This window comes from Watersipora subatra, chromosome 4, assembly GCF_963576615.1.
Source record: "Watersipora subatra chromosome 4, tzWatSuba1.1, whole genome shotgun sequence".
In the NCBI taxonomy this organism is placed as follows: Eukaryota; Metazoa; Bryozoa; class Gymnolaemata; order Cheilostomatida; family Watersiporidae; genus Watersipora; species Watersipora subatra.
The window spans coordinates 58,853,734-58,997,912 of record NC_088711.1 but is presented as its reverse complement, the minus strand read 5'-3'; the positions used below and the strand labels follow the sequence as shown (position 1 = coordinate 58,997,912).

General features: G+C 36.2%; 10 protein-coding genes and 1 long non-coding RNA gene across 12 annotated transcripts in view; 4 read left to right on the top strand and 7 right to left on the bottom strand.

The window, feature by feature from the left end:
• The window catches only part of LOC137392834 (nose resistant to fluoxetine protein 6-like), a 20,396-nt gene extending 3,741 nt beyond the window's left edge, over positions 1–16,655 (bottom strand). Inside the window, 14 exon segments of the mRNA XM_068079168.1 lie at positions 206–348; position 647; positions 1,472–1,660; positions 3,017–3,149; positions 4,555–4,680; positions 5,182–5,261; positions 6,883–7,051; positions 8,311–8,434; positions 8,437–8,511; positions 9,761–9,928; positions 11,404–11,597; positions 15,612–15,765; positions 16,258–16,434; positions 16,541–16,655. Coding sequence (XP_067935269.1) covers positions 206–348; position 647; positions 1,472–1,660; positions 3,017–3,149; positions 4,555–4,680; positions 5,182–5,261; positions 6,883–7,051; positions 8,311–8,434; positions 8,437–8,511; positions 9,761–9,928; positions 11,404–11,597; positions 15,612–15,765; positions 16,258–16,434; position 16,541 — 1,734 coding nt within the window. The 5' untranslated portion in view covers positions 16,542–16,655.
• Positions 16,656–24,300: 7,645 nt separating this feature from the next.
• LOC137393142 (cleavage and polyadenylation specificity factor subunit 6-like) lies at positions 24,301–37,720 on the top strand. Of its 2 annotated transcripts, none has more exons than XM_068079567.1 (13): positions 24,301–24,436; positions 26,788–26,916; positions 27,698–27,829; positions 28,116–28,219; positions 28,947–29,101; positions 30,260–30,483; positions 30,583–30,763; positions 31,917–32,107; positions 32,193–32,248; positions 32,872–33,029; positions 33,166–33,325; positions 35,354–35,580; positions 37,512–37,720. In XM_068079567.1, the coding sequence occupies exons 1-12, from the start codon at positions 24,380–24,382 to the stop codon at positions 35,535–35,537; spliced, it is 1,731 nt and encodes a 576-aa protein (XP_067935668.1). In that variant the 5' UTR covers positions 24,301–24,379; the 3' UTR covers positions 35,538–35,580; positions 37,512–37,720. The 2 variants fall into 2 exon arrangements, with proteins under 2 accessions (XP_067935668.1, XP_067935669.1); XM_068079568.1 differs by having other exon boundaries at positions 36,268–37,720.
• Positions 37,721–37,844: 124 nt separating this feature from the next.
• LOC137393143 (uncharacterized) lies at positions 37,845–45,206 on the bottom strand. The gene is made up of 9 exons (XM_068079569.1): positions 44,896–45,206; positions 44,170–44,193; positions 43,520–43,546; positions 43,299–43,437; positions 40,587–40,753; positions 39,316–39,434; positions 38,812–38,996; positions 38,347–38,423; positions 37,845–38,089 (listed from the first exon to the last, which is right to left on the bottom strand). The coding sequence occupies exons 1-9, from the start codon at positions 45,061–45,063 to the stop codon at positions 37,847–37,849; spliced, it is 1,149 nt and encodes a 382-aa protein (XP_067935670.1). The 5' UTR covers positions 45,064–45,206; the 3' UTR covers positions 37,845–37,846.
• Positions 45,207–51,355: 6,149 nt separating this feature from the next.
• LOC137393308 (hydroxymethylglutaryl-CoA lyase, mitochondrial-like) lies at positions 51,356–62,571 on the bottom strand. The gene is made up of 4 exons (XM_068079798.1): positions 62,405–62,571; positions 54,262–54,849; positions 53,260–53,483; positions 51,356–51,861 (listed from the first exon to the last, which is right to left on the bottom strand). Exons 2-4 carry the CDS (start codon positions 54,834–54,836, stop codon positions 51,674–51,676), a joined length of 987 nt encoding a protein of 328 aa, XP_067935899.1. The 5' UTR covers positions 54,837–54,849; positions 62,405–62,571; the 3' UTR covers positions 51,356–51,673.
• Positions 62,572–64,895: 2,324 nt separating this feature from the next.
• On the bottom strand, positions 64,896–101,630 carry LOC137393532 (nucleolar protein 9-like). Its single transcript, XM_068080118.1, has 13 exons — positions 101,544–101,630; positions 100,897–100,993; positions 96,576–96,730; positions 82,297–82,407; positions 80,491–80,629; positions 76,969–77,079; positions 75,967–76,099; positions 75,612–75,807; positions 73,221–73,349; positions 73,032–73,118; positions 67,128–67,355; positions 66,508–66,637; positions 64,896–66,055 (listed from the first exon to the last, which is right to left on the bottom strand). Exons 1-13 carry the CDS (start codon positions 101,571–101,573, stop codon positions 65,412–65,414), a joined length of 2,190 nt encoding a protein of 729 aa, XP_067936219.1. The 5' UTR covers positions 101,574–101,630; the 3' UTR covers positions 64,896–65,411.
• On the bottom strand, positions 67,714–73,001 carry LOC137393043 (protein PF3D7_1417600-like). Its single transcript, XM_068079431.1, has 2 exons — positions 72,981–73,001; positions 67,714–69,753 (listed from the first exon to the last, which is right to left on the bottom strand). Exons 1-2 carry the CDS (start codon positions 72,999–73,001, stop codon positions 67,714–67,716), a joined length of 2,061 nt encoding a protein of 686 aa, XP_067935532.1.
• Positions 83,070–84,647, top strand: LOC137394682 (uncharacterized). Its single transcript, XR_010978348.1, has 4 exons — positions 83,070–83,283; positions 83,542–83,758; positions 83,877–84,025; positions 84,530–84,647. It is a non-coding gene; the product is annotated as an uncharacterized lncRNA (long non-coding RNA).
• A 1,745-nt stretch (positions 101,631–103,375) lies between the features above and the next one.
• Positions 103,376–104,714, top strand: LOC137395132 (uncharacterized). Its single transcript, XM_068081939.1, has 3 exons — positions 103,376–103,484; positions 103,722–103,862; positions 104,178–104,714. Exons 1-3 carry the CDS (start codon positions 103,428–103,430, stop codon positions 104,625–104,627), a joined length of 648 nt encoding a protein of 215 aa, XP_067938040.1. The 5' UTR covers positions 103,376–103,427; the 3' UTR covers positions 104,628–104,714.
• A 287-nt stretch (positions 104,715–105,001) lies between these two features.
• Positions 105,002–106,579, bottom strand: LOC137393578 (U3 small nucleolar ribonucleoprotein protein IMP3-like). Its single transcript, XM_068080201.1, has one exon. It carries the CDS (start codon positions 106,521–106,523, stop codon positions 105,978–105,980), a length of 546 nt encoding a protein of 181 aa, XP_067936302.1. The 5' UTR covers positions 106,524–106,579; the 3' UTR covers positions 105,002–105,977.
• Positions 106,580–119,061: 12,482 nt separating this feature from the next.
• Positions 119,062–121,595, bottom strand: LOC137394926 (uncharacterized). The gene is made up of 4 exons (XM_068081704.1): positions 121,254–121,595; positions 120,361–120,527; positions 119,598–119,717; positions 119,062–119,453 (listed from the first exon to the last, which is right to left on the bottom strand). Exons 1-4 carry the CDS (start codon positions 121,292–121,294, stop codon positions 119,311–119,313), a joined length of 471 nt encoding a protein of 156 aa, XP_067937805.1. The 5' UTR covers positions 121,295–121,595; the 3' UTR covers positions 119,062–119,310.
• Positions 121,596–130,666: 9,071 nt separating this feature from the next.
• LOC137393736 (kelch domain-containing protein 10-like) overlaps positions 130,667–144,179 on the top strand; it is a 21,340-nt gene continuing 7,827 nt past the window's right edge. Inside the window, exons 1-7 of the mRNA XM_068080417.1 lie at positions 130,667–130,752; positions 131,707–131,891; positions 134,580–134,819; positions 137,479–137,636; positions 138,245–138,393; positions 141,095–141,179; positions 141,977–142,067. Coding sequence (XP_067936518.1) covers positions 131,840–131,891; positions 134,580–134,819; positions 137,479–137,636; positions 138,245–138,393; positions 141,095–141,179; positions 141,977–142,067 — 775 coding nt within the window. The 5' untranslated portion in view covers positions 130,667–130,752; positions 131,707–131,839. The remainder of the gene's footprint in view (positions 130,753–131,706; positions 131,892–134,579; positions 134,820–137,478; positions 137,637–138,244; positions 138,394–141,094; positions 141,180–141,976; positions 142,068–144,179) is intronic.

Sequence of the window (144,179 nt, the reverse complement as noted above, 5' to 3'; positions counted from 1 at the left end):
CTGGCAAAGTGATACAACTAGCAATGTTATACTCACAACTGGCAAAGTAATACAACTCGCAATGTGATACTCACAACTGGCAAAGTAATACAACTAGCAATGTGATACTCACAACTGGCAAAGTAATACAACTAGCAATGTGATACTCACAACTGGCAAAGTAATACAACTAGCAATTCAATATCAACAAGTTGGTAATACTTACGAGGGTAACCTGAGTCCACTTGACTTTACTGAGACTAGCCATATTCATGACAGTCATGATAACGGGATGAACAAGATATGCACAGTATGTCATGCGGGCAAGGGGCACAAAGGCAGGCCAAGATAGAAACTCATTAACCCATCCTACAAAAAATGTTCCAGGTTCTAAGGCTATTCAAGGGTGATAACAAGTGTCTACTTTATATACAGTTATATCAGCGCACTACACACAATCATAAGATAGCAGATGATGCTAGTCTCACTAACTGCCAGCATTGGAAAATGTGTAGATATCAATTTGGTGATGTGAGCGCCTGCTGTTATTTTCCATAAAAATACCGAGTCTTTTAAGTAAGCCTTTTATTATTGGTTTCAACAAACGAGAGTCGTGTCACCTTTTTTTAGTTTACTCAGATACAATACAAAAGATTTCATCTCGGACCCTCCGGTTCACCAGTCCAACACTTTACCAATTCAGCCACGCAAGCTTGATGAGTTCATTAGGCGATATATGTTGCTATACAGGTGCAAATACGCTACCGCTTTCGGTCACGATGCAAGGTGATGGCGAAACAACATGAGACGCGGTAGCTCTTATTAGTAAGCTCACTGAAATTATCCATTGGCTATGTGTCAGGCTAATAGCAAGTGGCAGGTAGCTCTCATTACTTCTCATTGTTTATAAGCTGATTTTCAATGCCTGGGCGACACCGGGTAGCACAGCTATATTATATTTATTATATTATATAGCACATTATATATTATATATATATTATATTTGTTATATTATATAGCACAGTTATATTATATTTCCTGCCATTATTCACAACTTACTGTTAAAGATTATCTTGCACAGATTTTAAGTAAATTTTTATCAGAAAGTATTGGTATTTTTCTATCATTTGCAATTGCTTTTGATGTTTGAGGTCATCTGAGGAGATCAAATTGAGCATTTCAACTGTGTTCAAGTTTTGGCAATGTTAATCTTAAAACATTTTGGCAGTCAGATAATTTTGAACACAGAAAGAAATTGTAAACGATAAAAAGATACCAGAGTTTTTGGATAAAATTTACTAGAAATTTACTAGTACTGGTACTAGTATTTACTAATACTACTAAGAATGAAATAATTTGAAATAGCTGAAAAGCGTAATGTCTCAGAGTATCAAGAGTCAAATCCAGCCTTGAAGCCCTACCAGATCAAGAGCCCCTGATAAGGCAAGGTACACAGTTTGACAGTAGTTAACAACGAAAAAACAACTCTTACCTCCTGTCCAGTGCAGCAGGCAAGAATGATGTAACCGAGCGCTACTGACCATGCAGTCCTTGACCAGCCGTTAAAGATGGCTGCTTCAGCAGGAGTTGCGATTCGCTCGTTAGACACAACAGGGTAGTCAGCATAGAGAACGAGAAGCATAATACATCCACTGGCTGCCCACAAGGCCAAGTTCACAATCTACAACAGGCAGTATCATAACTCAGTAGTCATACAAATTATCCTATAAGATAAAGTAACCAGTCGTAGAGTCCTCTGTCTGGTTCGTCAACTAGGAGGTGGACTACTTGTCCTAAAATCTTAGCTACATTGTGTTGTGGTCTTTTTCCAATTAACTTGGTTATTAGCAAAATGGGAATGACTTTTGCAGCTAAATTTAATTGCCTGAATGTTGTGAATAAATTTAATCGTGTGAATGTCTGACCCCAAAAAAAGATTCCTTATACATAGGCTCTTAAACCTTGCGAGTCGAAAGCAACCTTAGACACAATAAGCTACCTGGTAAAAGGACATTGTGGCCCGGTAAGAGGCATGGCAAAATATTTATTACAAATCCTCTACTTCAACAACTTGCAGCCACTTTCTGCCAGCTGTTACACAAACAAGTTTGACAGATTTCGCTAGTGTCGTGTTTATTGCGAGGGAGTGGATCTCCATGAATATTTAGCCATACCGGTCAGTCAAGAAGTGTCATCAGATAATCGCTACTTCATTGTGATTGGTTAATTCTTTTGCTACGTGGCGCCACTTCAGTGGCTTCCTGGATCATTTATTCCATACGGAACGCCACTTTAGAAGCCACTCAATGCATCATTAAAAACAAGTGGTATTACTTCACTTGTGCTAGCAGACCTATACTTTTTTTACCAAATGTGAACAAAACAGCATTTTATTTGACCAATTATTACACTTGTATCAAAACTACAAATATGAACAATAAAATGGTTTAATACAGTGTTTTGTCAATCAGATGGATGCCAATCGCGAAAAAAGAACGTCTCGACTTTGTGCATAAAATGCTGCAACTATTTGATCTCAGTAGGACTTCGAGACCTCATTTAGTAGTAAAAGTAGCGGTGAATCTGATGATTCAGATGGTGACTGTGATTTAGTTGTACGTAATGTTTCTAGGGAGAGTAGAGTGGAGAGAGATATTATCACCACTATCTACTGTCAAAACTAGTCCTTGTAGAGAAGAAAATACTGATAACTCTCATGTTTATTTCGTGACAATTGAAATAATACTTTTTGAAATTATGGTAAAAAATTTCAGCCCATGTACACAATAGCAGTTTCTGGAAATTAATTACGTCCCAGCTAAGAAAAATTACACAAGGAAAGTGTTGCGAGAATGACCAACAGTTTCATTGGAGGTTAACATGACTGCCACTAATTTAGAGAAAACATCCCCAACTACTGAAATGGTCTAAAAAGCTCAGGACCTTTAAAAATAAAATCATACAAATTTTGTAACTGGCGGAATCTCAATATCTAACGATGAATGTAAAGTCAAACAGAATATTGAGATTAACCTACAGTTGGAATTTTTAGTTTTCCGTGCAATCGCCATAGAAGGAATCCAAAGACCACACCGACCCCAAATGACTGGTATCGGACCCACGGAACAACGTAAAAGTCTTTCTTGTAGTCTGCCTGTGCAGTGGCAGCCCTGTAACAGTATGTATAAACATTATTAACAATCTGGAGGTAGCAGGATAAGGAGGTAGAGCGGGTACTCTGTCAGATGGCACTCACACAACAAATGTAACATAATGACATAATGCGGCAGGAGCTCTACAGCTATACATGTTAAACGGTATTGCTGAGCCGTATTCAGGTAAAACAAACTGTTAACACTGTGTTGTTAAACAGAGTCCTTCATGTAGAATAACGATGATTCAGGTCATTTAGAGCATCAGTTTTCTTAAACTGGCTAAAATAGAAATGCTCAAAACAACTAAGGCATCTACCAGTCATTACATGATGTATACGCCTGTTAAAAAACTGATACTTGAAACGACCTGAATCTTGTTGATTTTACTACAAAAGATATTGTGTAAACAGATAGTTTCATCTGAGCATCACCCAAATAGGACCTTCGAGTAAGTCGTTAATCATTAAAGGTTGACTTGCAACAAAATTTACATTACAGTTATTTGGTAGCAAAAGGTTCATCATATCTTACTCTGCTGTGTTGTAGGTAGAAAATATGTGGAAATGCAATTACAAGCTCTTAAAAGCTCAAAAACAAACAGTTAACCGCAGCCATTACGAAAACGCCGTAGTTTGGAATCCCTTTATTTCGTCGACGTACTCAACTCGACGTGGTTATTGTTTTGACACATGATGTTATCATGCGAATTGAAAGGCCAATAAAAGGCTCAATATAAAACATCTCGAAGCACTAGTTTAGTTCTCGTAGCACTTCGGGTTTCATCAAAAAGCCCTTATCAAATATAGATGCTCGCTACTTTACAGTTTCGTTTCAGCTCGGTCTATTCATCTAGTCGTAATCTGATCATGTGACCCATACTTCCTGCCAAATAGCGCGAACCACTTATGCAGCATTTTTTGACTATTACAGATGACCAACAGGCTCTTCATATTTATCAGAGGATGATATGTACTCCTACGAGCTACATGTAAGATAGTTAAAATAGTAAATTAATTTTTAGTCTAGGTTTTGAGATATCAGTGCTCAAAGTGACAACATGACAATGATGATGAAATAGACCCGCAAGGAGAATAGATATGGTTTTATTGAATATTTGTGAAAATATTTTGACGAATGAGGTTACATGAAAGTGTAAACAGAAGCACTTTGTGTTCAACTACGTCCCATTTGGGCCGTTTTGGAGAGGGATTCCAACCTATGGCATTTTTGTGATGGCTGGAATTAACTATTCATTTTTGAGCTTTAAGAGCTTGGAATCACATCTCCACATATCTTGTACCTACAACACAGCAGAGTAAGACATGCTGAATCTTTTGATATCAAATACCTGTAATGTGAATTTTGGTGCAAGTCATTCTGTAAGCAAACAAAAATATTTGACACTCTATGTTAGGCTTACCCATCATTTGGCACTCTAGCTCCGCCCACACCCATACCAAAGTCATGCATAGCAGAGACAGCGGTTGCAGTGATGGCACTTATGATGACCAGTACTATGCTGACAATAAAACCAGCTACTGGCACCCTGCAGCAGACATGGCAGATAGTTTAACAACGGTATACATACTCAACTCAGCATACTGAAATACACACGTAAATCCTTCTTCAACATACAGAAACCATAATAACTACCAACAAAAAAGAAATAACGAAATATCAAATAGGTGAACAAGCGATGTAACCAAATGTGTGGCCATGAGAGGAGTATAAGGTGCATCATTAACAGATGTTTAATATTTTAAACACAATGTCTTTTCTTTATAAAAAAAAGATGAAAAAGATCTCAAACGGCTTTCATTCTGCCTACTGCAGTGAGTCTGTATCAATTTATTAGTAGATAGCAACCAAGTGAAATCTACAATATTCCTCTAAAAGCATCTGACATGACATTATTGAGCAAAGATACACGAATACCAGTTGATATCTGTAAATTGTTTAACCAATAAAGCGTTTACTTAAATGACACAACGAAGCAAATTGATTAATCACATGTGAGCCTGTAAAGGGGTGAGAAGCCTTAACTTACAAGTGCATAAGGTAGACGATAAATGGAGTGACGAGGAAGAACTGGAAGTCATTCGAAAGGTACCACCCCCATCCAGCACACTGTAAATCCAATAATATTTGTCAAGGATACTTCTTGATCCGAATTGCATCTGATCCTCAAGAGAAGGCTGGATTCTAAAACAGCTCACAAGACGCAAGGGTGACAATTCGTCTACTACACTTTATGCTAAAGTCATTCAAATGGTTGATGATGTGATTTCTATGAGGAAAAGGTAGCTTTGTCAGAATAGGTAAATGTAATTGTCATCCAAAAAATGTGAACACCGTCGATTGCTCCAAAACAAATTCATCGAAAATGGGGCCATTATTTTGAGTTCAATTGAACATTTAATGTTTCGTATCATTAGAAAAACTTAAGACGTCGTCGACATATATTCCAGTAGCAATTTACAAAATGAATCACAGACATATTAACTCTTTCATTACTGCGATAAAATCTGACCAAATTAATTCAACCAGATTTTCGAAAAATCGATATGCTGTTAGTATTTATGCAATATCTCAAAAACCAAATCAGCTATTGTTTTACTGTAAAGTGCATCTTATTCAGAACAGAATTATCTACAAGAAAAGTACAAAAGTGTTTAGTGAATATCACTCTCGCAAAATTTCTGACGCTCCCTTTGCACCGGAAGAACGCGGGAATATTCTTACTACCATAACGATTGAGATCTGGTTTTCCCGCTTTGAAAAAATAATTAGAAATGAAATTGCTCAGCAACATTGGTTGCACATGATTAGCAACAAGGTTGTTTTGTTGGAGACAAAATTTGATTGGTCTAGCTAATGTATACCCTTCGCAATGAAAAGAAAAGTGAAACCCTATTGATAAGCCGCTACATCGGCTTACAGTCTGTACTTGTATTACCACGAAAGCCGATACATCGGCTTACAGTAGCGAAAGAGGAATGATTATATGTACATGGTGAACGAAAATATTTAAGAAATAACAAATTGTTTTCTCTTGTATCCTGACCAACATTAGAAAAATAGCATACAACTCATTTCATCATGAAATCATATTGTTTAGCTACACGGCCATTTAAATTACGTGAAGACTTTAGTAAACCAACATGCAATGATCAGATTGTAAATGAAAACAAAGGAAATGGAAGCCAAGAATAATCTCTGAGTTTTTCTATGATAACTCATCCAGTTGACATAGTGTCAATGCAAACATGGGATCACAGTTTTAGACATACAATCAGAGTAGAAAATTTGAGTGATGCGATGCGAAGAAATAAAAACATCACTATGACAACAGTTATAGTTTGGTTTCAAGTAAATTCAATATTAATAAATCCCTCTGCGCGTGCGTTAGTCTGCGCAACGCTATGAGTTTCGACATTTTATTTATAATTTCGTCTTATCTTCACACGCATGCGCTTCGTGTCTTCTACCAGGTTGCCAAAAATATTCGGTTTCAATATTTTGTCTGGTTGTTGAGAACCGGCCTCTTAAGCACTCAACTACTATCTGATTAAAAATGAAATAAATTTCAGGCAACACCAGGCTTACTGGTAGTACTATCTAAAAGTGACTCACACAGCTTGCAGACGGCACATGGAACAATGTTATCACGCATCACACTCTTTAATCTACTTCATAGATCGTTCTTTTAGTACTCAGATTCACATATAAGTAGTCAGGAGATGCTCACCGCTTTATCAGACTCTATAACATTGTTGACATAGAAGATGGCACCCCACCAGTTGGTCACGCAGTACTTATCTGTAGCATCAGTGTGGGGTGGCTTGAGCGGCCCATTGAACATGTAGAGCCCGAGGCACGTGTACAGTAGAATCATAAATCCATAAGCTGGTGTCAACCTGGGGTAGAAAATACGCTGGATAATCTCATCATGGATTATTCCCAGGTTTCAATACATGACTTCATTTACAACGTAATTAATGATGGTAAGCGATACTTCCTTTAACTTCCACTGCTACTTACACTTTAACTTACACTTCTACTTACACTTCAACCTACACTTCTACTTACACTTCTACTTACACTTTAACTTGCACTTCTACTTACACTTTAACTTACCCTTTAACTTACACTTTAACTTACCCTTTAACTTACACTTTAACTTACACTTCTACTTACACTTTAACTTACACTTTAACTTACACTTCTACTTACAGTTTAATTTACACTTCTACTTACACTGTAACTTACACTTCTACTTACACTTTAACTTACACTTTAACTTACACTTCTATTTACACGTTAACTTACACTTCTACTTACACTTTAACTTACACTTTAACTTACACTTCTACTTACACTTTAACTTACACTTCTACTTACACTTGTACTTACACTTTAACTTACACTTCTACTTACACTACTACTTACACTTCTACTGATGCCAAGAGTAAGGAACGCAGCATATCAGAAATGTCCTAAAGGTGGTAAAATAGCTATCTGAAAGTACTGGAACATTTTTATTGCTAAAATGCTGGAAATGCTAAAATCTCTAATCGACAATCTCTGCAACGGTAAGTTTATAAAATATATGTGACACTTCTTTGTAAATCACTTATTTTCCCTCATACCATGAAATCAAGAAATTAATTCAAAAGTTTTTTAAACAATCTCTTTTTAGAAAAATAGATTGTTGTGAAAGGAATCATCGAAACAATGAGCTTATCGTCTCTGATAACTTCCACAAGTGTGAATATTGTGTGTGTTGAAATAAGTAAAAACTTGCTTAATAAGTAAAAAATAGTTCTAAAACTCTGGAAGACTTGCCACCGAATATAAACCACAGACCATATCATTATGATAGACTCCGTACAAAGTTGAGAATATTATAGAACAAGATGACAGAAATATGTCGATGCTGATGTCTATGGAGATCTATGAAGATGTCTTGCATCTACTGACACAATGTAATGAGGTTGATAGAGATAATACCTGTTTACTAATGATTTAATTAGATTGGTTTCCCTATGAAAATATGCTAGCAAATGTTGACAATGCATATGTCAAAATAGACTAGTTACCTGTATGAATATAGCATGAAGTAATATCCATAGAAAGATCTACAATAGATCTGTGCGTAAAAGACAAATACACGAACCTGAGGTATCTGTGCAGGTACATGACAGGAACAGATATGAGGAACTTGAGTGTTCCTGGCTTCTTACGTTCGAGATCCTTGAGAAAGAGGTAAGTGGTAAGTACAGCGCTCAGTACAAAAAACTGTCAACGGAGACAGTTGCGTTGAGGATGACCATAAATGGCCAGTCTTTGAACCAGCCGAAGACAGCCAAAATATTACCTACAAATATGTTATAAAGAAATCGTCAACATTGGGTACGACTACGGCTGTTTACATCACTATGGCAACCATAAACAAACAGAACATCGATAACGGGAGTGATTTCAGACAACTCACAAGTTCTAAAAACCTCTTGCTGTTTGACAATAACGAAATAACTGGAACATGCTGTGCATCACCATGTATGGCTGCCTCCTCGTAAAGCAGACAAAAGGCTTATCGCATCTTCAAAACTATAATTACATTAGATTTAACATAAAAGAGAGGGCAGTATGAAGGGGAAGACGACTCATTATCAATTTGTAGAGTAGTCGAGACTTACTCCACAATTACAGTAGTAAGATTAAAGAAAGTTAAAAAAATGTTACCATAATGACCCAGGTATAATATTCCCTCAGTTATAAATAAAAAAAACTGATCTGTTTTGAAATACCCAAGTATAACATTCTCCTAAGTTTTCAGATTTTCTGTTAAAAATGGTTTTAAAAGTTTTTTAAGAAAGCAATTTTATTTCTGACAAAAGTATTATATTTTTTCATTTCGTATTACTATTTTAATGCAAATATTTGTGCTTGGAACACATGTGGAAGCCACACACGTTGATGAAAGTGCCTCCTCCCCTCTATGAAAAGAATTCAAAATGGCTACACATAAGAGCTCATACTCTTACAAAAAATACAAGATACAAAAAATTTGTTTGTATGCTGATGTTGACTGATTTAGCAGCAGAGATTTTTGATCAAAAGACAGTGAAGAAGAATTTGAAAAACCGGAAGACGCTGTGAGTCAAAGAGAAAGCGACAGTCTGACCGCAACGAGTAGTGGGAACCAAGTCGCTAACGATGCAAAATAATATTTTTAATGTTTTTATTTCAATTTCTGTGGTAATTATAAACATTGTATGTCACTTGTTTTTTAATATATGTTTGTAACATTTAATACACTATTATTAATAATGTATAAATTTGTAGCTTTATTTTGTATTATACTTATTGATAAATTACCACAAACATACCACTAGAAGTTATTACAAAAGTTTATTTTTCTTCACTCGAAAGTTGTTTCTGCAAACTGGGATTTCTCATATATTCCAGTATAATGCTCTCCAACTTTTCATATTAAAATCTGAGACAAAAAGGGAGCATTATACTTGGGCTATTACGGTAGTTCAGCTACTAACGCTGACCCCTCAGTAACACTACCAAGATCAGCACATCAGCAGCAGTATGGTGCAAACATGTAAACATACTTATAGATGAGGTGGAAAAGGCTATAGTGTGGCCAAGCACTACCCATGTCATGCTGATAAACCTGATGCCATTGATGGAAGAGAGAGCGCCAGCCCCCTGGGCAGTACTCAGGAGTTTGTAGCCGTTAGTGTAGAGAGAGAAGCACATGAGAAACTCTCCAAAAGGTCCTGCAACAGTCAAAGTAATTAGTGAACTTCTAATAAAGATACGGATATGCTATACAGTATCACTATGAGAAAAACCCGTAGTTTTTGTCATAGTATTTGGAGAGATATGTTATCTATGGGCGGTCAGTAATCTGAGACAAGGGTGTTGAATAGGCTCTACCAGCCATCAAACCAACTATCAGCTTGTTTGATCTTCATGGCTGCTGCATGTGAGCACCTGCAAGCTGCAGTGAGCAACTGAGGAAAGTGCATGTAAAATAAGAAGTTGTGTGCTCCTGGTGGTGTAGAAGCTCACAATACAACCCTACGGTACCTAAGCATTTAATGATAACAAAAAAACACAGTGCAAACCATATGTCTAGTTTCCATAAAGGAATCATAACAAATTTCGCCTCATAGTTAAACATTTAAACTTTATCTAAAATTACTCATACTCAGCACATGTATGATGGGTCTGATACAATAAATGCTCAAAATGCTGGTGTTTTGTTATAAAAGGTTTAATAAAGTACAATGTATAAAACAATGTTATTTGTGTTATACTATATTATTTATTACAATATTATTCAATTAAGTCAAAATAAAATAAAACTAAACAAGTGATAATTATGCCTCATTGGAATCACACATTAATTGGTTTCGACCATGAAATCTTTTACATTTCACAGTTACTGTTACTCAAATAGTACAGGTTGTTTATAGGGAGTTGTCTATCCAAAGGAAGAAATCAGCTCAGCTTACAATCAATAGATGCATCACATATGATTTACCACCCGCTGTCAGTCAAATGTAGTACTAAACAATACAGGATAACCGACAAGCTTAAACAAATTACATATTTTACATGAATAAGCACATTACTAATATACAAAAACTAATGGGGTAACCACGGAAAGTCTGTTTTTAGCTGCAGCATTAGAATGATACCTCTATTGTAAATGACTATTTTATGAACATTAGCAACAAGATGATATGTTTTTGTTTATTCAATTACCTGGACTCAAATGTAAACAATATAATCAGAAACTTCATTTAGCTAAGCATATACTTCTTCATTGTGTAAAAGGCTAGCCTTAGGGCCAATGTGCACATTTCTCATTTTCATGAAACATTCTCTATGCGTATTGCTAAATTTGGTATGCTTACCTGTCAAGGTGAATTTATTTCATGGCCCCTTAGCTGAACAAATCAAGACAATTGTGATGTATTAATTAATATTTTTAATTAATACATCAATTATTAATTAATGTAATTTTTCATTTTAGAAAGCCTGGGATCGCTGCATGCTGATATTCAAATTTGCTCTCTCAGTCGGTTATTTAAAATTAAAAAAATTACCTTAATGGATTATTATAACTTACAGGTGGCAGAATGATAAACAAACTACTCCGCTGAACCAACTTTTTGGAAACATGACCTGCAAATAACCTTAGAAACAATTATAAAAATTATAATTTTACGAATGTGTCACTAACCATGTTTTCTCTCAGCGGTCTTTTCGGTAGAACGAACAAGTACTACCGTGTCATCACTCTGGGCAACCCCATCAACCACATGCTTCTCCTCTGGAACATTCGCCTCAGGCTCTTCCGGCGGTGTAGTGATTATGAACATGAAGTCATAGAAGGTTCCGGCAATACAAATACTTCCCATGATGCTGTAGAGAACTCTGCAAAAAGCGATGAAAAGATCGTTGCATGTAAGTGACCACATCAGATTTGACCTTGAACTGAGGGAATCAACATAGAAGAAATATAATTCTTCAGGCCGCAGTCTATGCTGAAGTTTCAATGGCGTCGTATTTTTATGTCTGACTGACTGAGTTTTGCAAGTGCCTCTTGTCTGGTTCCGTGTGGTGTCCCATCCGGTCACACCAATATCCATGCTGTATGTTTCAATGGCCTCAAATCTTATCAGGTGGTTTAAGAAATTATTCGTGACACATCATAGGACAAAAAAAGACTTGTATACATGTATTCAACATGGAAGAGATAGCATAGGTGGTGGTTGAATGGACATTGACCTCTCGGCTCACATGACATTACATCAGCTCGTAAAGATAAGCTAGTTGACAGAGATTTTGACCTCTGTTAGTAAAGATGATGAAAGTGAAACTGTATTTTTCTGTTAATTTTGTTGCCGAGTATTATTGATGTAGATATGAAGCCAGCCACAAGATTAGCTTAGTGGTGAAACATGCGTTTAAAGATGTGGTTGCGTCAAAAAAGTCGATCAATTGATATTAAGACCAATAAAAAACTAAAACATCAGCTACAATTTGATGTCATTTTTGTCTTTGTAAACTAGCTCTGTCTAGAGATATAAGCGTTCGAATGAGATTATTTTTGAAACACTCAAATTCAAGCGGGTGGTTTATTTGTGACGTGTATAGTGAGTGATACATGCGAAAAGAGTCTACAAGCGATAAATATAAAATTTCTTCTTTAGCCAATTATTAGCGTGAAATTTTTATATAGGTCATAATAAATGTTATCGCTCGTAAAACGTGTTGTCTGTGATCTTGAAGTTAGGGATTTTACTCAATTACTAGTTTGCGCATAGTATCGACATCAATATTTACTAAATTTATTGACATCGTTAATGCACTTAATTAATGCATTTACACGTTTTATTGACCAACAGCAGGATTGTAACAATGCTTCCAGTTCCAGTGAAGGTGACTCAGAGTTCTCTGAGCGTCAGGTGATTAAAGATTGGGGTAGACAGCTTATGGTTAGAGCTGACAGGCGTCAACGGCGTTATGCTGCAGATGAAGATAGGAGAATAGAGGTATATTTATCTTAAACTTTGAGTCGCCTATATATATATATACAGTGAAACATGGATAACTCGCCCTTGGATATAGCGAACACATGGTTAACTCGACTTGATTTGCTTGGTCCGTTCCCACGCAATGATAAATGGCTCTATATAACTCGAACTCAACACTGTTAATTCGAACTGTTTTTTGCCCAACGGCTACCGAAACGGTTGCTATCGCTTTAGAAAATCACTTTATTTCACGCCATAGAGGTAAACATCAACTTTTCGTAATTCATAAGCGTCGTTACTACTTCCATCGGCAAAATATTTTTGTCAACGACTGTTCTAAAGATTTGGTGAAATTTGATTTAAACTGCTATACGATGAATAGCACGGGTTAGCCAGGTCACGGGCGCAAGGATTTTCGCCACGCACGTACAAAACAAAAACAGCATGTTGTTTTTGTTTTGCATTTGCGTGGCGAAAATCCTTGAGTGTGTGACCCGGCTAGCCCGTGATGAATAGTTTTCCGACGTGGATTCCGTGTTGAATCAACGTCGGAATGTTGAATGTTTAAAACGTCTTAAAAATTGTTGTAATTAAACGTATACGTTGTCTTAGCTAAAAAAAACTATTCATCGTTTGACCTAAACACAGAATACGTGTGTACATTCAATAAGTATCCATTCAAAAAACGTTAGTGATATACAATGTACCGTAAAACCTCGTAAAACTTTTAATTGAACTGCCTCGGAGTGTTGCTCTTAACGAATGCCAGGTAAAGTAAGTTAATCTTTGCATAAACTTCAAGAAAAATCGGCAAAATTGATCGTGGGTAAAACGCTCAAAAGAAAAAGATGTCTTTTCTTTTGAGCATTTCAGCAACGATCAAGTTTTGCCAATGTCAATCTAAAAAACGTCCTGGCAATAACATCACCTCAAACAACAAACCAATCTCAAGTGATAGAAAAATCTCTATACTTTTCGATAAAAACGTTTTAAACTTTACATTAGAAGCATTTAATTTGAAACAAGCCATTTGTGCTTTTGATTTATATTGTAGTTTGTATATGTTCATGTATCTACTAATAAATAAGTAAATACATGGACTTGTGACAGTGCTCTGATAACTTGAACACTCTGATAATTCGAACACTTTTGCTCGGTCCCTTGAAGTTTGAGTTATCCGAGTTTCACTGTATATATATATATATATACAAATCTTATGTACAAACTTCACCAAATCTTATGTATATATATATATATATATATATATATATATATATATATACAGTCAAACATGGATAACTCGCCCACGAATAGCTCGAACACATGGTTAACTCAAACGGTTTCTTTGGTCCGTTCCCACGTAATGATAAATTGCTATAGATAACTCAAACTCAACACTGTTAACTCGAACTGTTTTTTGCCCAACGGCTACCGAAACGGTTGTTATCGCTTTAAAAAATCACTTTATTCCAAGCCATAGAGGTAAACCTCAACTTTTCGTAATTCATAAGCGTCGTTATTACCACCATCGGCAAAATATTTTTGTCAACGACTTTTCTAAAGGTTTGGTGAAATTTGATTTACATGTATACCAAACATCCGCTTAGCGATCGCCCTTCGGAAGCAAGGTAAAGTGAGGTAATCTTTGCATAAACTTCAAGAAAAATCGCCAAAATTGATCGTGGGTAAAACGCTCAAAAGAAAAAGATGTCTTTTCTTTTGAGCATTTCAACAACGATCAAGTTTTGCCAATGTCAATCTAAAAAACGTCCTGGCAATAACATCACCTCAAACAACAAACCAATCTCAAGCGATAGAAAAATCTCTATACTTTTTGATAAAAACGTTTTAAACTTTACATTAGAAGCATTTAATTTGAAACAAACCATTTGTGCTTTTGATTTATATTATAGTTTGTATATGTACATGTATCTACTAATAAATAAGTAAATACATGGACTTGTGACAGTGCTCTGATAACTTGAACGCTCTGATAATTCGAACACCTTCGCTCGGTCCGTGAAGTTCGAGTATCCATGTTTGACTATATATATATATATATATATATATATATATATATAAGGTGCCAGCACATTGACTTTCATAAAGTCTGTGAGGCAACCTAGTTGTTTCATGGCAGAAAGTCAACTCTCATTGGTAATGGGATTTGTGTCCCTTGCCTAAGCTCTGAGCTGCACTGATGAGGCTTCATTAGCCGAAACAATACTGTCTGTAGCATGAGTATATATATATATATATATATATATATATAATGTTTATTAAAAGCTACAGGTTAAAGTAATTACTACTAGTACTTTCATGCAATCGCGGTGCAATCTTTAGGTAGAATAACTAAAGGTTATAATGTACAAGCTATAAAATTATTTTATAAAGCTGAGGGCTTAATACTATTGTCTTGTATTAAGCCCTTGTTGTATTGATATAATTATCAGACATATCATATATATACTGTTGTGTTTACATTATGATTATATTTCCCTATTTGAGACTATAATGTAACTTCCTATGAACACATGCGTGATACGGATGCACAGTGAGTTGTTGCTACAAAATAAATGATGTCGATTGTTAACTTGAGGGCTTCTTAATTAATCCATAGCATCTAGCAATATAATGGCTTAGATTGATGAACAAGTGTTAAATATACTAAAGGTAATAATTTTAGTACCTTTAACATGAACCTTTAACCATGAATACATTTACTAATTAATAAAACCATCATTTCATAACTGTTTCATCGTCTCACTTAGCTATAATATTTGCTAAGCCTCTTCTCAATAGCAGTTTGTTAGTAAGAACAGAAAGGGCCCTCAGCAGGAATTAAACCAACAGTCTAGTCTTATGAAGTGCAGTAAGATTATATCACAGATGAAAATATTGTACAACTTACATAGTTACTATAGCTCCTGTTGAGTAAGGTAGATCATTCACCTGGCAGTCTACACTGAGGCCGGCAGTGGTGTTACCTGGTAGTGCGGCTAGCATCTCATGTATGTCTTTTTCCGAACAGCCAGAAGGAAAACATCCACCAATATGAATTGATGCTAGCAAACAGAGTAGAAAAAATATTTCCAGCTATTTATCAATGAATGATATTAATAGAATTTTGGCTGTTAGTTTCACCCTCTGTCAACCATTGTCAGGTCTAATGGGAAACATTGTAATACATGTACCACTGTAGCCATATACCATGGTTTCTGTAAAGTAAAAGAGTTTATACCCTTTATCTTTTACATTATTGTACATACATCCAGCTTGGGCTCTTTAAAGGCCTGATTTGAAAAGACAATTTTCAAGCGTATAAGAATAATGATTTATTATTATAAGTCAAAATTTAAACATTGGTAACAGATTTGAGATGCTTACACTAGTGGCTACCTTGGACCACGTTGTTACAAAGTACATATATAGATATCCTCGCTCCTTTAAAAATAAAACAGTTGCAGCTAAAGGATAAAAAGAGTGGTTAGAAAACATGTCATAAAGAATAAAAGCAGATATTACAGGAATATTAAACAAGTATTGGATGTACTTACATGGAATTTTAGCCAGTATGGTATTGCTTGGAGGAGCGCCAATCGAGCAATATTGTCCAGTGAAATGAGAATAATCGTCTCCTCCTGAATCAATAGCCACACACTCGGCATAGTCTCCTAACCAAACTATGTTCAACTGTGTTATACCTGCTTCTGCCTTGCCCCACGAGTCCAGCACTGTAAAATAGAGTTTGCTTGTAAATTTTCCAAAAATATTATATTTTGGCAAAATTTTATGGTGTAAAAGGTTGCAAAAGACGGTGATGTAATAAGCACGGCTTACTTTGTATGCCCCATGAACCATTAAATCCGAGGTCTGTGAAAGAATTCAACAGATGCAACGTCTGATTGGCACAGGTTTCAGATATGTTATATTTGAAATAAGTCCAACTACTTAAAACGGCTTCTGGATCAGCAATTGATCGAATAATCATCTCATCTTTCATCGAAAATTGGGCCTCTGAGTCCAAAATGATTTTTAATGTAACAAAGTGTCAAATTGTAAATTTTAATTTCACGTCAGACTCTGGCGTCCCAGCTGAGTACAACCTTTATAATACCAATCTGGAAGTTGTGGATAGCTTTAAATATTTGGGCGTGATTATTACAAATACATTGAGCTGGGACCACCATATAACATCGATTTGTACCAAAGCATTACAAACCTTGGGAATGATAAAACGGGTTCTTTTTAATGCTCCTAATAAAGTAAAGAAAATCGCATATTTGACTTTATGTAGACCCGCCTTGGAGTACGCTTGTGAGGTCTGGGACCCTTTTTTAGTCAAACACATATCTCAAATTGAATTTATACAAAGAAGAGCCGTGAGATTTATATGTAATTTGAAAGGAGTTGCTAGCGTAACGGAAGCTCGAGAGAATATCCAGTTGGAAGTTTTAGAGATCAGAAGAAAACGAGCAAGACTCAACCTTTTAATAAACATTTTATCTAATAGCACACACTCAGCGCTAATTGAAAGTTTTAATTTTTTAATGTCCCAACCACACCAGTATGACACCAGATCATCTCGGTCTAACGCTCCAAAGGCAATCGCCTGCAACACAAACACATATTTTAACAGCTTCATTCCACGAACTTCTCGGGATATTAGATTGGGAGATCATTAGAACAGGAAAGTTTTATTAATTGATGTTTTAAATTCACTTGTTCAAATAGATAAATTTTTATTCTTATACAATCTATGCAAACGGTCTCCACTTCCTCCTTTTGAGGTCTCGAGACTCTTTTTAATCAGAATCAGAATCTTCTTTAAATGATCTTGTGAGTGATGGTAGATTGGCCTCAACTTCACGCAGTTGGGAAAACACTTCATGTGGCTGAACATAGTGTGTCCGAAATTGAGCACTTACTGCTACTGGCAATAAAAGAGTGACTATAGAGATTAGGCTTAATCTGTTAATCATTCTGGCATCTACAGATAGACTTTGCAGCGGAAAACCTACAACAAAGAGAGCGTTTATTAAATATTGAGGCAGATTGCAATATAGTCTCGTAACTAGCACTGTACTTTGAACATGGAACGCTTATAACTCCAAATATAATTATTCAGTTTTTAAGTAAATTAGATATTAACTTCTTCAGTGTTCAGACGATGTTAAAATGGATTACAGATTCTTGAACGATAACTACCTACCGTACACTGATCCCTATTGCAGGCTTAGTAGAATGAACGACGAGCAGTGAAAAAATTATTAAACTTTAATCGATGATTGGTGCCGTTTTATAACTGTATCCTTTTTTATTACAGCTCAATTGATTTAATCATTCAACTTGAAAACGGGCATTATAAAACCTTAAGTTGGGTGGAACCACAATCACCGTTTAGCTCCCACTCTTTGCAGAAATTATTTTTTTCATAGAGGAAAAACCAAACTTCTAATAAGCTAATCCTTAACGTATGTATTGTGAAAAGACAACTCCCTTTCCCGTTTAAGTATGATTCAACATTACCGGTATTATATGTATTGACTCGGAACAGTTTTGGGTGACAAAAGAGAATAGTGAAACGAATAAGAATAGCTCCTGTAAAGGAAACAACTTGTTGTAAGCCTGAAAGCTTTAAAAACTTTTGGATGACCAAAAAGCTTTTTCTGAAGATACACAAAAAGACAGATTATTTGGCAAGTACAGAGCTTACCCCTTTAGTCCTAACTTACACAAGGACTACATAAAAGCTAGTTATAAAGTTTCATCCCTTGTCAAAAAAGCCAAAGCTGATTATTGTAATAAAATAATCAAAGTTATTGACCCGAAAAAGATTTGGCATTTAATAAATAATGCTTTTGAACCAAACCAAAGTAAAGTTTAACAAATTACTAAGCTTTTAGAGTCTAACTCCAAAAAATTAACTGTTGACAAATAAATAGCTACAGAGTTTAACACCTTTTTTACAGAAATAGGATTCAGGCTGCGCAAGCTTTTTCTAATACAAATATAAAACATTAAACTTCAGGAATAAATACATTCCCAGATTTTAATTTTGTAGAAGTTGATGAGTGTACTGTTCAGAGAGTTATTGCAAATTTAAATGAATACAAAGCAGACGGCATAGATAGAATTCCTGCAAAATTAGTAAAAGCAAGTTCACTTGAGCTATCCGGACCTTTGACCTACATATTCAAAATGAGCATAAAGCAATGTGTTTTCCCACAAAAAATGAAATGTGTTAAAGTTTTACCCATATTTAAAAACAAAGGTAATAAGCTGGTATCTAACAACTATAGATTTAGTAGTTGCACTACCTGGTGCTGCCAGAGTAATAAACAAGTCTTTGGACAGAAAGTTTATTTGTATTTATCATATAACAATATTTGCCATTGCTAGCTGAATGCCCGCGTAGCGCAGGTATGAAATATCTGCCTATAAACAATGAGGGGTAATGTAGTCGCCTGACACTTGCTATTAGCCTGGCACATTGCCAATGCATTATTTGAGTAAGCTTACTTATAGCAGCTAACTACTTGCTTTAAACATTGAGCACCATAAAATTAAGCTACCCTCCATGACGCTGCGCCATCACGTTTGGTCGTAACGGAGAGCGGTAGCGTATTAGCTCTCATATAGCGACATATATCGCCTAATCAATTCATCAAGCTCATCTGGCTGAATTGGTAAGGCAATGGATTGTCAGAGATCAAATACACCATGCTACAGATTTTCTATGCCAAGATTTCAAAAGCTATAGTTGTACAAACACCGACACCAACTTTGAGAAATATATAGATTTCTATTTTGCTATTTTTTCAAACATTTTTAAGCAATCTATTAACCATCAAATCCATAACTACCCTATCAAAGAAAACATTATTGCAAAATCTCAATTTGGATTTCAGAAAGAGAAAGGAACTCGTGAAGCATTGATAGAATTTACAAACAATACACATGCAGCTTTAAACAATAGTCTAACTGTTTTAGGTATATTCATTGATTTCTCAAAGGCTATTGATACAATAGAGCAATCTATTTTGATAAACAAGCTTAAGCAAATAAAAAATTTTCATTCGAGTTTAGAATTAATTCAAGATTATCTATCAAATCATCTTCCAAGTGTTACAATAACTCAGATAATATCTCAACCTTTAGTAATTAAATGTGGAGTACCCCCAAGGATCCATCCTTGGACCAAAACTATCTTTCTTATATATAAATGATCTTGTAAAGAGTACTGATAAATTTAAAGCTGTTTTGTATGCTGCTGATATTAACTTATTTTATACCGCTAAAACTTGAATAAAGATAAAGATGTAATAAACAAAAAATTAGACTTGATACAAGATTGGTGTGATTAAAACAAACTAACATTGAATGTTGACGAGACTAATTCCATAGCTATTCAAAATCCACAAAATAAATTTCGTTTAACAAAAAACATTTCCATGAATGGACAAAATATACAAATGACGGATAGCATAAATTTTTAGGTGTTCTAATATTTTAATAGCTATAGCTGGACAAACTGAACTACACACAGATACACACCCGGACTTTGAGGTTTATATCTATAGATTATATAAAGTGTTAAAAATCTTATCTTGATTGTGACTGGTTGATGATTCAGTATATGTTGACTTCTATAAATCTGTCTGACTCTTGCAATGCTGGTGATATCTATTATACATATACATGTATACCTGTTTGAAGTTGTCACTCTGTAAAGTTGTTTGTTTTTTAGAAGAATATTTATTGGTAATTGCTGTAGTATTTTATTCTTTTATATGTAGTAGTGATTGTTACTAATAATCTTGATTCAAGTGGATTTCTGTGATATTTTCCATTCATAAGTTTTTTAAAGTAATGGTCAGACAACTCCTATGCTTATTAATGTCCCAGATATTTATGTCAGCTGCAATGGTTGGATAATCACCCTGCTTGATATTTTTATGCAGACGTCCAAAAGATCCATGCTTGTTGATAATGTATTGCAGTGTTTGCTACTGTGTTTTGCAGTTGTCTGTTTTTATAAAGTTTGATATTTTTCTCAGCCTGTCAGTCACCAATCATTCAAACTCGAGCAATTTGTTTCCTAAGTTCTAATAAGCTTTTTTATTGAATAAGTGTAAGTGTTCTTCATTGCTCAGATTCAGTCCTAAGTTGTATACAAAATGGTGCTGCTTGTCTTTGATTTGCATCACTTTCATCCCTGGCTCTAGGTCTATTTGCTACTTTATGCTCCATCAATGTTCCAGGCAAAGAAATAAGAAATTTAGGTCAATTTGTTTTATAATATATATAGATATAAAAAAATTGTTTCCTCACCCCGAATACCCCGTATGGGTGGTAAATTCTGCTCTAACCCGGGTCTCCTACCAGAGACCTGGGAGTTTGAGCACTCGCCTCAAGATCTTAGCTGTTCCCAATAGCGCACTTTTCTGCAACTCACCTGAGTTGATTGTTGTTGGTATTTGGGCAAGCCACATTTTATGCGCCGGTGTTATTGCGCCCAGTGCCCCAATGACTACTGGGATTACAGTTGTTCTTACATTTCAGCATTTTTCAATTTCTTCTCCAAGAGGGAGATATTTCTTTACCTTTTCTTTTTCTTTGCTGGCTATATTGTAGTCATTGGGTACTGCTATATCTATTATAGTAGCCCTCTTGTTCTCCTTGTCTACCACCAATATATCTGGTTGGTTTGCTAGGACATGCTTGTCAGTTTGGATGTAAAAGTCCCAGAGGATCTTAGCGCGGTCATTTTCATTAACCTTACCAGGAGCTTCCCACCAGTGTTGTGGTTTATTAAGGATCACATAGACTTCTATACACAATACCTGCGACATGATTATGCCACTCAGTGTATGCGTTCCCTGCTAGCTGCCTGCATCCACTGATGATGTGTTGGATGGTCTCAGGTGCATCTTTGCACAGTCTGCATCTAGGATCGTCTCTAGTGTGATAGATTTTCGTTTGGAGTTGCCTTGTTGGCAGCACTTGCTCCTGGGCTGCCATGATTAGCGACTCTGTATTGGCCGTTAGGTTTCCTTTGTTCAGCCACATGTATGTCTGGTGAAGATCACCAACCTTAGATATTTGTCGGTGGTAAGCACCATGAAGAGGTTTCGTGTGCCAGTCAATTTCCTCATCATCGGGGTGTAGGTCCGTTGTAAGAGCAGCCGATTGAAATTCAGCTAGCAACTTAATATATATATATATTAAGTTGCTATATATAATATATATATATATATATATATATATACGGTATATATAGGAAGGGAGGAAGGAGGAAGAGCAAAGCATCAAAGCCTATGCAGCCTCCATGGCCACTTCAGATCAGTTGCTAGCTGAATTTCAATCGGCTGCTCTTACAATGGACGTTCGCCCTGATGACGAGGAACTTGACTGGCACACGAAACCTCTTCATGGTGCTTACCACCGACAAATATCTAAGGTTGGCGATCTTCACCAGACATATATGTGGCTGAACAAAGGAAACCTAACGGCCAATACAGAGTCGCTAATCATGGCAGCCCAGGAGCAAGTGCTCCCAACAAGGCAACTCCAAACAAAAATCTATCACACAAGAGACGATCCTAGAGGCAGGCTGTGCAAAGATGCACCTGAGACCATCCAACACATCATCAGTGGATGCAAGCAGCTAGCAGGAAATGCATACACTGAGTGGCATAATCATGTCGCAGGTGTTGTGTATAGAAGTCTATGTGATGAGTGTGGCCTTAATAAACCACAACACTGGTGGGAAGCTCCTGGTAAGGTCAATGAAAATGATCGCGCTAAGATCCTTTGGGACTTCTACATCCGGACTGACAAGCATGTCCTAGCAAACCAACCAGATATAGTGGTGGTGGACAAGGAGAACAAGAGAGCTACTATAATAGATATCGCAGTACCCAATGACTACAATATAGCCAGCAAAGAAAAAGAAAAGGTAGAGAAATATCTCCTTCTTGGAGAAGAAATTGAAAAATGCTGGAATGTAAGAACAACTGTAATCCCAGTAGTCATTGGGGCACTGGGGGCAATAACACCGGCGCATAAATTGTGGCTTGCCCAAATACCAACAGCAATCAACTCAGGTGAGTTGTAGAAAAGTGCGCTATTGGGAACAGCTAAGATCTTGAGGCGAGCGCTCAAGCTCCCAGGTCTCTGGTAGGAGACCCGAGTTAGAGCAGAAACTACCACCCATACGGGTTAACCGGGGTGAAGAAACAATTTTTTTTTATATATATATACACTATATATATATATATATGTATATATATATGTATATATATATATATATGTAGTATAGCATAGATACATACCGTAAGATCTTGAGGAGAATGCTTATTCACCGGGTCTCCATTAGGAGACCTGGACTGGAGTAGGCATTTCCACCCTAATTGTTTTGACAGGGGATGAAATAGTTTATATATATTTATGCTTTTATTAAAATCTTTCTAATTTCAAATAATTTCCAACAAACTTTAAAAAATGAGTTGAATAGATTTGAGGCAATTGAAGTGGATCTAGGTTTGCTTTTTAACTAGCAGTTATTTATGCCCAAAGAGATTTTAACTTTAAATTAGCGTATTACTCCATATTCGAAGACACCATTTTTTAAAATTCTGATAGTAGAAATATCTAGGTGCATAGAATTGTTCTCCTGGTCCATTATAAAAAAGTGCTGCAAACCCAGCTCTGATAGTTGCTTGCTGGTGCAATGTCGAAGATAGTCAACTAGCTCTAGAATCAGGATAAATAAAAATATAAAACCTTTACTTTTGTATTGCGTAGAGCGTACCAAAATGAATCTTCACAACAGCACACAACAGCTTCCAACAGTGGGTAGGAAATTAAAAAGAAAAATATATGACAGCATTGGTTACTGGCCAAGGATGTGAAAGTAGCATATGTTTTCTAAATAGAGAGCATAATCCTAGCCCAAATAAGATCCAGTCTGTATTGTAATAAGCGTAGATGTTTTTTGCAATATACACAAAATAAACATTCACACAGATTGAGTGAAATTCATAACTCATTAAACACATAATAAAATGCATAATTCATTCTAACAAGCTTGTATCATCCGTAATAGTTTATAAAAAAGGTTTTATTTTAATATGATAATTAATTTTTATATGATTAAAATAATGCAGGGTAACATTTGCTATCTATCAATCATATTGCAGAAGTTCATGTTTATGCTCAAAACAAAATTTCAAGCTTAAAAACGGTTTGTGAAGTTTGGGCAAGCATATAATAACATTTTGTTACAATGCACCATTTTATTTGCAATCAAATACTTCAAGATCATGTTGCCTATTGAGATAAAACTTGATGTCTCAGCTATTGCAATTTTTAACTCCAAATATTGTTATACTCTAAATGTTAGGCTGTTAATGTTAAATGTTAGGCTCGAGATGCATGTACATAGTTGATGTCCCAGTGCAGTGATGTCAGTAGGTCTGGAGGCACCGTGGCATATTTGGAGTAGTCCACCCTGGCATGTTCGTCCCCTGATAAAGGTCAACTAGACACTGAAACGCTATCGAGTCGACGCCAGACCGCTCTTCCAGTATTGTAATGCACCAAGTAGTTCGACGGCGCCATTTTAAAATTTGCACTGCTTTGTAGCTTTCAATTATTTCGCAGCTAGTACTGCGTATGATGGCAGAAGCAGATATTGATCTCTACGATGCGATTGAAGAAGACTTTACCCAAGTAAGTTATTAATACAATACTTCGTTCATTTGTATTTCATTTACAAACTAATTTTACATGTAAGCATGATGAATAAACGTATCGATGCCGTTTAAGCTCATGAGCGATAATGCAGAAGCTTTACTATCATCTCTATGTATGGTTAATTTTTCATACTATGTAGTTTTAGGTTCAATCAACGCTATTCTTAGTATCAAGAGCGTCTAAAATGTTTTAGTTCGAACAAGCTTTATCGTTGCAATCTGAAAATTGATGGAGATGCTAATACATTAAGACTAGAATTAGCCACGACTTCAATACAGTATTCTTTCTCATTACCATCATCAAATGTGCTTCATGTGCAACTTTTACGTTTAGGATAGGTTGCCAATAGTTACAGAAGGGTATGTGAGGTCATTTTTCAAACATACGAACAGAGTGGAAATTTTTTGTATGCGAAAATTTCTCTACATTTGGATCGATTGTTTTCATCATGTGAGCGTTTTTCTAGCAGGGACGCAAAATCGCCTTTAGTCAAAATTTCGTGATTCTATAGTGCTCAGCTTAGTTATATATACAGTGCTATAGATTTAGCAAAATCTAAATCATCGTACATTCATTAAATCCTTGTTTAGGTAATGTTGATGTTTGATAAACTCAACAGAAAAGCATAATTGCATCGAAAACTTATAAAAAAAATGTTTGCCACGTCATACATGAAAAATATACAGTAGCTGTTGTAAGGTGAACAAATTTAACAGATATGATTCAAATTGAATCAAACTTAAAGTTTAGCAATCATGGTTGTAGTGAAATAACAAACAAAGCGTGCGAATGACTGTCACTATGAGGCCGTTGTGAAAGCTTTTGATGTAGAAATCAGGGAGTTTTTAAAGAGCGTTGTTGCTTACTAGGTTAAAATTTGTTATAAAGGAAAATGACCAGTCCTGGATAGAGGAAAAACAAATACTCTCTATCCTCACATGTCCAATTTTAACAACAAGTTACAGTATTTGTTTGCCGAGTTGGATAAAACTACTATCCCTAGATATGTGTGTGATTGAGTCGTTCAAAGCTTTTGCAGTTAATTGCTTTCTTGGATGGATATTTAGCTGAATAGCCTGTTATTGTATATTTCCCAAGTCTTTACTAGTGTCATGTACTTAACGCTTGTTATGTGCAATACTTAATTTTATAAACTGTTATATTATTTTTCTATATACATAAATCTCAATGTTTGTTTGTCTGTCTGGCATTTGTGTATCCAGTTATCGCGAATAAAATCTAAGAATTGAAAATCTGCCACACTGGATATAATCTCAGTCTTCCAGGTTTGATTTCCTCCTCCAGGTCTGCAAACAAGCGTGCTAAACCAATAGGCCAAGTGACTACATTGCTATACATTGGAATAATTGTAGGCATACTCATTACACCGTTTACAATACGCATGCTTAAAGCACTTGGGAAAATACTATTGGTTATTACTAGCAAGCTTGAAAAGCCTCATTGCATCAGAGATTATGTGTGAGAGATCATTAGGCGTAACGATTATTAACGAAGGTAACAACTCTTATTCTAGTAAAGATTTAGACTAGTGTAAGTTACTCAAATTCAATGGGTAATTATTATATTATTGTTGAGCATATATCTAGTATTCATATAAATATGCAATTATGGTAATTTTTAATCAACTGCGTTATATTTCCTATAAATTTTAACACAATTGTCTAATAACCATATAAAAATCACAACGTCACGTCATACATAATTTCTTGGTCACATGCACGCACCTTCAATAATGTACACATGTTATTCTTTCTATAGGCCCTTTACTTATTTCATAAAATGGATTGCTGACACCTTGCCCATTTCACATATTAAAGTTGATTTGGTGGTTCTAGGCATGTCGGAAAGTGGACGTGTGGAAAATAGGTCCACAAAAACCAGTCTTTTTGTAATGTCATGTTGTACATCCTCTAAATGGGCCTTCACAACCTCACAAACTGGTCAGCATACATGTATATATTTATTATATACGTAATACGATCTATATTCTATGGATTGCAGTGTTGAAAAACTCAATGTCATTATGTTTGCCAAACTCAAGTACGCTGCCCCCACACAGTTTGATTCAACTACTTGTAGTCTATATACCTCCACACAGCTTGGTTTAACTTCTTGTTGTAGGCTATATACCCCCACACAGCTTGGTTTAACTACTTGTAGGCTATATACCCCCACACAGCTTGGTTTAACTACTTGTAGGCTATATACCCCCACACAGCTTGGTTTAACTACTTGTAGGCTATATACCCCCACACAGCTTGGTTTAACTACTTGCTGTAGACTTTATACTTATTTAATATATGTAGGAACATGAGGATGAGTTATTGAATGGTACGACAACATCCACATCAACTGCAAATCCAACAGCACAAGATGACCCAGCTGATCTTTATAATGATGTGTTAGCTTCAACAGTCAAAAAGGAGATAAAGGAGGTGATCAATCATTTCTTATTGTACTATGCTGGGAGAGCAGACTATCCCTTACTTGATTAATTAGTTTTCACCTCAACTTTCCCAAGTTGTGTAATATAGAATCAGGGACCTATCATAGTGTGTTTGTATTCTCTGTGCAATCCTATCACTAAACTTGTTGTATCCATTATGCGAGTTACCGAATATTATTATTGGAAATGTTGTTAGAAAGACGAGCGAAGTTGATATTAGGGAGGAAGTTTGACTACAAAAACGATGCGAAAAGCCTGTTCAGAATGAAAATCCACTAGCTTTTCAGTTATGAATTAGACTTATATATTTGGTGTATGGCTTTCGCCTTTGATAGGAAGAAAGATGTTCACATTTCGCCCTTGATTGAGTTGATCACCATTTGACTGGCCATTGAATTATGCTTTTTAGTTGAAGCATATTTCTTATATAAAACATGGGTCACCCCAAAGTCGCAGGTTTTTTTGTGATGTAAGAGGGTTGTTTGAAAAATAAATTGTAGTTTATTTAACAGTTTGGAATATCATAGATCGTCATTTTGACATGATTAGTAAAGAATTACCTAAGCCTAAAGCCAGTCAATCCTAGATGCATCTGCAAATATTATGTTATAATTAAAACTGCTTGGTTTCTGCAACATTCCCTAAAAATAGGCCATTATTGGAATTTCAACACGTTTCTCGAAGCTTGTTGAAGTGTCATTTTTGTTTCTACATTCATGTTTTTATACATGCAGCTTCTATAAAGCTAGCAATGTGTTTGTATTCCATAGGAAGTGAATGGAAGTGGTGATCTTGCAGAGGAGACAACTCCAACTTCAACTAGCACTATTACTGGTAGTGGCGATGGTGCAGCGCCGAAGTATGCCAGGAGGTGGCAAGTGTACATATCAAATCTTACTTGGGTATGTTAGCCTTGCTGTCGGAAGAGTCCGGCTTATTTAGGCGTTTTCATCGTTTTACAATAGATTATATACTGATTACACACACCTAACCGCTCCGTTCCATCGTTGATGTTTGTGTCACTCATTAGTGGAAATTATTTTGTTAAAATATTACTCTTCTAGAGTTGAGGTACTCTTTTCAATTTTGTTGTACTAACAATGCTTAAACAAGTCTTGCGGAGTGCAAGTTGTCAAGATGCATGTTAAGTATCAGAAGGTTACCGGCATGCTGACTCTATCTTTACAGTGGACGAATGACATAGACGTGACACAGGCATGCAATGCTGTCGGAGTTACAGACATAGTTGACATAAAGTTTTACGAGAACAGAGCGAATGGTCAATCACGGGGGTAAGTTGTCTGCGAGTAGTGATATTGCGTGTTCATATTAAAGTGGTAGGTAATACCGGTGGTGAAGGTAGACGGAGATGTAGTTGTGAATTGTTGCATCACATTAGTACGACATGTTTTTATTTATTCTAGTCAGTTGAGGAGTTGGTCTTTAAGGAGTTTTTGGTAAAGTGACAGGCCTTGGTTTAAGGTGTGTTTGCACGTCTCCACCCCATTTGAGCGGGTTTTAACTGCGTAGCGGTGCGTGTTCTGCGAAACTATAAGTCCGTTTCTTTATTCATTGGGAACGTTTGAATGAGAAGTTCGGTGTGTCATCGGTGTTTATACACATCGAATGCTGTGTGCAAAGCCAAAGCTATAAAGTTATTATTTCCGTACATGAAATAAAATTGGTCAAGTTTGCAAAAGTATCGGTATTAGCATCTGCATTTTGCTTTGGCTTTTTCAAATAACAAACTTCATCGAATTGTTATGAACTTGAGTTGGTATTTTTCTGTAAGGACTTATATTCTTTCAGAAGTAAATAAATGAAAGGGACCTACACAAATGCTCCGCTTTGTAAAAGTTGGCCCTCACCTTCTGAGACCATAGTCTGATCATAGATGTGCTGTGTTAACTTTTCCATTTGTAGGGCAGTAAATGTCTTGCATGAGGTGTTTGTATCAGTTACCATTGTATGTTTTGTTCAGTGACGTTATGCGATTATTAAACATTGCTCTGTTTGCAGTTTTGCAACTGTCGCTGTTAAGACTCCCGAGTCGATGAATCTGCTTATGGAGAAGATAAAGACTGTACAAATTCACTCACAGACCCTCAATGTCCACTACTGCAACAGACAGAACCTGCTTATGCTGGACGCTGCCAGCGGAGGCAATAGAGCAGGTCTGTATTCACTTTTTGCTATTTGTTACTGTTTGTAGTCTGATATGACAACTACCTTGTCAGTGTTTGTAGTCAGTGTTTGTAGTCAGTGTTTGTAGTCAGTGATATAAGAACTGCCTTGTCACTGTTTGTAGTCACTGTTTGTAGTCGGTGATATGACAACTGCCTTGCCAGTGTTTGTAGTCAGTGTTTGTAGTCAGTGTTTGTAGTCAGTGTTTGTAGTCAGTGTTTGTAGTCAGTGTTTGTAGTCAGTGTTTGTAGTCAGTGTTTGTAGTCAGTGTTTGTAGTCAGTGTTTGTAGTCAGGGATATGACAACTGCCTTGTCAGTGTTTGTAGTCAGTGTTTGTAGTCAGTGTTTGTAGTCAGTGTTTGTAGTCAGTGTTTGTAGTCAGTGTTTGTAGTCAGCGTTTGTAGTCAGTGATATGACAACTGCCTTTCAATATAACGACATTTGCTGTGCATTTGTTTCATTCTTCTCTGCCTTTGATCATGTGTTCAAGATGTGAAGGTAGGGTGGCGTAACATTAGTAATTGGCTAATCCACTAAGTGTTTGTGTTTTCGCTGCGTTCTGTCATCTTTCCGATATTGAACCATACCCACCAAATGTTTCCTCCATCAGCTGTCTGGCCTTCTGCTTAAATAAACTCGAAGCGTAATTGCGCAGATTCTCGGCATCTCTCTAAAATATTCTTTACAGATCGCTCTCTCTTCTCTCTTTTTTGTCTCTCTCTCGATTACCATGTCTTGTGAGGACATAGGTGGTCATGATCCTCCCCAACTTCTTATAATCATAAATTTTCTTGGTAGGTTTCAACAGTGGTTTGACATTGCATTCTTTTGAATGTTTTTATTGAGACATCTTCTCTAGCTAGAAGGCCATTGGCTCACAGAGGACCTCCTCCGCCCTCAGGTTTTGTCTTTAGTCCTGCAGGCTTGCTAACCACCCTCCTTATCCTTACTGGAGTGCTGATGTGGGAGCCGGTTTAGTCTGCAGCAGTTGTGGTTAGATGCCCTTCCCAACACAACCCATGGTTCTTATGTGACTCAAACCACGGACCTATTGATCATAAACCAGCACCTCAATAACTGAATCACAGCTACTCCGTTAGCCCTATGAAGATAGTTTCTCATAATCTCTGATCCTTTGTCTCTTGTAGAGTATGAGCAGGAGCGGGAGAGGCAGCAATATCAGCAGCAAAATGGCCAGACTACTGTACGATTCCCGCCACGTGCACCTAGACCTCCATTTCAGTCAGGGCCGCCTACTGGCCCTAGACCTGGGCCCATGATGGTCGGGCCGAGGGGCCCCGCTATGATGCCGAACAGGGCGCCTATGCCTGGTCCGCCTCAGCAAGGGATCCCTGGATCCCGGCCTCCATTTGTATGTAGCGAGTCTTTTTATAATTATAATTGTATCGTAATTATAATAATTGTATTTTTGTATCACTCATCCACACAACTTATATGATTATACTTTCAGAATACACCAGGAGGTATTCGTCCTGCAATGGGTCCAGGTATGGTTGGTCCAGGAATGATGGGGATGCCACCTCGAGGCCCCCCGACACAACCCAATCAGATGGGTGGGCCTCCCCAGGGCATGCCAGGCATGATTGGTCCTGGCGGAATGCAGCAAATGCCACAAGCTGGTATGGCTCCAGGTATGATCAGACCTCAACTTTGCTATACCACTTTAACGTTGTATGCCGAAAAATCTATTATTTATAAATTTTTCGACATACAACTTTAAAGTTGTGCTAAAGTTTTTTTGTCATACCTAGTAATTTTCAAAATACATCATCTCAACTAAAATAATGCCTTATTGCTGTTTATGATACTATCAAAAATAGACTTTAGGTTTAGTCAAACTCGGATAACTCAAACTTCAAGGGACCGAACGAAAGTGTTCGAGTTATCAGAGCGTTCAAGTTATCAGAGCACTGTCACAAGTTCATGTATTTATTAGTAAATACATGTACATATACAAACTATATATAAATCTAAAGCATAGATTGCTTGTTGCAAGTTAAAGGGCCTCTCATTTAAAGTTTAAAATTTTTTTATCAAAAAGTATAGATATTTTTCAATCCTTTGAAATTTGTTGTTTCAGGTGATGTGACTGCCAGGACGTTCTCAGGTTAAAATTGGCGAAACTTGATTGCCGTTAAAATGCTCAAAAAAGACATCTTTTGAGCACTTTATCCAAGATCGATTTTGCCAATTTTACTTCAAGTTTATCCAAAGGTTACCTCGCTTTTCCTTGTTTTCAAAAGGCATCGTAAATCGAATATTTGGTAAAATTAGATTTTATGCAAACCTTTAGAAAAGTCGTTAATGAAAATATTTTGCCGATGGTGGTAATAATGACGCCTAATAACTACTAACAGTTGATGTTTATCTTTATGGCTTGGACTAAAGTGATATTCTAAAGTGATAATAACTGTCTCCGTAGCCGTTGGGCAAAAAACTGTTCGACTTAATGATGTTGAGGCCAAGTTATCTAAAGCAATTTATCATTGCAAAGGGAACGAACCAGACAAATCCGTTCGAGTTAACCATGTGTTCGAGCTATCCGAGGGCGAGTTATCCGAGTTTTACTGTACTTGCCTTGAACAATAATTGCTTTTAAAAATTGTTACATTTGTCTGCTGCATTCTTATTGCTGATCGTTCCAACTTTGGGATTTTTATAAAATGGCTCGACATATTTATGTTGTGAATGTTTAGTAGATTACTGAAGCTTACGATTACTACTCTGTCTATCAGACGTGTCTGTTGATGAAACTCTAATCTTCTAAAACACGTTTCACTGCAGGTTTTATGCCTCAGCAGCAACCCCCACAGCAGAACCCTTTTCAAAACCCAGGTATGCCTGGACAAGCACCGGGAAGTATTCCACCCGCGGTCATCCCTCAACAGCAGCCAGTACCCTCACAGACAAGCATGTCTTCCCAACCTGCTGCTCATGTCAACCCCGCTTTCTTCCCCGGTGGCCAGCCTCCGCAGGTAAGCTTTCACCTAGCCACTTCTCTCAACGCACTAATTGGTGTTTCTGACTAGTTTCCTTCAACCAACTGTCTATCTTTTGCAGGGCTCAACAAATGGGGGATCCATGATGGTGGATCAGTTCGGACGTCCAGTGGACGGGTGAGTTTATTTTCTAGTGGTCTCTGGCTAGTTAGAATATATAAGTTTATTGAGCAATCAACACAAGAGTTTGATGAGGGAACAATCGGAAGAACTAGTGTAGTCTAATGAAAAAGCATCTTGGGAGAATGCTCAGAATTATAAAATGGCTTGTTGACCAATCGCAGTTCGACCCTAAGATTTGAAAGAGAAGTGTCCAGACTAAACTGCTTCCATCCAACAATTAAAATGAATGACAGACTTTTCAATAGGTAGAAAAGAAGAGATTTGGATCAAATGTGTGGAAGTTCCTTATGCACTAGTTATTAATTCACATTTATCTGGTTGCGCCAAGTCAATGAGACAAGCGTGAAAAGGTTTACTGTTGCCAGGCGATCAGATGTGAAAGTCTGCAGCATATATTTTCAAACGTAGATTGTCTGATGTACTGGTCAATAGCCGAGTGTTTCGATGTCAATGTTAGCTTGGAACAGCTGACAACATTTGCTGCCCCTATGAGCAAATTTTTGCTATTTTGCTTTTCCTCAGTCGTTTGTGGTTTGGTTGCAGAAGAGTGTTTATTGTGGTTCTATTTATCGGTAGACTCATCTTAAATGTGAGAGCCAATGCATTTTCATTTGTAGGCAGATTATGTCACAATCAGGTGGAATGACCTCTTCCAGCATGCCCGTTGACAGTGTTGGCTCCTCTCTGTCTGATGAGGAGTTTCAGGAGATTCTTACGAGGAACAAGTCGGTCTCAAGCAGCGCCATTTCACGGGCTGTTCAAGATGCTAGTCAAGGTTAGTTCTGTTGACTCACATTAATTTTAATCTTCTCCAGAAAATAGGTGTTACAGTTCTTGTTCACAGTATGCCTTCCCAGTTCAACTCGTACATTGTGTTTAGTGATAATTGACATCTTATTGCCCTTCCTCAGGGGACTTTGCCAGCGCTATCGAGACGTTGGTCACAGCAATATCACTAATCAAGCAGTCCAAGATTGCCCACGATGACAGATGTAAGATTCTAATAGCCTCTCTGCAGGACACCAAGGCTGGTATTGAGGACAAGTCATACGGCGGTTCATCTGGGTCAAGGTATATATTCTAAATGCTTGATAGTGTGCTAGCAGTTTTCGTCTCTGTTAGTCTGCGCATTAGAGGCTAGCAGAAGCTAATCTCTAATATGCACCTGGAGTTGCGCGTAAGCTGCTAGCTAAGCAGCTGGAATCTGTAAGTTGGAATCTTTCGGTTGTCAGGTTCCACCACTCATGTATATTTTTGTACAATAAAGAGTTGCTATTCAGGTTACAGCAGACCTACTGGTCTACTATTTAAGACCTACCATCCACCAACTAATGTCTAAGACCAACCCTCTAAGTCCAACCCTCCAAGTCCAACCCTCTAAGTCCAACCCTCCAAGTCCAACCCTCCAAGTCCAACCCTCTAAGTCCTACCCTCTAAGTCCAACCCTCTAAGACCAACCCTTTAAGTCCTACCCTCGAAGTCCTACACTCTAAGTCCTACCCTCTAAGACCTACCCTCTAAGACTTACCCTCTAAGACCTACACTCGAAGACCTACCCTCTAAGTCGTACCCTTCAAGTCCTACACTCTAAGTCCTACCCTCTAAGTCCTACATTCTAAGACCTACCCTCTAAGTCCTACCTTCTAAGACCTACCCTCTAAGTCCTACCCTCTAAGTCCTACCCTCTAAGACCTACCCTCTAAGTCCTACTGTCACACTTGTATGATCAAGCGAGGTATGAACAATCATGTCCGTCTCCAGCTGATTAATGAGCAAAAAACTAAACCGTGATCTCAAATTTCTTTTTTCGGTTTGTTTTCACAATGATTCTCAATTCATTCATAGCCAAAGGTTATTATTTGTGTAACAAAATAATCTATTATTTATTTAGAGGTACTTCATGTTGGTTATTATTATCGCCATCTCTTACATCTACCCACTGGTGAGTCTGTCAGTCAGCGAGCTTCTAGTTTCATTTTACCCACTGGTGAGTCTGCCAGTCAGTGAGCTCGTAGTTTCATTCTACCCACTGGTGAGTTTGCCAGTCAGCGAGTTCCTAGTTTCATTCTACACACTGGTGAGTCTGCCAGTCAGCGAGCTCCTAGTTTCATTTTACCCACTGGTGAGTCTGTCAGTCAGCCTGTTCCTAGTTTCATTCTACCCACTGGTGAGTCTGCCAGTCAGCTAGCTCCTAATTTCATTCTACCCACTGGTGAGTCTGTCAGTCAGCGTGTTCCTAGTTTCATTCTACCCACTGGTGAGTCTGTCAGTCAGCCTGTTCCTAGTTTCATTCTACCCACTGGCGAGTCTGCCAGTCAGTGAGCTCGTAGTTTCATTCTACCCACTGGTGAGTTTGCCAGTCAGCGAGTTCCTAGTTTCATTCTACACACTGGTGAGTCTGCCAGTCAGCGAGCTCGTAGTTTCATTCTACCCACTGGTGAGTCTGCCAGTCAGTGAGCTCGTAGTTTCATTCTACCCACTGATGAGTTTGCCAGTCAGTGAGTTCCTAGTTTCATTCCTAAGGAATAATAAACAGTTCACAAGTCACAACTACTCATTTGCAGTCTACTTATGTTGCCATTCACCTATCTATGAGCGAACGGCCATTCCTGTAGACATTGTTGCGATAGAAAACAATGAAAACTCAATTTTCAACTGTTGAGCCCCTTATTAGTGGGAATTATACCGCAATGAAACAAGTGAAATTTGACTAACTTTTCTATTTTAACAGATACTGTCGAGAGAGAAGATCTCATTCAGGGGACAGGTAGTGGTTCCGTTTCCTGTTTTGTCACTCACATCATTCTCATTAGCTTATGCCTTTCTTCGCTCGAATCAACCAAATCTTCAGGCTTCATATATACGTGTGTATAGGACTGGTGTATGCAAGAAGGCACTTCATGTATACGTGTGTATAGGGCTGGTGTATGCAAGAAGGCACTTCATGTATACGTGTGTATAGGGCTGGTGTATGCAAGAAGGCACTTCATGTATACGTGTGTATAGGGCTGGTGTATGCAAAAAGGAAGTCACAATCAGGTCAAAAGTTTGATGATATTTTGCTACACTTTCACGTTTTTCCATTTGTTGTGTGTGCAGGGACCGACGGAGGTCTAGATCAAGGGATAGAGATCGGGACAGACGACGAGAGAGGTCAAGAAGTCGTGAGAGAGATAGGCGGGACTATAGGGAGAGAAGTCGTGAGAGGGATCGAGGCGAAAGGAGTGGAGAGAGGGAACGAGGCGGCTACTATCCTGACAGAGCGAGGGAGAGATATTACTGAACGTCAGTTTTGCCTAACACGACAAGACCGTTTGCGTTTAGAGGTTAGGAGATGCCTTTTCCTTAGCGTATATGAAGAGATCTGATAGCCAGCATAGGGTTGTGTTAGGCTTAGATGAAAAAAATATTTTGGACACATTGCTCAATTTAACTAATAGCCCACAAAGATGGCATGAGTTAATCCGTTATTGATAGTCTCAAGGCAATGAATGTTAACCATGGCTGTCTGTATTTCATGCGTATCAACCAGGTCTGCCTGTTTGTCGTGTTTATTTCAGTTTGACAAATATGTAGGAGTCATGAATTTAATCTTAGAAACAGATTATGTAATAGCTTATGGAGAAATAACTGAGAAATGACTTGTTAGTCCAAAGAGAAACTGTTTTCTTTTTCGAGAAAACTGGCCATTTTTCATGTCATGGTTTGAGGTCATGTGAATCAGATGTCATTCCTTATTTGTTAGCAGCTGTTGTTCCTTAATTTCTATAATTTACCTTTAGAGGGGCTCGTATTCTAACATGTAAATATTACGTAAACACGATATAACTCATAGAAAACATTTGTAAATTGACTGGGTGATACGATGCCCGACCGTATAGATGTGAGTGTATTCTAGATGAGGTTTGGTATTGACTTATCTTTGGAGTCATCTATCCTTACGAATACATCATAATTGCTCTTGAACAGTGTCAGTAAACGCACCTAAAGCAGCTACTGTTTGCTTTTTCTAGTGAACAGTGAATTGGCCCCGGCGGGGCGTCAGCATTGCCTCTCACCTACACAACCTCTATACGGATTCCTTGCGCTTCTTCCTTTTACAATTTGACTACAATCTTTTCTTTTTAATATTTGGACAGATTTTTTTTATAAAATTTTTGCTGTTTTGCACTATATTTAGTCGGTATATATACTACCGTAGCTTATTTCTTCCATCCAATGATATGCTGTGGTGCTATTATCATGCAATCAATTTCCTGATCTTTTCGACTCGTTTGCTCAGTGTAAATAATGCGCAAATCTTTTTCTCTGTAGTTGATGGCTTAAAACATTTGCATTTATCTTCCCTTGATGAAATAATGTTATCATATCTTTGTTATTGTTGTACTATTGGGTGTATCTATGACTATCTACTAGTCTTCCGAGATTCTGAGTGAAACCTGCGCGTAGTTTACCAAAGCTGAAGTTTTGTCAGTTGTTTTCTTAATCAATACCTTTCAAAAATTTTCAGCTTTGTGTGAAATTCTCGTAGGTTTTTAGCTGTACACTCAGGTTATGTTGTGTCACTAAAATTTGAGGAAATGTTCTATACAGTATTCACATCTTGGCAACACTCTTGCACTAACCAGCAATCCACTTTGTAGCAGTTTAATGCTGTATATTTGTGTGATTTGCTTGGGTTTCTCATATATCAAGAAGGCATTCTTCCTATCTTACTTGATTTCAAGCACTTTTTTGTTAAAGGTATTTTTATTAACACATTTTTTGTTAAACGATCGTGTGCAATGCTGCCAGCTTGTTTTTTCATTTGAGTTACAAATTTAATTGTAATTGATGTTATTGAAGCCTGTTATATTGTATGGTTGTCATTACAGTGTTTCCATGCTATAAATTCTTTTAATGTAACCGTGTTATTAGCTATTATCTAATGGTGCTTCATTTTCACCAGCATTTTTATTTCAGTATTTCATATTTTGGGTGCCTGCAAATATTTCATTTTTGGGTGCTTGCATAACTAGCATTTTGTAACCTCATGTCCAGTGATTTAAAGGCATTCACTAATTTTGCCAATGTTAGCCATGTCAATACTATTTTGGTGTCTGACAACTATATATTCAGTTTTATTTTACTTTAAACAAAGTAATAAATATATTAGTACATATTACTATTGCATGTGACCACCTGTTGTCTTAAAGCATCATATAAATTGAATTCCTCTCTCCTGTTTTATGCTAATAGAATGCTTTATATATTTCAGGTAGATGAGAAGAGGCATCATATTAGATTTCTCCTTTTGGTTTTCTATGCCTGTCCCGGTATGTATCTCTTTGTACAAACACTTGCATACATACTTTTAATTATACGAAGGATTGATGAGGCTGTAAAAATATTATGTATTGCGTTCACTTGTACTGTATACATTGATAAGTATTGTTATAACAAAAATAAATAATATTGTACATAGTCCTGCAAAATCTCTTTATCTTCATATCTGCAAACAGTTACAACTATAACAGACAGACTATAACTTAGAAAATTTGAATGTGAACAAAACGGACGGATTTGTAAAGAATGTATTACATGAGATCATGATTAAATTGATGGTACGAGATCATATCCAAGAAGGCGGTCTGCTATGACATCACAAAGTGAGAGCAGTTGAAATGGTGCGTGTTTGACAATTTCAGCGCTGTGAGGGATAGAGTCCGTAATCCAGAACTCTTCAAAACGCACTTGATGTTGAGATTCATGAGTGAACTTGGACCATGAGTTGTTAGGAAAGACTGCGTGTGTTACAAAACAGCTTATCTGTTTGGCACCTTTAGATAAACACGCCTGCAACCAGAGATGATGAACTAAACTTGCTAATAGCCAATTTATCAAATTCCAGCTAGTGATTCAAATCCATTGCAAAATGTAGTCTCTTAGCACATCAAATTTGATGTCATTCAAACTGAGGTCAATTCGTTACATGTTCTGGTATGCATACCCTTGCAAATCTCGTGGATTGATACAAAATCTACTCCAGCAGAATATAAATTGTAAAAAGTGTGACACGTTATAAAAACTCGCTATTTGTTCCGAGCACTTACTTTGGCACATTCTATCAAAGTTCCTCCTGTTTGCACTAAGTCATCGACTATTATGATATCCTGTCCACTGGGGTCACCTATTAACAAATGTGGATGGATTGATAATTTGCAAAATTCAGATGACTATATACATGTACATTGCCAAAAGCGTGACTGGGATCAAAACCTTGAATCAATTCGGGATAGAGACGTGCATGAAAACACTTGTACTGGAATATAAATCACAACTGTTACAGTACTGTAATAGTATTTTTCAAATAAGGAAAGTGAAACCTAAGCCACCATGTTTGACAATCGTAGTGCCAGGAGTAATAGCACTATAAGGAATGCACATTAATAACTTGGTTGAACGAATTCATGCCTGCTGTATTTCAGGTACTATCGCACAATAATTTCAGTTAGGCTTGTACAATGACTCCTAATAGAATAAACTGTACACTAGCGGGTAAACAATTTTAGGCTCACCATCTTTCACCACTACATTCCGTTGATCCCCATTCCTCACTTTGGCACAGATTATGGTTTTGTAATCAGAGAACATATCACCAAACCTCTTCATTGCCCCGTCATCTGGGAATGCTATGCTAATATTGCTTTTATGAGGCAGCATCTTGAGTTTGCGCAGCAGCAGAGGAATAGCCGTCTCGAGACTGACAAATATGTTGCACAGTTGTTGTGGTAAATGTGTTGGACAACATTTGTATTCATGTTATAAATGCATATTGGTTTATTGCGCTGCTACATCTTATGTAATTGAAAATCTTTCCTCATGGTAAATCCAAATTGAGAGAAATTTCCGTACGTAGGTATGAGATGCCATATTTAGCATGCTAAGTGTGCGCTGCTGTACGTGGCCATCTGTTTCCTAAGAGCAGATGTTTCAAACATTTTAAAAATTTCTTCCTGCTTATCAACCAAAAGTAAAACGTGTTGTTCAAGTATTTTACATCAAAATAGAGCCTGTCATACCGTGGAATAACTGTGTCGGAGAAATAGAACCTCTCCTGCAGCGCGTGGATGTCGAAGAGCATTATCTGTGTTGGGCCCCTCGCAGTTAGTGGAATGTTGGAGAGAAGAGTGGCTAAGGTCTGTAATATCAGCTAACATTGCAGCAATGTGTATAAGGTCATGCAACCACAAGCGGCAAAACCCTAGCCATATGCAATTGGGGAGTGCACAACCAACCGCTACAAGTTTTCATGCCTTGGCAGAATTTCTCTATTTTATATATAGACAAGCCTATTCATGCAAAGTGTGAGTGTCCATCCAGGCAAATTTTCAAATTCAGCAGTACATACAGACCCTCTTGTTCTAACTAACATTACCACAGACATAAATCCAGACATCAGCCATCTGGAGTGTCCACTCTAAAATCTCTCTACACTTAGCTTGTCAGGTGCCAACCCAGCTAGTTGGTCCAGTCAGTAAGCATATACAGTGCATATTCTGCCCACATCCTCTCACCGCCTCAAAACCATCTCTTAACATTTTTCAGGAAGCATCCATATTCCATTCCTCTGATCAACTTCACAATACAAATTAGCTAGCTTGTCAGAGGAGCATAAAACTACAAAGGTCACCCATGCAGTCGAGTTGTGGCTTGATGAGTACGTGTTATCACAAAAACACTGTTTGCGAACACCAAACTCAAGCAGTAAACAAGCTGATAGTCACTTTGCGAGGAAGAAATGCCAAGGCTCAATCAATGTTTGGCATAGCATCCTTAGTGAATTTGAAAGTGATGAGGTGTTAAAAAATCACGCTTCTGCTTGAAGGATTGCACAGCTACCTGTGGATTTACAAGTATTCATAATTTGTTTCGATATAGTTAGTTTGTCAGTCTTTTACCATACATGCATACAGTCAATCATTGACTTGATCATCTCTACATGCAAATTCTTTGAACAAAACGCCAAACTTGAAAAATTATTTGCTGCGACAACAAATGGTAATTTTTAGCATATGAAACCTGAAATTTCTTGAAACATTACAGTTTTACTATCAAGTGTCAAAATAGAAAATAAATTTAAAACATGCATGAATTAAATGAATTTAAACTAGACTTTGTTTAAGTTATAGTAGGTTAGTATTATTATTCTGTCAACTATTCTTATTCTGTATACCTTATCACTTTCTACCATAGAACCTACTCATTGTTTAGCCCACACCTATCGTCTCTTGTTTCTTTGGAGGCATATGGGCTTGTAGGTAGAACAATATTTAAAAGTTGTTCTGCCAACCTTTGCCGTAGCAATCTGTCCTTCTCTGTCCACCCGCTCCATGGTGCCAGTCGGGAAGAAAGGGAGTATAAATATGACAGAGCGGGCAAGGTATCTAGGAATGGCATATATAACAGACAGCTGCTCAAATATGGCATCTGGTGAGTGGAAACTCCCGATGAATATTACTACAAAATAATAACTCGGTATAACTAGTACAATAATTAAAACATTTGAATTACACAAAGTTGCAGTTTGCTGATTTGCAGTTTGCTGAGTAAATGAGTTGCAGTTTGCTGAGTGAATGAGTTGCAGTTTGCTGAGTAAATGAGTTGCAGTTTGCTAGGTGAATGAGTTGCAGTTTGCTGAGTGAATAAGTTGCAGTTTGCCGAGTTGAATGAATGAGTTGTAGTTTCCTGAGTGAATGAGTTATACTTTTCTGAGATCATACCCATTAACTACTGGCAATTTCAGTTTCTACCATTTGGACTAAACTTCATGACACGACTCAGCTCTATTAACTGACTTAAAGCACATAAATTACATAATTTTTTTATTGTATATTTCAATACATCAGAGTCTTGGCTTTCAAATGAGCTATTGTTTGCCATGGTGAGACAGACATTGGTTGGTGTTTATAGGATTTCCCCAGAGCTCTACTGCGAAAAAATTTACTGGCAGTCTCGAAAATTGTGACATCACAGTTCTCATATTAGTGTCGTGTGCTCTTGCCGCTTATTTATCAACTACGAAAGTGACGATAATGACGATAGTGGCAGGACAACTCCAAAGAACGAATGAAGATGACAAAGGAATCAGTGTCATTAGTTCCCCACGTACATATTATTTCTATGATACGTACCTCAGACTCCAAGAACCATACTATATTTTCCCGATGTTATTATGCACTAGCTCTTTATTTTTAATGCGATGTTAAGGGTGACGACTGAGACTAATTAATTTCAAGCATTGCGTGATCTCGCGAAAGTACGATGGACATTTATTCCAAGGGCCACGCAACCGCAGGTCATAATTTAATCGATGTGATTTCATTACCTTTATCAACGATAGTACATTTATTGAAGCATAATTAATTAACCCAGAACATGTGTTTGTATTGGTCGGGCGTTAGCACGATTGCGGGCATTGTTGATTATCTAGAATCTTAGTTTATTATTAGCGCTCTCCGGGTTTAACAGCACCGATTGTCAGCGAAAAACGCCGCCTCAATGGCAGCGAAAGGGATTGACGACCTAAGGCTAAATGAGAATTATGACGTCACATTTTGAGTACCTGAACCAAATGTTTTTTGCAGGACGTACTTTTGACACCCCATTTTCATAGTTCTATTATTCTTTGTGTATTGAATATAGGCTCATTCGAAAGCCAAGACTCTGATGTATTGAAATATATAATAAAAAAATTATGTAATTTATGTGCTTTAACCAGCTATCCTTGAAGGGAAATACGACTTCTAAAGGGCGACTCTGAGTAACTCAATTTTTTTGAACTACGTACTGTATGTGATTGCGCATATGAAGCCTCCTTTCAGCAATGTGGTCAGCATACAAAAATTATAGACAAAGAAATGGTAGAAAATCAGATATTTTAAGGTAATAAAATATCTGTAACATAATTTTCTTGTAATCACTTATGTTGGAATCATTTTTTTTTTTTTTAATGGCTGAACAAACTCTTATCAAGAATTTAACAGATCAAATGCTACAACAAATGCAAAAACACGAAAGGTGAACAAGAAATCTGAGGTGAGCAGATCTGACTGGTTGAAACAAATTACACAGAAATTTTATTTTTTACATACTATCACAAGCGACAAAATAATCTGATAGAGCCTTTATACAGATCAACTTCAATCCTTGATATATTTTTAAGCAACATAATTATTGCAATGAAATGTTCATCTGTGAAGCTTATAGGTATTAGCCATACTTGCTTTGATCAATTTACGTTTACTACACATATTTGTAAAAGTTGCCTTCTCCTAGCTACAGGAGTAGATAAATCTCAAGTAGAAAACAGTGCGTAATAATTAAAAAACCAAGAGCTTTGAATCCTAGTCTTGTATATTTGGTGGGTTCCCTGATTAACCTGTATTAATAACATTTCATTGACAATTAAAGCACTCCGAACAGCACAATTCCTAATGAACTGGGCATAATTTTGAAACTCGTAGAATACAATCTAAAGCTAGAAGTCAAATTATACAGTACATATTCTTCATTTATGTACTTGGTTTGCAGAAGCAACAGCAATAGGCTCTGATCTAATGTGAATGTTGAAACTGGAAGCACCTATATGAATCACTATCTCAGTTTATTCCAAGCTTTCATTTTAACAAGATATTATTAGAAACTAACCTCCTGTCAGCAGATGTTTTTCATTTCTAGGCCTGTTTGGATTACCCGCAGTATTCCAGTATTATCTCACAAAGTACAAACTAGTAGTTCAATCTACTTGAAATTTTGGAATTATACTAAGAAAGTATCAAGCACAAAATGACTAAAATTTCCTAATTCTACCTAAATCAGAAGTAGGTGAAAACAAATTGAAATAACACGGCCAAGTTTTCTCAGATGAAGAATCAGATGAGAAAACAACTCCCCGATTCATCTCATGCCCAAGTTTTGAAGTGCTAAATTTTTCACTGCATAGCATACAAATCTATAGGTAGGTTTTCACCAGAACACCTGCACTAAGGGTCATGTCACTCACCATCTCTACCTGCCAGATTCTTAACATTGTCAATGAAGAGTTTAGGGAAGCCATCTGCAAAGTGCTCCCATTTGATATCATCCTTAAACAGAACCTTGCGAGGGGCTGATGCATATCGGCTCGCAGACAAACTAGTGGACTGGAAAACATAAAAAGCAATGTGAATATTTGTAGCATTAATCACCTACCACATGAAAGCTTGATGAAAATATCTCACTCACCAATTCTGCAAGGCCCAGTTGTTCATTCTAAAATAAAAAATGATTTGGTTCAACATTGGCTGCACTCATACTGTACTAATTCATTTCAATTACTGATTGTAATTTGGTTGATACATTTATTAACCAGATGACAATGAATAATTGAAATCAATTAGTAGCCAGTACTATACGAATGGCCATTGACCTATACTAAGTCAATGGCAATTCATATAATGCTATTACTCCTAACGCTACGATTGTCAAACATGGTGGCTTTCGTTTCATTTAGCTTACATGAAAAATACTATTACAGTACAGTTGTGATTTATATTCCAGTACAAGTGTTTGTATGGGTTACATTGTATTGCTAAGAGAGCCACAATGGAAACTATCGTACAAGTTTTCATTAAGAAGTTGGCAAATACAAGAAGTGTACAGAGTTAAACAAATCCTTTTTACACTATTAAATAACACTTGTTAGATTTGCAAAAGCAGACATGAGGTTACAATAGAAAATTGACTACTACCATGTTATGCAGGTGCTCAAAGCATTGAGCCTTTCAAGCTGTTAAACTGAAAGTACTTAGGAAAAGCAGTGAAAGCATATGAAGTGCATGAAAACAGAAGAGAAAGTTATAAAAAGTTGGTTGACTCACAATGATATTTCCTACCTTAAAATCTTCACAAGTGAAACTCTACAATATTTACAAGTGTAGTATTCAAAAAGTGCATGTAAGCTGAGGTGAAAAAAATGAGAATCATTGCAATGCTAAAGAACATACGTTGACATACAGCACTCTAAAGGACATACATTGACATACAGCACTCTAAAGGACATACATTGACATACAACGCTCTAAAAGCTCCTCCCAGTCATCTTTATGTTATTTATAAATTTGCCTATTGTTATAATCATTATTCGTCTAGTTATATATTTGTCTATTCCTCTAAAAGATTTTAAAATACTGTTTATCAAAAAAATCCTTTGTGACACGAACATTTGGGAAGGTATCTCAATTCTTGTGTATCAAGATATCTACAGATATAAGAATGTTTAGACACTTTTAAATTAATTAATTATAATGAGAATCATTTCAAAACAAGCACTATAATGCTAGAAACATGAATATTAAAAGACTGGCCTTGGAACGCCTTACACAAACTATGATGCACTTCCTGGGAACAATGTAGTGCATAGTAGCGAGATTATTAGAATTTGCAAACTATTTAAGTTAATATGTACGTAAATAAAAACAGATCCAGTTTACTACAAAGAATTTCCACTTAATTTGCAACCACATCAAACAATTTGTTTACATCATAAAGACTGTTTAATCCACAAAGTTGCGCATCTAAAGGTATTCTATTGTGTGGGCAGAAAGTCACATCCAACTCACAGTTTTTGGAGTGAGCAATGCCGCGCCCTGATCAGACCTTGAGCACAAATCACCCAGGCTTGCTGGGTCAGTGCAAACCTTAACAATAGAGCTGGCAAGGTTATGCATAGAAGGATGGGCATACATGAGTACCGTTGTACGAGAGACGGGCAGCGTTATACTAGCCATTTCTTTCGCCCAAATGCTATGATTCTGAAAATAGTTGTAGTTCAATATTGATCATGAAACAGAAATATTAATCACAAAAAGTGTATAAGATGATGTTAAAAACCACCCTTTAGAAAATAAGTATTGATAACATTTCTCATCTATATACAGTGACCAAGCTCCCCACTGCAGTATTATTGCGTTTGGCTAAAGGTCGAATTGAAGAGTTGCCGTTTTGTTCGTAGTTTATTGCGTTGACTTGCGCCCAGAATGATCACCGATGCCAAGGTCAAAAACTACGTAACATAACATAAGCAAGGAAAGACAACACTTAGAGTATGGTCAGCCCAGTTCCACTACATCTCCCCTTCTGGGATTTGAAACAAGCAACAAATGCAACTTAAAGTGTGTACGGCAAAAGATAGGATATACAACGAAAATGATTATCAGTACAAAAAGTACATCATAGGATATATATGTCATGATTATTCGAGGGATGTTTGGTAGTTTTTTACAAGATATTGCGGTGGCTTGCAATCACGTCGCAGTCTACTGTTAATGTTCGGAGACTGAATGTCTTGCCCCTTTTCCGGTATATCCACTGGTCTACACTGTAGCTTAGCTGGGGTGATCATCTGAGTATCTGAGGGGGCTGTCATTGGAACGAGGGCTGATCTGTTTCGGCGTACTGTGTTTTCTGCTTCATTGGCTATAGTGTAGGAATGAGGAGCTACTTGTTGTAAGACTACTCCTGTGGCTTTCTGATCCCGGATGTATACCTGTTGACCTGGTTTCATCTCTGGAAGGTCTCTAGCACGATGAAGTTTATTGTAATACTCCGCTGCATACTTTCGTCTGTCCTTCTCCCGGCTGCAAATCTCTTGTTGATTGGCAAGAGCAGGCATAAGGTGATCCGGAAGGACCGGTATATGCATTTTGAGGCGTCGGCTCATCAGAAGCTGTGAGGGAGAGGATCCATTCTCCAGAGGGTTTGATCGATAATTCAGCAGAACTGTGGAGAGGTTCCCTGTCTTAACCATTAGGCGTTTCATGGTGCCAACTGCGCGTTCAGCCTCTCCGTTAGTTCGTGGATAGCGGGGTGATGAGGCAATGAGTGTAAAATTGTTGTCTCTTGCATATCGCTCAAAACCTTGTGACGCAAACTGAGGACCATTGTCTGATACTATATAGTCTGGGAACCCATGTGTTGCAAAGACTTTATCTAGGATGGCTACTGTGTTAGCAGAAGTCTGGTTCTTCGTGGTTTCATGAACCTCAATCCAACGACTATAGTAGACTACAATCAGAAGGTAGACCTTCCCGTCTAATTCAAACAGATCCATCCCGAGTCTCTATGGGCGATCAGGGAAGGAATTGGGTACCAGTGTCTCTCTTGGAGTAGGAAGAACTTGTTGGCAGATGTTGCATTGACGAACTACCGCTTCTATGTCGCCACTCATACCTGGCCACCATATATCTCTCCTTGCTCTCGCTTTACATTTTGCTATGCCCTGATGGCCCTCGTGTACGAGATTGAGCAGCTCCAGCTGAAGACCGCCAGGTACCACAAGTCTCCTATCATAGAGCAACACTTCCTTATCTACAGTCAGGTGGCCTTGATGATCAAAATAGGTGTAAGTGATGGATGTTCACTTTTGTAGGCTGACCAGCCACGTTGACAGAATTCTATTACCTTCCGCAGGATTGGGTCATCATTTTGAGCATCCCGTATGCGATTCACAGATGAGTGCTTTGGTATGAACACCTTATTGAAGTATTCCACTTCATCAATGAACTGCACCTCGCTAACAGTAGTCGGCGCTCCATTGGTCCTTGAAAGATAGTCTGCTACATGGCGTTACGACCTGGGAGAATACTTCATCAGATGAAGACGAAATCGAAGGACACGGGCCGGCATATCCGCAAGATTCCTCGAATTGAGCAGCGTGACTAGGGGCTTGTGGTCTACCTCTACAGTGAACATTAGCCTGTGTAAGTACTGGTTAAATCGTTCACAGCTTCACGCTACTGCCAGGGCCTCTTTCTCGATGACTGCATATCTTCCTTCAACCTCCGTTAAGGATCTTGAAGCAAAGCTGACTGGTCGTCGTGTACCATCAGATTGAATCTGAAACAAGGCCGCTCCTACTCCGCTATTACACGCATCTGTGGCAAGTACTGTCTCGAGTTTTGGGTCATACAGAGCAAGAACTTTGTCAGAAGCCAGTATTCCTTTCAGTCTTGCGAATGCGTCCTGCTGATCCGTGCCCCAGACCCACTCTCGGTTTTCTCGGAGTAACTGACGAATCGGTGCCGTGAGCTCCGCTAGATTATGGATGAACTTCATTAGCTGATTCAACATACCGTTTAGGCGTCTGATGTCTGATTGGTTCTGAGGTTCAGGAAATTTTAAAATGGCCTTGGTCTTCTCTGTGTCAGGGTGTATACCCTCCCCATCTATGATATGTCCAAGAAATTTGACCATGTCTGCCTGAATAGACACTTTTTTCTATTGAGAGTCATGCCTGAGTGAGCGACACGATTAAGAACCTTCCTGAAATGGTCGTCGTGGATTTCCCTAGTAGCGGCATGGATCAGAATATCATCCATGTGAATTATTACCCCCTCGATATCACTTAGTAGTTCATTCATATATCGCTGAAAAACCTCTGGTGCGGCTGAAATTACAAATGGCAGTCTGTTGAATGCATATCTACTAAACGGTGTAAGGAAAGTGATCAGCAATCGAGAATGTTTTGTTAGGTTGATTTGATGATACCCAGAATTGGCATCCAGACGAGAAAAAACCTTACTCTGTCCAAGTTTGGCCAGGCTGTCCTCGACACAAGCAGTTGGATAAATCTCTCGCCTAACTGATTGATTTAGGTGGGACAGATCCACACATATGCGCACGGATCCATCTGGTTTTGGTACCGGCACCATTCCATTACACCATTCTGTGGCTTCCTTTACTGGGGATATAACACCCATTTTTACCATCTCCTGGAGTTTATCTTTAACCTTAGGTAACAGAAGCTGTGGTACAGAGCAGGCGGTGTATATACACATAGGTCGGGTATCTTCTTTGAGAATTATTTCGTAAGAGCAGTCCTTGACAAAACCCAGTCCAATGAAGACTGTAGGGTATTGCTGATATATTGTCTCTATGTCTGTCTCAACCTGGTACACATTGCATGTTAGCAGCCCAAGGTTTTTGCAGGCCTCCCTACTCAGTAGGTTGGTGTTCTGGCTAGCTATCACATATATAGTCTCATTGGTAGATTTTCTGCCATATCTGAGGCACGCTGTAAAAGTTCCTAAGCAACTAATGCTGTGATTTCCCGGACTACGAAAACGAGACCAGGCTTGGTCTAGATTGACCCTCTGAACCATGGGTTCTGTAATTTTCATAACTGAAGCATCTGCGCCAGAATCAAGCTTGAATTTCACTGGTGTCTTATCAACTTCTATAGTAGCTGACCATCCTGGATGGTTGTGGACACTATCGATCTTGAGGTCATCGCAAAACAGAGTTTCTTCTGCGGGGCCATCAGACTCTGTTTCAGCCAAGTTGACTCGCTTGGAATAGATCGCTGATCAGCAAGCCTTTCCCCAGTGGCCAACTTTGTTGCACTCCTTGCACCTATCTGACCAAGCTGGGCATTGAGACCTTGGATGTGTTATTCCTCTACAGTAGCCACATATGCCTGACTTGCTAACACTTGGTTTACTTACATGGGCTGGTTTTTGTCGTCATGATGACCGGGATACAGCTTCGACTGGCTTAGTTGGCAAGTCAGAGGTGAGTGCTTGTGAGCTGATATATTTCATCGCCCTGGCAGCCAGTTCTTGTGATCTGCAGATTTTTACGGCCTCTTCCAGTGTAAGATTATTCTCGAAGGCTATCAGCTTTTTCCTAGTACAGTCTTTGCGGATGCCTGGAACAATCCTGTCGCGAATGAGGTCTAATTCTACATAACCAAATTGGCACTTCTGAGCCTTTTGACGCAACTCAAGATAAAATGCCTCAAATGACTGTCCTTCAGTCTGTGACGTAGAGTTGAATAAATACCGATCATGGATGACATTACGTTCTCCGACACAGTATACGTGTAAGATTTCAAGAATATCGTCCACTTTACACGAATCTTCCTCATACTGTGGGCTTGTTTCAATGATTTTAACCGCTTCAACGCCTATGCAATGTTTTAGCATAGCCACTTGGTATTCATATGGCCATTTGTTTAGCTCGGTTAGTATATAAAACGTTTTCCAGCTTGACACAAATGACCTGTAACTTTTCTCCTTGTCTTGCAGTAAGTCAATTGCAGCAGGCTGTTGTATGACAGGTTGATATACTGTTGACATGTTGCAGGTCGACTCAAAGCTCACAAAAACAGTTTGGTCAGTTGCTATATCTTCAGCACTTGAGTTAAATAATTGGCTCTCTGGTTCAACAGAAATCACTGGACATGGGAATCACCAAACCAACTCGCTGCCACCATGTAGTACTATTGCGTTTGGCTAAAGGTAGAATTGAAGAGTTGCCGTTTTGTTCGTAGTTTATTGCGTTAACTTGTGCCCAGAATGATCACCGATGTTAAAGTAAAAAACTACGTAACATAAGATAAGCAAGGAAAGACAACACTTAGAGTATAGCCAGCCCAGTTCCACTACACCCACAATACCTAAACAACTAACAAAATCCAGCCCAACTTTTAAAACTGATTTCTGAAATGAGAAAACACACGTTGAATTTGCAAACCTGCCTAAAAAAATAAATAACTGAAGGGATTGAAAGAGAAAAAGTAGTGAACAATGACTACTACCTCATCCAATCCCTACACACATATGTGCACACATATGGTAAACTTTAATGCCAGAACTTTTTTTCGGCTGCACTAAATAGAGTAATCATGTCAGCTACAAATACTTTTATGCTTACAAGCCTACATTGTTTAAAAAGTCTAATGGTGCCCATGCAATTCGTGCAATCCATATAACTAATGCTAATAACAAATTTCCAAACAGTTTTACAGAAGAACTATTGGTCATTTCAATACTTGCACTTTTATATTTCATGTTTCATACCCTAGTGCTTATTGTGTTAAGTATATTTTTCATCCATTAAACATAGGCCTATCGAGTTGCTTAATTGGGTAGTGTCTGTGCAATGTCCAAATGACTTGTGAAGCACTATGTATTCACATATCTTAAACTCATGAAAATAGAATCCGAAATTGGAATATCTTCTAACGTAACATGTCGGCAAGCAAGTCTGGTCAACAATGCTCGCACAACTCGATATACGAATCTTATGGAGTGAGCATTATTTATAAAATTTTATCGATCCCTCGTATATCTCTCGAATCTATAATGAAACTTTAATTAATGTACAGTATTGATTTGACCATACCTATTTTGAGGAAAACCTTAATAACAAAATATGAACGTATGAGTAATATTCGTATTATGCACACTCTCGCAAACTTTTACTTTTATTGATGCATCAGTTATCACGTTTTGTGATCGCTGCTTATCAAATCCGATGTGTGCTAAACATTAAAAACTATGTCCCATGTTGATGGCAAACAAACAGCTATACATATTCAATTACACTGAATTTGCAAAACGACAGGTTCCTTTTTTAATAAGTTGCAAACAAATGTGCACTGAACCAATGAACTACACGAATTTCAAAAAGCTATGTTTGCAGATTCATTTTGGAGAATAGCCAAGAAACAATAGCTTTGTATGTAGTGCGTATATCACTGTACACCACTTAAAGGCTTCAGGAATTAGTCCACAATACCGAGTCCCACAACTCGCTTTGCTTGGGTGCGGTGGCCGTAGAGTTGTCCGTTTACAATTAACAAACAACTCCAAGTCATCGCCAACTAGCTTCTTGGAATATCTGACATTTTTACCGAGTGAATGGTTGATATTTATTGGAGCTTTTATTGCAAAAGAGCAATAACTATTCTAAAATAAGTCCCATGTTTTTAATTTGCTCTAAATATTGGGCCTCACTGGCTGCTTCATAAACCCTGATTCAAGCATGTAATTACAAGAAAGGATGCTTAGGATGTTAGCAGAAAGGATTTTAGCAGGTCTCCCCTCAGCTCAACTTCAAGCAGTCGTCTGCCATGAGTTTGTCTCCATCTGTCTCCATCTTAAATTCTTCTGAGCCTCTTAGCCATCTTAAATTCCTCTTCATAGCCGAGTCTAAGCCTTTCTTGATTTAGTTTACCATCGTATAGTTGAGAGTATAACAATTTATACAAAATAAATTTCATATTCTTCATTTCTCTTATATTTTATTACCTAGTATGGTAACAACGACATCAGATAAAAATCTGTATTAGGTCGGTCTAATAAATTAACAAAACTCATAAAATCCATAAAAAATATACATCAGAGATTCAGTCTACACAACTTCACAATACAAATACGAGTGCTGACATATGGTGTACACTGTGGTGTAGTCAATGTAAAAGATTGCGTAATGAAGTAATTCTTTATTAACCAGCAATTGAAGGTATGAACTTGCCATAGGCAACAGACAACTTGCACAGAAGTCAAATGCTAAAAGAGATTTAAAATAGCTAACTTATTACCTATGTCCCTGAATTTATAACGAGCTACTCAGAGCCTGTGAGACTTTGGATCCTGAAGGCCTACCCAAATGCTTACAGATGTATTTTCCAACACTTGTTAGCTGCTGCAAGTCGACCCCACATTTGATACCAAGGCCATTGAGCATGTATACTACATCCTCAGTAGCTACGTTGCCACTCGCACCGGCAGCGTAAGGACAACCTGAAAAAGAAAGATCAGCCAAAAACTAATGTTGATTTATAAACACAAATACGATTGAATTGTGAAAGGAGAAAATCCAGCAAAATGGAATTTTTAGTTTGGTCGCATACCTCTTAAAAGTCACAACTTTTAAATGCGACTGCCAAGTTAACCATTCGAGACTCCAAACTTTACTTCAGAACAGCGAATAAACTACTAAAACAGACTACTTTTATCCGCTGGGCAAACCACATTATATATAAACTAATTCATAACCAATTAAACCATATAAAAAGATGTACATCTATTTTATGTCAGTCCATTTGTATGAGTAGCTAGCAAGGTTCACATTTGACAAGTCACTAAATGCCATGCTTTGTTTTTGCTCTTCCCAAAGTATAACATGAGTCAACAGCGTAGAGCTTGAATTGCTAACAGAACTAATAACAAGATGCCATAGAAACAGCGTGACAAGTACACACCCAACAGAGCTGAGAGTTTCAGCCAGCATAGTCAGAGTCCCATGAGTGATAGCAACTTGCTAAGTCTGACATGGCAGCCTATCTTAAGTTCCAAAGCTCAAAATACTGATAACCTACTCGCATATCAGATGAGCCAGAGAGAACGATGGGAGTGACCTTCAGTGAGACTTAATAAATGTGATGGCCTAGACCAGGGGTTTCCAACCAGAAAGGAATTCCCCGTAGGGTGAATTTTAAATATACAAGGAGAGAAGAGAGAGGTGTCTGATTTGATAAATTTTTAATTTATGTCCTGCAGTGCCGTGTGAGTTTGGGTTTCGTTACTTTCATCATTTAACATTTCGGTTTTATCTATAACACTAGTTGATAATAATGAGCTACTAGTCAGAACTCAGATATATGTGAACACATCCATCCAGATTTCGATTGGATAGTAAGTTAGCCTAGTCATAAACGAATTCACCGCCACGCCGAAGGTCATGTATTGTTGTGTGTTGTATGTATGGTGTATAACAATTTAAATTTTGTTATTATATGTTTAAATATGTAAAATAAAATGAGATTATAATTTGTATCGGTTGTTTTTAGTCATTTGAGTTAAAAGTGTGGAGGGAATCTTAGTTATGAAAAAGCATAAAGGGGGAACTGAATGAAAAAGGTTGGAACCCCTGGCCAAGATATAAAATTTCTAAAATTTTAATTTGCTGTTGAAACTTCCGTTCATCAGAAAGGTTTCCAAAGAATACCTAATTATCTTATCAAACAATAGTTTACCTTTACTTGAATGTGCAAAAATTATATCCATAAGGATTTATTTGACAGAACACATCTTGAAACAAGGAAAGTTAGAATAACGGAGTTATCATTCCATGAGACAAGAGTCCTACCTTGAATTATATATAATTTACAACGTTCCATGCAAATAACTGAAACGTACCTCCTAACCCAGCCACGCTGGCATCTACAATGCTCACACCCATCTGTAAAGCAGCATATATATTAGCGAGAGCTTGCCCATATGTATCATGGCAATGTATAGCTAATTTTTCCACGGGCACATGCTTCGCCACTTCAGCTATAACTCGCTGTATTTCTGAAGGCGTTCCAACACCTATTGTGTCACCTAAGGAGATCTCACAGCATCCCATCTCATACAAAGACCTACAAAAGAAAATCATCATGATGTTCAACTCAAACCATAAGCGCCCAAACCAAATAATAAAACACGTAATAGTATAATTGGTCAATGAGTTACAACAACAACGTTAAATATTAAATAAACTTAATGAACACAAAGGAAGATAACAAGATAGGCTAGGAGCACTTTCGTATAGCAGATATCTTAGAGCGCAGCGAGTTATGTGAATCTTTTGTGGCACGAATTGCTTTCAAAGAATAAAAATTCAAGCGAGTCTCTCGCAAAGACGAAGAGCTAACAGTACCACAATTGTTGGTCACAGTGCGGCTCGGCTGTGTTTCTATTGCAATGAAGTAGCGCTGTGGCTTATATTATTTCTTATAGCGACAAGAAACTCAGTCTTTAAATTTTGGGTATCAATTAAAAATATAGTGCAGGTGTTAATAAAACGAGGAAAGGCGCAAACAAATATTTTTCTCCGATGTGGTGATTTTTTGTGGTAATATTTGGGCATTGGCATTGAACAACTCAGCTGGTTGTCAAGGCTATGAGCAGTGATGCATGCCAAGCTGGTAATTCCCATAACATTTCATAAAGCAATGATAAATATGAGATAAAAAATTGAACCACTAGCGAACTAAGAACTTAAGCTAAAAAGAATCCTCTTATTTGCATTGCACGGAAAACTCATTAAAAAGTTAGAACAGATTTGAAGAGCAGAAGATGAGAGTTGGCAGTAACATACTAAACTTTATAATAGCAGCGCACTGTGTTATATAGATCAATGTTGCCGATGCCTACCTTGCAACCTGTGCCACCTTAGCTGACGAGACTTTTCCCTCATAGGGACAGGCTATCATACATGACACATAGCCTCTCACTGGTACATTGTCTTCCTTCGCTGCTCGGCAAACCGGCTCAAATCTCTCTAGACTCTCTTTAATACTACAGTTAATATTTTTCTTGGTGAAGGATTCGCTAGCGGCAGCGAATATGGCTACCTGATTAACTTTGGCTTTCTGAGCTGACTTGTAGCCTTGAATGTTTGGAGTTAATGCGCTATAGTTAATGCCCGGCTTACGTTGAATCCTGTCACAGACCTCGGAACTGTCGCTCAGCTGTGGAATCCATTTTGGAGAGACAAAGCTTGTAACTTCAATATCCTTAATGCCACTGTTTGAAAGAAGGTTTACCATTTCTATTTTAACATCGGTGGCTACATGTACTTTTTCATTCTGAAGGCCATCGCGCGGACCAACTTCGACAATCCTCACTGACTTGGGTAGCGAATGGGTGACCTGGTTGAGCACAGGCACGGTGCAGTACCTTTGCGATAGGTATCGCATCATTACTCTTTTGCCTGCAGATGACCACATGCTAAAGCAATCCCTGTAACCATTAGAAAAGATAAATGGCAATGCAATGTCAACATTTAATTTTTCTAAAATTTTATAATTGCAGGTAACTTGAATGTAAGAAAAGACAACATTTTGCACAAGTGTCAAGGGAGAAATTTCATGTTTTTCAAAACAAATCTATTAGCAGTAATAATATTTAAATAATAATATGAAATTTATTGTTTTTGTGTGTTTCCTTAGAGTGTAATAATATTATGGTTCTGTGGTTCGATGTGTAATGGTTAGCCTCTGGACCTTGAGTTTTATTTCTCTCAAGACAAATTTTGACCGCAGACAAAGTGGAACTTCTGCCCCACAAAAATCAGACTGCCGCTATGAAGCGAAATTGAAACAACTCAATTAATAGATAGGCACTAATATAGTTCTCCTTGAAATTGTTTTGACAGGTAACACGCTATTGCAATAATGAGCCCAAGTATCAATGTTCACAAGTAGTATTGAGATTGCGAGGCCTACAATAGTTACTGCCTGTAGGCAAATATCCTATAACTAACAATAATACACCAGTGATTTGTTTTAAGTATCTGTAAACTCTATTTCTTTCAGAAGATCAAAAATAATAGTAATTCATTCAATATTCATTAGCCAGAGCAAAAATAACTTGTATAATTAGCTCTATTAGTTATGGCCTTTTTAGGTTCAATAATTATGTATGTCTGCGATGCGTGTAGTGATGAGGCGTGTGATGACGGCTCCTTCTGCTGGCAGGGGGCTGAACGAATTCTATTTTTTCAGGGCTTTGTAGTTTTCTGGCTTACCGCCTCTTTGGGTAAATTGTATCTGCTGTATGTTTCCTCCTCAATGGGTTGATCCTCTGCAGGCTGTCCGCTGCAGGCTCCTATAGCTTATATTAGCCTCTCTATGCGCCCTCTTTTGCTGCTTGGCTCACTGCCAGCTTCTAGCTGCTTTCTTGGCTCGCTACCAGTTGCGATCTGGCTCGCTGCCAGATCCTCTCTCTTTATCTGGCTCGCTGCCAGTTTCTGTCTCTGGCTCGCTGCCAGCTTCTCCTTATATACTTATTCTCGGATTAGTGTCAAATGTCACTGGATCCTTACAACATTTTCGTAATGTTTATTTCTAGTGTCTTCGATGTCAGCCAGCATTCCTTTCTGACATTTGATATCTGACGCCTTGACAGTTGACATTTTATGGGGTTCCATGACGATGCGATACGCCAGTGAATTAAACTAAGTCAATAATTTGTACAAGATTGGCCATAACTTGAAAACCGACAATAGCTGATTTATAAAAATTGGATTTTGCTATAATACTCATCCTGAGACAGTTCTAATTATTTATCTTCCATAAAGCAAAAGATATATTCATATTTCATGCTATTCTATATCCATTACATCAATTCTGTTTTTCAAAACCTCTAAAAATTCATGCATAGTTATATTATGATTTTACAAAATCATACTATCTATAATAATATATCTATATAATAAATGATGTTATAAGCTATACCTACAAAAGTGTTGTAAATATTCGGTTCGTTTATGACTGGTCGACAGTTCGATGTATGTATGTCCTTGCTTGTGCTTGTCCCTCTGCAAAGTTGTTTGCTCTGTAGAATAACCTTTGGTACTTCTTGTGATGTATTGCTCTCCTTCATATGTAGTGGTGACATCATATATGGTCATACATACACCAAGCTTGTTAATGTCTCTCTTCATCAGCCGTAATGATTAGACGGCTACTATGCTTGATACATGGGAGCAGAGGGGTAATACATCATTTATTACACTGTTTGTATCAGCGGGGAGAGGTTGCGGTTTCTCATAGTTTTTTCAAGTTTCCTATGCTGGTGTTACCTGTCAAACAATTTACTTATAAATTGTTTTACTTATAAATTGTTTTGACAAGTAACGCGCTGTTGTAGCAAGGCTTCCAACACAGATGCAGCCCTATCTCCGCAGTCTGACACGCTGACCTGTCAGAGCTTCCAATGCTGATGCATTCCTAACTGGGCAGTTTATCACGCTCTGGTTTTAGCGTAACAATCTCCGCGAATTCAATCCTAGCGTGATTGCTGCTTTCTGCGTCTTTCAAAATTTCAAACTTTCCAACCCTGACACAAGAAAAAATACTTGATATTTTGATACTAAAGCATGGGTGAGCCAGAAGAATCTTAATTACACAATATGACACAGAGGTTCTTTTACTACTTTTTTCATTGCAAATCCACAATAATAACATTTAAATTCAAACATCAGCTATAATACAAGAGATATAGCGCTCAAATACAACATCTATTCTTGGGGAGACTACATAAATGACAGTATATATATATATATATATATATATATATATAGTATATAATTAACAGTATGTAATTAACAGTATATATATATATATATTGTAATGGACTGAACAAAATAGTTATACTTAGTTGTGTTACCAATATTGGAGTTGTGTGTTTTTGTTTTTAGTTTTTAACTTGACCGGAAGTGATGTGGTGACTTGGCTTTGGTTCACGGACGTTATTCTAGCACGTGCTGACATTAGTGTTTCGACTGTAATTAGTTTACCAATTAAATAAACATCTTGAAGTCAATCAACTACAGACTTTATTATGGCGTCGTAGGCAGGATCTAATGTCAATGACATTAGATTGTATAATATACTATTGGACAATCCTGTAGTTAATTTGGTTCCTATCGCTACTATTGAAAGCTGCCGGTGCACAGTGATCGATTGAAGTGTTGAGATTTGCATTCAAACAATCTCCAGACAAATTACTTCCAGACTACAAGATGCCAGGTGGACTTGAAATACCGAAGGGACTAGATTTTTCAAATACACAAAAGGCCTGGCCTGAGTACAAGCGCAGGTTCTTACGATATCGTAGTGCTTCAGGTTTATCAGAAAAGCCTGCACAGCAACAAGTTGACATGCTAATATATTGTATGGGTGAGGAGGCTGAGTCTATCATTCCACACCTACAAGTTCGACCTCCACAGGAAGCAGATGAAGACAACAATATACCTGCGGAGGATGCCGATGAAACCCTATTTGATCGAACTGTGGAAGCTTTTGATACATATTTCAATCCTAGAGATAATCATCTGCATTATGCAGTGCTTTTTGGCTCTCGTATGCAAGCTCCAGAGGAGTCAAATGATCAGTTTATTCGTAGCCTGCATGAAATGGCAGCAAAATGCACTGGCTGGGACCAAAATCACAGAGATGATATGATACGGACTCGCATTTTAGCAGGCATGAGAGACAAAGACCTGAGTCGTGAATTGCAACTGAATGCAAATATCACACTCCAACAGATACAGCAGCAACTAAGAACAAAGGAGATAATATTAGCCAATCAGAAAGCGGAGCAGGACGACCACATGGTGATGGCAGTACGCAGCACTAGGCCAAAGACATCACCACCAGCTAAGTATCAGCATCAATCAAAATCAGTAGAAACTAGGACAAGTGGTCGAAAGTCTGGTCAAATGATTGATAGTTGTCGATATTGTGGGAGCAGTCATGTGCGTGGTCGTTGCCCTGCCTATGGTAAGCGTTGCAAAAACTGCCGCAGGATGGGTCATTTTGAAAGAGTATGTGAATCAGGTCATGCTAAATCGGATAGAGGCTATAACCAGTGTAGCATTTCTCTTGAACATGACCAGGCCTCTAATTCTGGAGATGATGATTATTTCCATGTTCAGGCAGTCAGCAACACCACTTGTCTAAATGATAGGTATGTCATTCCAATTACTATACAAGGTAAAACTATTAATGCAAGAATAGATACAGCTGCAGCTGTTAGTACTATGTCTAAGCCTACTTTCCTTAGCATTGGATGTACTCGTGTGACTCGTACTAAGGCTAAACTGACAGGGTATGGTGGGAGCCATATATCTGTCATAGGAAGGGTAAAGCTACCCGTGGTAGATCCAAGTGGGAAAGAAAGCGTGGTAAAATTTTATGTAACAGATGATGATAATGAAACTCTGATTGGGGCCCCTGCAATTGATGAGTTACAATTGATCAGAGTAAAAGGCAGCAAAGTAAATCAGGTTACATCAAATAGTCTTGAGATGCCAGCAGAGCTGTCGCAACTTATAGCTGAGTATGATATAGTTTTTTCAGGACTTGGTAGGTTTGGAAAGCCAGTAGAGTTAGAGCTCAAATCTACTGCTGAGCCAAAAACTGTACCATCCAGGTTAGTACCGCATAAATTGAGGAAACCCCTGAAGCGGGAGCTGGATAAGTTGGTTAAGCTTGGTGTGATAGTAAGAGACACAAACCCCTCACAGTGGATGTCTCCTCTAGTAATAGTTAACAAACCCAACGGTGATGTCCGCTTGTGCCTGGACCCCCACAATTTGAACCAAAATCTTATTCGTGCTCAGTGTGCAATACCTACCACTACTGAGATATTTTCCAAAGTGTCTGGCTCTAAGTATTTCACCACCCTCGATGCAAATCAATCTTTCCACCAAATTCCCTTGACAGAGACGTCAAGCATGCTTACTAGCTTCCTCACACCGTATGGTAAGTTTCGTTATAAACGATTACCAATGGGCATATGTAATGCCCCTGAGATTTTTCATCAGAGGATGGCTGATGCAGTTGAAGATCTTCAAGGTGTTGAGGTGTACATTGATGATGTTTTAATTCATGCTGCCACTCGTGAAGAACATGATATTCGTCTTAGGAAAGTGTTGGATCGTTTCAAACAGGTTGGTCTTACTCTAAATCCAGCCAAAGTGGTGTTTGCGAAACAATCAGTTGGTTACCTAGGACATGAGCTTTCGGGTAAAGGCATTGCCCCGTGCCACTCAAAAGTAGAAGCCATACAGCATATGGTTCAACCTCAGGACAAGAAGGCAGTTCAGCGGTTCCTGGGATTTGTGACATATCTAGCTAAATTTATTCCCAACCTCGCCGACCACACACTACCTCTGCGAGAAGTAATGAAGAAAAATGTTCAATTCTATTGGGGACCTGCTCAATCTGAGGCTTTTGAAACCATTCGTAACCTGATAGTAGAAGCCCCAACTCTTAAGCTATATGATCCTGAAAAACCTGTCTATCTTTCAGCGGACAGCTCTAAGAGTAGTCTCGGAGCTGTCATTCTTCAAGACGGCCGCCCTATAGAATTCGCAGCCAAAGCGCTGACAGATTGTCAGAGCCGCTATAGTCAAATAGAGAAGGAGTTGTTAGCATCTCTCTTTGCTTGCAAGCGCTTCAAATATTATTGTCTTGGGCAAAAAACTATTGAGGTGGAGACAGACCATCTTCCACTTCTAGGCTTGATGAACAAACCGATTAATGAACTGTCTCCTCGACTTGCAGCTATGAGACTTGAGTTGCTGCCGTATCCAATTGCACTCAAATACTGTCCAGGTTCAGAGATGGTGTTAGCAGATACCCTCTCACGATCCTGTCCAGCAAAAATGAGCCAAGAGGATGACCTGGGGTCAGATCCTCTGTTGTCAGTTTGTTCAGTAGTCATCCGTAGCGCTGATGTCATGACCAAATATCAGAAAGCTACATTAGCTGATGAAGAGCTTCAGGTAGTCATGAGATATATTCAGGAGGGATGGCCTAGTCATAAGAAATCATGTGCATCGAGAGCTCTCCGATATTTCAATTTACGACATAGCCTAAGTATTGTGAATGATGTAGTATTTTATGGTAGACGACTAGTTGTACCAGTGTCCTTACAAAGTGAAGTTGTTGATACATTACATTGTGCCCACCAAGGGGTGACTAAGACTCTCCAACGTGCCTCAAATTCAGTTTTTTGGCCTGGCCTTCGTCATCGGCTGGAAGAGAAATGTCGTTCTTGTGAACCATGCATGTCTGTTGAGAGAAATGAAAGAAAGGAACCATTGATTCCGTTTGCTATTCCTGCTTATCCATTTCAGACATTAGGAGTTGACTTGTTTGCAATAGGAGGGAAATCGTATCTCATGATGGTCGATTATCTTACAAAATGGCCTGTGGTGAAACAGCTAGGCTCTGGTACTGGTAGTGCTGTGGTGATTGAGTGTTTACGTGAAGTGTTCTCTGATTTTGGCCAGCCTGAGTCAATAGTGTCGGACAATGGTCCTCAGTTTTCTTCGCAAGAGTTCAAGCGGTTCTGTTCTTTGCTTGGTATAGTACATAATACAAGTTCACCACTCCACCCTTCGGGGAATGGTCAGGTGGAGCGGGCCATTGGGACAGTGAAAGGTATGATGAAGAAATGTATAGAAGATGGATCAAGCTGGCTAACCGGCTTGACCACTCTACGAAATACCCCTATAGCCAGTAGTCTACCCTCCCCGGCTGAGCTTTTGCAGGGCAGATATATAAGAGACAGTCTCCCGGTATGTAGAGACCGATATCAAGTTACTGGTTATTCTTTGGAACACATAAGAGAAAAGTTAGGTGCTATAAAAAGTTCCAACAAACATTACCATGACTCGCATGCCGGCCCACTGAAGACAGTGCTCAAACCAGGCCAACAGGTCTATTACAAGGCTGCTCAAGGGAGGTGGAGACCAGGGGTGATTGCCAAAATCCTGGGTGAAAGGTCTTATGAGATTGATGCTGGGGCATTTAAGTTAAGACGTAATCGCAAAGATCTGCGTGAGTCACAGGTGAAAGACAAACCTACTAGATCTATCACAGGGTTAGGAGTGAGAGACAGTATCACTGATACACCTTCAAACTCTAGTGACAATCCCAATGACTTACTCACAAATTTTGAACCAGAAGATACTTCAGCCATGAACTGTAATATTGAGCAAGCGGCTCCAACTGTACCTGCCATGCCTGCAGGCGAGTCACATGAGGCTAAACCAATGCGAGTTCATAAGAAACCAATCTGGCATAAGGATTATGATTTTAGATGGTGACGAGCTGGAGAGAAGAATAGATCACAAAGAGAAAAGGGAGATGTAATGGACTGAACAAAATAGTTATACTTAGTTGTGTTACCAATATTGGAGTTGTGTGTTTTTGTTTTTAGTTTTTAACTTGACCGGAAGTGATGTGGTGACTTGGCTTTGGTTCACGGACGTTATTCTAGCACGTGCTGACATTAGTGTTTCGACTGTAATTAGTTTACCAATTAAATAAACATCTTGAAGTCAATCAACTACAGACTTTATTATATATATATATATATATATATATATATATATATATATATATATATATATATATAAGTCTATCTCTATGAACATTAAGGGATGTTTGAATGATATGTCTCTTTTACAAAACGTGGTAGCACAAAGAAACTGCCTGAATTTAATTTTTAGAGAGTGTGGTGTGTCGTGTTTAAAGTTAAATATCTAATTTATATTTTTAATTACATTGTAAAAAATTCGGATACTAGGCCTACTTGATGCAAATGATATTTCCGGTATCTAATAATTATGTAGCAGACAATTGAAACGCACACATTTAAATTTACGTTACTGATCGACAGAGTTTGTACCACATACGCTTGTACACAACCTTCTTTGTAGAAACGCCGAGCGAGTAAACTGGCTTCAAACGCATTAATGTTGGATATTGTTACTTACTTTTATCAACGAGTAGGCCTGGTGTATACGAATTTAACCCAGGTTAATATTCAATGTTAAACGTTATCATACACAACTTAATGTCGCTGATGCCGTTGCCATACGAGCTCTACGATAAAAAAATAACTTTCAATAAGTAAGTAATAAAAACTGAAAGCCGACCGGAAAAAAGGCCTTCAACTTTGGCGACTAGTTTTATACTAGAAAGATAGTTCCCAAGCAGTTTCGTATAGTTTCACGAAACTACAGTATACAGCTCTGCCCAAGTACATTTGCTAGCTTTAAAGTTACGCGGATTAAAAGCGGGCCCCTCTATCCTTTTTAATCCATCGCAAGCAATAACGATCTCAGCTATACTTGTAACCAAGGGAATGCAATTTCTATATAACCGCTGCTTGCCTTGTTGGATCTCATCAAGGGTGGTGCAGATGGGTCGATGCAGTTTTTAAACTTTTTATCACTCATTAATGAATTTTCCACTGAATAAGTCGCAGCAACATAAAACTCTTTTCGGATGGTTCTCTGCTACAGAACCCTGCTTATCCATTTATTAGTGTTGTTCAACAGCAAACAGACCCCAACAATTTACAAACTTCTGCTGAAGGGTTTCATATAAACTTAACATTATTAATTGTGAGTACCTCCGAGCCTTGATAGATAGTAAGAATTACCTACAATAAATCACCATAGGTAAAGTATATCTTTCTAGAGTAAATCATATAAATTACTTTGGAGTTTTCATTGACATCAAACCACTCATTGAACAACATATAATTGGCACTTGTGGCCCCCTTGTATAAAAAACCAAAATTTCAATCTCTCATTTGCAGACTGGTGCTGGAGTACCTGTCCCATAATTAGTCTCCTCCCAAAATCAAATACGTAGACATGCTGACTACAAATTCAATGTGAAGCTTTAAGATGGTCACACGACTATAAAAAATTGGCTACACTTTTAATCCAAGGTTTTTTAATAATTGGAAAACTTTCCAGCTTTGACACAAATTTATATATGTAAACTTTGAGCCACATTTATTATTAACAAATATATCTAGCCTGGGAGCGTTCATGACTTGGTATATAGGGCTGCTATTGTTGGGCACATTACCTCTAATGCCCAAAGAAACTATAATCATAATACTGTGACCAGCTGTTCAGATTTGGCTCTGCACTACTGGTGTGAAGGCAACACCCAAATGGATGTTTATTATAAATTTGGTTACTGATACAAAATTTAAATGTTTTGAATCAGCTGTGTCACTTGATAGTTTGTCGCAACAACGATGTTTCATATCACATACGATTAATTTCAAGTGGAAAAAGTATGAACTATTTTAAAGTACATAAATTATTATTCTTGCAGGCATTCACAATAATAACTTCCCAAAAGGACTGTGAGTGAAATAGTCTAGGAGTAATAACTAAAGTCATGTGACATATTTAACAGATTACTATTCTTTAATATAATAAGAGCTTGGTTGAGAAAAATGCTTGCATGGTCCAGGGATCAATCCTGCAACAAGCGGGTGAACTGCCCGGCACGCTACCACCCATACTATTCGTCAACCTTCGTTCGTTTTAGAATAATTGTACATATACTTATTCTCTGTGCCTTATTTACACCTGACAAACTGTTACAGCATAAGGGAGTGCCAGGGTGCTAATTGTCAATAACGCATGTCTTAGAGATACAAATGTAAAGGTTAACATCACAAGATTATCTGAGGAGTTCACAAACTGCCACGAGCTTTTAAACCTCGCAAATTACAAACAAAAAACATTAGAAGATCCTTAACGAGCTATCAATTTTCAAAATGTAAAAAACATGAATATATTCAATGATTTTTTGACAATAAACACGCACGATGTACATTTAGGACCTTTCATATAACACTTGGTTTGCCGTTTACTAGTTGACTATTGGTCTAAACGAAATGTTATTAGCAAAAGCTTTTCTTTCCTAAGTAGCGACACATGTCCTGTGTGACTAGATCAATAAACTAGCCAAAATAAACAAGTTGAAGAATAAAAATATTTCAAAATGAGCTTACTAGTGCTATACATACTATGGATTACACTAAACGTATGCATAGCTTTCGCGCTAGAATGAGTTGTGCGAGTTATTAGTCCAGGACCAATGCACATCCTCCTTATGCCTTCTTACGTTCTCCCGAAAATGAGTTCTAACAAATTTTCAACCAATGCTGTACATTTATATAGGCAGGTGGTCTATTGATAAACTTATCATTTAGCAAGATAATTAGATGTGTGCGCTCTACTGTCATTGTTGCAGCGCTGACAGCAGTGCAAAATGATATGCACTGTTAGTAGTGTTCACCTATACTCAGTGTAGCTTCATCTTGGTGTCCCGAGACATTGCAACCTTTATTTATATCTTGAAACTCAGTAAAATTTAATATCGATTAACTTTTCAGGTTTAATAGAATACAAAAAAAATCTTAGGCTGATATGGAAATATGAGGACGAATTTAAGCTATTATTTTGTTATGTAGGATTCTATGAATTAATGCATGGGTAACAGCAAACATACAGACTTGACCGCATTTAAATGTGCTGTAACTCAAAGGACAGACAAATATTCATGTACATTGCGTTTTGCTAAATTTGGAGCATGAATGTTGTTGTTTCATATAAAAACAATTTTGCGGCAGGCAATTGCAAAGCAAGTTTATTATTGTACGATATACAATACTGCAACACAGGTGAATGCGGCTGAGATGCAACAGTTCCTGAAGTTTAAACTGCTCGACATAAATGTTTAAAAGCCCTCCCACAACAGAGAGTTTACAACGTCCGTTAAAAGAGCTTACCATGCCAAATAACCCCTAAGGTGATTAAAATTTACTTCTTAATATCAATACAAAATAATTACATGTATAGTACACATGAAACGCTCCCAAAACAGTAGCGGAGATCTGTGAAGAAGTGGGGACCTAAAAACTTTGAGACTTGTAAAACCAATTTCATTGCTAAGAGTTACTTTTTTCTAGAAGCTAGAGTTAGTGATGTCATTAACCATTCGTTGCTTTTTTTTCTTTTTGGATGCGGGGCTTTGTGTTCCTAGTTTCTTCTTTTCTATTCCAACAGACATGGATTTCTCCTTGCTAGCGACTTTTTTCTTTTTAATTTTCGGCTCTGTTGGTTCAACCTCGGCGATGTTGATTGCTTTTTTCTTTTTAATTTTGGGCTCTGTGAGTTCAACCTCGGTGGTGTCGATTGATTTTTTCTTTTTAATTTTGGGCTCTGTTGGTTCAACCTCGGCGGTGTCGATTGATTTTTTCTTTTTAACTTTAAGTTCAGTTGCTTGAACCACTTTTTTTTTAATCTTATGCTCGGTTGGTTCATCCTCAGTCTTGCTTGCTAGCTTTTTCTTTTTTATTTCAGAGAAAGGCAATTTTGAAGCCCCACCATCCTTCACAAGTTTCTGCTTAGGGCTAGAAAACTTCAAACCTTTTTGCACCACTTTTAGATTTTCCGACCTTGAATCCTTGGAAATTTTTTTAGTATTTTTGCCATACTTCATGGATCTCTTCTGATTTTCTGCAATGACCCAAGAGTTCCAGGTGTCTCTGCTATGAATGTAGTCCTGCAGCATTATGTTACGAGCCACAAATTTGCCAGTCTGAGAACCTGCAAAAAACATTCATACAAGTTCTTTACCCAGTAAAGAGGTCTGGCCGTGCAACTGACCAACCAGGGTTTGGACCATCATTCACAATAGTATTCCCCATTCCAAAAATTCAATTCAATCTAGAAATAGTTTTTGTAAATCCTCGAAAATTTCTACCAAAAGACATTTTGTAACTTGAACATTTCGAATGTAGAGTTTTTAGTAAGTGGAGGTTCCACTGTACACAGTTATATAGAAGTTATCTTCTCTTTACTATAACGTTCCATTGCACATGACGAACTACTCAAGGTATGAGTTTGTTCTGACACTTGTAATCTAAACAGCAGGGAGTTTAGTTATATGATACCTACAAGTAATTTATGTTTAGGAAACTACTTGTTAGTACTTGTCTCTGACTTATAAAACAACAGAAATCTTTAAAATGCACAAACAATGAGTAGCTAGAACTTACGCATGATTGCGGCTACTGAATTTTTCAGTGCTTCCATAACCTCCTTCTTGAGAGGAATTGTCATGACAGGCCAGGCAGAGTCAAACACTCTGCTTCCTACTTTGTCCGTGATCATTATAGACAGATAGTTCTGTAACATACATCAGCTTTATGAAAGGTAAACAACCCAGACCCTCGACGTACTGCATACGAATAGGACAGTAGAAATGGAATGAATTGTTAAGTTTTGTACATGAGACTAATATGAACCTTTCTATCCTCTAAAGAGCTTGATGAAAGGCTCCCTTTTAGGATTGGCTGTTTCAGAAGGTACTTAACACTTGTGTGATTTATGAAGACACGAAGCAAACAATCAACCTGTAATGACTGGTTAACTTTCCTCGCTCCAGGAAAGTTTGCATTGTTTTATCAGATAGTTGTTATGCTGGCATATCGTGTTTGCAAATGTAACTAAACCACTACCGACACATTACCTGTTAAATATTATGAAAAGCCTTACACCATACTCTTTAGGAGTTGCCTCCTTTTCCAACACACCTCTTTTACAAACATTGCAAGTACAAGATGAGCTCTTCTCCAAATCTTGTACTAAGACATCTGGGATAAATCTATACACTTACCAGGAGTGATCGTAAAAAGCTGAGCTTGAAAGACTGATCAACATTTGTAGATGTGAACACGCTTTCCAATACGTATGATCCAGTTTTGCTGCAGGCGAGTTCAGTAACTACATTATCAGCAGGAATGGAGCTGAGGCTAGCGCAGATTTGTGTGGTATCCTTGAAATTGAACATCTTCTGAAGAAGCTGGGAGCTCCAATAAGGCAGGCGATTGAGAGCCTTAGCCTTCTAAAGACAACATGACTAAACAGTGACATCATAAATAATTTACGGAATTGAGGATAATTTGACAAAACAAAACTTAGATTATTTGATTCAATTTAACAGTGAACTGAAAAGCTGACCTAAATCACGGTGTAATGAATTGCCATTTGCCAAACCATACCATGTTTAATTTGTCAAAAAACAAATGACAAATCTCAAGAAAATCTATGCTTATGTGCAAATCATTAGTAAAACAGAAATTTGTTTGATGAGAAGGTGATCGGTTATGAAAATGAAACACGTGTTACATATCTTATGATTACTCCGTAACCTTCAGTTATCGTCTACATCTTACTTTAGCAATATCTGTTTGACACAGTAATTATTTTATTAACATTCTATGAATGTCTATTCCATTAATGTCTATTCTATTAATGTCTATTCTATTAATGTCTATTCTATTAATGTCTATTCTGTTAATGTCTATTCTATTAATGTCTATTCTGTTAATGTCTATTCTATTGATGTATATTCTGTTAATGTCTATTCTATTAATGTCTATTCTGTTAATGTCTATTCTATTGATGTATATTCTATTGGTGTCTATTCTATTGATGTCTATTCTATTGATGTCTATTCTATTAATGTCTATCCTATTAATGTCTATTCTATTAATGTCTATTCTGTTAATGTCTATTCTATTAATGTCTATTCTGTTAATGTCTATTCTATTGATGTCTATTCTATTAATGTCTATTCTATTGATGTCTATTCTATTGATGTCTATTCTATTGATGTCTATTCTATTAATGTCTATTCTATTGATGTCTATTCTATTGATGTCTATTCTATTAATGTCTATTCTATTGATGTCTATTCTATTAATGTCTATTCTATTAATGTATATTCTATTAATGTCTATTCTATTAATGTCTATTCTATTAATGTCTATTCTATTAATGTCTATTATGTTAATGTCTATTCTATTGATGTATATTCTATTGGTGTCTATTCTATTGATGTCTATTCTATTGATGTCTATTCTACTAATGTCTATTCTATTAATGTCTATTCTATTAATGTCTATTCTGTTAATGTCTATTCTATTAATGTCTATTCTGTTAATGTCTATTCTGTTAATGTCTATTCTATTGATGTATATTTTATTGGTGTCTATTCTATTGATGTCTATTCTATTAATGTCTATTCTATTAATGTCTATTCTATTAATGTCTATTCCGTTAATGTCTATTCTATTGATGTCTATTCTATTAATGTCTATTCTATTAATGTCTATTCTACTAATGTCTATTCTATTAATGTCTATTCTGTTAATGTCTATTCTATTGATGTCTATTCTATTAATGTCTATTCTATTAATGTCTATTCTATTGATGTCTATTCTATTAATGTCTATTCTATTAATGTCTATTATGTTAATGTCTATTCTATTAATGTCTATTCTGTTAATGTCTATTCTATTGATGTCTATTCTATTAATGTCTATTCTATTAATGTCTATTCTACTAATGTCTATTCTATTAATGTCTATTCTGTTAATGTCTATTCTATTGATGTCTATTCTATTAATGTCTATTCTATTAATGTCTATTCTATTAATGTCTATTCTATTAATGTCTATTATGTTAATGTCTATTCTATTGATGTATATTCTATTGGTGTCTATTCTATTGATGTCTATTCTATTGATGTCTATTCTACTAATGTCTATTCTATTAATGTCTATTCTATTAATGTCTATTCTGTTAATGTCTATTCTATTAATGTCTATTCTGTTAATGTCTATTCTGTTAATGTCTATTCTGTTAATGTCTATTCTGTTAATGTCTATTCTATTGATGTATATTTTATTGGTGTCTATTCTATTGATGTCTATTCTATTAATGTCTATTCTATTAATGTCTATTCTATTAATGTCTATTCTATTAATGTCTATTCCGTTAATGTCTATTCTATTGATGTCTATTCTATTAATGTCTATTTTATTAATGTCTATTCTACTAATGTCTATTCTATTAATGTCTATTCTGTTAATGTCTATTCTATTGATGTCTATTCTATTAATGTCTATTCTATTAATGTCTATTCTATTGATGTCTATTCTATTAATGTCTATTCTATTAATGTCTATTATGTTAATGTCTATTCTATTAATGTCTATTCTGTTAATGTCTATTCTATTGATGTCTATTCTATTAATGTCTATTCTATTGATGTCTATTCTATTGATGTCTATTCTATTAATGTATATTCTATTAATGTCTATTCTATTAATGTCTATTCTATTGATGTCTATTCTATTGGTGTCTATTCTATTGATGTATATTCTATTAATGTCTATTCGATTAATGTCTATTCTGTTAATGTCTATTCTATTGATGTATATTATATTAATGTCCCACTAATGAACAGAATGAAATAGTCAAAGTATTTGCAATAAGGCAAACATTTGGTTATCATAGCCTAAAAACTAACTAAAAAGATTAAAGCTTACTGTCAACAGACTCTATGTGACCCAATTATCATGTAATCAATTAAGATAATCATGAATTTAGCCCTACATGTATCCATAAACACGGAGTTATCATCAACAAGCCACTCTCAGTGACATTTGACCCACAGGCTACTCCATCTACGTACAGTATGTATTACGTTGGTAGTCACACCCCAGCCATCGATATATGATGCATCATAATATACAACTACTGCCAAAAATATAAATTGATTCATTAACTAACATATATTTCAACTCTGACTACGTTATGTTGAACCCCTTTTCTTTTGTCACCAGACTCATGTAACCAGAGACTAACATAAACTAGCTACGAGGTAGTACTGCAGTATATAGTCCTATATTGTAGATACAGTGAAACTTGGATAAATCGCCCTCGGATATATCGAACACATGGTTAACTCGAATGGATTTGCTTGGTCCGTTCCCACGCAATGATAAATGGCTTTAGATAACTCGACCGAAACTCCGTTAACTCGAACAGTTTTTTGCCAAACGGCTACCGAGACGGTTGTTACTATCGCTTTAGAATATCACTTTATTCCAAGCCATAGAGATAAACATCGACTTTTAGGAGTTCTTATGCCTCGTTATTACCAACATCGGCAAATATTTTCATTAACGACTTTTCTAAAAGTTTGCAAAAATTAAATTTTAACAAACATCCGCTTAGCGATAAGCCCTCCGAATGCAAGAAAAGCGAAGTAAAATTTGGATAACTTTAAAGTAATATCGGCAAAATTGATAATGGGTTTTTAATAGTAAAGCAGTTTTGTAATAACTAACTTACTGCAAAATTGATCTTGGTTAAAACGCTCGGTAGAAAAATACGTATGTATTTTTTTTGAGCGTTTTAACCGCGATCAAGTTTTGCCAATTTTAATCTGAAAACGTCCTGGCAGTCACATCACCTAAAGCAACAAACAAATCTCAAGTGATGGAAAAATATCTATACTTTCCGATTAAAAATATTTAAAACTTCACACGAGAGACCCTTTAACTGGCAACAAGCAATCTATGCTTTTGATTGATATATAGTTTGTATATGTACATGTATCTACTGATAAATACGTGCACTTATGACTGTCCTGATAACTTGAACGCTCTAATAACTCTAATAACGCTCTAATTCACCATGTCTTACTCTGTTGTGTTGTAGGTGCAAAACATGTGGGAATGTGATTACAAGCTCTTGAAAGCTAAAAAACGAACAGTTAATCGCAGCCACACGAGACCGCCGTAGTTTGGATTCTCTTTCCAAAACGGCTCAAATGTGACGTAGTTGTGGGAGATGGTTTCTGTTTACACTTTCATGCAACCTTATTCGTCGAAATATTTTCACAAATACCTATACTTTACGCATTCAATAAAACCATGTCTATTGTTCTTACGCGTCTGTTTTATCGTCATCGTAATGCTGTCACTTTTAGCAGTGATATCTTATAACTTACCGTAAAAATTCGTATAATTTTTTAGCCTTACCTCGAAGGAGTACATATCATTGTCTGATAATCATGACGAGCCTGTTGGTCACCTGTGATAATCGAAAAGTGCTGCAAAAATTATTTGTGAAGTATTGGGTCACATGATCAGATTACGACTTGTCGATTAGACCAAACTGAAACAAAACTGTAAAGTAGCGAGCATCCATGTTTGATACGGGGTCTTCGGTAAAACCCGACGTGTTTGTCATAAACTAGTGTTACGATAAGTTTTATATTGAGCTTTTTATTGGCTTTTCCATTCACATGAGAACATCATGTGACAAGACAATAAATAAATTTCATGACTACGTCAGAGAAATAAAGAGATTCCAATCTACGGCCGCTTTTCGTTTTTGAGCTTTTAAGAGCTTGTAATCACATTTCCACATATTTGGCACCTACAACATAACAGAGTAAGACATGGTGAATCTTTTGATACCAAATAACTGTAATGTGAATTTTGTGGCAAGTCAACCTTTAACAAAAAATATTTTGCCGATAATGGTAATAATGACACCTAAGAACTACTAAAGGTTGATGTTTATCTCTATGGCTTAGAATAAAGTGATAATTTAAAGTGATAACAACCATCTCGGTAGCCGTTGGGCAAAAACTGTTAAAGTTAACGAAGTTAAGGTCGAGTTATCTAAAGCAATTTATCATTACGTGGGAACGAACCAAACAAATCCGTTCGAGTTAACCATATGTTCGAGCTATCCCAGGGCAAGTTATCCGAGTTTTATTGTCTTTTGTGTATATTGTATGTATATTGAGTATATTGTATAGATATTGTATATATATATATCGTGTGTATTGCATCTACATGTATATTGAGTATTTTCTATAGATATTGTGTATATTGTATGGATATTGTGTATATTTTATTATATATATGGAGTATATTGTATATATATGGAGTATATTGTATAGATATTTGGTATATTGTATAGATCAAACATGTCCAAAGTCCAGCCGGCGGGCCAAATGTGGCCCAGGGTCAATTTTCATCCGGCCCGCAGCCTCTGTCATAAAATCAATAACGTCTGGCCCGCCTGTAGAATTAACCCTTTGAACCCTAACGTCCGATTTTCCAGCATTGCGTAGGGTGTGTCAAAATCCCTAGCGGCTGGAATTCTGGCATTCACATAGCTTTGTTTACAAAGGCAGTTTCGAAATAACAGCGTAAACCAATCAGATTACTTTTTGCACAGGATGTTTGACCAGAAATGTCTCATTTATTTTTAAGTTTTCAAATATCTTCACTTCCTTCGACTTAATAATAAATTTTATTAGTGCGGCATCGCGAAAAAATTGATACAACTCGTATGTTGGTAGATCATGATTGTGATGCAAATGGCAATTCCATTTTTGTAATTTGTCCGAGTTCAATTTGCATAGTTATGATTTCTCTTGTTTGTTTTTCTGGTCTGACCTAGCAACGCCATCAACGATGGAGAAAAGCTGGAATTTAAAGACAAATTTGAGTTTTACGGGTTTATATTATTTAAAATTGTAAAAAATGAGCACAAGGGTTTTCCAATATTTTTCACCGCAACTATCATTTCTGAGCAAACTAATAATTCAACTGATGATAATAACAAACTGATAATTTCATGATGTCTGAAAACTAACTTTGCAGACACCTAAAACCATTCCAAGAACATAACTACATCCATTACCAACCTCAGCAGTTTTGAGAGCGGAGGGTGAGCCACTAGCAATTGCGAAGATAAGGTTTATCTCAGGATTGTCCAGCTCTTCATTGAGACTCTACAAGAAATGGCGAGAGGTGATGCGAGACCTCCCTAGTCTAAATCAAAGTCTATCAAAAGTCTCCAGTCTATCAAAAGGTTCAATATGACAGGGACTTACTTGCAGCAGCTTTGCCTCTCTTTTAGGGAATCCAACGGCAGCAGAGGCCAAAGAGTGCACCAAACCTCCTCTGTTCTGGCTGATTGCGAATAACAACTTTCCTTTGAGGAGTTCGCACACCTTCTTAAACTATAACATAGGGAGTACTTCCTCTGAACTTAATTAAATGAAACAAGGGATGAGACAGGCAGACAGGGGAAACAAAAGTGACTACTGTACAACCTCTATTTGAGGTGCTGTATTTTTCAACCCGGATTTAATGATCTGGATATTAGCCAGATACAGTTAGAAATTATTGCTGTTGGTGTAGCTTTCAGAGTTTAAAAAACTGTAAAGCATTGGAGTTAAAAAAACGGACTTCAATACGCCATAATAATGGCTGCTATTACTTAGTATGGTGTTCCTGGAAATTATTCTCAGCGCTCATTAAAAAACACTTCAACTTTAAAGTCTTCAGGTCAGATTGCAAACCACATTTTGAACAAATCTGAAGACAATGAATCTGATTTAGACCTTAGTAATTTCAAATCATAGAGTAGCTCTGATGATTTTGACGATCATTCTTCTCAGGTACGCCGTAACTAAAGTCATACCAGCCACCGCAGCAAAAACGAAAGAATTAATTGTTATCGATGTAACCGAGTCATTATTAGGACTATCCTGTGGACAATTTTCTACTGATTACTTTCTATTATGAGTTCAGAAGATCAGAAGAATATTAAAGTGGCGGAACAATAAGAAATAGCGTCCATAAAAGGGTGGCCCTGTATTTTTCAATCCTTCTGCTATAGTGGCGTTAAAATAGATGTTTTATGGTATATAACACATTGCGGGTGCCCAACAAACAGACTCACAGCAGGATTAAGCTTTAGTCGATATAATTTATCTGGTACACTGAAGAACCAGCTTACAATTCATTTTTGTTGGCAGACAAAGAGGGTATATGGAGAGGACACAGAAAGTGGTAGAATAAGTGGTAGAACAATAAGAAAGGCAGATGACAGAGAAAACAAGAAAACAGAGGAAGGACCAAATACGGGCAATGTCAATAGAATTAATTTTATTAAATTACAAATTACAGAAAACACATTTTTCTTTCCAAATAATTGATGATGACCAGCCATACAGCTAATACTCATATGCCAGAATTAGCAATGACATTGTGCATGTCTTTGTATTTGCAACACATAACGCAGGTAAACCATAACGCAGGTAAACCATAACGCAGGTAAACCATAACGCAGGTAAACCATAACGCAGGTAAACCATAACGCAGGTAAACCATAACGCAGGTAAACCATAACGCAGGTAAACCATAACGCAGGTAAACCATAACGCAGGTAAACCATAACGCAGGTAAACCATAACGCAGGTAAACCATAACGCAGGTAAACCATAACGCAGGTAAACCATAACGCAGGTAAACCATAACGCAGGTAAACCATAACGCAGGTAAACCATAACGCAGGTAAACCATAACGCAGGTAAACCATAACGCAGGTAAACCATAACGCAGGTAAACCATAACGCAGGTAAACCATAACGCAGGTAAACCATAACGCAGGTAAACCATAACGCAGGTAAACCATAACGCAGGTAAACCATAACGCAGGTAAACCATAACGCAGGTAAACCATAATAAGTTATGAGTTAATCACCAATGATTAGAAGTTATAACCATCTACACCTACAAGAGTTTTTGACGAATGACATAAAATTGAGCAAATATTTCGCTTCCCTTTTTGACGCAATTCTCAAAATTTCTTGCAATATTTTAAGTTTGAAGGTAAAAAATAAAAAGAGTGGTATAGATTAAAAACAAAAAGAGAGATAAATAGATTCAGTTATTAAAACTATATGTAGGGTAACTTAGAAAAATTCATGCCGCATATTTCTATTTCTCAATCTACCACCGAACCTAGGCATTGCTAAAGCCTGGTTCCCATATCGATTGCGATACTCCGGCGGTAACTTGCGCAGCGAAACGTTTGCGACGTTAGGCTTGGCGGCATATGTTCACATATAAGCTGTACCGTTAACATAATGCGTAATCAAATAAAATGTTCGCTAGCCATGCCGTTTCTATAATGGTGACCTTCACCCGTACAGTGCATTTCGGGAAGGTTTTGACGGCAGCCTTTTGCGAAATTTAAACAGTGCTAAACTATCGCGATGCCGCCGGCAACTACCGGCGGTCCTCGGCGATACCTGGCGCGTAGGTTTCCATTTCACCACTAATAGCCTGCGGTGCTGTCGCCGGTGCTTTGCGACGTATATGGGAACCAGACTTTAGCTTGCCTTTTTATTTATGCACTTCTAAAGCATGGAACCTCGCAATCTCGAGTTATGCCTATAAGCAGCTGTAGTTCTGTAGCTGATGTCTAAACTGACCTGATTGTATTCACGGACACTGCCGATTACGTCCTTCAGTGCATGGTTAGCAATAGGGTGAGCGAGTAACTCATCAAAATGGGGAACAATCACTTGCTCGATGAACACGCCCATAGAGTGAGAATCAAATAACTGGAACAGCTTCGAGCAATAATATGACCCACTTTTACTGGTCATAGGAGCTGGAAGTCCATCCCTAGGCAACAAAATAGCATGTCAATCCGTTAGAAACAAAACAGAATGTCTATCGCTAAAACACGAAATTGCAGGACCGAAAATTGAATGCCATCAATAATGTTAGAGAGGCAATATTATGACATTGGGAAGATAACTCAAAAAAGAGAAACATTCTTACGCATCCATTTTATCGAATAAGCCATTGTTAATGATGGCGCTGCACATTTTTCTGAACTCATCCTGGTCAGCTTTGGCAACCACAGCCATGAGTGTCTGAGCCAATGCAGACGTAGCGCTATCATGGATCAGCCCTGCAATGGAATTATGAAATAAATCCATAATTATTAGGAGTACTAAAGAAGTTGAACATTTTAACAAGGCTAGCTGTTATGTGTATAGCAGTAATGTATAACTGCGTATCGCTGTAATGTATAACTGTGTATAGCTGTAATGTATAACTGTGTATAGCTGTAATGTATAACTGCGTATAGCTGTTATGTATAACTGTGTATAGCTGTTATGTATAACTGTATATAGCAGTTATGTATAACTGTGTATAGCTGTTATGTATAACTGTATATAGCAGTTATGTATAACTGTGTATAGCTGTTATGTATAACTGCGTATAGCTGTTATGTATAACTGTGTAAGGCTATAGGTTTGCTAAAGGTATCTTCATTCCTGAATATACCAATCTGTCAAAAAAAAACTATGCGATGACATTGCTAGTAAATGAAACTCGGCAAACATTTGACGAATCATCAAACAAGTTGATGTCTACCATTCTTTTAAATCTTTGCTAAGCATTTTTTGCAAAGTAATTCACAGAGTCCATTTTAACTAGTACACCATGGCTTTCTCACAAGCAAAATTCTGTTTAATCAGTCAAGGCACGCCTATGTGTAGACAACAAATCGGAAGCCAGTTCACTTGATGAGAAATTTATGTTGGAACACAACTCCGCATATAGACAAGCCAATCTAAGAATAACTCTACATAGGAATAAGTAAAAAATAATGGCAATTCTATGAAAACACTAGTGAAACAACAGACAGACAAGTGCAGACAATTCAATGAATAAACCAATACATACAGGAAGAACTTTGAATTTAGACATGTACATGAGACGATCTCAAGGAGAAATGGTGCAAGAAATAGAAGCTTATAAACTCAGCCATACCAAATGTTGCGTCTGAGGTGGGTAGAAGCTGATTGGAGAATACTCTGAGCAGGGGAGCAAACTCCTCATAGAACTCATGGTCTTTGCATTTAACATCACGCTGTCCAGTTCCTGGCAATTACTATACAGATGTTACACAGAAAACTAAGGTCAATGCACACAATTACACAGTCTCCACACAGGATGGAGGTTGAAATTAACAACCTGAAAAACCAGAAAAGGATGTTCCCCAGCCTTTTACACTAAACAATTGTTTACAAGTACGGCTCACCAGCAGCATATAAATTAAATATAAAAAAGAGCAAACAAAAATTTTGCAAGTTGAGCAGTGAATCACCAACTGCTTGTATATACAGTAATACTTCAACTTACGAGTGCTCCAACGTACGAGAAACTTGAGATACGAGCCAGCTTTCAAGCAAGTTTTAGCACTAACATACGAGCCATGTTTGAGATGCGAGCACTTGAGTCAGTTGCCAAGTATGCCGGAGGTGTTTTATGAGAACAGCATCACTCTGTATTTTTCAACTGCTCAGGTTATACTGTTGTTCCGTGTTTTTGTGTGCACGATTTTCTGTGCAGAATTATGTGAATTAAAAGTACTGCGCGTAGACCGAAAGTTTGCCAGTAAAATGAAAGATAATACAAAGAGAAAGCAAATGATAAGTCGATATTAAACGGAAAAATATACGAAATGTGTATGCGTGATTCAGCTAGCTCGGCAATATGACAGAAATACATTCATAATTATCAAACAGAAGGATTATATTCAGGGCATTTAGTTCGCAAAAGGACTAACCATAGTTTCTAAACGGTGCAGCGATCTTCACGACCGCTGATGGCATTGGACAAACAATTGGCCGGTGACAGCGTAACTGAAACGATGCTATGTGGAAAGGCCGGCGCTATCTATCCAAACTGTTTAATAGACATTCGGAAAAGTTGGCTAGTGGTCGTGCGTTAACCATTTGTGACGACACCTGTGTTCGTCCTAATCGCAACATGTTGCAAGGGCGACAAAGGCAAATGTCCTTAGATAGGTTTATCTTAAAACGGCCGTCTAGTCGTGAAAGCGAAAAAAAGGAAAAATTTCTCGCTAACCAGCGAGAAATTTCAAACTATGAACGCCGTAAAAATTTTAATTACATTTAGTTGAAAATGAAAGTTTGCTTTTAGGTTTGCTTCTAAGTTTGTCTTTTAACACTTTGATAAAATCCAAATTTATCAAGGACAACTGTTGTAACGAAGGATAACTTATATCTCCTTCCCTGGCAAATGCAAGTGTTAACTGCTATTGTATGTATTTAATTTTACATTTTAATTAATCACATTTCCTTGCATTATTTTTTATTTGTTGCTTTTTGAAAGCATGTAGTACGTAAGGACAATAACCAACATGTTCTTTCTGTTACAATATCTTGTTTTGAGTGTTTTATTTGCTTTTTTTAGAGTATGGAAACCAATCAATACATATGTAATTGTTCTATATATAAATGAATTGCACCAACATGCGAGTAAATTGACATACGAGCTCAGTCTCGGAACGCATTAAGCTCGTAAGTTGAAGTATGACTGTATCAGTATATATATAATTATCTGTTTTATTGATTTTATATATATATATTTATATAAATACACATATGTAAATATATATACACAAATATATATATAATAAATATATAATATATATAAATATAAAGTGCGGCACTCTGTTAACATATAAAGAGTGCTGTTAGCAGTAGGCCTGACTACTTATCTATTAAGTATCTATCTATATAAGTATATACGTATATATAATTGTAAGTGTTTGTTGGTTTGTTGTAGGATAATTATAGCGATAAACTTTTAGGAATGAAAAACTGCTCAACACTGGAACTGAACTCGGAAACCTCAGTTTTGCAGACAGGCTTGCTACTATATTACTATAAAGCCTACTTGCCATACTATAAAATAATTGTGCACATACTTATTACACCTGTCAATCTTAAATGGCGCTTGATTAAAATACGAACGCTTCAGCTAACACACTTGTACTAGGAAAAAAACCGTGCCCAGACATGTATACTAGTTGAATGCCGGTATTGCATAAGTAGTAAAATGATTACCCGATGAACTTCAGTAACTTATCTAGTAACTTACTATAGTAAGAGCCGTGTCCTACATCTGAAGCTAGCTTGTGACATTACGTACAACGATCTATAAGGCATTCATGACCTTAAAGGTTGACTTGCAACAAAATTCACATTACAGTTATTTGGTATTAAAAAATTCACCATGTCTTACTCTGTTGTGTTGTAGGTGCAAAATATGTGGAAATGTAATTACAAGCTTTTAAAATCTCAAAAACGAACAGTTAATCGCCGCCATTACGAAACTGCCATAGATTAGAATCCCTTTCCAAAGCGGCTCAATTGGGATGTAACTGAACTTGAATTGAACTTGAAACTTGAACGTGCATTTTGTTGCAAGTCAACCTTTTAAGCTTTTACAGATTTACCGAAACTGAAAATATGAGTGTAACGGCACAATTTAAACGGCACATTTGAAACTTACAAATTAAAAAAATAGGTGATGATAAAAAAATTTCAAAAAATTAACAAAAGGTAACATTGATCAATAAAATGTCCACATTCAGCATGTGCAATTGCGAAAAGGATATGCAGCATATAGTAAGAGCTTAGGGTGTGATAAGAATGACTTAGCCTTGTGGTTACACACGCTTGTTAGCAGACTTGTGATTCAAATGTTTCGACTTCAAATCCAGTATCTAGGTGATTTTTCATTGCTAAAAGTTTATTGCTACAACTGGATATAAAGCTGAACTGAGATAGCGGCAAAATAGCACATTGACATTTTTGTTATTTCGTCGTAATCAGTACAACAATCGCAAGATGTTTATTTCGATATAAATTATTGTTAATATCGTATGACGGAAAACAAGTTCGCCTTAGTATGACAAGGACGAAAAAGCATCGTGTTTCACAGCCAGGCAAAAAATAATTTATAATAGAGGCATCGTAATCAACGGGCCCAATGTATTAATTAGTACGTCATTTAGCTGGTGCAATCGAGAAAAGGGTATACGGTATATGATAAGAGCGATAGAATTCTAGGTGCTGTGTAGCTCAGTGGTTAAATACGTGGTTAGAAACTTGCAGTTTCAATCTCCAGGCGTTCAAATCCCGCACGAAGCAAGCTTTTCATTCCAGGACTTTAATAACTATAACTGAACAGACCCAATGACAGACTGAGATGTATATATCTAGAAAAAAATTTTTTTGCAAAAACCTTTTATTACCTGTACAACGCCGGGCATTCAGTAGTCTGTACAATAACAAAAGTCGCCTGAAGACACAATTGGAGGTTGCGAAAAAAATTTCATCAAATGTGACTTGAACCTGCAGCAATTGGCCTCACCACTCCTAATTGGCTTCACACATTACCTGCTTAAAACTCGCAAAAACACGTCAAACTATGATTACAGAACGATTCAGATAGCCTCAGCACCAGCGCAATACTTACTTGAATTAGCCGGCGTGCTGCTGACAGCTCCCTCGTCAGGTTGTGACAGGCCAGAAACAACCGCTATGAGAGCTCGTGCTGTGTAACTGCCTGTTTGGCTAGTTATAATACCTGGAGACTCTACCATCTTCATACCCATCTGAAAAAACAGACTTAGTGCTCTAGTCTGAAATTTGACTTGGTTCTTGTAAATAGAACAAAGTCACATATAGCACACGATGCATAGATATCTGGCTATTTCAATCTGAATAAACTACATTTACCTGCTCGTTCAACATGAGGCTTGAAGATAACATATTTTATCAAAGTAAAATACTGTTGAGCTTCATATCAAAACATGCTGACGGTCAGGAAGGCAATCATGACAAAGTTGTAACGGTAAATATCAGTCTCGTAATACAATCCAACTCTATGTTATTTACGCTGCTTTGGCCATGGCATCAACATCAAAACATTTACACAATATTTCCTCACTATGCTCCAGCTTTCAAGGAAAAGTAACATACGATAAACATAGTGAGTGTATCCAAAGAATACAAACTCCTACATATCCTATCTATGCCATTCTCCATGCACAATCAGGCATGAAGAAAATTATTAATTGAAGGAATCCTTTTGAGCTATTGGTTTTGCAGACTCTCCCTAATAGGAAAGTGGAAGACCTATTTCTAGGTAATGAAAGTTTGAGTATTATATAGTTGAAAGTTTTTGGATAGATTTAGGGTTAAACAAACGATGATGCCTTCATCATTTGTGGCAAATGATTCAAATCAAGAGATTTATTTTCAATTTATATTAAAACTGATAAAACAATAACAACAAACTGGTCTAGCACACATCTGTGAAATACATATGAGTTTGTTACTTCTAGACATGAGCCACTTATTTTTTAAATTATCAGCCATTAGGATGCCAGCCCTCATCTGACTGTGAGGATGCTATATCTCCCTCGAGAGATAAAGTGATAGCTCGTCTTCAGTTGCTGACCTTTTGAACCACTTCACAACTGTTAAATCTTGTCCCCATCTAGCGTTCATAGGTATCGTTAATGCTTTTAAAATTCGTGAATATGGAGGCAATTTTATATTAACCATTTTCAGAAAGGCACAAAATCATATATCGTCTCAAAGAAGCTAGTACATGCGCTTTTTATTGAGTGCATGTACTAGCTTCCTTAGCAACAACGACTATATTTTGAAATAAAATGTTTCTATGCGAAGTCACATACTTTTATTTCGTCTTTTTCTGAACCCACAGCTTACCAATAGCAGTAAAAATGTAAAGGAAATAGTTCTTTTGTGATATCATGAGTAGCAAGGCCTTTTTGGTAAACCGTTTTACGAAAATATCCAAATAAATCTTTTGATGAGATTATTTGTGGACTACATACCTTCTATGGAGAAAAATTAACTTAATTTTTAATTCATAGTAAAAATGGTCAAGCTCAAACACAATCTTCTAGCTTTTACCACACGTAAGATACGTGCTATTTGCCTCTAAAATGGTGTCTTATACATAACAAATCTAACAAAAATGTTTGGTTGTGAAATGTTCCCTATTTGATCACAGCAGACAAGTGTAAATCTGGGTTATGATCTTGGTTGAAAAAGAAAACTGGGAACAAAGAGGCATAGCTAAAGAAGATACACCGCAATACAATCATCTTTAGGGAGATGTAACAATGATGGACACGCTATCAGAGAACAACGTGTTGATCGTCTGACTTAGATAAGTAAACTAGGCAATAAAGATAACCAGATATATAATAATATAAGATATAAAATAATAATATATAACCAGATATACCAGATAGACAAGCTTTCTGATGACATCTCCATTGTCAGCGTCAAAGAAGTGCGTTGCCTTGAACAATACTGTCTCTAAAACGTGGCTGGCTGCTGGGTCTTCAGCCAATATCTACATAAGAGAATACCAGGGTTGGAGAAAAAAAAAACATTTTTTAAATCAGATTTTTTTTATTTAAATCAGATTGTTTTTATTAAAACCGGATTATTTTTAAAACATCAATTAGCAGTTTTTTTCCATAACTGCTAACATAATATTATTTTGTTGAAGTGTGCCACATAAAAACATCAGCAACATAACAAAACAACTTTGCATCACTTTAATTTATCAAAAGTTGTTTTTATTTTAATTTTGACCAACTTGTGCAGTTCATATTCACAGTTGACCCTCTTTCCCATTTTTTGGGGGTCAGCCTTTGAGATGGGAAAGATCTAAAGAAAATAAATCGAACATGATATTTTAGGATGAACTAAATCACAGCCTTTGACATGTAGTCAGTCAGCCACATAGCAGAAAAGTGACTAGAAATAAAATTTCGTTTCTACTTAATTTAAACTAAGTTTTGTAACTAAAGAGTTATGTAAGGAAGTTTGTAGATTCTATTTCTTATAATTTGCCCCAAAATCTGTTGCACATTAAATAATTATTTGATTCAAGACATTGACATTTTATTAGCGTAGCCAGCGCAATCATCTTTATATAGAATCCATTGAAACGTGATACGGTTTGTTATGAAAATTGACCAATGAGGATCGATTTCCGGAATAGGCAAACCGATGAAGATGCGTTAGGATTGATTGATGTTCTAAATGACTGCTATAATTGCTACTGTTGCTTGTTGCATTCATCTTGAGGGTAGCTCATCAAAGCCTGAAACTGTATTACGATTGACAACAGTTAAAATAATGCTCTAACAGATGGGCTGCTGTTTCTAAACAACCTGAACATTCACATCTAAAGAAGTCATCAACTGTTACATTATTAGAGGTACGATAAATTTTATTATTATTATTTGATGGTGTAGCTGCTGTATATATTAAATTAAAAAACTTATAAAAAATCTAGCAAATTTGTGAATCAGACAAATACAATTTGTTATTGTAAGTAGCAGCATGTGAATAACTGGCATGTAGAGACTGAAGGTTACATGGGCTGCTGCTGCTAATTATCTTTACATATTCATGTACTAGGCCTGTACCCAACAAAGCACTTATTTTTTCTTATGAGTATACTTATGTTTACCAGAGCGTCCCATCTTCTGATGAGGAGAAAACTAAAAACTCTGAAAGTGAACCAACTGCCAAGCTTTTACGCCCTAGCTCAACTGTGAGGGCACGTCGACGAACCTCTGTTCTTGATCCTACTTGCATTATATGTCAATGGTTGGGAAAGTTCATAAAATCTAAGCGTACTCACAAAAGGAAATCGGAAGCATTATCACAGACCCAAACTTTTACAGCGGGTAGGCCTATATTAATATAGTTATATTTTTTGTACTAATTCCTTGAAATTTATAGTAGCTCGAATCTCCATCAGTCAATTATCTTTTTTCCATACTTTATTATTTAACTGGATTGTAGGGCTGCTGAAGAAAGCAGCTGAAATAAGAAATGATCATAGAATCTTGATGTATGTAAGAGACGCGGATCCTGTAGCCTCCGAGGTTCGATATCATGTCTTGTTATCAAACATACACCAACTTTCTTCACTATGAACCTAAGGGTGGAAGGTATTTTAAATACAATTAATCTATGTGATTAAAAAAAACATTGCTTTTGGCATGCTCGTTACTAAATGAATTTTGTCACTTCTGTTTTTAGCGTTCTTAAATGTATGTATTTTTCATTGTTATGTTAAATACTTGGTGTAAAATACTGGATGTCCTGTGTGCTGTGATAGTGACACTTCATTGTACTATAGCCACTTAGAACTACCAGCTTTGGTACATAAGGCGGGATATAAATACTTCCTTTACTTTTAATGTGAGGAGCCTACATTTAGGTGTCATTGTAACCAGCCAAAAACCAATTTGCGTTTGTCCTAGTTACATGTGATTTTGGAACACTTACCTATAGGTGTTTAGTAGCTGTTTCATTTGAGATTGACTTACAAACTAGGTAGAAGATGTATTCATTCGGTGTGCAAATTGTAATTTTATGTAGCAATAAGCAAGTGTTCTGTGCTGTGTGCCTCATGCAGCACAAAATTTAGATTTTATTGTTTTATGCTTCAGGACATCAGCTAAGCTAAAGTATCAGCTAAAGCTTCATAAGCAGTTTGACAGATTGGTCTTTTACAAGCCTGCAAACCGAACTCGATCTGAAATTGTCTATGCTGATACTGCTTCACTGTCTGATATTGTGGCAGATGACAGTTTTCGACTCGCCAGATCATCAACAACCAGTGAAGACTCTGTAGACTGTAATCTTAGTCAGTCGATACCGTCTTCAGCATCTAATGTAAACAGAGAACTGTATTATAGTGGTCTACAAATAAGAAATGTCATAGAAGATTCAACAAAGGAAAAATGTTTGGACAATGCACAGCATGTTTCCAGTGACTTTGAGGAGGACTTTGATAATTTTGATGATTAAGTAAATCTGTAATTGGGCTATTTTTCTAATTTTTTGTCAAATCTTCATCCAATTTTAGTCAACATCTATTATCTAAATATAGAATTCGGAGTTGTCCGTCTTGTATTACTTGCAGATAAGAAACAATTCTACTTTTGCTACAAAAGAGGTAAATCAACAGTACATGTTTGCAGGATATAATTTTAAACATAACTTGATTGTTATGCACATATATTATAAAGATAGTAACAGCCTTTCTCAAAATATTTCTTTTTGGCACAATAGGGACAATTATTGCGAATTGGCCAAATTTTTGCGATAACAATTTTGGTAATAACTCGAAAACGTGCATAGAAATTTTGGGGCAAAAGTTTATAAACAAGTTCCTTATTATATAGAGAATGTTTTTCCACTATCAAACTTTAGTTTGACTAAAGTAGAAACGAAAATTTATTTCTAGTCACTTTTCTGTTATGTGGCTGACTGATTAAAAAGCAATGTTTTTTTTAATAACAGAGATTAATTGTATTTAACATACCTTCCACCCTTAGGTTCATAGTGAAAAATGTTGATGTTTACAAACTTCCTAGAAGTTTTTTTAATTTAATATATACAGCAGCTACACCATCAAATAATAATAATATAATTTATCTTACCTCTAATAATGTAACAGTTGATGACTTCTTTAGATGTGAATGTTCAGGTTGTTTAGAAACAGCAGCCCATCTGTTAGAGCATTATTTTATCTTGTTTACTTTAACTGTTGTCAATCGTGATACAGTTTCAGGCTTTGATGAGCTACCCTCAAGATGAATGCAACAAGCGTCAGTAGCAATTATAGCAGTCATTTAGATCATCAATCGCTCCTAACGCTTCAATTACGACTTTTGCAAACTTTCATCAGTTTGCCGATTCCGGAAACTGATGCTCATTGGTCAATGTTCATAACAAACCGTATCACATTCCGATAGATTATATATAAATACTGTTGCGCCGGCTACGCTAATAAAATGTCAATGTCTTGAATCAAATAATTATTTAATGTGCAACAGATTTTGGGGCAAATTATAAGAAATGGAATCTACAAACTTCCTTACATAACTCTATAGTTACAAAACTTAGTTTAAATTAAGTAGAAACGAAACTGAACGATAAACTACCTTGGCTGACTGACTAATGGAAAAAATCAAAGAAATCATTAAAAATGTTCTTATAGGATGATTTAAATCAATTTAATTTTTTTAATCGGTCAACCCTAGAAAATACAATTGTACAATTGCTTGGTTTGCAACATCACAGCAGTATGTCAACTATAACAGAGTGCAAATCTGTAGCCGCTACACAGAATATTAAATGTTTTCAACACACATATGATTAGAACCTAATCTTGCGGCATGTAGTTTCTAATTACTTCATAGTAGTTTTTGTGTTCAGCATGTTGGTTAAACCCACTTATAAACAACTGATTGACCATTTTGTAAACATTTAGAGCTATCGCTTTGAAAAGCCAATTACTGTAAAACCTCTATTTGAACGCCAACCTTATATTTGAACGCCACTAAAGAAAAACGATTGAAAAATAAAGCGCCACCTCTAATTGACCGCCACTATGGGTGAAGGGTTAAAAAATAGACCACCACCCCATTACTTGAACGCCCTCTCCGTTTGACCGCCACTTTAATATTCTTTGATCGTTACGAACCCGTAATAGCAAATGATCAGTCCACTAAATTATATTAATATTGACTCAGTTACATCAATAAGATTATTTTGGTGTTTCAGTTCGTATCAAAGTCCATTTTCAAATGCCAAAGCTTTTTGGTTTTTTTCATTAAAACTTTGAAAGCAACCCCATAGAAATTATTAATAACTGTATCAGGCTAATATTAGTTTCTTGTTTAACGTGATCTTGATACTTCGACGTATGTGAAAAATGATTAGCAATCACAATATAATCTGCACTACTATTTTTAGCTACAATTTGTGCTTAGCGCGTGTTACCATGTACAGTCAAACATGGATAACTCGAACTTCAAGGGACCGAGCAAAAGTGTTCGAATTATCAGAGCGTTCAAGTTATCAGAGCACTGTCACAAGTCCATATATTTACTTATTTATTAGTAGATACATGTACATATACAAACTATAATATAAATCAAAAGCACAAATGGCTTGTTACAAATTAAATGCTTCTAATGTAAAGTTTAAAACGTTTTCATGAAAAAGTATAGAGATTTTTCTATCACTTGAGATTGGTTTGTTGTTTGAGGTGATGTTATTGCCAGGACGTTTTTCAGATTGACATTGGCAAAACTTGATCGTTGTTGAAATGCTCAAAAGAAAAGACATTTTTTTCTTTTGGGGTTTTACCCACGATCAACTTTGCCGTTTTTTTCTTGAAGTTTATGCAGATTACCTTACTTTACCTGGGATTCGTTAAGAGCAACACTCCGAGGCAGTTCAATTAGAAGTTTTACGAGGTTTTACGATACATTCTATATCACTCACGCTTTTTTAATAAATATTTATTAAATGTACACACGTATTCTGTGTTTAGGTCAAACGATGAATAGTTTTTTGTAGCTCAGACAACGTATACGTTTAATTACAACATTTTTTAAGACGTTTTAAACATTCAACATTCCGACGTTGATTCAATACGGAATCAACGTCGGAAAACTATTCATCACGGGCTAGCCGGGTCACGCACTCAAGGATTTTCGCCACGCACATACAAAACAACATGCGATTTTTGTTTTGTATGTGCGTGGCGAAAATCCTTGCGCGCGTGACCCGGCTAGCCCGTGCTATTCATCGTATCGCAGTATAAATCAAATTTCACCAAACTTTTAGAAAAGTCGTTGACAAAAATATTTTGCCGATGGTGGTAATAACGACGCTTATGAATTACGAAAAGATGAAGTTTACCTCTATGGCTTTGAATAAAGTGATTTTCTAAAGCGATAACAACCGTTTCGGTACCGTTGGGCAAAAAAACAGTTCGAATTAACAGTGTTGAGTTCGAGTTATCTATAGCAATTTATCATTACGTGGGAACGGACCAAAGGAACTGTTCGAATTAACCATGTGTTCGAGCTATCCGTGGACGAGTTATCCATGTTTGACTGTATTTCCTTATCTGTGCGAAAAGCAACGTGTAAAATTTTTGCTCTCCTACAAAAATTGTTTGGGCGCTAATATCGACGAGTTCAGAAGAGTTAAGGTCAGAAGACACTGAGGAAGATATTGAACAGCCAAAAGAATATGAAATGTTCCAAACAAATGCAACAATCAGAACACAACTGGTCAAGCAAACGATGCAAATATTTTTGTTTCAAAAATGTTAGTTTTTTGTTCGCATGTATTATAAGTATGGTTTGTTTATGTCACTTGGTCTTGAATATATATATTTGTAGTATTTGATAGCTTATTATTATATAACTTATAAATTTCTTAACAAATGGTGAATTGTCACCTTAAGAGCCTTTTGTAACTCTCTGCTTGTCAGCTGAAAAAACAATCCGTCAACTTGTCAGTCTTACACGAAACATATTTGTAGTGACTTTTAGCAAGGCATAATTTCCTCTTACTTATAATATTATTTTAGTCCACGGAAAGTAATTTTTTGGTGTTCAACTCTTCAGTTAATATTTTATTAATACTTCGGGTATGTGTATATATTTATTAATACTTCGGGTATGTGTATATATTTATTAATACTTCGGGTATGTGTATATATTTATTAACACTTCGGGTATGTGTAGGGCAAGGCCAAGCATGGTGTCACACACAAAGGCAATTTTTTTTCTGCCTTTTGCAACCATAATTTTCAGTTAATTAGCGAGTAAACATGTTCAGACATATGGAAACACAAAAGTTTTTATAATCAAATCTTCTCTCATGAAGATATTGGGCATGCAAGTAGGTTTCTCTGGTATCGTGTGTGACGCGCGGGACAATTGATCATATGCTCTCAAACTTTGCAAATCATTCTGAAATAAATTTTGCTTCCATTTTATAATCAATACATGAGTGGATTTTCTAGCCCAGGTGTTTTTTCCTAGAAAATGAAAATTTTTCCTTACCATTCAGGCAAGCAAAAAATAGTTTGTCCCGCGCGTCACAATTTTAGTGTATTTAGTTGCAGCCTACTTTTTCAAAGCTATCTGAGATAAAAAATTCTCATCTATAATTCGATTTTGGGCTGCTATAGCTTAGATAAACTCGCCAATTTTCTGAAAATACTGCAAGTTTCAGTTTTATAGGTACATGGATGTATTTGTGACGCGCGGGACATTTTTAGTAATTTGGTGATGTCTGCCTTTGTTTGGGAATTCTCTCTGATACCCTGGTATGTGAAAGTAATGCTGGATATTCCAAGTTTATAGAGCCAGTTTTTTTTAGAAAAATAATGAAATAGAAATATTTTATGATGTTTTGTAACTCAGAATATGGAGCTTGTCAAGATTATTCTTTTGATACACACTAGTGTGCAGATCACGAGGTAATCTTTGAACCAAATGTGTATTCTTAAAGTATGGTTACGAAAATTCCCTTTCACTCATGCATTGAATTTTCAGTCAGTAGAGTAAGTAGGTTTCCCTCATAAACACTGTCAGAATTTTTCAGAATGAAATACGTTTGCTGTTTTCACACTTTCGAACTTGCATGTTTTCTAATGACTGCCAAACTGCTGTTAACATCATGCCACACTTCCTGGCGGCATGGTAATACTGCCAAAATGACACCATACTAAACAGCATGCCATCCTCCCTGTCAGGCAGGGCTGACAGAATAACATTGCGTTCAGCATAACGCTCAGCGTCATGTCATACTTGACGTTATGTTAGATGTCATTTGCTTGCAAGATGCCTAACTCAATGGATCGTAAGCGTAAAAGTAGAGAAATCTTCATAGCACAACATGGATTTAAAGCATTCAGGAAACTAGAGAATGAAAGGTAAAATATATTTTTATGCCTATTTTACATTTCTGAGCAAATATATACGAGTATGTACAGCATGTTTTATCAATCACCATAGTGGTGCTTCAATAATGTAAAGTGAATCACGAATTTGAGCAAACATTCAACAGGTTTCATGCCATATACATGTATATAATATGTACATAATATGGTATAATCTGTATTGCATATGAGTGTACAGCTTTATGATTTTATAGGTGTAGACAGCGCAGGGAGAGAAAGAAATTTCGCATGACTCCATCAGATTTAGAAGCAACGCGCGATAAGGAAAGAGAGAGAAAGGCCAAATATCGCGCTAAAAAGGCAGACACTAATTCAACACCGGAAACAAGCACCTCTTCCATATTTCCAAGTCGACAGTCTGAAGGACGAGCAAGAAAAAAACTACAGACAGCATTGCCACACTCTCCGCGTAAAAAAGCTCTTTTGATTGGTAAAGAGCTGTCCATGATGAGCCCGACCAAACAGGATATTGTCCTTCAAGCAGTTTGTCAGCCTAAACCAAAAGCGCGAATAAATTTTCAGCCACGGAACAAGCTACTTGAATCAACAGTGGAGAAGATAACACATTTTTACCTGGACAGTAAGATCAGTCGAGTAATGCCAGGCCAGAAGGATACCATCAGTGTAAAAGACAAGACTGGTAAGCGACGAAAACTTCGAAAACACTTGCTGAACTACACGTTGAGTGACATCTTTGAGATTTTTAATGAGGAATATCCAGATATCAAGGTGAGCCTTAGTAAATTTAAGGAGTTGCGCCCGGTAAATTGCAAGCCAGTTTCTAGACATGATCAAATTGTCTGTGCTTGCAAATACTGCGAAAATGCGGAGTTAGCTCTATTGGGACTGCGGCAGGCAAGTGTCTGTTCTCTGGAAATGCCTACTACTGTCCACCAGCTACTGAAAAGAACTGTGTGTAACATGGAAAATGAATCATGCCTGAAGAGGGAATGCAACTCTTGTGGCGTCGATTCAATCGATAGTTTGGTTGTTAGCGCTAAAGAACATGTGAATTTTTATCAGTGGAGAGATGGTGAAAATGGCTTCCTAAACAAGCTCGAAGATCAGATGCCATCGTCTGACTTGCTTGTGCTGCTGAAATACCAACTGACATCACTTTCCCTTCATATGTACACTTCCAACCGTCAACACAAATCAATCAGTTACCTCAAACAAAATTTAAAAAATGGGGAAGTGATCATTCACGAAGACTTCAGTGAAAACTTTAACTGTAAGCAAGCAACCGAAATCCAAAGTGCCTACTACACCACAATAGGGGTGACAGTATTCACTGTCATAATTTATTATAAGCTGGATGGAGTTCTAGTCCACAAATGCTTTGCAATAGTTAGTGATAGTCTAGAACACACTAAGGATGCAGTTTACACGTTTAATAGAGAACTTGTCAAGTTTCTGAAAGCAGAAAGTATTAACTTGCAACATATTCATTATGTAAGTGATGGATCCGCATCGCAATTTAAAAATCGGTTCACAGTTCAGAACTTGATTGCGCATAAGGAAGAAATGGGTATGCCAGCTGACTGAAGTTTTTTTGAGACATCGCATGGCAAAGGTGCAGTAGATGGTGTTGGGGGAAGCATCAAGCAACAGGTATTAATGGCAGTATATCGGGGAAGGTATGTCGTAAACTCAGCGAAGTCATTTGCAGAAGCTGCAACAAAAATAACTTCCAAATCAGTAAAACCAATAAAGATTTTATACATCTCAGAAAATGTGATCACTAAAACAGCGTGGATCTGCAAACAACGCTGGTCCACTGCACCTCCAATTCATGGCATTCGATCTTGCCATCACATAACCATTAAAGAAGATGGCGATGTTAGACTGATGGAATGGTGTCCTTCCACTTGGCAGCCAGTTCCATCCACACCGAGCAGCAAACCGGATCAAATGGTAACCACAGAAGCTACTTCACGAACATTGACTCAGTTCTTACCACAAATGCTAGTCGCAGTGGCCTATGATTCTGAAGTAAGCATTGGAGAAATTCTCACAGGGGAAGTTAATGAAGGTAGCTACATTATAAAATATATGCACCGTGCACGCAAGCAGTTCATGTGGCCAAGCCCCGACGACATAAGGACCACCCACAGGAATTTTCTTCTTCAAGTATGCCCTGTTATTGTCCCAGCTGCAACTACCCGGTCCCTGAGATACTTTGTACTAGAAAATGAGGCGATAATAATGGCAGAGTATGATGATTTTAAAAGAAAATGGTTTACTGCATAAAAGTCTGACAATCTTTATGTTATACCTGTTTTATGTTTGACGTTTAAATAAAATAAATACAATATATAATAATTTTAAATTATTGGTTGGTTTAGCACAAGTACATGTATATTCAATGTTACAACTACAACTCATGGCAATTTGTGGTCTAACAACTACAAAACATAGAAAGATGCTTAATTTTTCATAATGTTATTTTTGTCCCGCGCGTCACAGTCCCGCGCGTCACAAGTGGTAGTCTTCTTTCAAACTTTACAGAATCATTAAACTTTGGCCTGAAAACAAATGGTATGTATTCCTAGTAGAATAGCATAAGAGCTTTAAGCTAGTCAAATAATAATGTTATGAGTCTAAAATTTCAGAAGATTTTTCCATTTGATCAAAGAGTAGTTTTTCATGTCAAATTATGGTCCCGCGCGTCACACTAGCTTTAATGGTTCATAATTTATTAACGCATTTCATGACAAGGATAAAATCTTATTCACTGATAGTTGATGTCAAGTGCTTTCTAAAACAGTATAAATGACACCAGAATTTCGCATCTGAGCTGAGATGTATGCGAGGAAACATTCAAATGTCCCGCGCGTCACAATCCTGCCAAAAACGGCCTTACCCTGTATATATTTATTAATACTTCGGGTATGTGTATATATTTATTAATACTTCGGGTATGTGTATATATTTATTATTACTTCGGGTATGTGTATATATTTATTAATACTCCGGGTATGTGTATATACTTATTAATACTCCGGGTATGTGTATATATTTATTAATACTTCGGGTATGTGTATATATTTATTAATACTCCGGGTATGTGTATATATTTATTAATACTCCGGGTATGTGTATATATTTTTAAGACGCACAAAACGTATAGGGCCAACCTCAGATTATTAAAGTGCGTGAGAAAAACAATTCAAGGTAACGATCTTAGAAAATTTAGAATAAATTTAAAGATGGATGAACCAAATTACATTAATTGATTTGGATTTAAGATTGGATTTAATTTGGAATTATGGAAAGTTGTTAGTCATGACCAATGTTGCAACCTCTGAGAGTTTGACGTATTTTTAGAGCCTGCATGCGCATGTTTATGCTAACCTCGGCTCTGTTCAATGCATACTTAAGTTTTTAGGCACAGACAATCTGTCAAGTCTAATTTTCAAGTTTAAAAATTGAATGAAAAGGTTTATCATACTTACGAAAACAAATTGTTACTTAAAGGATAAAAGCCAAACATGAATTGAAGCATAACTAACACTATTGAGTTGTTCACATGATTCAGAGTATCATATCATTTATTGATCAGAGCATCGATGTTCTTTTACAAGTTATGCTATTATGTGGCACATGAAGACAACTGCTTAAGATGAACTTACACAAACTTAGTATATTTTATCACAAAGTATCGATAATTTTCTATAATTTGTGATTATTTTTTATTCTTGAGACGAGCTGACTGCCAAAATGTTTCAAGATTGAAATCGACACAACTTGATGGCGATCGAAACACACAGATTCAAGCGAGAGTGCGATTATGATGCCTGTAGTTGCACTTCAGCAAACAGACCGACAGAATAGAGACGTGTAACGCTATAACTTGAGCGCAATAGCCGATATCGATAATCAGAGAGACAGGCAGCCGCGTAACCAGTGACATCATTACGACACACATTTTTATTCTAAGAGTTTTAACAACGATCAAATTCTGTTGATTTTAATCTTGAAACATCCTGTAAGTCAGATCACCTCAAACGTCAAAAACAATTGCAAATGACAGAAAAATGCTGAGTTTCTGATAAAATTTACTAAAAATTGGTCAAAGTTCATCTTCAAAACAAGACAGGAAGAGCAAAGTTATCTCCTCTAGTACTTTATTTTCCCGACAGCTCAAAATATTTTTAATGCAACATTTTTGGCCAACTTTATAAAAACATAGACATGCGGGTTATCTTTAAGATGATATAGAGTGTAAATGTCTCTACTTCCGACTCACAACCAAATAAAAGAGAAAAGGTAATATAGATAACACTTTGACAGACACTTCTGAGTAGTATAGATGGGTCTATCCATAAATAAATGGATTTTTTGGCAAAATTTCAAAACAGTAATTTCATTAAAATAATGCTTCACATATGAAGTATACATACCAAACCCTAAAATAGGAAATAATTGTGGGGGTAGTGCTCCTCTATTGTGTTTTAATAGTTTGCTAAAGTTAGTGTATATGCACAAAATACTTTATGGCCATAATGGTAAGATAGAGATGCTTGTACATGGTATACATATTACTCTGAACCCAAATATCTAATTGTAATGGATTTCACAATGGCTTTGCTGCCCGTTAATGCATATATTGGCATTGCGTGCACTGATCTATTGGTGTGGGGCTCTTTTATAAGTTGGCATGTTTTGAGTAACAATGGTGACAGGAAACATCAATAAGTTTCTACTACACTTGTATTATTAGTTAAAAATTAGTAGTAATTTGTTTTCAACGCTAACTTTATACGTTGTACCTTTAACTAATTTCAGTTTTGCTCAAAGTTGCACATGTTTCCGAAATTTGCGTCACCGCTGTTACACTGTCACCATTGTTACACCCCTCAACTCATATAATTATAGGATTAATTTGAGTGAATTTCACATTTAACAGTAATTTGTGGGAACTTAACAAGCTTCTTCTAGCAAGTTAGCAAATGGTTCCTACCTTACAAATGTATTACTAAGAATTGAGACTAGGATACTGAGAATGGTTCAAAATTTAATCAAATCTACTCATGGGAGTAACTTGTAACAAGTGCTTGAAACAAGAATATTGTTAGGTGGAAAGTCTGCCGGTCATTTCTGCTTTCAACATGGGTAAGACAACATCTGCAGAGCAGATGCGTAAATATCGTAAAAAATATGTCAATATTCAAAACAATAGACTCAATATTTGACTGCCCTAGTCAAAATCAAAAGAGTAGAACAAAATAAAGAGCTCAACTTACAGAAGACCAATTGGAGGAAACTCGAGAGAAAAAGCAAGAACTAGAGTTAAGCAATACAGAGATCGGGAAAAACCTTTTGAAAGTAAAATTACCGTGTATGTACATTCATTTATTTTCTTCAAAAAACTTAATGCTTCACTACATATGCGTACATTATGGATGTTTCAAGTTAATGTTTCATGTATTTTGTAAAAAAATGTTATTAAAGTTTATATTCATTTTTTGTAGCCACCACTTCCCAATTTGGCAACCCACAATCTGAAGATAAAGCTGTAAAAAGATTGATCGAGCACTTCTAAACAGCCCAAGCAAATGTCGCCAGACTGTCCATAAACTAGCAATGACAGTTGGACTATCATTGTCAGAAGACCGCAATAGAGACGAGAAAAGATAAAATAAAACAAAGAAATAGAAAAGTAAAAGTATGCCATTGAAAAGTTTTAACTTTTACATAGATCCTGATGACCATGCAATCAGTGACCCAAAAAGTGAGTGCAATTCCGAACCCATCAAACAACTAGCAAGCACAATGAAAGAAGGTGATTTTGTGCTAACACTACTGCCTGGAAAAAAAAACTTTTAGGCATTATGTAGGAGTGGTAAATAGTGTAGATACCTTCAAAGCTAAATTGCAGTTTTTTTTAAAGAGTGAAGCCAAAAAACACTTTTGTTGTTAATACAAAAAATATTGCATTGGTAGAATTTCATCACATAGCCAAGTCACTGTCTTTCCTACTCTCTCTAAAAGAGGTCAGTAATGTTTTACAGAAGATTTAGAGCATGCAGAATGCTCTAAAACATTTTGTTAGTACATTCTCACAATTACATGATCAATATTCATTTTTTCATCTTACATTATTTAAGCTTAATCATGTTTGTCATGTATTATTACTATTATATTGTTATATTTTATACTTTGAAACCAATAAAAAACATTTCAAGTTAAGGCTTGTCTATATATATTGTAATCATTAGCTTTAATACCATTATTGATCTCATTGCAGTGAACTTAAATACTTATAAGTTTACAGAATATAAGAAGCGTAACAACGGTGACAATCGGATGTAACAGCGGTGACATGTTTACAAGCAAGTAGTTCACCGCTACCATCTAATATCTGTATAAATTTTAGTGCATATGTCAGCAAGCTTCTTTAAAATAAGACAAATAAGTTTTTATAATTGTGCTTGCCAACAAATCAGAGAGTTTTAAGGATAAGCAACTAGCTCTTCAAAATGCATATTTCTCTGATGTAACGCGAGTGACACACTAACTAAAAAATTTCTCAGTAAAAATTAACTTTAGTGTGACATATTATACATCATTCGAAAGAGCTTGTTGAGCTCTAGGAGAATATCTGATTTAAAATCATCTTAAATGCAATACCAATCTTTTATATTTATAATTAAATTTATGCTCTAATTGTAACAATGGTGATTATGGATAGACCCAGATAATAACATTAAAAATACCTCAAAATCCTTCAGAACTCTTCGAAAGATTCTCTCCAGCTGGTCGGAGTTAAGCAAGTTTACCAACTTTTGAACAGTGTAGCTGTGCCTTTTATGAGTGACAATGGCAACAAAGTGCGTCTCAAGTTCATCAAAGATGTTGTTAAGAAAGAGCTCTGTAACACATAATATACACCTCTCTTTATTTAAAGACTGGAATTCTTATATATATACAACTCGGAGGATGTTTGTGAATACCCTACCCATAAGATGCATGTACATGTATATGTAGTACAAGACTCTCAACCGATTTCAATCACATACCGTCAACATTTGCACAATCGTGGTAGCTGTTGTGAGGAGTGGGATACATATTGGCCATCGTTATTTGTCTCACCATTGTTTAGTATCTAACTAGATTGGCCTACTAAACAAGGTCACAACTGTTTAGTATCTACGTAACTAGATTGGCCTATTAAACAAGGTCACAACTGTTTAGTATCTAACTAGATTGGCCTATTAAACAAGGTCACAACATCTGAATTTCGGGATTACTAAATAAGATACGCAATAATAGTATAAATAATATGCAATAAGAGTGCTTTCAGACTGGCTACACATATGGTACATGAGAATGTGATGTATTTAGATTTCATAACGTTTGGAAAAATACAGCAGCTTTTGTTTTGAGCAGGGTGCACCATGGTACATGACAATTACCATAAAACCTCTATTTAAACTTCTATTTAAGCTATTTTTATTTGAACCACATCTCTAACAAAACGCCACTATAGGTGAAGGTTTGAGAAATACAGCGCCACCCTCTAATTGAAAACCTCTCTACTTGACCGCCACTATGCATTTCTTTGATTATTCCGAAACCATCGGTACCATTATTCTGAAAGTTATCAGTACAAAAGTATTCACCAAATGGTACTAATAATGACTCGGTTACATCAAGAACAATTAATTCTTTCGTTGTTGCCATGGTTTCAGCGATGGTTTACCCGAGAAGATCGATCATCGCAACCATCAGAACTACACTCTGGTTCAAAGTCACTAAGACCTAAATTTGATCCATTGTCTTGAGATTCGGCCATAATGTGGGTTATAATCTGACCTGAAGACTTAAAAGGAGAGATGCCTCAATTCCAAATTCACCAGCCAATTCAGCTACCGATCTGATCTACTGAGTCTTATTGAAAAATAATCTGTGTTCTGTTCTGATATTTTGTGTTGCATAGATAATTGTTCATTTTAATATAGAAAATATAAATGTATTTATTTGTGTTTATTGTTGTTGTCAACAAAAACAGCAACGTTGGCAGCACCTGTGAAAGAACAGCGTTTTTAATTTGTAGTAAGACCTGCAAGTTTACTCACAAGAACTAGCTCATCAAGTGATCTGTAGCACCATGATTATTTAGACAAACTTCAAAAGTTAATGTGTAAATAAAATTTAATTAATAATAATTTAATGAGTAATAAAAGAAAGAAACAAACAAGCTATCAATTGTCAGGATAAAGAGAGAAATAGATAACTTTCTGCATCGCTTGCTCAAATTAATTTCGTAATGCTAGTAAATAAAATTATTACACTGCATTCTTGGTTCCCTTATTTGCTATCTTGTTCGCGATTGGCTGCAATAAATGCCGTTGCTGCAATCGGGAAATACCACATTTGTGATCACGTCCAGATTAAAGCAAAAAGGTTCCTTAGCTGTGTTGATGTTGATCAGTCTATAGACTAAAATAAATAGTGTTGCAGGCCCGAAACTCATTAGGTAAAAGTAAGAAACTTGCAGCTGACGATCTTTATCAATGTAACAGGCTAAAATACTGTTTTCTACTCAATAGTTGATCTGTGAAAACTGTCCAAAATTTCAGGTTTTTAAGAAAAACTCGGCCGATACCGATTCATATACAGTCAAACATGGATAACTCATCCATGGATAGGTCGAACACATGGTTAATTCGAACATTTCCTTTGGTCCGTTCCCACGTAATGATAAATTGCTATAGATAACTCGTACTCAACACTGTTAATTCGAACTGTTTTTTTGCCCAACAGCTACCGAAACGGTTGTTTTCGCTTTAGAAAATCACTTTATTCAAAGCCATAGAGGTAAACTTCATCTTTTCGTAATTCATAAGCGTCGTTATTACCACCATCGGCAAAATATTTTTGTCAACGACTTTTCTAAAAGTTTGGTGAAATTTGATTTATACTGCGATACGATGAATAGCACGGGCTAGCCGGGTCACGCGCGCAAGAATTTTCGCCACGCACATACAAAACAAAAATCGCATGTTGTTTTGTATGTGCGTGGCGAAAATCCTTGAGTGCGTGACTCGGCTAGCTCGTGATGAATAGTTTTCCGACGTTGATTCCGTGTTGAATCAACGTCGGAACGTTGAATGTTTAAAACGTCTTAAAAAATGTTGTAATTAAACGTATACGTTGGCTGAGCTACAAAAAACTATTCATCGTTTGACCTAAACACAGAATACGTGTATACATTCAATAAGTATCTATTAAAAAAGCGTGAGTGATATAGAATGTACCGTAAAACCTCGTAAAACTTCTAATTGAACTGCCTCGGAGTGTTGCTCTTAACGAATCCCAGGTAAAGTAAGGTAATCTGCATAAACTTCAAGAAAAAACGGCAAAATTGATCGTGGGTAAAACCTCAAAAGAAAAAAATGTCTTTTCTTTTGAGCATTTCAACAACGATCAAGTTTTGCCAATGTCAATCTGAAAAACGTCCTGGCAATAACATCACCTCAAACAACAAACCAATCTCAAGTGATAGAAAAATCTCTATACTTTTTCATGAAAACGTTTTAAACTTTACATTAGAAGCATTTAATTTGAAACAAGCCATTTGTGCTTTTGATTTATATTATAGTTTGTATATGTACATGTATCTACTAATAAATAAGTAAATATATGGACTTGTGACAGTGCTCTGATAACTTGAATGCTCTGATAATTCGAACACTTTTGCTCGGTCCCTTGAAGTTCGAGTTATCCATGTTTGACTGTACTTGACGCCCATATCGGCACCGGTACTGATTCCGATACCAAAATCGGGGCAACTCTACTTGAAAGCCCTTTGATGAAAGATGAGAATACTCTTCCAGAAGGGCGTGCGGCGTAATTGCAGCCCTTGTTATAGCGTATCGGAGTTCATTTTCTAAATCTAAAGCTTTACGCTTCTTTCTTTAAAACTTGCTTAATGAATTGCTTAGTAATAAAATATAGAAAGCAACACCATTGAAACAATTGATAATTATATCCAGCTAATATCTTTTACTCATTCCTTCTTTAACTCAGTCTGATACTTCGACATATATGAAAAACAGTTTAGCAAAATGCTGAGGCTGACAGCATTAATGTTGCTTCGCTTTTATGAGAGTGCATAATATTGTCGACATTAGTGTCGCTTCACCCGTAAAAGGGTTAAATTTATCGTCCCAAAATTCTGATGAGTCTGTTGAAAAATACAGTGCCACCCTGTATTTGAACATCACCTTTAATAAAATGCCACTATTATTTTAAGGTTTGAAAAATACAGCGTCATGGCATAGAAATAGAAGATTTATGGTAAGACAGATAGGTTCCATTGACCGTAGATAAATGCGTGCATAGCCGTGACTTGAATCATATTCGGAATGATTCACAGGTTTTTGATAAAGTAACTATTGTGTCATTCGCACATCCCTAAAAGCAACACATACAGGATAACTCCTGTTTATAGATACATGTTGGACTAATTGAATACTTACGGAGTACCTTGTCCATGGATGAAATGTTTGCGACATTTTGTCACATGTACCCCCTAAGTAACAAACAAACAGTGAACGCAAGAGCATGTTTATTTGTCTATTACACATAGATGAGTTTTAGATTGTCAGATACTCCTTTAGAGATAGTATTTTGTTTTGAAATCAGTTTGGTTTAGATAGACAAGGAAATATAGAACTACTTAGTTGCTAACATATTGGTAACCCTTAGGAAATATTTATTTTAAAACCCTTGGAATGTTTAAAACTCATTTCAAATTATAAATACAATATTAATCGAAAGTGAGGTTAAAGTTATGCACACCGGTCAAATGTTACAAAAAAGTATGACTAAGCCAATTATGTCCATCTATACATGGACGTATGACAAGCTACGACCGATACCGACCATGCATATACCACGTACGACAGATATCGTATGACAAGCATGAACTTATTCATGCAACACTTAATTAAACACTCATAGTCAGTAGGCTACTTTGAATAGCATTTGGCATGGTCAAGCTTTAGTGATAGAAATTTTAAAGACATGAACCTTTTTGCTCATCATCAGGAAACTCTGCCTCCAACTCTTGGCTAATGCGGTGGAAATAGGAAAAGACATCCGATGAAGGTATATCCTTCCTTTGGCTCTGTTAGGAATAACCACACATAGTCAACATAACCATATCTAGTCTGAAATTGCAAAGGAACTGTATTCAAACAAGACATTTTATCAGAAGCAGCTCAGACTGGATGATTCGAGTTTGGGTATTTTTGCACATCGTTGAAAAAGAAGCAAGACAATATTTGAGGTAAAACAGCTTTTAAGATCATACACTACTAGTCATTAAGTTATTTTAATCTACTTTAAATTTTACGTTCAATTTTTTCTCTGTTCAAATGGCTGACTTGCATGAACAATTGACACAATCTATACCAACTAACTCCACACCAAGTACCTCTACCACTCATCAAACATAAATTTGCACCGTCAATAAAATTTTAAACCTGTTATACAAATGCAAAGACGTTTTTCTATTTCAAACGTCGGAACGGTGTTTACAAGGTTCATAACGAAAGGGAGAGATACTTAAAAATGTATTCGCAGTTGTTTGAGGACGAACTATAGTCAACCATACATAAACAAGCAAAACTTTAAAATGAAAAATAGAATAAACTTTAACAATGTGTGGTATCTACCCGATGGCTCTGCGATTTTTCCGAATCCATATTTACTCAATAATGATTTACCACGCTGACGGCCTCTTTCCACACGTGAGGTTTTTGAACATGCGACAGTTGAACTCGCTGTGGCGCGTCAAAGCCGCGCGACCAACAAGTTGTATCAATGGGTGAAATTTATAAACAATAGCTTTCGGCATAGATGACGCTAAACCGCCTATTGTTAAACCGGAAACAGTCATGTTTTGTAACGAAATTTCTGGGAATTTTGATAAGGAGATATTGTGAAAAAATGTCGGCATGCTTCTTCTCTTCATTGGAAGAGGCCAACAGCTTTATAAGAAAAGAGGAGCTACGAACAAACGTTCAATGGTCGACGTACAAAACAGAGAAGAAGTTCTCAGAGACTATAACATTTGTTGGTATGTAGGTCGTTAATATTAATTTTTAAGATTATGCAAACCCAATTCTAATTGCGGCCTGGGGGATTGTATATCATTGCTTAGAAATGAGTTAGTAACTCCAGACAACTAAATGCCATATACTGCCCCTACACAGCCCATGACATCATAGTCGGTGAAGCTGATATAAATTTCTGTCTTCCGTGGCTTGTGGTTGAGATGTTTCTAATACTACACTATTATATTTAGGTTGTCTGGCCTTAGTAACCCCTAACAGCCAAATATTTATTATCAACTATCTAAATAAAACTAAAAATTAAAAAAAAAATACAGTTCTCCTTTTCTTGTCGCCGTCGTTCGTCTGATTATTCTGATTATGGATTAACCAATCAGCGATTATAATACAAAACCAAAACGACGTCAATTATTTATAAACTTAGAAGTTAAAATGTAAAAAAATTGTTTGGCTAGTTTGGCCGGTGCCTCTTGCATGCTCTGACACATCTGACACCTCTTAACCTGACCCTCTATAGCCTGATCTAGATGTGGCCACCAGAAATGTAGTTTCACTAGCGCTTTCATTTTCACAATACCCTGGTGTCCCTCATGCAATTCCTCAATCATTGCTTCTCTAAGTTTGGCGGTAATGATTACCCTGCTGCCCCAAAGAAGGCAGTTATCCTCAACTGAGATCTCTATCCTTTTGTGGAAGTAATTCTCTATTTCTTTCTGTTCCTGGTTTGGCCTTCAATAAATGTAATATATTGCCTAATATTACATCAGACCTGATATAGTGAGCCACTTGTTTGGCTGTGACCGGTAATGCCGTCACAGAATTTATGTTCAGGAATCAAATAATACGATTTACTTCCCACCTTTGATAGGAATATGGCTTTGCACTTGGATGCAAGGTAAGACCGATGGTTGTTGAATGACAGGTTAGCTCAGTATAATTATATTGTCTTGTTCATTCTTATTTTTCTATTTTAGATCAGCATACTATTTCTAACAAGAGAATTTTCTACAGTGCTGATGGTGTTCCGTATTCTGTCATCGGTGTTCATCTCCGAGATTGCCGTCACGGAGTGCAGAAAAATAAATCAGCCGCTCATTCCAATGTGAGTTGACAATGTTTATTCTACATTCTTGCTCTGGGGCACTGTAATCCAGACCCGGTCAAGCCAAGGGTGTAGGCATGTTCTTTAAAAATGAATTCAATCAAACTAATTTGCTTGCTGCTCTGGATTCAGCTTGTAAAAGGTGTTCTTATATTTCTTAGGCAAACGTCAAAACAGACTCAGATGTTGGCGGCTCAAATAGCCAAGTAAGTTAAAAATTTTTATAGTAACATAGATTTGAATTCATTTAAGTTTCTCAATCAAGGGAAGTTTTTTGTAGAATGGAGTTTGTGAGTATCTCTTTTCTTATTGATTAGGCATTATCTGACCATGTCGGACTTACTGACAAAAAAAAACGTCGGATTGTCCAAGCTTCAATCAAAATGGGATGCCCAGCACAATTGATCATCAAAAGACTTTTCATATATCCAACGTTCAAGGTAAGGACATTTCGTAGCTTGCATAATAACCTCCAGCAGTTTTTTCACTTGGAGTCACTCAAACTCACCAACTCAAATGGATAACCTACCATCCATCTATGTTTTATGCATTTGTACCAGATATCCTGTGACTCTAACAGGATGAACAAACACTGTAATTATGCTGATTTTGTAAAACCAACAACGAAGATATTGTATGCACATGTATGTGTTAAATTTTCTAATCATCTACTTTAGGTCGACCCTAATGCTTCCAAGAGTCATAAAACTGCCAACAGTAACAAGTTAAAGAGTCTAAAAGGACAAATCCCTTGTGAGATAAGTTACTCGTGTCTGATCCCCGATATCTCTAAACATCAAAACCACACTATGGGTGAGGTATGTGACCGTGAGTAATCAAGAGCTTTTTCATTCCTTTCCCTCCTTCCTGTTGTTCCTTCGTAGGGAAGGAAAAGAGGGAAAGGAATAAAGAAGCTCTGATTGCTCTTGTATGTGACCCTGTGGGAACCTGAATAATAATTAAGGTGATAATGGCAGTCCGTGTACCTATGTATAAAACGCTTACTTCCAAATACACCAAGACAAACATTTTTGGAGACTTCAAGCTTAAAAAGGACCATGATGTATCAATGAATATTATTGACTGTAAAAGGATTGTATATTATAGTAGTTTTGAAATTTCTCTATTGATAGGCTGCTGGATTCACGATGACCGCTGATCCTAGATCAAGCTCTACTCATATGTCTGATGAACCAGCTGATGACCCGCCTTCCACATTCACTTCAAGTTGTCAGCCCTTGGAGCTTGCTAGAGAAACGTTGAAGAGAATTACCAGCCTCACATACCTGACCATTCCACCAGAAGATCAACACCTTTTACACCAGGACCTTCTTGCCATGGAACACCGGCTGCTAGTCTTACTGCCCAAAAAAGAGGGTATCGCCTTGGCAGCGCCTAAACAATCAATCCGACGACTCCCGAGAACTGCTGCTCTACCAAAGAAGAAAAGGATGTGTACCAGAAGTTTTGTGATGAAACCTCCTGAGCCATCTGACCCAGCCCTTGATGATCAGACTTGCATTGTTGTTTCTGCTAATGTATCGGAAATTAAACAGAGTATCAAGTCCAATATTAATATATAGATTTTATTTCCAATTAGAAGCTGATGCTCAATATGGGGCAGTATGCGTATGATTATTGAAAATCCTGCTTGTTGGTATTACTGCTAGTGAGGGTGAGGCCAAAGATATAATTGGCCAAAAACTAACATAAACCACACAGTCGTTTCCCCTGTAGTTTCCACTCATGTGATTCTGCACCATTGCATCAAACAAAGCATGCGGCAATGTTTACATTTACATTATTCAACGATATGATTGGCTTTCGGACAACGGCCTGTGATTGGCTGCGGAAAGCTATTGTTAATAAAATTCACCATATCAATGCAGCTAACACGTAAGAGACTAAGAGCACGTGTTATGACATCATCTCTCCTATACGCATAGTAGTTGTACGAGGCCGATGTGCCATCTATGAAATGTGCTAACTCTGATGAGTCAGTTTATATACTGTATATATGTACATGTATGAGCAATCTTTATTGTGGTAATCAATAGTCATATTTCACAACATGTTTTCCACAAGGTACAACAGCAAGTAATTAACTAAAAATCAGTTCAAATGGTCATGGTATACCTATTTTCATCTGGCACCGTGCTGTAAATTGTCTAAGACTAGTTATAACATGCAACTTGTCTTTGCACCGTGGTAGTTGCATGTAGTTGTGTGTCATTTTAGAATTATTATGTAACTACTATGGTTTATAAGTTATTTCTTTGTTCTGGGTAAACCAAACTAACTGACGAGCTATTCTCCTATTTAATTGTTCTGCACGCACTTTGTACTTACCTATTACTATGCTATGAATTATTATGTGAAATGCTGGTATATAATGTGTTTGGTGCTTTATTGTCGGCATGTATACCTGAACGAAGCAAGTCATTTGTACCTTACACACTTATCTATATAGATAGAATATTAGTACATACAAATAAACTGCTTTATCTTCAATTCAATGCACTAACTCGAACTAAAACCAACTGCTCCAATATACCTGTGAAACTTGAATGCTCATCAAACAATTTGTTTTAATGTTATTATGCATATTTATATTTTATATAATATTTGGATTTCATACTTTCTACAGATGGTATGTACGATTTACAGAAACCCCTTTTTTATTCATTTACACAATATATAACATTTTTGCTTATTCAATTTAGTGCCAGCTATAATGCAATTAGTTCATTTACACTTCTCCATTACTTGTTTCGTCGTTTGATGTTTGTGCATGTTCTGAAAGATGGTTAACATACTTGTAAATAAATGTGATCTAATTCATAACATTTCAAAACTTAAATAATACTAATGTTTATTCAATAATAAAAAAGTTTGCTTTACTCATTAAAAGTCATATTTCAAGAGATGAGGGATCACTCATTCAAATCATAGTCATCTCGCACTTCATTATAATCCTGCACTTTCCTTTTGATAGCAGATGTATCTGACCAAGTGATGAAGTCTTCCATACTACGTGTCACCAACATCGCTGGGTCTTTAACACACTCCGGCCCAACCCTAATATGACCATGCTCAACATATTTTATGGCATCTACTAGATTGTCAGCCATTTTGCATTTGACTACCATAACAGCTATTCGCCGGCGGCAAAAGCTAGAGGCTGACACTTCGTGACAGTTGCCCAGTTTTTGTATAGTGATAACACCCATGTCATAGAGCTTCTGGCATAGCTGACGCTGAGCCAGAACCCCAAAAGCTTTTTTCTCATTAGCCTGTATTTTCGCTGCCAGTGTTCGGATTTCACGTGAGAGTTTATTGTAAGCAAGATATTCGTTGCGAGTGACGCTGTACTTCCTCATAATCTTCACCTCATTTAGGTTGTTCCTATCAACTTCCCAGTTCAAAAAGTCTACTTTCTTCAAAAGTTTCTTCTCGTGGTACTTGAGTTTTCGAACCATTCTTCTTCGAGGCTAGGAAACTGCTCTGCTTGAAATGACCACTCGACTGCCAACTCTAAAAATATAAACCCAACTTATTCCTGCTCACCAAAAGTTCCGAAAAACAGACACTTCACAGTATATCTTAGAACAGTAAAACATCTACTTAGTCATTTCAACATACAATTTTTAAATTTAGGATGTAAAATTCGACATGGCGCTTGAAGAAATTTTCAACAAATGACATTCAGTGTCACTTACAACACCGCCGTTGTGTAAGAGAGAGGAAGCTAATGTTAATTTAAAACAACACAAAAAAAAAATAGAGCAAAAAATCTGTAAGTTACTTTAAACCTAATCTACTTAAGTTAGTGTAAATTATGCCGTGTACTTTCACTGTCTCTACCTCCAAAGCTACAACTGAGAAAACATAATGATGAACACATCCTTTACTGTGTTAGTTTCACTTGTATAGTCAATTTAGCGTTCTCTTTAAGTTGATTCAACTCATTTTAATGTTATGTGTGATTATCTGCAGCATTTATCAATGAGTTAACATTGTCTTGGGGGTGGTGGGATTTTATGAACTTGGCATGTAGAGGTTTAACTGCATCTATCTGCTTATTTCAAGTCATATATAAATACAGTAGTCACTCCTACAATGTAAACAATCCGTTCCAGGAACGTTTACTTTTATCGGGAATTTACGTTATAAGAACAGTAAAATACATGTAAATTGCCTAATTCGTTCCAAGAACTTTTTAAACTCACCTCCTTTGCCATGTAAAAAGGAAAAACTTCACTTAACTCTTTTAATTTGTAGGCTGTACCGTAACTGCAGTATTATTGGTTTGCATCAACAACTATTTTCCTTTTTCTGATCAATCTCACTGGTCTTATAGACCATGATCACGATAATCTTTGCAATACGTTGATGGAATGCGCATATCTTTGCTTTGGTTTACAACGATTTGCTTATTTCTTCTAAACAGCTAAGTCTATTCTACAAAGTAAAACTAATAATAAATATTTTATATATCCACGATAGAGCAAAGTCGCCACATATTTTTACTATAAATAAGTGGTACAAGTACTACCTATTCTTTGGCTATCAGTATCCATGGGGTCAAGGTTAGGATAAAAAAACACTTTCGAAAATACTCCAACTCGTGACATTGAGGTTGGTGGACTGACGCTGTAAAACCTGCGCACAATCGATCACCTTTATAATTACGAATAATTGAACAGCTAGCCTAGTCTCTGTTTTGTCTACGTATAGGCCTATGACGATTTATCACGACGAACTAGAATGTTGCAAAATTTGTTTACATAATAGATATAATGCTATACGCAGATCATTTTCTTTTTCGCAAGTGCGACAGGTCGATAAAAATTCAAATCGAATTAGAAAACTCCCCTGACTTTGACACTTTACATTATATGGAAATTTTTACGTTGTACGAAGCAAAAACTTCCCATAAATTTTTTAAGTTATCTGGAATTTACGTTATAGGAGCTTCTACTGTACATGACTTCAAATAAGCAAAATATATGTACATGGTGTGATCATATCAGTACAGATTGTTACCATCGACGACTAAACCATGAAATGTTTAGAATTCAACCTAGATGTTTAGTTTACCTATTTGAAATCTCAACAAAATGAGGATTAATTTAATATCTAATTTATGGACATTGGCTAAACTCACACCGTGTAACAATATTGTAAATGGGAATTGTAGTGTTCCAACAAAAGGGTCTAGTTTATTTCACATATCATTTCATATATTTCACATTTTCACATAGTTTATTCCACTGTACATCTAAATTATTAAATTATTTCAATTATTGGCTTATTGATCATCAAAAAAGATCAGCAAGAGTCACGCTTTGTTAGTATAAAACTTCTAGTAATTTTGGTTAACTGAAGTCTCAAATCAATTCATGGTCACGCCCAACGAGAATTTTCTTCATTACACTATATGTTCGAAGATGTTCGAAGTAACTGCACAAACCTACTGAGCCGAACAGCAAGCATATGCTAATGCAAATGTTATGTTTCTTATTACCCTACAGAATGAAAATATTCGTTGATTATAAAAATTCGCGATTTCGCGAACAGTCAATTCCGCGAATTATTAAATTCCGTGAATAATTAGTTCTATTTTTAATCAAAAGGGAGAATAACTACTGCATCAAATTAAAAACTAGCTGCTAGGCTAATTTTTAATATAAATACTAAACGTAGTTGAGTTCCAAAACATTTTTAAAATCATTGCCTGGGCTTTGAGCTAACACCATTGCCAATTCATCACATTTCTTTACAAAATTATTCAAGGTTGTCACAAGATATGCAGAACGGCCTCAACGCAAAAATATCCGCTAGGCAGAAGTACTAAACGTAGCCGAGTTCCAAAACTTCTTTAAAATCATCGCTGGGCTTCGAGTTTTATTGCCGTTGCATCAAACTTTATAAAATTATTCAAGGTTTTTACAAGTTACTCGCCATGGCTTCGTCATCGCAAAAAACTCTCTCCTAGTCTTTTTACAATGAAATCAACCCCATCAATCTCTAATAGCGAAGTTGAGGACGATCATGATTCTGATCTAGACATTATGGTATGTATTTGATTTGCAGTGCAGATACGTTTTTCCATCATTAACTGCATTAGTTAATTCTTTTCTTTAAAAACTGATCGCTTTCAGTAAATACTTCAGCTATTGTTTTTGTACTTCCTTAACACTTATTACCCTACAGGATGAATTTATTCGCGGAGTTATATTTCGCGAAAATTGTCTTTTCATGCATATTCGCGGATGAATTTATTCGCGGCTGAAAACTGCCACTCTCTAGGAAAAGGTAACTCTATTGCGGCTAGTAATAGTTATTCCTACGCATGTGCCAACGCGTGTTCCGGTTTATATTTAGCTTACAACTGCGAGGCGATCATGCTATTCTATCGTAAACAACTTTTACTGCGTCCAGAGGTTTTCACGAATACTCATCGCTTTGGAGGCCTTTGATAAGCCAACAACTTGTGGTAAGTAATGAGTTTTTTACATTTACTAAATTAGTTAGATTTTACTTTGGTTCTTCGGTAAAACGCAATACTAATTTTTTTCCATCCCTACTGCTTCATTATTTGTTTTAGTGTGAGAGAGAGATTTTTCATCATACACCGAAGAACAATGATTGCAAGGGTGGTAGATGTCATTCTTAGAAGATCACCAGTCATTCAGGGAGGTCTGGAAATTGAGGTTGAAGTGACCGCAGCTACTTACGAGAAGAATATATCTCTTTTTAAAAAAGGAACAAAAACGCCTTTACGAGCACAAATCTTTGGCCAACCGACAGAACTTTGCAATAATAAGCCACGCGGAGAGTTCTGATGATAACTTCCTTACCAGCCATGTAGTAGCAAGAGAATCGCCTTCAACACCTACCCAAGACAGTGACAGCGACAGAGCTGCCACTTGTTCAAGTTCCGAAGCAATTATTCCAATTTGAATTAATGTATGTATATTTTAATCCGTTCCAAGCCAAAATAACAACTTCGGTCAAGTATTTTTCATCATTTTACACCATGAACTGCACTGTATACTACATACTATAAATAAAAACTGGTAGATATAGATTGTGTTTAGTTTTAATAAAATATTTTCTATCTATGATGATAAAAACAGAAAACAAAAATTAAACATTCCGTATGTTTTGCTCTTAAAACATTGAAAATATTCTAGGTTAAGATACAATACCAAAAATTGCAGAACTTGCTAATGAAACAGCGAAAAATACAACAGATCAGTTACATCAAAAATCGTGTGAAAAAGAAAATATAAACAGCAATGGCACGTTTACTTCACATCTTTGAAAGAGAATCCTCCTTGGAAACAATTTAGGGTGACTCGACTGGAGGAGATTTCTCTCTAGCAAGTCTATTCGGTAGAGGGACGTCGTCCCAGCTGGTTCCTTCCCTTTTGTAAAAAATTTATGAAGTGTAACTGGCTTTTCCATTTGTTAACGAATGTTTCCATGCTATTTTTGGAGCTGTTTCGAACGTTTAATTCTAATGCGCATGCTCCGGTTTGGTCGAGAACTAAATTTATGTTCGAGATCCAAGAAGAACAAATCTCCCCTTTTTGGGCCAAGACCCAATCGGTTGAAAACCGAAGCGTTTGAGAATCGAGGTTCCACTGTATATATATATATATATGAATGATTACATATAATACATATATGTAGACATTTTGAAACCTCTATTTGGACGCCACTTTTAGTTGAATGCCACCCATTATTTGAATGCCACCCATTAATTGAACGCCATCCTTTAATTGAACTGGCTACCTCATTTGACCACCACTTCAACATTCTTTGATCTTAGCGAACTCATAATAGCAAGTGGGTCAGTAGCAAAGTGTCCACAAAATGGTGCTAATAACGACTTGGTTACCTCATTAATAATTAATTCTTTCGTTGTTTCTGTTCCTGTGGAAGTCCGTTTTCCAACTCAAAAGTGTAAGTTTTTTCTTTGAAACTTGGAAAGCAATGCCACAGAAATAATTGATAACTGTATCATGCTAATAACAGATCCTTGTTTAACGCAGTCTTGATACTTCGATGTATGTGATAAAAAGTTTACAATTACGATGGAAACTGTACAGCTATTTTCAGACAATAAAAGTTTAGTGTGCATTCGGCTTAAAGTTTATCATTACATGTACTTTTACAAAAAGTTTTCCAAATAGCAACGCTTGAGTAAAAGTTTTGTAGCATTTGATAGATTATTACTATTAATTATTATTATATTATACAGATTTATGACATATTATTTGATAGCATTATTGTAATTATCTACATGTAAACTCGGCTTACAATGGATCGATGTTCATAACTCATCTTCTATTGCACGTAAAAAGCTAGTTCTGGTTGCAAACTGTAGCAAACATATCAATGATTGCAATGAGCATTTAAGCAACATTGTTAAATATAGTTGTAAAATCAAGTTTGCCTTTAAATTAATAATGAATTCAAAAAATTGAAAGTTTCAACAAATTAAAACGCAGGCATTAAGATCATCATAGGTTAATTGCAAGCAAAAGATATCAACTGGTAAAGATATTTCTCAGCTTTCCAATGTATATTTATTTAGACATCTAAGCCAAGTTGGAGATAAGTTAAAACAAGATTTATTGCATCCAAAATGGTTTAAGGTTGACTTGCAACAAAATTCACATTACAGTTATTTGGTAAAAAAGATTCACCATGTTTTACTCTGTTGTGTTGTAGGTGTCAAATACGTGGAAATGTGATTACCAGCTCTTAAAAGCTCAAAAACGAAAAGCCGCCGTAGATTGGAATCTGTTTATTTATCTGACGTAGTCATTCCAGTTTGGTTATCGTCTTGTCACGTGATGTTCTCACATGAATTGAAAGGCCAATAAAAAGCTTAATGTAAAGCTTATCGTAGCACTAGTTTATGACAAACACTTCGGGTTTTACCGAAGATCCCGTATCAAATATAGATGCTCGCTACTTTACAGTTTTCTTTCGGCATTATTCAATCGCCAAGTCGTAATCTGATCACGTGACCCAATACTTCGTAAATAATTTTTGCAGCTCTTTTCAATTATCACGGGTAACCAACAGGCTCGTCATGATTATCAGACAATGATATATACTCCTTCGAGCTAAGGTTAAAAAGTTTAACGATTTTTTACGGTAAATTATAAGATATCAGTGCTAAAAGTGACAGCATTACAATGACGATAAAAAAGACGCGTAAAAACAATAGACATGGTTTTATTGAATGCGTGAAGTATATTTGTGAAAATATTTCGACGAATGAGCTTGCATGAAAGTGTAAACAGAAACCATCCTGTAACAACTACGTCCCATTTGAGCCGTTTTGGAAAGCGAATCCAAACTAGGGCGGTCTTGTGTGGCTGCGATTAACTGTTCGTTTTTGAGCTTTTAAGAGCTTGTAATCACATTTCCATATATTTTGCACCTACAACACAACAGAGTAAGACATGGTGAATCTTATGATACCAAATAACTGTAATGTGAATTTTGTTGCAAGTCAACCTTTAATGTCGCACCGCTTAAATGGAAATGCAAAATACCGGCAACATTTTCTTTGCACATGATAAGGTTAAATTTATCTTTCCAAATGTCTGACGAGCTATTTAGAAAATACAACACCATCATCCATTAGAAAGTCACAAATAATAAAGTGCCATTATAGAGGAAAAGTTGAAAAATAGAGTCATGGGGTTAGAATAGAGGTTTGATGGTATATATTAAATAATCACATTCGCATCCAAGATACATTATAGCGATGTGCAACAAATTTACCAGTTTTAGGAAAGAAAATACCCTACAGGATGAATTTATTCGCGGAGTTGAATTTCGCGAAAAATGCTTTTTTTATGCTATTCGCGAATTAATTTATTCGCGGCTGAACACTGTCACTCTCTATGAAGAGTTAACTCTATTGTGGCTAGATATAGAGTTAACTCTATGCATGCGCAAACCGCGTGTTTCGGTTTCTATTTAGCTTACAACTACGAGTCGATCATGCTAAGCTATAAATCTTTTGCTGCGTTCAGAGGTTTTCACGAATATTCATCGATTTGGAGGCCTTTGATGAACCAACAACTTGTGGTAAGTAATGAGTTTTTTCAAAACCATTTACTAAATTAGTTGAATTTTACTTTGGTTCATCGGTTAAACGCAATATTTACTTTTTTCCATCCCTACCGCTTCGTTATTTGTTTTAGTGTGAGAGATTTTTCATCATACACGGAGGCACAATGACTGCAACGGTGGTAGATGTCATTCCTAGAAGATCACCAATCATTCAGGGAGGTCTTGAAATTGAGGTAGAAGTGACCGCAGCTGCTAACGAGGAGAATATATCTGTTTTAAAAAAGGAACAAAAGTGCTTTTACAAGCACAAATCTTTTGCCAACCAACAAAACTTTCCAATAGTAAGCCACAAGGAGAGTTCTGATGATAACTCCCTTACCAGCCATGTAGTAGCGAGAGAATCGCCTTTAACATCTACATAAAGACAGTGACAGCGATATAGAGCTGCTATTACCAAAATAACTAGACAGAGAGCACTATTACACGCTAGTATTTACTTACCATGGGTATCAGTTTAATTTTGTTGTCAGACAACCGCCATATGAGCGAAACTGTTTTTATTTACTCCATTCATCGTTTGTAAAATTTTATTTGCATTTGAAATATTTTATTTGTACTCTCAAGTTTGTAATAAATTATAATATATCTAAACATGAAATAAAATTAAAATTAAAAATGAAAGTTTGCTTTTAGATTTGCTTCTAAGTTTGTCTTTTAAGACTTTGATAAAATCCAAATTTATCAAAGTCAACTGTTGTAATGAAGGATAACTTATATATCTCTCTCTGGCAAATGCTAGCGTTAGCTGCTATTGTATGTATTTAATTTTACATTTTAATTTAACACATTTCCTTGCATTATTTTTTATTTGTTGCTTTTTGAAAGCAAGTGGTAAGTTAGGACAATAACCAACATCTTTTTTCTGTTACAATATCTTGTTTTGAGTGTTTTATTTGCATTTTACAGAGTATGGAAACCAATAAATATATATTTAATTGTTCTATATATAAATAAATTGCACCAACATGCGAGTAAATTGACATACGAGCTCAGTCTCGGAACGCATTAAGCTCGTAAGTTGAAGTATGACTGTACTTGTCTTTAGCTTTCGTAATCAGAATACCGGTAGGTGCTGTTTCATTCTCAATCTGCAGTAAACACAAAAGAAACATTAACTTGTGTAAAGGAAGTACAAAAACAATAGCAGAAGTATTTAATGAACGCGATCTGCTTTTAAACAAAAGAATTAACTAACACAGTTAATTATGGAAAAACGTATCTGCACTGCAAATCAAATACATACCATAAGGTCCAGGTCAGAATCATTATCGTCTTCAATTTCGGTATTAGAGGTTGATAGAGTTGATTTCAATGTAAAATGACTGTAGCATGATGACGATACCATGCCTAGCAACTTGTGAAAACCTTGAATAGTTTTGTAAAGAAGTTTGATGCATTGGCAATGGGCTTAACTCGAATCCCCGGCAATGATTTTAAAAAAGCTTTGGAACTCGGCCACGTTTAGTACATCTGCCTAGCGGCTATTTTTGCAATAACGCCATTCTGCATATTTTGTGACACCTTGAATAATTTTGTAAAGAAATGTGGTGTATTAGCAATGGGGTTAACTCAAATTTTAACGCGACTATTTTAAAAAGGTTTTGAAACTCAGCTACATTTAGTATTTATGCCTAGCGACTAGTTTTTAAATTTGAGGCAGTAGTTATTCTCCATTGTGATTAAAAGTGGAACTATTTTTTCCCGGAATTTAATAACTCGCGGAATTGACTGTTCGCGAAATCGCGAATTTTTATATCCATCGAATATTTTCATCCTGTAGGGTGCATAAGAAGATAGTCTTGTGTCATGACTACCCAATTTTGTTTGGTGTTTGACAAAATAATGAGTTCTTTTTAATATCTGTTGTTACATATCCCTTTGTGGCACAAAATCATATATTATGTGAAGTTTTTAAGTTTGTACTTGACAATTCTTTCGTAATTTTCACGTTTCCGTCAATTACCGTAAAACCTCTAATTGAATGCCACCCCCATTTGACCGCCACTGACATTCTTTGATCAATCTTTCCGAATCCATAGTAGCAAGGGATCAGAAGAAAAGTGGCCACAAAATCAAAATAATATATAATCGCTTACATCAATAACAATTAATTTTCCCATTGTCCAACTCCAAGGCTTGTTTGTTTTTTTTTGTTAAAGCTTTGAAAGCAACCAAATAGAAATAATTTAATAACTGTATCAGACTAATAGTAGTTTTTTTGCTTAATGCGGTTTGATACTTGTACGTATATAAAAAATGGTTTACATTTACGATGGTATATGAATGAGTAGTTTTAGGCTAAAAGTTGTGCTTAGCGCACATGTGGCTAAAAGTTCATCATGACGTCACATGTATTTGTGCAGAATATCGCGTGTAAAAGTTTTGCTTAGCTAAGAACTTGCAATGAGCTTTTATATTTGAGCTTTTAAACATTGTTAAATATAATTATAAAATGAAAATATGCCTTCAAATTTAAAATGAAATAAAAAACTGCAAAGCTTTTGCTTATTGCAACGCAGGCTATAAGATCACCGTAGGTTAATTGCAAGGAATATATGTCAACTGGTAGAGGCATGTATAGGCTTCCTTGCGTAAATTTATTTAGAGATCTATGACAACTTGAAAGTAGGTAAGCAAATTTCTTGCATCCAAAAGGGTTAATGTCGCACAGCCCAAAGGAGAGTGCAACATATGGGCGACATTCAATTCACTCGTTAAGGGTTAAATTTATCTTCTCAATATTCTGACGAGGAGTTTGAAAAATACAACGCCACACTTTATTTGAGCATCACTTCCAACAAAGTGCCACTCTAAAAATAGGACTGAAAGACAGAGCGCCATGGCGTTCAAATAAAGGTTTTACGGTAAATGTTCACCAAATGATTGTGTATCATTGATTGTAACCCCACTAAAGTTAAAAAAAGAGAGGGTTGTTAATAAGTGGGTCCCCTACATATGGTAGTAAGAATGCTGTTTCAGGCAGTTTGATCTGACAATAGACATAGTTACACACTTACAAGCGTGGAAACACATTTGGCAATCATCAGCCCATTTTACTAAATGGTCCGAGTCTTGCTGCATAGCAACAATGCCTACAGGGCTCTCAACAGAACGAAATAACAAGTCATCAGCAAAAAGTTTCTGCCTCGAGTTTTGCACTGTATCAGGTGTGACATTTATGTAAATAAGGAACAAAAGCGATCCCGTCGCTGAACCTGAAGCCACTCTCGACGTTACCCTATGCAGAACGAAAGTGCCACCATTAATGCTTACAAAATACGATCGCTCCCCAAACCAATTAGAAATACAGTCTACTAAATGTGGACGTATTTCATTTTTAGCTAACTTATAGACCAGTTTTTTTTTATGGGAGACCACATCAAAGGCTTTGGCAATGCCTTGTACAAACATATCATTTTGAATCCTATTATCAAAATTATTAACATACTCTAAGACCAGAAACAACAGCTTCGACTCACAACCTCTTTGAGCCTTAAATCCATATTGACAGTCATTAGGTTGTTGTATATTACAATTTGTTAGGCTCCGGCTATATTGGTGTCTGAGCTTAAAGACGGTTGGTTAAGCTAGCGAATAAAGTTAGTGGGTAAAGCTAGTAGATTAGGAGTATATAAAAATATGGAACAAAAGACAGATTATTTTCTCCTTTTTTTGTTTGAGTGCATGCAAATTTTTATCATTTATACAACATAAGTAGCTGCCCTCTGAACTTCCTATTAAATAGCAAGTGCAGGAATTCAGTCAGTGCCATTTGAAAGGATAGTTGTCAGATATATTTGTTAGTAATTAGCGCGTAAAAAAAGACTTTTCAGCAAATAAACCAGCACCTGACAAATTTTAATTCAAAACTAACGTAAATACAGCAAAAGCAAATAACAGCGACACGCTTTCCCTAGCTTGGCACGTTCAGGGCCGTGTTTAACAGGGGACAGCCCTATGTTCCGCAGGCCCTATGTTCCGCAAGGCCCTATGTTCCGCAAATCGCTACGGCTCAATCAGTAAATTTATTGCTGTCTAGACGTTGCGGACGTAAAAGTGACTGATGATTCGTCTCAGCACATTAGCTCTGCCGATGTTTCTCACGCAAGAATACAATAAACAAGTTTATGTAGGAATGCGTACTGTATAAGTTGTCCAAGCGATTGTATTATAATTAAATTAAAAAAAACTAAAGCCTGTTTTCTGATTATTTGATTTTGTAAATATAATCAAAAAACGTATATTACTCGCTGATTGTTAATGAAATCATCAAAGCATATCTTCCTCACTGAATAATAACATCTATAAAATGATGGAGGCCTATGCTCCTCATTCAATATTGCGCAGTATACTCGCAAGGGCTGATGTTCATCACATAATATTTTGCAATGCACTCAGTAAGGTATATGTTTCTCACTCAAAAATATTACAAATATAATTCTATATTTGTAATTATTTTATTTAATATAATGTGATTAAATTAATAATTACAATATATTCTGTATTGTCTTGTATATAAACTCTGCATATAAGTCTTGCCGTGAAGCAATTTCTGTTTGCTGCCAGTATGATTTTATTTTGCTACTTGTAATTACCCTCTCTACATAACCGTTTCGTTATTTACATCTGACAATCTCACCTACAGATGGGGAGTTTCCTTCTCATGAAATATAATTGAAGATATTTATTTTTGCCTGCAAATAGAAGCGCAAATAATATTATATTTGATATTAATATTATTTCAATGAAGATTAACCAACTACAAATATAATCATGAGGACCTATATTTCTCACTCGATAATAATATAAATATAATGATTGAAGCTTAAGTTTCTCACACAGTAATAGTATAAAAATCATCATGAGGACCATGTTTCTCACTCAATTATTTTATAAAAATAACCATGATGGCCTATATTTCCATTTCATATTGCGCAATATAGTCAAAGGGCCTCACTCGATATTGTACAATACACTCGCTTCGGCCTATGTTCCTCGCTTCGTATTGCGCAATATAATCAAGGGGCCTATGTTCCTCACTTGAGATTGCGCAATATACACAAAGGGCCTATATTCTTCACATCATAATGAGCATATTTTACTTGCTTGGGCCTATGTTCCTCACTTGAGATTGCGCAATATACACAAAGGGCCTATATTCCTCACATCATAACGAGCATATTTTACTTGCTTGGGCCTATGTTCCTCACTTGAGATTGCGCAATATACACAAAGGGCCTATATTCCTCACATCATAGCGAGCATATTTTACTTGCTTGGGCCTATGTTCCTCACTTGAGATTGCGCAATATACACAAAGGGCCTATATTCCTCACATCATAATGAGCATATTTTACTTGCTTGGGCCTATGTTCCTCACTTGAGATCGCGCAATATACACAAAGGGCCTATATTCCTCACATCATAACGAGCATATTTTACTTGCTTGGGCCTATGTTCCTCACTTGAGATTGCGCAATATACACAAAGGGCCTATATTCCTCACATCATAATGAGCATATTTTACTTGCTTGGGTCTATGTTCCTCACTTGAGATTGCACAATATACTCAAAGGGCCTATGTTCCTTACTTAATAGGTATTTCAAAAAAGCAGCAACAGAACCAAGTACATGTAGTTATATCTAGCAACTAAATGATGACATTGTCTAGTAATTTATTTAGTGGAAACTGGTAAAATATCCTCATGTGACATTAGTGCCATAAATTGCAACAAGTGCTTGTTAAAAAAGTTTCTACATATCCTCTTTCTACTTTACATGTTCTACTCTTCACATGCCTAATTTAAATAAAAGAAATGAGCTAATCGATGTAATAATATATTATGTAACTATAATAATAAAATGTGTTTTAAACATCTACCATAAACAAACCAGCCAAGTAACTAACGGATTATTTGGATATTATATAGCCGATATATTTAGGATTTTATCTTGTTCTAGCAATTTCATCTGAGAGCCCCAACAGGTATGAACTATTTTTTAATAAATAATTTTACATACAAAAAGTGTTCTCTGACAATCAACTGAATCAATAAATACAATATACAATAGATTTTTATGAAGTGACTGCGGGTAATTTTAAATTATTTCATTCACAGCATATTTTATCGCTCGCCAATAGCTAGTTATTGTTCGCTTTCCCTGCTCCAGCTGTCTCTTGAGCTTTTGGATTCGTTCTTCTAACTTCTGCCACTTTTTGCGCCTGCGAACTATCAGTTTCCCTGAAATGAAAATTATTGCATATAAATAAAAATGCATTTGAAAAGCGTTTAGGGTATATATATATATATATATATATATATATGGTTTGCCAAAGAAGGTAGATTATAATGATCGTTCCTATATTTTTTCGTAAAAAGACAAACCTTTTTCAGCAGCTGCGGCTCGTTGTTTATACAACACTTCTTCATCTTTTAGACATGAAATGAGAAGCCATATCGAAGGGTGCTTCCTTCCAACGACGTCATTGAAATGGCTGTTCCAGGCTAGGCATAAAAGACAAACACTGCTGAATAAACTCATAGTATGATTAAGCTATACGAATGATCTTTTTTAATCCAAAATTTCGGATAAAAATTGCATACAGCTTTTATTTTTTTTGTGGAAGCTTATTTCTGATTTACAGCAGATTGCTGTATGCTCACGCGCCTTTTAGGATCTTAGCCTAAATACTGGGGACTGCACATTCGCACTGTCGTCTACGTAATGTTTGATATGCACATATGCAGTAAAATACTTAAAGTTTGTAGTGAAGGCAGCGGCTTTTTGAACGCTTCTCTTTTTTATTGAATTACTTTGAGGAAGACAAAATTATAAATTGAGTGTCAATAAACTTTGCTGGTTTTCAATATGTTAAAACAGCAGAATAATATGAATCAGAATCAAAGGATATCGGCACATGATGTATCATTATAGAATATAGTCTTAAGAATAAAAATCTGCCTGCATACTGCTGGCGAGAATTGTTTTGCTGACAGATATTTTTGTTAACAAGATTCAACATATTCCACAAATGTAAACAATATGCAATAACTGGGGAAGCCTAATTTCCAAGCATCACTAATATTGTGTAAAGGACGATGTCTGAGTTTTTTGATATTGTAATTTGTTTCAGCTTTTTATATTCACCTTCCACATAGTTGTTAGTCCGTGTGCTTATGTCTCGAAAATATACATTCCATACACTGATTGGAATGACTCCGTGTATAAAGGTATCATGGAAATAGGCTAGTAACATCTCCATGGCTGGGAAATGTTTCGCCGCCTCTCTTACAGCTACTGAGCTCTTTAAGCTACTACAATAGGAAATGAGAAAATATTAATTAAGGATTCAGATGTCATCGAGGAAGCATGGTGGAAATCATACTATGAGATGTTTGGTTGGATTTATAGGTGGCGAACTCAAACGTTTGCTGCATTTGCTCTCTTGCAAAATATGTACTTTGTAAAACTGTTTCATGGCAATTGGTAGCTCATATTTTTTGGTTGCTTTGAATTTACACTGAAGTTATATTATACTTATAAGTTATATTATTTTTGAAGAAGCCAGATGAAAGGTTTCATCCAATATATTCGTTAGTAATAAAGTGATGGTTAATCCTATCAATGCCATATTTCAGAAAACAGGCCTATTTGCTTTTAAACCAATTTTTAATGCACACATCTGCTGATCAGCATTTGTTCATGTTGAAAATGGTACTATAACCCTTTCTCTGTGACCTTACATCATTATTGTCTCCTACTTGTATGTTTAGATAATTTATATCTTAATAAGCCAGTTCATTGCATAATTAGTCATCGCACCTGTAACAGTTGTTGCCTGGACTTTGTCTAATAAAGGTGTTTAACTTGAGAAAACTATCCAAGGATATATACATTTCACAACCCAGTTTCAACTGTTCAAATGATTATCATGTTAAGGCAGACCACGTTTTTACTATAGGAATTTCAAATGAAATAAATAAACATATATAACAATAAAAATCTTCATTAAACAGTCATGCTAATTTAATACAACTCACTCAAATGCCCCGATCACGTGATGTGGTGGAAGGAAACCCATACTTGATAGCTTTTGTACAATATCTTGAACATTACAATCTTTCTGGTATGCGGATTTCAGACCAAGCGCTGCCACCTTCCGAGAAACACTCTGGGTGAAGTGGAAATAGCACCCACATATTGCTACATTGGGCCATGCTGATTTTACCGCTTCGTGGAGACTAATCTCGAAATCACAAACAACCTCCAGAGCATTCCCGCCAGTAGCTATTTATTGTTCGTTTTCCCTGCTCCAGCTGTCTCTTGAGCTTTTGAATCTGTTCCTCTAACTTCTGTTATTTTTTCCGCCTGCGAACTATCAGTTTCCCTGAAATGAAAGTTATTGCATATAAATAAAAATGCATTTAAAAAGCATTTTGGGGTTTGTTATCAGTTCCACTATTCATATATATGAATAGTGGAATATATGAACACCTTTGTAAATTTGCCTAATTAAATGAGATTATCCCCCCTTATCAAGCTTTAACTTGGCTGATTATTATCCTATTGAATTCAAACTTGCTGTGTGCTTGTGGTTTGTGATAGTAATGAGTTTTAAAATATTTTCTTAGCTTACATTCCTCAATGTTATCCATTGTTGTAGCTTGGTAAATTCTATGCCTATAAGAAATTCTATTTGACGCGTACATACATATATACATGTATATATATACATGTATATATATATATATACATGTATGCGTCAAATAGAATTTCTTATAGGCATAGATTTTACCAAGCTACAACAATGGATAACATTGAGAAATGTAAGTTAAGAAAATATTTTAAAACTCATTACTATCACAAACCACAAGCACACAGCAAGTTTGAATTCAATAGGATAATAATCAGCCAAGTTAAAGCTTGATAAGGGGGGATAATCTCATTTAATTAAGGCGATTTACAAAGGTGTCTGGAGGGCATTGAATTTGGAACTCAATTTTAAGCATTTTACAATCTGAAACACAAACTTTTGATGGTTTTAATAAAATTGGCATATGTTAATTGGTATGAAACATGAGAAAAATGTGTGACTTTGTTGAAACCACAGGTTGACCTTGACTTCTACTTTTGCAGTATTTCTACAAAGAGCTTAATCTTGTATGGCTTCTAGATGCTGACCCGATGAATCGACAGAGAAGATGAGACTTGTTTTGGATAGCTGAGGCCTGGAGAATTTCAGAAATATTAACAGAAACAATGGCAAATTATATGTTAATAGTGATAATTGTTTTTGAATAGTGGCTAAAATAGCATTTTCGGTCATTCTTGTTCGGAGTTATCTCCCACATTATTCATCCGAAAAATTTCAAACCTATTTGTTTGTGTAAATATTGAAATTGTGTGTAGACAAATAAAAATCTAGACCTCTAACTTGTATATTCTTGAATTTATATGAGTCTAAAGTAAGCTAGATGTGACTTGCCCTCAAACTCAGGCGACAAATAGTCAAAGTTCAAATCCTCATAGCACCTGAACCGATGACCCTAGAGGATAAAAATTTGGGATTTGAGCGTTTTTCAATATAGGCAACAACATATTAAAAAATCATCAAAATCTGAGACTATGAGGTTTTTTTCAGTTACACTTGGTAAATTCTATGCCTATAAGTAATTAAGTATTAAGCATAAATTGTGTCATAGAGCAATTATTGCTCTATGACACAATTTATACTCACTCAGCAATACAAATTAATCATTATGTCACACAAAGTCTGCCAAAGAAAGTAGATTACAATGATAGTTCCTATATTCAGCAGCTGCTGCGGCTTGTTGTTTATACAATACTTCTTCGTCCTCTAAACATGAAATGAGAAGCTATATCGAAGGGTGCTTTTTCCAACCATGCATTGAAATGACTGTTCCAGGCTAGGCATTAAGGAAAAACACTTTGCTGAATAAGCTTATAATATGATTAAGCTATACGAATTATCTTTTTCAACCCAAAATTTTGGATGAAAATCGCATACAGTTTTTATTTTAACCTTGTGGAAGCTTGTTTCTGATTTACAGCAGATTGCTGTTAGCTCACTAGCCTTTTAGGATCTTAGCCTAAATACTGAGGACTGCGCACTCGCACTGTTGTCTACATAAAATTTTATATGCACATATGCAGTAAAATATTTAAAAAATCTATTTTACAAAATATGAAAATCAATTCTTATCCATATAGCTCGTGTTCATACTATCCAGTTACTAATTAACAAAATCTTGATGGCACGAGCAATGTGGATAAATAAAAAACAATTGTTCATGGTTGTTGAAGACAAAAGACTTTCCAGCAAAAGCCGTTATTATTGAAACCCTTTCATAAATAGCAAATAGCAAATAAGCCAAATAGCAAATTTAATGGCGACGAAGCATGCATTTGTCTACGGATTCACAAACACTCATATTAATGATAGTTCAGCATATAAATGTTAAAGCTATTTCACAGAAGTACCAGTATCAAATATCAGCGAAGATACCATATATATTTCTACTGAACATGCTTAGTACATCACTTTCAATCATAATATGGCAGGCGCTAATGTTATGCTGAACTACTACCGATCGGTTTTAAGTTTAACAAGTAATATATTCGGAAAACATTAGGCGAAATATTCCAACTGTAAATTCTAAATAGACTATAGATATGCATGCACTGTTTGTTTTTTTACTACCTCCTGAGCAGCCCACACCCAATTGAGAACAGGCAATGCTTAACTTTTGTTTTAGCATGTGATCCATTCACAAACAATATCATAAGTGAGTCAACCAAAACCTCATTTAAAACATGCCGATGAACTCTATTTATCATATCGAATAAAAAACTTTTGAAAGCTATATTTTTTTTCGGATAGCAACAATCGATACAATTATAGTGCTTCTAAAATATTCTGGAATAGCGGGGTGAACTTATACATGAGTAATACTTATAATAATACAATTTTTGCCTTAAAAATGCCTATCCACTTGTAAAGAATTGCCATTTATACTAATGTAAGCGTTCATTTCATATATTTTTGTAAGATTCTATTAACCAAATACTCTATGTAGAGCTAATCTTCCAGGCATAGAACTGCATTGATTACTATAGCATTAAACAACTTCTACTGTAGTTTGCTTATTAATCAGTAAAATACTTTCCACTCTTGATTTGATCGTTAGTCCTATCACCACCATTTTTCGATAACCAGGTGTATTAACTTTTAAATAACTTTTTAATGCGCACAATTGCTGATCAGCTTTTGTTCAAATGTTTATCATGTCAAATAATATTCAAATGAAATTAATAAAAATGTATAACAACAAAAATCTACCTTACAATAATCATATTAATTTAATACAACTTACTCAATGCCCCGATCACGTGATGTGGCGAAAAAGATCCTATACTTGAGAATGTTTGTACGATCTCTAGTACATTACAATCTTTATTGTATGCCAATTTCAAACCAAAAGCTGCAACCTTTCAAGAAATACTTTGGGTGGTGTGGAAATAGCACCCACATACTTCTACATTGGGTCCTGCTGCTTTTATTGCTTCGTGCAGACTGATCTCAAAGTCGCAAACAACCTCAAAGGCACTGAATTCTTCAGTGCCGTTGACTACCTTGAGCATCTACAAATGTATACAGTAAAGCCTTAATGCTTTATTATTTTTACTTGCCTTTTTATTTTAATTTGCAAAAAGAGAATGCTTTGAAAAACTCGACCTCATGTAATGTCATTACTTTGTGTGTTGAGACAAACACTTACTAAAAATTTCATGGTATGTTAAAGATATTGTACATAGCGGTGATGATAAACCTTATCAAAGTAAAAACATTATTTTAAGAACTTAAACTTCTGACTTAAATTATTAAGTCAGACAATCAAACGGAGCAAATGTTTACGACTACATGTATATAAATGTGGCTGCAATAAGACACTTTTCTGACATACCCTCCAATAGCCTTAATTTTTATGAACACAAATAATAATGTCACAACATAACTTATGCTCAACTGCTGCTGGGCACAAGGAAAACTAAAAAAGTGAAAAACAATTCTCAGGTTGATAAGCTGGCAGTTGTCAGTCCTGAATTAGTGCCCATATTCCCCCATAAGCCTGATTTATTCTGCTGGCTACGTGTTCAGTGGGATGATCAGTATAGGTGCTTTTATAAAAACACCATAGGCATAAGAAAACGGCTATCTACAGCCATCTCCTTTCTCGGTGGTCCCTGATGATCAGACTCAGAGTTACAGAGCCTGAGTGAGTATGAGTTGGCTGAAACATACGACATATTTATTGTTGCTGCGAGCATAACCTTCTGATGTGAAATATGATCTTTCAGCTTTATGAACACCACCCAGGGAGCCTGCATAAGCAAAGTTGAATTAGAGTAGAATGACAAACAGGACTCCCTGAATAACCTACATTTATAATAGGCCTAACATCACATAAGCATAGGCCCCAAACATACTTGCTGGTAGTTGTAAGATAAACTGCACCTCTTTGGTCAGTTGCAAATTTTTCCAAAGCTGCTTAAAATGCGCTGTTGCTGGCTTGGTAGCAAGTAAACACAAATACATTATACATCGCTAAATTCAAAATCTCATCACTACTTGGAATACCTCATCACACTATGGTTAAAATGCAATAAGATTGAATTTCCTGAACGTTCCCAAACCCAAGTTCCCAAAAGTTATTGATTAACTTGAGCATCATAAGGTTTCACCACAGGTTTTTGTATTCTAAAAGGAAAGAGTGTAAATGTATTACTCCAAAATTTGAGTCTTGAGGTCATTTATAAAGGCATGTTTTGTATAATGCCAAAAAAAAGGTTTTTTTTTGTATACAGTATACATAACTGAATTGTCAGTTTCAGCATGGCTCACCCCAGTGAGCAACAGCGAGTTGTTTTACGCGAGAACAAGCAAGAAAAATCCGACCGGGCAGAGCCAAACATAGGGTCACACACATAGGCAATTTTTTTTTACTTTTTTGTGATCATAATTTTCTGTCAATTAGTGAGTAAACATGTTCAGACATACAGAAACAAGAAAGTTTTTATAATGAAATAATCTCTCATGATGATATGGGGTATGCAAGTAGATTTTTCTGGTATGGTGTGTGACGGGCGGCACAATAGGTCATCTTTTTTAAAATTTTGCTATTCATTCTGAAATAAATTTTGCTTTTCTTTTATAATCAATACAAAAGTAGATTTTTAGCTTAGGCGTTTTTTCCTAACAAATGCAACTTTTTTTTACCATTCGCGTGAGCAAAGAATAGCTTGTTCCACGTGTCACAATTTTAGTGCATTTAGTTGCAGCCTGTTCTTCCTAAGCTATCTGAGGTAAAAATCTTTTATCTATAAAACGAGATTTGGCGAGAATTGGCGAGTTTGACCAGCCAAACTTGCTAATGAGCTGAAAATATAGCTAGTTTCGGTTTTATGGGCACATGGAAGTATTTGTGACACGCCGAACAATTTTAATAATATGACGATGTCTGCCTTTGTTTGAGATTTCATTTTGATACCTTGCATGGGAAAACATCGCTGGATATTCCAAGGCAAAAAAGCCAGTTTCTTTGAGAGAAATAAAAAATTAGAATTAATTTACGATGTTTCGAACTCAAAACATGGAGTTGGTCAATATTACCCTACTGATACAAACACTTGGCGTGATGCCCGTCAAATTGTGAGGTAATCTTTGAACTGAATGTGTGTTTTTAATGTATGATTACAAAAATCACATCGCATGGCGAAGGTGTAATAGATGGTATTGAGGAAAAGCATCAAACAACAGGTGCTAATGGCAGTGTACCGGAAAAAAGTATGTCGTAAACTCTGCAGTCATTTGCGAAAGCTGCAACAACAATAACTTCCAAATCAGCGAAACCAATAAAGATATTCTCTATCTCAAAAGATAAGATTACTGAAACTGCGCAAATGTGCAAAGAACCCTGGTCCATGGTGCCTTTAATTCATGGCATTTGATCGTGCCATCACATTGCAATTAAAAAATAGTTATGTTGCTCTGATTGATTGATCCCACCTGGCAGCCAATTCCACACACACAGAGCAGCGAACCTAATCAAGAAGTTACCACAAGAGATACTTCACAAACATTAATGGAGTTTTCACCACAAATGCTGGTCGCATTGGCCTATGACTCTGAAGTCAACACGGGAGAAATTCTCATTGCAAAGGCCAATGAAAGTAGCTGAACTATAAAGTACATGCACAGTGCACGCAAGAAGTTCATGCAGCCAAACCCCAACGACAAAAGAACCACCCAGATGAACTTTCCTCTTAAAGTATCTCCAGTTATTGCACCAGGGGTAACTATCAGGTCACTGTGGTACTTTTTACTAAAAAATGAGAAAATGATAACGGCAGAATATGACGATTTTAAGAAAAAATTGTTTACTGCATAAAAGTCTCACAATCTTTGAATCGTATGTGTCTTATAATTCACGGTTAAATAAAATAAGTATAATATATACTAATTTTAAATTATTAGTTGGTTGACCACATGTATATGGGTAGATGTTGTGACTCCAAATCATGACAATTTGTTGTCTAAATACTACAAAACGTAGAGAAATTCTGGATTTTTCGTAGTGTTATTCTTGTCCCACGCGTCGCAGTACCGCGCGTCACAGTTCCGCGCGTCACAGGTGGTAGTCTTCTTTCAAACCTCACAGAATCATTAAACTTGGTCCTAAAAAACAAAACAGTACATATTTTTAGTAGAAGGGTAGTAGAGATATGAGCTTGCTGAACAATAATATCATGTGTCAAAAACTTCAGAAGATTTTTGCAATTGATCACAAATCAGTTTTTGATGTCAAATTATGGTTATCACACCAGGTTTGATATTTAATAATTTTTCAATCCATTACATGACAAGGATGAAACCTCATTCAGTGATAGTTGGTGCCAAGTGCTGCCTAAAGCAGCATAAATGATAGCAAAAGTTCACATCTAGGCTGTAAAGTATGCGAGGGAGCATTCCAATGTGCTGCGCCTCACAATCATGCCAAAAATGGCCGTGTCTGACTTTATGAGATCTTAAGAGCTTTATATGATCTAGCAAGACTAACATGCAATATCAAGGAAAAACCTCGGCCATATGACTATTCATGATATAACAGAATGAAGAACACAGATCCTACTGATTGTATTTATATCAGGATTGAGTGACTAACATAGCCTCTTTGAGCATGTTCCGCATTACCAATTGAGGATTATAAGCCCAAGCAATCGAGTGAGAAACCTAGGCCCAAGGGAGTATATTGCCCAATATGAAGTGAGGAATATAGGCCCTTTGAGTATATTGCGCAATCTTGAGTGAGGAACATAGACCCAAGTGAGTATAACATGCTCATTATGAAGTGAGGAGTATAGGCCCTTTAATTATATTGCCCAATTTCGAGTGAGGAACATAGACCCAAGGGCTTATAATATGCTCATTATGAAGTGAGGAATATAGGCCCTTTGAGTATATTGCGCAATCTTGAGTGAGGAGCATAGACCCAAGCAAGTGTAGTATGCTCGTTATGGAGTTAGGAATTTAGGCCCTAGTGAATACTTATATCGTAATATCTCGAGTGAGGAACATAGGCTCAAGCGAGTACGTTGTACAATATCGAGTGAGGAACATAAGCCCTCATGATTATAATTATATTATAATTGAGTGAGGGACATAGGCCCTCATTATTATATTTATAATAAAATAGAGTGAGAAACAGAGACCTTCATGATTATATTTATATTATAATAGAATGAGGGACATATTATATTTATAATATAAATAACTATATATAGTTATGAGTGAGTAACTATATACGTAACTAGTAATAATATAACTAATTTAGGTAATAAAATATTAAAAATATAATATTGTTATAGTTATAATAAAATAGAGTGAGGAACATAGTCTTTCATTATTGTATTTATATTATAATTGAGCGAGGAACATAGGCCTTCATTATTATATTTATAACATGATAGAGTGAGGAACAGAGACCCTCATGATTACATTTATAATATAATAAAATGAAGAACATATTATTTTATAATATACATAACTATATACAGCTGATAATATAAATAATTTAACTAATAAAATATATATAATACAACATTGTTACATTTATAATAAAATAGAGTGACGAACAAAAACTCTCATGATTATGTTTATATTACAATAAAATGAGAAACATATTATGTTTATAATATACGTAACTATACATAGCTAATAATATAAATAATTTAACTAATAAAATATTTATAATATAACATAATTATATTTATAATAAAGTATAGTGAGGAACATAGGCCTTTCACGGTTTTTATTTTTATGCTAATAGAATGAAGGACACAGGCCATCAGGGTTATCTTTATAACAGAGTGTAGACCATAGGCCATCACGATTATATTTATAATATATTAGGGTGATGAACATAGGCCCTCATGATTATATTTATAATATAATAGAATTAAGAATATAGGCCCTTATTACTATATTTATAATATAATCGAATGAGGAACTTTGGCCCTAATGATTTTATTTATAATATAGTTGAGTGAGGAGTATAAACCTCATGATTATATTTACACAGTATTATAATTGAGTGAGGAACATAGCCTCATGATTATGTTTATTTACTATATCATTTAGTGTAGAGCGTCGGTTTTCTTGGCATACAATATCATATGGTGGAACATTACGCCTAGAAGAAAAATTGTATAATATTACAAAGTACGTAACATAGGCTTACATAATTATGTTAATATTGTTATGGAGTGAGATATATAGAGTTTATGGCTTTTATAATTAGAAATGTAGGCTTACATGAACGCTTGTCTATAATTAAATAAAAAATGAAGTAGCCTTTGAATTTATCTATATTACTTTAAAATAAAAATGACTGAAAAAGATGGTTTTTTTTGCGTATTCTAATTTGATAATTCGTGTATTATCACTACTAAATTTTAGTGAACGTTCATTCGTCAGATCTTTTTATTTTCTCTCAAGTTCAGCAGAGCGGTTTGTATTTTCCCAACGGCGTGATTTCACAACGACGGTTTTAATTTAAACAGCAATAATTGCATTTGCTTTAGAAGTTGTCTGTCCTTTTCAGAAATTTTATCCGATTTTGCGGAAAAGTGCGGAACATAGGGCCTTGCGGAACATAGGGCGTGCGGAACATAGACCTGTCACCGTTTAACAATACACGGTAATGGGCACTCTAGAAACATAGATGCAGCATACGCAGTCAGAATAGCGACAAGATCGTGATGTTGCAGAATGATTACCGTTGGTTTTAAACATAGATATAGTAAACCATCATAGAGCTACCATCATAGAGGTAGACTTCTACGGTTATCATTAATATTGCTTAGGTTTTCAAACGTGGGTGTCGACATATCTAGAACGTAGCAAGCTAAAATTGTTTAGTCTTTATTGCTGGTGGAAACGGCGACTTAGCCGTTGGAAAGGTTTGTGACTAGCGATTCATTTCTGAAGTAATCGTGAAAAGTAAAACTGTCTCATGATTTTATCGTACTTTTTTCTATCAGGTTTTCTATTTCATATTTTGACATGCACATAAGCAGTCATGTTAGTAACTGCCTATGTTGCAATTAGACCTGCCAACCCAAGAGTGGGGCAATGCGTGAGATTTGGTTTTGGGGCAATTGATGTATCAATGATCGTATATATAAAATTGTGGAAATTGGGGCAAAAATCTCACGCATTTCTCACGCATTTTCATTTTTTCTTTGGAGTGATTGCGTGAGTCTCACGCCCAATGTGTGAGAGTTAGCAGGTATGGTTGCAATAAGGCCGTAAGTCACTCAAAAGATTGGAATTAATTCCATCTTTTGCCCAGATATGTGTTCAATGATTATATATGCATTGTTTTTAAATAGCAAAACGTTAGTGTACTCAAGATGAATTTGAATCAACTTGAAGTAAAACGTTGCTGAGAATAACTGTTATAAACTCGTTAGAGTGGGGTGGAGACAACTCTTACTTTTGGCATATCTGTGCTGGACCTAAAACTTCCTGCGATACAACCTGCTGAACCTAACAAGAGTTAACTGAAACTAACGCAATTGTACTCTGCTGAAACCAACTCACTTGTGCTCTACTGGAGCTAACATAATGCGCTGAACCCAATGCTTCCTGCGATACAACCTGCTGAACCTAACAGGAGTTAGCTGAAACTAACTCACTTGTGCTTTGCTGAAACCACCTCACTTGTGCTTAGCTGAAACCCACTTATTTGTGCTCTGCTGAAACCAATTCACTTGTGTTCTGCTGAAACCAACAGAGTGCATTACCGAAGCCTGGTTACTGAACCATGATTCAATCCATCCGATGAATATGAAATGAATATCTGCGCACCCAAAGATTATATTTGTCAACACAAGTTTTGGTTTTTGTTTTAGGTTTAGCAGAAGTGTGTCTCAGATTAACTAATGAACATGACGAGTTGATGTTTCACACTGTAAGTGTATGATAGAAGTATACCAGCCAGCAACTGAGCGCATTCATTGATACTCGGAGCATGCATGCGCAACCATGAGTACTCGATGGAAAACCATATTTCCTCAAAAGGGTAACAGTATTCAAGGTGAGGTTATTAAAAACATCTATCACATCTGATTGAGATTATACAATTAATAAACATTTTAAAAAGGAAAGCGACTAAAATGTAAATAGCACAGTACAATATTATAATCCTTTAAGAAAATTTCTCAACATGTGTTTGTCGTGTGTCTGTCTGCACTCCGGCTATAGATAAAGCTATAGCGCACGCTGATTATTTTACTGATGCGGCCACGCGTTACAACGCTCCTGTTAAGCAATATTTTTTGTAAGGTTCAATTACTATATCTTCGGTCAAGGCCAATTCTTCTCGCGCGGAAAATTACATTTTCTCCGTGAGAAGAGTCTCCATAGAGTAGAAGTGTTTTCTTATTCAAAGTTTTGATGGATAGTTTCTGGTGGAATAGTAACCTTTGTTATACACACACACTTCTATGCAAGAATTATTATTAATAATTCTACATATTCAGGATTTTTATTTTTTTTTAGTTCTTATTAATTGTATCATTACCGTAGCAAAACCGACTTAATTTAGCTATCACTTGCTAGTTATTTCACATTTAAATCTATAAACTTTTTATAGCCGTTTTATTTTTTTAATTTATTTGACCTGCACGAAACATTTTCCTCATGATATGAGGAAATGTGAGATTAAAAGTGGTTTGACAAAGTTTGAAAACCTTTACAGTTGTTTTTATTTTCTATTAAATTATTTCAGCTAACACTTTTCTCATGATATGTAGTTTGAAAGCTAGAATGTCATATGTTGTTATATGTTAAATACAAATCAATTTTCGGACCAAAAACTTTTTTATTTACGCGGGCAACGCCAGGTAGCACAGATAGTTTATATATATTTCTCAAAGCATGTCTGAGGATCTGTCATTTCGGCTATAGCGCACGCTGATTATTTTACCAATGCGGCCACGAGTTACGATGCTTCTGTAAAGAAATATTTTTCGTAAGGTTTGATTGCTATATCTGGGGTCAAAGCCAATTTTTCTTGCGCGGACAATTTTATTGTCATCGTATCATCGGAATCCAAGTTTTTATCAATAGCTTCTGGTGGAACAGTTACCTTTTTTATACACACTCACTTCTATGCAAGAATTGTTATTATTAATTCTACATATTCAGGATTTTTATTTTGTTTTCTCAGTTCATATTAATTGTATCATTACCTAATCATCTTTTATTGTAATTGTAGCAAAACCAACTTATTACAGCTATTACTTTCTAATAATTTCACATTTACATCTAAACCTTTTTATAGTCATTTGATTGTCTTTACTTTAACTGACCTGCACGAAACATGATACCTCATATGACACCTTCATATCCCTCGTGATATGAAGTTTAAGTTGTTTGACAACATATGAAAACCTTTACATTTGTTTTTATTTTCTCTCCTAATTTATTTGAATTACACGAAACACTTTTCTCATGAAATGTAGTTTGAAAATTAGAATGACAAATATTGTTGTATGTTAACTACAAATCAATTTTTTGACCAAAGACTTTTTTATTACCCCGGCAACGTCGGGTAGCGCAGCTTGTCCTGTAAGAGAATTAGCATGCATATTGCTTTCTATGTCTATATTCGACATTAGTCGACTTGTCAGATTTTTTTACAGAATTTTAAGCAGAATTATGGTTATTGAGTAAATAATATCAGATATTAATATAAACCATGCTTTCGCTTCAGTATGTAAGCAAACAAAGGACTGCATTACTTGAAGGTTGACTTGCAACAAAATTCACATTACAGTTATTTGGTATTAAAAGATTCACCATGTCTTACTCTGCTGTGTTGTAGGTGCAAAATATATGGTAATGTGGTTGCAAGCTATTAAAAGCTCAAAAACGAACAATTAATCGCAGCCATCACAAAAACACCACCGTTTTTGAATCCCTCTCCAAAATGGCTCAAATGGATGTAGTTGAACACGATGTGCTCCTGTTTTCACTTTCATGCAATCTCATTTGTCGAAATCTTCTCGCAAATAAACTTCAAGCATTCAATAAAACCATGTCTATTGTCCTTGCACATCTATTTCATCATCATTGTAATGCTGTCACTTTGAGCACTGATATCTCAAAACCTAGCCTAAAAATTAGTTTAGTTTTTTAACCTTAGCTCGAAGGAGGGCATATTATCCTCTGATAAACACGAGGAGCCTTTTAGTCATTTGTGATAGTCGAAAAATGCTGCAGAAATTGTTCGCGCCATTTGGCAGGAAGTATGAGTCACATGATCAGATTACGACTAAATGATTAGACCAAGCTGAAACGAAACTGTGAAGTAGCAAGCATCTATATTTGATACGGGCAGTCCGGTAGAACCCGAAGTGTTTGTCATAAACTAGTGCTACGAGGCGTTTTATGTTGAGCCTTTTATTGGTCTTTCAATTCACGTGATAACAGTACATGTCAAAACAATAACCACGTCGAGTTGAGTAATGGATTTCAACCTACCGAGTTTTCGAGATAGCTGCGATTAACTGTTCATTTTTGAGCTTTTAATAGCTTGCAACCACATTACCACATATTTTGCACCTACAACACAGCAGAGTAAAACATGGTGAACCTTTTAATACCAAATAACTGTTATGTAAATTTTGTTGCAAGTCAACCTTCAAGTAATGCAGCCCTTTGTTTGCTTACATACTGAAGCCAAAGCATGGTTTATATTAACATCTGATGTAACACGCAGGTCCACATGCTGGTCCACATGCCAGAAGTGGACACAGGATAGTGATGGATGCTAAACAGAATATATACTGCTATGGAGGGTACAATCCCGTAGACCCTGTTGGACAGCGCGATTCACCTCACCGCAATATGGATGAGTTTCCTATGTTCAGGGAGCTTTGGATGTACAACTGCACATTCAAACGCTGGCGACGGCTCTCTACCACAGGCACTAAACCAGAGGAAAGCGCTTCTTACGCATGTATGTTCATGTTCTTTACTTAAGGTCAAGGTAGCTTTCTGACATTATCTGTGAGATGCCTTACTGCGGCTTAGCTAAAAACAAAACAGTGTTGGTTCAGTCAGGCATAACTAAATACAAAATTAAATGGAGTATTATTTATACTAAGTACCATACTTGCCAAGTACAGTGAAACATTGATAACTCGCCCTCGGATATAGCGAACACATGGTTAACTCGAATGGATTTGCGTGGTCCGTTCCCACGCAATGATAAATGGCTCTATATAACTCGAATTCAACACTGTTATAACGAACTGTTTTTTGCCCAACGGCTACCGAAACGGTTGCTATCGCTTTAGAAAATCACTTTATTCCAAGCCATAGAGGTAAACCTCAACTTTTCGTAATTCATAAGCGTCGTTATTACCTCCATCGGCAAAATATTTTTGTCAATGACTGTTCTAAAGGTTTGGTGAAATGTGATTTATACTGCTATATGATGAATAGCACGGGCTAGCCGGGTCACGAGCGCAAGGATTTTCGCCACACACATACAAAACAAAAACAGCATGTTGTTTTTGTTTTGTATTTGCGTGGCGAAAATCCTTGAGTGCGTGACCCGGCTAGCCCGTGATGAATAGTTTTCCGACGTTGATACCGTGTTGAATTAACGTCGGAATGTTGAATGTTTAAAACGTCTTAAAAATTGTTGTAATTAAACGTATACGTTGTCTTAGCTAAAAAAAACTATTCATCGTTTGACCTAAACACAAAATACGTGTGTACATTCAATAAGTATCCATTCAAAAAACGTGAGTGATATACAATGTACCGTAAAACCTCGTAAAACTTTTAATTGAACTGCCTCGGAGTGTTGCTCTTAACGAATCCCAGGTAAAGTAAGGTAATCTTTGCAAAAAACTTCAAGAAAGATCGGCAAAATTGATCGTGGGTAAAACGCTCAAAAGAAAAAGATGTCTTTTCTTTGAGCATTTCAGCAACGATCAAGTTTTGCCAATGTCAATCTAAAAAACGTCCCGGCAATAATATCACCTCAAACAACAAACCAATCTCAAGTGATAGAAAAATCTCTATACTTTTTGATAAAAACGTTTTAAACTTTACATTAGAAGCATTTAATTTGAAACAAGCCATTTGTGCTTTTGATTTATATTATAGTTTGTATATGTTCATGTGTCTACTAATAAATAAGTCAATACATGGACTTGTGACAGTGCTCTGATAACTTGAACACTCTGATAATTCGAACACTTTTGCTCGGTCCCTTGAAGTTTGAGTTATCCGAGTTTCACTGTAGTTGAGAAAAAAAAGCGTGAGATTGAGGGCAAATGTAGTAGTTGAATCTAAAGCCTAGATTTCTTTGTGATGTTTTTTTTTCTCTATCAGTACCTACATAGGAGGCCCCTCGACGATTTTCTTTAATGTTCAGGTACTCTACTAGCAATGTGAGGTCATGGTCGTTTACCAACGATATGTCACAGCTTCATGTATATTCTTTGTTTATTGATAAAGAACTGTAGAACAAATCGTTAGACATCAATGTTGCTAAATTTGAGTAGCCCAGGTTTTATGGCAAACATACGGTTTAATAGCGATCTGTTTCATTGTTGCTAAGTTTGTATGATGATGAGGGCTCTCAACTAGTTAAGAAAGGGAAAACGGCAAGTAAAAAATTAAACCACTACTTTTATTGAAAAAGCTGGAGGAAAATGGGAGATTTTGTGCAAAAGGGAGACTGACTTAAAAAACTGGAGGGTCCTGGCCTGGCCAAACCGGGAGACTTGGCAAATATGCCAAGTACTCTGGTAGTCTGGTGTGCTGTGAGGGATCGTCAGGTTTGCCAATAAAGATCAGCGAATCACTATTTGCACAATTAGTCTGAAGTGGTCGATCAGTGCTGGTATTAGAATGTTGGCCCATCAAGCAGAAAGTTGTGAGTTCAGATCTCCTATGGTGCAATCTTTTTTCCTAGTCTCCAGCAGTGGCTAGAGACTAGCTGAATGCCCAGCATTGCACAGTTAATAAAGAAAGTTTAAGTGATCGCTCACACAATCGTGATATGTAAAATTTGCCCTACACTATATTTCAAGTTTTCGCAATGTCTTAGCAAACCTTTTTTCAATGCTTCAATGTTTTAACAAAGCTATAGATTTCATGAAAACTGGAGTATTTTAGTCTCACATATTCAAGGATGTTTTGGTGTCATTTCATAGAACTACCCTCTAGTTTATGTATCGTTTTAGACCAGCCATTGCATATAGCCATGCAATTGTGATTATGTGGTCAAACAGCGAAAGCTAGCTTTACAATTTCATCAATCTTTATTATAATAAGAGTCGTGTCCTTTTGTTCGAGGCCAAGGTTACATCATTAGGATAAAATGCATCACACAGGAATTTAACTCTGGTATCCGAAATTAGCAGCTAAGCGTACTACCAAATGCACCGCTAGACCACCTTGCAGCACCACAGAATAGTTGTGCGCAGAATTATTACACATGATCTCTCATGGCGCGCGGGACTGCCAGCATACTAGTGTTGCTATTATTCACATCAAAGAATAGTTGGAAAGTTTCCATCTGATAGTTTTAGTTTAAAGCAGTGGTTGGTTTTGTACTAAGTTTGTTAGCATTTGATTCATTCTGCCTTCTGTTGTAGGCGTCTTAATAGGCCATAGGCTACTGCTCTTTGGCGGTACAGGCTATCCATTTGCTCAAGTTCGCAGTAATGAGCTGTATTGCTGCGACCTCACAAATTATCGATGGACCAAGCTTAAGTGCGATGAGAAACGACGGCCTTCTAAAGTCTACGGCCATGTGAGTACAGATGGTTAAAATTTAACTGGCAGCACATATTTTTATTGTGCAGCAACAGCGGCAGAAAACATTACAGATTAGAGTTCTATAATAATTTTTGTCCGATTTTGACCAAATACCAGGTTTTATTAAATAACTAGCTGTGCTACCCGGGGATTAAAGATCAGCTTAAAAACAATGAGAGGTAATGATAATTACTCGTCACTTGTTATTAGCCTGGCACATTGCCAGTGGATAATTTGAGTAAGTTTACTAATAAGAGCTTCCCTTATAACGTTATGTGTATCATATCCTTAATATATGTGTATCTTATCCTCAATATATACGTATATCATATCCTTGATATATGTGTATCTTATCCTCAATATATATGTGTATCATATCCTTAATATATGTGTATCATATCCTTAATATATACGTATATCATATCCTTAATATATGTGTATCTTATCCTTAATATATGTGTATCTCATCCTCAATATATATGTGTATCATATCTTTAATATATGTGTATCTTATCCTCAATATATGCGTTATGTATATCATATCCTTAAATGTAGTCAAATGTTGAGGGTTTCATCTTATATGAAATAACAAGGTGTTTGCAGAGCATGACCCACATTGGCAAGTACATCTATCTGTTCGGAGGCACTGTTGGCTTCTCCTATGTTAATGATATGTACAGACTTGACCTTGACACTCTTAACTGGGAGCTCCTTCGGGGAAGCAGTAATCCCGACCTCAGCCCATCTGCCAGGTTTGTGTTTGATTTCCTTTTATTCACCACATTTCTCTTCCATCACATTGCCAGGCTCAAAATTCTTTGACACTAAAAGGTTCACTCTTAGAAACCACATTCGATCTTCATCTCATCTACTTATGGCATAAGAAAAAATGTGTGCCTCAGTACAACTGCGAGAGAGGCTATTATTAATGTTCACTTTGTTTCCGTGCGTCTAATAAGCTCAGATTTGGCTGCTGCCGACGATTTCACATCTTACCGTTTCAATGATTCCAAGTTGCGCTGTATAGATTTTTTAAAGATTCGTGATGTATCCCTCAAAACTTGTAAAAGTAGACTCACTTTCGGGTCAAGGTCACCATTGGTCACATTCATCTCAATTACCAGATTTGAAAACGAAATTAATTCGCCATCCTCATTCGAGTAACCCTTCCTGGCATGTAAATGTTGGTGTACGAGCAGGAAGTCAGGCTGAAACAGTAGTGAGTAACAGTAGAATGTTCTCGTTGCAGAGATCCGTGTCGTTATGCGCTGAAACTTTTATTACCTCTACTTTTTTACCTCTTTTTCAGTTTTTTACCTCTAGAGCTTAGCCAAGTATCGATTTGAATCTATCGGCAGTGAATGTTTATATGATGTCTTATTGAATTCTCACAGCGCATGCCTTCACACAGATTTGGCAAAACAAAATGGTGTCGATTTTACTGTTTCTACTAACCTATCTTACCGTTCTCTCGCCAATTCAGAGTGGAAGCCACTCTGAATTCATTCTAAATCATGGAAACGCTATTATTGCAATCTTCATTATTGAAAGTGCGCAACATCATATATGTGCTTGAGTGGTGGAACTACTTTGAGGAAAATGTAAAGGTCATTCAGCTGGAATAACTGTCATTGTCCTCTCGTGTTCGTTTATTTTAACAAGGTCGTTCTTTTATTTTTCTTGTTTAACCAGACGGAGTCTATCATTTATTGTTTCACGTAAAATATAGTGTTGTTTAATTTTTTGTGTCCACTTCTATTCTTGGACATCAGAAGAGCTAATTAATACATTAAAATAGAACTGTATGTAAGCTGAACATTTATTATAAATCACTTTAACAAAGTAATAATAAAGTCAACTTTTTACATATGAAGTTAATTTCCTTCACACGCTGCTTTGTGTATTAAAAACCAATTATTTCAGAGCAAATGCTCTCATAAAAATACACCGTAATTCATTTAATTCTTTTCTCAACCCACCAACTAAAGATAACTCTGTAATAAACAATTCTTTCAAGTACACAGCAATAAAATAAATGTATTACATAAAACTATGTATAAAGCTAAATAACCATATATGTAAAAACTAAATTAATGATAATGTAATAATTTATTGAAAGATGTTTTATCAATAGTTCATCTTAGGGACATGTGAATGGGCATGTAGGCTTGACCATACGTAGGCTCAGGATGAAAGGTGGTGATAGAGATATGCAACATGGCTAATTTAAGGCTAATTTAAGGCTAACCTAGTCTGTATTTTCCTGTATGATTATACTTTTTGCGTTTTCTTTATAATTTTCACCAGTCTGTTAACTTCACTTGAAAAACTGGGAAGGTTTAAGAAACTTTGAGAGCTACATGTTGAAAATTACTTTAGGATAGAGTCAAATACTTGCTCAAATTTTACATTGTATGTTGGAAACTTGTATGTTGAGGTAATTGTAAGTAGAGGTTTCACTGTAAATGTATTAAGTGTACTGAATGTACTAGTACCATAGCAGTCTGGTGTGCCATGAGAGATCCTCACGTCTATTAATAAATAACTTCACAATTATTTCAGACTATGGCAAAGCAACAGAATGGGCAGTGGTTAAACTGTTGGTCTATTTTGTTAAAGGTTGCAAGTTTGAGACCTGTACGATGCAATATTTTTTTCGATCTTCGTACACGGCTTTTTATTTCAGTCAATATTATATTATTTATTTGTTAAAAAGTTGCAATCGGTAGGTTTACAAAAAATTGTGTTATAATTTTTTATTAAAGATATCAAACAGCCCTTTGCATTCTACGCTCGCTATGTTCATCAACTCTTTTGTAAATGCTTTGCGTGTTTCACAGACTTTTCGATACATAGAAATTTTCAAAAACCATTAAAATAGTCGTATATAGTTCCAGAAGCATAATGCTAGTTGCCTGGTTCTATGATTCGTAGTAGAAGCTTAACAGAGTCTGATTTACAAGTATTTAGTTGTAAAGGCTCACTTCTATTTTAGTTTTGAATTAGTTGGTTGATATCTTTATATCTACAAGATAGAGAAACATATGTCTGTGTGTTGTGGTGTCCTGGTGAGTAATCTGTAATGTTAATCTTTGGACCTTTTTTTACTTTCTACACGAGTTCTTTTATAATAGCTTTAACATGTACTAGTAAGGCCACTATTTAACATTATATTTAATATATTATTTCAAACGATATATATTTGTACATTATATAAACTGTATTTAGTGATAATTATTACATATAGGTTATTTAATAGGATGTTACAACATTAACATAATATTATTATAAAAGACTGCTAGATAAAACGACAATATAATGCGTATCAGTAACTTACTATCTGCATGGAGATAAAAATTGCTGCAAACAGTCTGCCATTATTTGTGTGTGGAAATGTTCACTCTTTCACTCGTAGGAAAGTTTGTTCATGAACCTAAAAATTATCTTTTGCAGATACCGGCATGAAACTGCAGCGTATGATGATAAAGTCTACGTGTTCGGTGGTGGCACCTCGACAACCTGCGAGCCACTTGATATTGTAAGCTTACTATGTCTATCACCTAGTGAGCTTTCTTTATGTTGGATCCTTGACATCCGAGCTAATATCTTTGTCTTTACCGAAGTCATACTTAATAAATTTAAGTTTTTTCCTTGCGTACATCATGATAGAGAGAGAATTATTGCAATGAATATTAGCGGTTAGAGTTTCAATATGTTTGGATGATGTTTACCAGCTGACCTTTGTCTCCTCTGCTGGGTCTTTACCATGCGTAAAAATGCGGACAAGCAGAAAACTGAGCCATTGCAAGCACGTGTAGTAAGGTGGTTTTTCCATTATGTCAATCAAATAGCATCAAATAGTAGATAAGGTCTCAAGTCATTGACAAATTTTTCCAGTTTACAATCCAGTCTGTTGGAGGTTACTGAGTAAGTAAAATGGCAAAGCAATGACTAGCTACAAATCAGCATACATTGTTGTATAGAGACGCCATGTGATCAAAGTTTAGTGTTTGACTGAACTAGTCAATTTTATGTAATAATACCTGCACTCATCTATTCATCTCTCGTAAGCATCCTAACTCAGTGTTTCCTTCTTGATAATGCAAGTGTGACTTTCTTTTTCTGAGGGTTTATTCTGAACCAGGATGTAAGAAAATTCATTGCTTCTTCATAAGTATCAGACAGGTGTATGCTGTAAAGACAAGGTATATGGTATCAGATAAGGTGCTTGAACAGTCTTGTGTTATTTGGTTAACTTATGGCATTTAACTTATGTTTAAAGAATTCAACTTGGTTTTGTGCCACAAATTGTCTGAAGTTTCATATATAATTTAGGTGTGGGAGTTCGATCCGAGTGCAGATTCGAACGGTGGTTCTAAGGCTTTGAAATGGCGGAAGTTGAATACAGTCAGAGATGATCACCATGGTACGTTATGTCATTTTCTCTTAATGTCGAATCTAACTGTTTGTTAAACACCATCTTGACTGTTTTGGCTAGGTAGGTTAGGCAATTAGTTATAGCCAGATCCTTTTTCTGTTGCCAAATTGCACACACCGCGGCGGATGGGAACTAAGAAAATGATGTATTTTCTTATAGACAGGTTGGATATGTTATTTTTTACTCTACTCATGCCTTCATGAAACTCTAGTGTTAGTTTCAAAGAAAGTACGCTCGTTGGTGCTGTGCACGCTAATGGTTCTCTAAAAGACGTGGATACACACAATTGACGCACTTTCAATACCATTAACATCATAGCTGAATTCTGGTGTTTGTTCAAAAAATATTACATCTTAATGGTTGGTTTTGTCACAGCCCAACTCACTTTTAGTTCGTCAAAATATGGTTATTTATTTAGTATAAAAGCAATTTGTTTCAAACAAGTAATTTCACTGGCTAGTGGTACAATTCTTCTCATCCTTAAATGTAAAAAGAGGTATTTGTTTATGATAGTCTGTGTTTACAATTAAATATCCAAATTTTACAACATATAATTTGAATTACGACAAATATTTGACTCTTTGAGTAAATTTCATCATTTGATGTCAGTTTCTTTGAAGCATCGTATTTCTGTGGTCAGCACATCGGCGAAAGGAAAAGTGATAAAAGCATAGAGTGAGTCCTAGAAGGAATTACATGTATTTTCTTGTATAGTTTTCACTGAGTTTCCTCACTCGCTTGCCCAAAGCAATGTTTAGAACTAGGGCTAGATCTTTCATATAAAACTGTATATAGCAGCGAGATATTTCTCAACGATAAAAGGATGAGTCACTTGTATGCAAGAAAGGTTGAGCAGATTCAATTAAATTTTATAAATAAATAAACAGCCAATTCACGTAAACAAAGATAAACTTAGCAATGTGTGCAGCTTGAACACTGTGTGTTAACCACAAATATTAGCTTCAAAATAGTAGTACGAATCGTATCATAGTTATGAAGCCAATAATTATTTGTTTTAAATAAATGAAAACGATTTTCGAAGGAGCCATTGGAAAGTGAATCCACACTAAAATTTTCAATATCCGTACATGGCCAAGTTTATATTAGTCCAAACAAACAAGGGTTGACTGTAGTATTAGATTTCTTGTTCATAATACAAGCTTGTCAGGCTATTACCTAGCCTGTCTTAACAAACTTGTTTTTGGGGAGTTGTCCCCCATTGAGCGGGGCGAGTAAAACAACAGCTTGTCACAAGACGCACTGCACCTGATGCATCAGCTGCACTGAAAGGGAGTTGTTCTCTTCCGTCTGTGCGACTTGGCTGCGATGTTGTCGGTCGCTCCCTTGGTAATCATAACGAACTTCGTGCAAAAACTTATGTAGAAAAAATAAGATTACAACGTTTAACCTGCGACCAGTCTCTGCGGTAAACTTTAGCAGAACTTGAGAACTTAGGCAACACCAGTGACTAAACATTTTAAACTAAACTTTAGTAGAACTTAAAAATAAATAAATTAAAAATAAAATCAATAAGAACAAACAAAACTTACTGATACAAAAATACAAATAAAACTGACTGAGCGCACAAATAACAACATGTTTAGTTGCTGTTTTTGCCTAAGTTCTTAACTTCTACTAAAGTTTACCGCAGAGACTGGTCTCTAGTTACACACAGTCATCTTATTTTTTTCTACATAAATTTTTGCGCGAGTTCTGTAAAAATTACCAATGGAGTGACCAGCATAACATCGCAGCCAAGCCGCATAGACGGAAGAGAACAACTCCTTTTCAGTGCAGCTGATGCATTGGGTGCAGTGCGTCTTGTGACAAGCTGTTGTTTTGCTCGCCCCGCTCAACGGGGGACAACTCCCCAAAAAGAACAGTTTGTCAAGACAGGCTAGCTATTACCCTGTTTAGACCGCTTGTTATAGAGCAGGAGGTATATGGTGTCAGTGCAGCATATCAACACTGATGTGTGCATGTCTGAGCAATGTTACATCTAATCAAAACAATATTGTTACTACTCGTGCTCGAGCACTGGCATTATAAAATCTTACCTCACATGCCCAAGACTACATAATTACCATAAATAGAAACATC

Coding starts and splice junctions, on each gene's coding strand:
- LOC137393142 (XM_068079567.1), top strand. CDS start 24,380: ATGATGGCAGAAGCAGATATTGATCTCTACGATGCGATTGAAGAAGAC. Junction 27,830..28,115: donor ACATATCAAATCTTACTTGG/GTATGTTAGCCT, acceptor CTATCTTTACAG/TGGACGAATGACATAGACGT. Junction 30,484..30,582: donor CTGGATCCCGGCCTCCATTT/GTATGTAGCGAG, acceptor TTATACTTTCAG/AATACACCAGGAGGTATTCG.
- LOC137393143 (XM_068079569.1), bottom strand. CDS start 45,063: ATGGCTAGTATAACGCTGCCCGTCTCTCGTACAACGGTACTCATGTAT. Junction 39,435..40,586: donor GACAGATTGCTACGGCAAAG/GTTGGCAGAACA, acceptor CTGATATTACAG/ACCTTAGCCACTCTTCTCTC. Junction 38,997..39,315: donor TCCGACACAGTTATTCCACG/GTATGACAGGCT, acceptor CATATTTGTCAG/TCTCGAGACGGCTATTCCTC.
- LOC137393308 (XM_068079798.1), bottom strand. CDS start 54,836: ATGTGGTCATCTGCAGGCAAAAGAGTAATGATGCGATACCTATCGCAA. Junction 53,484..54,261: donor AAGGTGGCACAGGTTGCAAG/GTAGGCATCGGC, acceptor TTTCTTTTGTAG/GTCTTTGTATGAGATGGGAT. Junction 51,862..53,259: donor CAGCGTGGCTGGGTTAGGAG/GTACGTTTCAGT, acceptor TTTCTTTTTCAG/GTTGTCCTTACGCTGCCGGT.
- LOC137393043 (XM_068079431.1), bottom strand. CDS start 73,001: ATGGTTTTAGGTGTCTGCAAA. Junction 69,754..72,980: donor TGGTTTTAGGTGTCTGCAAA/GTTAGTTTTCAG, acceptor TCTGTTCATTAG/TGGGACATTAATATAATATA.
- LOC137393532 (XM_068080118.1), bottom strand. CDS start 101,573: ATGGATTCGGAAAAATCGCAGAGCCATCGG. Junction 100,994..101,543: donor AAAAATCGCAGAGCCATCGG/GTAGATACCACA, acceptor TATTCCTAACAG/AGCCAAAGGAAGGATATACC. Junction 80,630..82,296: donor TCAGAAAGCTTGTCTATCTG/GTATATCTGGTT, acceptor CTGTTTTTTCAG/ATGGGTATGAAGATGGTAGA.
- LOC137395132 (XM_068081939.1), top strand. CDS start 103,428: ATGGGATGCCCAGCACAATTGATCATCAAAAGACTTTTCATATATCCA. Junction 103,485..103,721: donor TCATATATCCAACGTTCAAG/GTAAGGACATTT, acceptor CATCTACTTTAG/GTCGACCCTAATGCTTCCAA. Junction 103,863..104,177: donor AAAACCACACTATGGGTGAG/GTATGTGACCGT, acceptor CTCTATTGATAG/GCTGCTGGATTCACGATGAC.
- LOC137393578 (XM_068080201.1), bottom strand. CDS start 106,523: ATGGTTCGAAAACTCAAGTACCACGAGAAGAAACTTTTGAAGAAAGTA.
- LOC137394926 (XM_068081704.1), bottom strand. CDS start 121,294: ATGGGTTTCCTTCCACCACATCACGTGATCGGGGCATTTGA. Junction 119,718..120,360: donor GACTAACAACTATGTGGAAG/GTGAATATAAAA, acceptor TTTTATGCCTAG/CCTGGAACAGCCATTTCAAT. Junction 119,454..119,597: donor AGCCGCAGCTGCTGAAAAAG/GTTTGTCTTTTT, acceptor TTTTCATTTCAG/GGAAACTGATAGTTCGCAGG.